Source organism: Bos mutus, chromosome 9 (genome assembly GCF_027580195.1).
Source record: "Bos mutus isolate GX-2022 chromosome 9, NWIPB_WYAK_1.1, whole genome shotgun sequence".
NCBI classification, from domain to species: Eukaryota; Metazoa; Chordata; class Mammalia; order Artiodactyla; family Bovidae; genus Bos; species Bos mutus.
The window spans coordinates 24,002,036-24,124,220 of NC_091625.1; the positions used below are offsets into that span (position 1 = coordinate 24,002,036).

Here is a 122,185-nt window from a genome sequence, read left to right on the forward strand (position 1 = left end):
CAACTTATGCCCAAGGGCATTATAGAAAAATACCGCAGATCAGCCAGAAATTAAAGGAGTCTGACATCTGAGTGTGATCAGGGAAAGAGACAATCAAAGAGAGCCCTGCTAAAACCACTATTATCCCAGGAATTGTTTGCAGTACCATCTCCAGACAATATTAGAGTCTCCAAACTAAAATAGTAGCACCAGTAGCTAAAGAAATAAACAGGCAAACAATGAAAAGCACCAAATGGGTGGGGGCGAATCATATGCAGAGTTGCTACAGTATATTGTCTAAATGTAAAGTTCGGGACTTCCCTGGCAGCCCAGTGGTTAAGACTCTATGCTTCCAATGCAGGGGCACAGGTTTGATCCCTGGTCAGGGAACTAAAGTCCCACATGCCACACCACACTGACAAAAATAAATAAATAAATAAATAAATAAATAGAATTTAAGACTAAAATGTAAATTTTAAAATAATGAGACATGCAAAGAAACTGTAAAATGTGACTCATACATTTTTTTTAAAGCAGACAATAGAAACTTTATTTGAAGGGGCCCAAATGTTGACAACTGTAAAGACTTCAAAGCAACTATCACAAATACCTTCAAAGAATCAAAGGACATCATCATGCCTAAGGAATTAAAGGAAGGTACAGTATTATGATACCTCATCAAAGAGAGAATATCTAAAATGAGAAGAAATTACAAAAAAGCAAGAGAAATTCTAAAATTGAAAATACAATAACCAAAAGAAAGAAAAATCACTACAGGGCTCAAATGCAGAACTGAACTGGCTGAAGGAAAAAGCAGCAAATAAAAATAAAGGTTGACAGAGATTATGCAATCTGAAAAAAACAGAGGGGACAAGAAGAATGAAGGAAAAATGAACAGAGCCTAAGAGAAATGCATAATACCACTGAGCTCACCAGCATACATGTAATAGGATTGTCAGAGCATGGAAAGGAGGGAAAGAAGCAAGCAAACAAAACTACAAAAATGTATTCAAAGAAATCATAACAATTTATTATATTTCATTAAAAAATTATCCAGGAGCCTCAACAAACTGCAAGTTGGAAAAACGCAAAGAGAGATTACCCAGAAACATGGCAGTTAAATGTTCAGATATTTTTGTCTAAAGGGAAAAATTTGAAAGCAGCACAATGGAGCTCTAATAAACACAATGCCAGATTAACAAAAACTGAAAAAGATTCATTGGAAGTCCATCCAACTAACATGAAATACTAGAAGAACTTCTTCAGCCTGTAAACAAGTGACCTCAGACAGTACTTAGAAATCATATAAAAAATAAAAGAAAAGTAAAAGATACTGGTAAGGATAATTAGGTAAGGAAAAAAACATTGAATCTGTATTGCTTCTCCTTTCTTCTCCTAGTTGACTTAAAAAGCAATTATGTAAAACAACATGTGTATCAGTTCAGTTCAGTTCAGTTCAGTTGCTCACTTGTGTCCGACTCTTTGTGACCCCATGAATTGCAGCACGCCGGGCCTCCCTGTCCATCACCAACTCCCGGAGTTCACTCAAACTCATGTCCATGGAGTCGGTGATGCCATCCAGCCATCTCATCCTCTGTTGTCTCCTTCTCCTCCTGCCCCCAATCCCTCCCAGCATCAGAGTCTTTTCCAATGAGTCAACTCTTCGCATGAGGTGGCCAAAGTACTGGAGTTTCAGCTTTAGCATCATTCCTTCCAAAGAAATCCCGGGGCTGATCTCCTTCAGAATGGACTGGTTGCATCTCCTTGCAGTCCAAGGGACTCTCAAGAGTCTTCTCCAACACCACAGTTCAAAAGCATCAATTCTTCGGCGCTCAGCTTTCTTCACAGTCCAACTTTCACATCCATACATGACTACTGGAAAAAACCATAGCCTTGACTAGATGAACCTTTGTTGGCAAAGTAATGTCTCTGCTTTTGAATATGCTATCTAGGTTGGTCATAACTTTCCTTCCAAGGAGTAAGCGTCTTTTAATTTCATGGCTGCAGTCACCATTTGCAGAGATTTTGGATCCCCCCCAAAATAAAGTCTGACACTTTCCACTGTTTCCCCATCTATTTCCCATGAAGTGATGGGACCAGATGCCATGATCTTCGTTTTCTGAATGTTGAGCTTTAAGCCAACTTTTTCAATCTCCTCTTTCACTTTTATCAAGAGGCTTTTTAGTTCCTCTTCACTTTCTGCCATAAGGGTGGTGTCATCTGCATATCTGAGGTTATTGATATTTCTCCTGGCAATCTTGATTCCAGCTTGTGCTTCTTCCAGCCCAGCATTTCTCATGATGTACTCTGCATAGAGGTTAAATAAGCAGGGTGACAATATACAGTCTTGACGTACTCCTTTTCCTATTTGGAAGCAGTCTGTTATTCCATATCCAGTTCTAACTGTTGCTTCCTGACCTGCATATAGGTTTCTCAAGAGGCATGTCAGGTGGTCTGGTATTCCCATCTCTTTAGAATTTTCCACAGTTTATTGTGATCCACACAGTCATAAGTAGGTCTATAGCATATAGAAATGTAACATTTGCCAATGACAGCACAGAGGAGATAGGTGGGAGCAAAGCCACACTGGAATAAAGCTCAAATTTTGAAGACAGCCATAAATGATAAACATGGTTTATATAATAAGTGCTATAAGTATATATTTGTTCTTCTCTCTGTTTCTTTAAAAGATATACAACTATGTAAATTAACATGTATAACAACGTAATAGGGGTGTGTAACATTTGTAGATGAAATGTGTAATAATTATGGAACCAAAAGGCATAAAAAAAGGACTACATAGGAATAACATTTCTATACATTACTGGAATGAAGTTACTATAAATCTGAAGAAGATTCTGATAAGGTAAGATGCATATGGCAGATCCTAGAATGACCATTAAGAAAATAATCCCCAAATAATGAAAAAATTGTAAGCGGGAAAAAAAAAATGTGACAAGAGAAAAACATTCATGAATGTAAAACTAAGAAGTGAAGGAAAAATGAAGAAAAAAAAAGACATGAGACAGAAAACAAAAGGTAAAATGACAAATGTAAATCAAATATATCAATAATAGCATTAAATGTGAGTAAATGAAACAATCCAATAAAAGGCAGAGATTGTGACACTGATTTAAAAAAGCAACAACCAAATATATGCTGCTAGAACAGACAAATTTAGACTTTCAGGTACAAATAAGTTGAAGGTAAAAAGATGGAAAATATGTATCATGTAAACAATAACAAGTAACCTAGACTGCTTATTCTAATATAAGGCAAATTGGACTTTCAGAAAAAATATTATAAGAGACAAAGAGGGATTTTTAAAAATGATAACAGTGTCATTCTTAGAACATTTGTAACCATGTTTATCTAAAATTAGAGCCAAAACTGCAGGAAAAATTCACAAAACTGAAGGGGGAAATAGACTTAGAAAAACACAAATTCAACAGTAATAATTCAATATTACCCCACTTCCTTCTCTGTCCCCAGATTTGTGGAAGTATATTGACAAATAAAATTCTATATACTTAAAGTACATAATGTGATGTTTTGATATATGTATACATTGTGATATGATTGCCACAGTCAAGCTAATTAACTTATCTATTACTTCATTCAGGTATGACTTAAATCAAATCCCTTATGATTATACAATGGAAGTGACAAAGAGATTCAAGGGATTAGATCCGATAGAGTGCCTGAAGAACTATGGAAGGAGGTTTGTGACATTGTACAGGAGGCAGGGGTCAAGACCATCTCCAAGAAAAAGAAATGCGAAAAGCCAAAATGGTTGTCTAAAGACCTTACAAATAGCTGAGAAAAAAAGAGAAGCAAAAGGCAAAGGAGAAAAGGAAAGATATACCCATTTGAATGCAGAGTTCCAAAGAATAGCACGGACAGAGAAAAAAGCCTTCCTCAATGATCATTGCAAAGAAATAGAGGAAAACAATAGAATGGGAAAGACTAGAGATCACTTCAAGAAAATTAGAGATATCAAGGAAATATTTCATGCAAAGATGGGCTCGATAAAGTACAGAAATGGTGTGGACCTAACAGAAGTAGCAGATTTTAAGAAGAGGTGGCAAGAATACACAGAAGAACTATACAAAAAAGATCTTAATGATCCAGATAACCATGATGGTGTGATTACTCACCTAGAGGCAGACATCCTGGAATGTGAAGTCAAGTGAGCCTTAGGAAGCATCACTACAAAAAAGCTAGCAGAGGTGATAGAATTCCAGTTGAGCTATTTCAAATCCTTAAAGATGATGCTGTAAAGGTGCTGCACCCAATATGCCAGCAAATTTGGAAAACTCAGCAGTGGCCACGGGACTGAAAAATGTCAGTTTTCATTTCAATTCCAAAGAAAGGCAATGCTAAAGAACGTTCAAACTACTGCACAATTGCACTTAACTCACATGCTAGTAAAGTAATGCTCAAAATTCTCCAAGCCAGGCTTCAACAGTATGTGAACCGTGTACTTCCAGATGTTCAAGCTGGATTTAGAAAAGGCAGAGGAACCAGAGATCAGATTGCCAACATCCTTTGGATCATCAGAAAAGCAAGAGAGTTCCAGAAAAACATCTACTTCTGCTTTATTGACTATGCCAAAGCCTTTGAATGTGTGGATCACGACAAACTGTGGAAAATTCTGAAAGATATGGGAATACCAGACCACCTGACCTCCCTCCTGAGAAATCTGTAAGCAGGTCAAGAAGTAACAGTTAGGATTGGACATGGAACAAACAATAGGCTGGTTCCAAATTGGGAAAGGAGTTGTCAAGGTTGTATATTGTAACCCTGCTTATTTAACTTATACGCAGAGTATATCATGAGAAATGCTGGGCTGGATGAAGCACAAGCTGGAATCAAGATTGCCAGGAGGAATATCAATAACCTCAGGTATGCAGATGACACCACACTTATGGCAGAAAGTGAAGAAGAACTAAAGAGCCTCTTGATGAAAGTAAAAGAAGAGAGTGAAAAAGTTGGCTTAAAACTCAACATTCAGAAAATGAAGATCATGGCATCTGGTCCCATCACTTCATGGGAAATAGATGGGGGAACAATGGAAACAGTGATAGACTTAATTTTGGGAGGCTCCAAAATCACTGCAGTTGGTGACTGCAGCAATGAAATTAAAAGACACTTGCTCCTTGGAAGAAAAGCTATGACCAACCTAGACAGCATATTTAAAAGCACAGACATTACTTTGCCAGCAAAGGTCTGTCAAAGCTATGTTTTTTCCAGTAGTCATGAATGGATGTGAAGAATTGGACCATAAAGAAAGCTGAGTACTGAAGAATTGATGCTTTTGAACTGTGGTGTTGGAGAAGTCTCTTGAGAGTCCCTTGAACTGCAAGGAGATCCAACCAGTCCATCCTAAAGGAGATTGGTCCTGAATATTCATTGGAAGGACTGATCCTGAAGCTGAAACTCCACTTTGGCCATTTGATGCAAAGAACTGACTCACTGATGCTGAGAAAGATTGAAGGCAGAAACAGAAGGGGATGACAGAGGATGAGATGGTTAGATGGCATCACTGACTGGATGAACATGAGTTTGAGCAAGCTTAGGGAGTTGGTGATGGACAGGGACGTCTATTGTGCTGCAGTCCATGGGGTCTCAGAGAGTCAGACACAACTGAACGACTGAACAGAACCGTTCTAAATCACTTCACAGTTATCTTGTGTGTGTGTGTGTTTGTGTGTGTGGTGAGAACACATAATATCTACTCTTTTAGCAAATTTCAACTATGCAACACAGTCATCATGCTATATGTTAGATCTCCAGGATTTAGTCATCCTACATTATTTAAATTTTGTATATTTTGACTAATATCTTCTCATTTTCCCCATCCCCCAACCCCTGGTAACCACCTTTCTAGTATCAGTTTCCATGAGTTTGACTTTTTTATATTTTACAAATAAGTGATTTTATGCAGTATTTATCTTTTTTGTCTAACATTTCACTTACCATATCCTTCAAGATCCATCCATATTGTAGCAAGTGGAATGACTCCTTTCATTCCTATGGCTGAAAAATATTCTTTTATACATCTGTATGTGTGTATATATATATGTCCATCAGGTATAGATGTTGCTATCTATAGAATATATTAATTTATATTTTTAGAATATGCTCATACATTGGCAATTTTCACTGTGTGATGTGACTAGGGAATGTTTTTGTTGCTTTTTAAAATTTGTCTTATGTGCACAGTAACATTTATTCCTAAGCAGAAAAAATAGTTACTTCTTTTTTTCTAAAGCCAGCAGAGAATTACACTGTTAAAAATAGATGGGAGAATACAAGGGAATATCTCTTGCTATCTTGGGAGCGATGAAGTGTCCGAATGAGAGAGAGGGAGAGGGAAAAGCATGGTCAAGAAAGAGGAGAGCAGAAAATGGCAAAGTAACAGAAGTTATAACCGATTGATGCCCCTCATATTTGATAAAAATATCTACATTTATTTCTCAATTGGGCTTCTCTTGGACATTCAGACTCGTTAGAAAGGGATGAATGGTGACTATTCAGATATAAAATTGGGTCAAAATGCTTTTTAAGGTTTCAAAAAGTCTTCTGGGATTGTTGTAAACACACACACAGAAAGTAATTAAGCGTGACATAGAAAAGAAAATTTTACGTGCCTCAAGAGTGAAAGCTATTTTGAGCGAATCTTTCAGAAGAGTAGACACTCAAAAGTCTTGACTGCAGAACATGAGATGGAGTAAAAGGAAGAAAGGCAGTTTAACAGCAAGTCAAGTGAAGGGGGATAAGAATAACTGGATAGGTATTTTATGAAAACTCAGACGACTGGGAAGCCTGATGGGCTGCTGTCTATGGGGTCGCACAGAGTCGGACATGACTGAAGCGACTTAGCAGCAGCAGCAGCAGCACAAGCAGCAGCAGGAAACAATAAAAGAAATAACAAACTAATATTTGCAGATTGAGCCAGCAGTTAAACGTGGACTAGGCACTGACTTTGGCCACCTGATGTGAAGAACTGACTCATTGGAAAAGATCCTGATTCTGGGAAAGATTGAAGGCAGGAGGAGAAGGGGAAGGCAGGAAGAGAAGGGGATGACAGGATGAGATGGTTGAATGGCATCACTGACTCGATGGACACAAGTTTGAGCAAGCTCAAGGAGTCGGTGATGGACAGGGAAGCCTAGCATGCTGCAGTCCATGAGGTCGCAAAGAGTTGGACACGGCTGAGCAACTGAACTGAACTGAACTGAGGCACTGACATGGTAATATTACAGAGCATTAGTTTTTCAGTTTGTGGTTTGGAACAAAGGTTATTGTTATGAAAGGTATATTTACACTAAGTTATATGTAAAGATACACTGAAACGGTATGAGCAAACAGAACACTACTGGAAAACAAAAGAATGAGAAAGACTAGGTCTTGGAATAGAAAGCTTTATCCTACAGGATATGAGAAGCAAGTATCAGATATCCTGGAGTCAGCCTTCCCAGCTCCCACCTTCCTGTCCTTTCAGGACAGTTAAATTCTTTTCTGTGGTTTAGACTCAAAGTAGATCCCAATTTATCAAGGCTAATTACCTGGTGGCTTAGTTGGTGATGAATCTCCCTGCAATACAGAACACCCAGGTTCAATCCCTGAGTGTCACTGCATCACCACACTGACATGTCACTGCAGATTCTCATCTTTTCCAATTACATGCTTATATCTGTGGGTGAAGAGGAACTTCTGTGTGTGAAGCATAATAAGAGAAAAGAAATGCTGGCTAATCTCTTAGCATATTAGTTACAGAGCTGAAATGCTTATGTGTCATCTGTGCTACTTCCCATGATCTTCACTTGTTGCCAGCACAACTGGCCAAACTCCTAAGTGCTTTGGACCCCTTTTGATTATGTATATAATTTTATAACCATATATATTAATACATGTATGAAACTTTACATATTTTATCTCCTCAATTTGACGCTAAATTCTTTGAGAACTGGCAAGTAACCAAATACTCACAGAAAAGATAAGATATCGGATAGACTCATCCTTAAATGAGATGCGTTAAGAAAGAAAGATGCTATCAGGGATCTACACAAGCTGCTGAAGCTGCCAACCTTGGAAAAATGCAATATCCTGTATTAATACACAAAGCTGGTGCAATACCACATGTCCTATACAAATTCATGACACAAACCAGACATCTAGTTACTCCCATTCATTATGCAAACTAGTTAGTGCTCCTGAATCACCTTTAAATCAAGTGAATATTTTGTTCAACAGTGTATAATGGTCCAAGTTGCCCATTTCATATTTACAAGTGTGTGCTCAGTCATGTCTCTTTGTGAGCCCCATGGACTGTAGTCCGCCAGGTTCCTCTGTCCATGGGATTTTCCAGGCAAGAATATTGGAGTGGGTTGTCATTTCCTCCTTCAGGAGATCTTCCCAACCCAGGGATCAAACACATGCCTCCTGCATCTCCTGCATTGCAGGCAGATTCTTTTACTGTTGAACCACTGGGGAAGCCCCCCCATTTCATATTGCTAGATAGGAATTTACTCATGAGCAAGGAGAGGTGGCCTAGCGGAAAGGGATACAAGGTGACCTTTAAATTCCACCCAGGTACTCCCAGGAGAGCTCACAGATATGCTACAAAAATAATCACAGAGACTTTTCCAACTCCTGCACAGGTGCCCTAAGCACACAGAGGATACAAACTAACCACAGCGGCTTCCTCAAGGAACTATAGGCAGCCAGGAGCCAATTAAGGGCTCATAAATAATCTATACATATACACATCTGATTAGAACAGACTAAATTATGGGAAGACATACACAACTGAGCCTGTTGTTATATAACTTGAAATTGTCAATTGGCCTTGAATATATGCCCATCTGCATCTCCTTTCTTGACTGGTGGTGGATATAAGCTCTATTTTGCATAGGGCACAACCAAAAGTAGGCTACGGGAAGTATGAAAAGGGGGATGCCAAGAGGGAGTATGAAGACTATGACTCCTTCAGAGTTGGCCTGCCCTGCTCATGTCTTAGGAAAGGTCTGAGGAAAGATCGGTCTGTTTGAGTTGAACTGTACTGTGACTTGTTTATTGCTTCAACCTCTTTAGTCTGTCATTCCAAAATCTCTGTTGTGATAAGAACCAAGGAAGAGACATGAAATGATCCAATCATATTAAATAGAAATGAAATACTTCCAATAAGAACTTCTTCCTATTGGTTCAATCTTGTTTGCCACTTCCTCCTTATTGTACACATCTTGTTTATCAACCCTGTATTTACTGAGACCCACCTTCAGTTCCTCCTCCTTGACAGTTCAGTTGCTTAGTCATGCCAGACTCTTTGTGACCCCATGAACTGCGGCACACTAGGCTTCCCTGTCCATCACCAACTCCCAGAGCTTACTCAAAATCATGTCATGTCCATCTAATCTGTGATGCCATCCAACTATCTTATCCTATGTCTTCCTCTTCTCCTCCTGCCTTCAATCTTTCCCAGCATCAGGGTCTTTTCCAATGAGTCAGTTCTTCACATCAGGTGATCAAAGTATTGGAGTTTCAGCTTCAACATCAGTCTTTCCAATGAATATTCAGGACTGATCTCCTTTAGGATGGACTGGTTGGATCTCCTTGCAGTCCAAGGGACTCTCAAGAGTCTTATCCAACACCACAGTTCAAAAGCATCAATTCTTTGACACTCAGCTTTCTTTTATAGTCCAAGTCTCACATCCATACATGACATCACATCCATCCATCTTCTTTGACAAAACAATCCCAAATCCCATTCCTGGAGAAACATAAGCCTCCTTTCAGCCACCTTTCAAAGCATCTCTGATTGGCAAATAACTGTAAGCTTGTTGAGCAGTATACAAACTGCCAACATCCGTTGGATCATCAAAAAAAGCAAGAGAGTTCCAGAAAAACATCTACTTCTGCCTTATTGACTATGCCAAAGCTTTTGACTGTGTGGATCACCACAAACCATGGAAAATTCTGAAAGAGATGGGAATACTAGACGACCTGACCTGCCTCCTGAGAAATCTGTATGCAGGTCAGGAAGCAACAGCTAGAACTGGATATGGAACAACAGACTGCTTCAAAATTGGGAAAAGAGTTTGTCAAGGTTGTATATTGTCACCCTACTTATTTAACTTATATGCAGAGTACATCTTGAGAAACGCTGGGCTGGACGAAGCACAAGCTGGAATCAAGATTGCCCGGAGGAATATCAGTAACCTCAGATATGCAGATGACACCACACCCATGGCAGAAAGCGAAGAAGAACTAAAGAGCCTCTTGATGAAAGTAAATGATGAGAGTGAAAATGTTGGCTTAAAACTCAACATCCAGAAAACGAAGATCATGGCATCCCATCACTTCATGGCAAATAGATGGGGAAACTGTGGAAAGAGTGGCAGACTATTTTGGGGGGCTCCAAAATCACTGCAGATGGTGACTGGAGCCATGGAATTAAAAGATGCTTACTTCTTGGAAGAAAAGCTATGACCACCCCAGACAGCATATTTAAAAGCAGAGACATTGTTTTGTCAACAAAGGTCCATCTAGTCAAAGCTATGGTTTTTCCAGTAGTCATGTATGGATATGACAGTTGCATTATAAAGAAGGCTGAGTGCTGAAGAATTGATTCTTTTGAACTGTGGTGTTGGAAAAGACTCTTGAGAGTCCCTTGGATAGCAAGGAGATCCAACTAGTCCATCCTAAAAGAAATCAGTCCTGAATATTCATTGTTAGGACTGATGCTGAAGCTGAAACTCTAATACTTTGGCTACTTGGTGCAAAGAACTCATTGGTAAAGACCCTGATGCTGGGAAAGGTTGAAGGCAGGAAGAGAAGGAGAGGACAGAGGATGAGATGGTTGGATGACGTCACTGACTCAATGGACATGAGTTTGAGTAAGATCTGGGAGTTGGTGATGGACAGGGAGGCCTGGCATGCTGCAATCCATGGGGTTGCCAAGAGTCAGAGAGGACTGAGTGACTGAACTGAACTGAGCAGTATAATGAAGCTTCCTGGTGGCTCAGACTATAAAAAATCTTCCTTCAATGCAGGAGACTCAGGTTTGATCCCCTGGGTCCAGAAGATGCCCTGAAGGGAATGGCAATGGATTCCAGTATTCTTGCCTAGAGAATTAGATGGACAGAGGAGCCTGGCGGGCTACAGTCCATGGGGTCACAGAGTTGGACATGACTGTCTAGTACAGACACACACACAGACAGAGAGACAGACAGATACACACACACACACACACACAATGTCCCTATCACATGTGGTATATATGCTGTCTTTAACAAATCAAAGACAAAAAAACCTCTCTCTGCTCAAGAACGCAGAAAAGATGTTTAAGAAGGTACACTAGTACAGCCACTATAGAGAACAGTGTGGAGATTCCTTAAAAAACTGGTAATAGAACTGCCTTATGACCCAGCAATCCCACTGCTGGGCATACACACCAAGGAAACCAGAATTGAAAGAGACACGCGAACCCCAATGTTCATTGCAGCACTGCTTATAATAGCCAGGACATGGAAGCAACCTAGATGTCCATCAGCAAATGAATGGATAAGAAAGCTGTGGTACATATACACAATGGAGTATTACTCAGCCATTAAAAAGAATACATTTGAATCAGTTCTAATGAGGTGGATGAAACTGGAGCCTATTATACAGAGTGAAGTAAGCCAGAAAGGAAAACACTAATACAGTATCAGATCAGATCAGATCAGTCGCTCAGTCATGTCTGACTCTTTGTGACCCCAAGAATTGCAGCACGCCAGGCCTCCCTGTCCATCACCAACTCCCGGAGTTCACTCAGACTCACATCCATCGAGTCAGTGATGCCATCCAGCCATCTCATCCTCTCTCGTCCCCTTCTCCTCCTGCCCCCAGTCCCTCCTAGCATCAGAGTCTTTTCCAATGAGTCAACTCTTTGCATGAGGTGGCCAAAGTACTGGCGTTTCAGCTTTAGCATCATTCCTTCCAAAGAAATCCCGGGGCTGATCTCCTTCAGAATGGACCAGTTGGATCTCCTTGCAGTCCAAGGGACTCTCAAGACTACTTCTCCAACACTACAGTTCAAAAGCATCAATTCTTCGGCGCTCAGCCTTCCTCACAGTCCAACTCTCACATCCATACATGACCACAAGAAAAACCATAGCCTTGACTAGATGAACCTTTGTTGGCAAAGTAATGTCTCTGCTTTTTAATATGCTATCTAGGTTGGTCATAACTTTCCTTCCAAGGAGTAAGTGTCTTTTAATTTCATGGCTGCAGTCACCATCTGTAGTGATTTTGGAGCCCAGAAAAATAAAGTCTGACACTGTTTCCACTCTTTCCCCATCTATTTCCCATGAAGTGGTGGGACCGGAGGCCATGATCTTCGTTTTCTGAATGTTGAGCTTTAAGCCAACTTTTTGAGTCTCCACTTTCACTTTTATCAAGAGGCTTTTGAGTTCCTCTTCACTTTCTGCCATAAGGGTGGTGTCATCTGCATATCTGAGGTTACTGATATTTCTCCTGGCAATCTTGATTCCAGTTTGTGTTTCTTCCAGTCCAACGTTTCTCATGATGTACTCTGCATATAAGTTAAATAAATAGGGTGATAATATACAGCCTTGACGAACTCCTTTTCCTATTTGGAACCAGTCTGTTGTTTCATGTCCAGTTCTAACTGTTGCTTCCTGACCTGCATACAAATTTCTCAAGAGGCAGATCAGGTGGTCTGGTATTCCCATCTGTTTCAGAATTTTCCAGTTTATTGTGATCCACACAGTCAAAGGCTTTGGCATAGTCAATAAAGCAGAAATAGATGTTTTTCTGGAACTCTCTTGCTTTTTCTATGATCCAGCAGATGTTGGCAATTTGATCTCTGGTTCCTCTGCCTTTTCTAAAACCAGCTTGAACATCAGGAAGTTCACGGTTCACATATTGCTGAAGCCTGGCTTGGAGAATTTTGAGCATTACTTTACTAGCGTGTGAGATGAGTGCAATAGCGCAGGCGGCTGCAACATGGCACGCCATAGCGCGGCCAAGAGGAGCCACCCCACGTCCGAGGTCAGGGGCAGAAGCTGGGAGGACCCTATGCCTGAAGGGCAGCGGCCAAGAGGAGTTACCCCACGTCCGAGGTCAGGGGCAGCGGCCGAGAGTACCAGACTGCGACAGCGCAGGAACAGCCGAGAGGAGCTAGCCTGCGTCCAAGGTCGGGGCGGCGGCCGGGAGGAACTACCCCACACCCCCATGCCTGAGGCCAGGGGCAGCGACCAGAGGAGCTACCCCATGCCCAAGGTAAGAGAAACCCAAGTAAGATGGTAGGTGTTGCAAGAGGGCATCAGAGGGCAAACACACTGAAATCATACTCACTGAAAACTAGTCAATCTAATCACACTAGGACCACAGCCTTGTCTAACTCAATGAAACTAAGCCATGCCCGTGGGGCAAACCAAGACGGGGGTCATGGTGGAGAGATTTGACAGAATGTGGTCCACTGGAGAAGGGAATGGCAAACCACTTCAGTATTCTTGCCTTGAGAACCCCATGAAGAGTATGAAAAGGCAAAATGATAGGATACTGAAAGAGAAACTCCCCAGGTCAGTAGGTGCGCAATATGTTACTGGAGATCAGTGGAGAAATAACTCCAGAATGAATGAAGGGATGGAGCCAAAGCAAAAACAATACCCAACTGTGGATGTGACTGGTGATAGAAGCAAGGTCCGATGCTGTAAAGAGCAATATTGCATAGGAACCTGGAATGTTAGGTCCATGAATCAAGGCAAATTGGAAGTGGTCAAACAAGAGATGGCAAGAGTGAATGTTGACATTCTAGGAATCAGCGAACTGAAATGGACTAGAATGGGTGAATTTAACTCAGATGACCCTTGTATCTACTACTGCGGGCAGGAATCCCTCAGAAGAAATGGAGTGGCCATCATGGTCAACAAAAGAGTCCGAAATGCAGTACTTGGATGCAAGCTCAAAAACGACAGAATGATCTCTGTTCATTTCCAAGGCAAACCATTCAATATCACAGTAATCCAAGTCTCTGCCCCAACGAGTAATGCTGAAGAAGCTGAAGTTGAACGGTTCTATGAAGACCTACAAGACCTTTTAGAACTAACACCCAAAAAAGATGTCCTTTTCATTACAGGGGACTGGAATGCAAAAGTAGGAAATCAAGAAACACCTGGAGTAACAGTCAAATTTGGCCTTGGAATACGGAATGAAGCAGGGCAAAGACTAATAGAGTTTTGCCAAGAAAATGCACTGGTCATAACAGACAACCTCTTCCAACAACACAAGAGAAGACTCTACACATGGACATCACCAGATGGTCAACACTGAAATCAGATTGATTATATTCTTTGCAGCCAAAGATGGAGAAGCTCTATACAGTCAGCAAAAACAAGACCAGGAGCTGACTGTGGCTCAGATCATGAACTCCTTATTGCCAAATTCAGACTGAAATTGAAGAAAGTAGGGAAAACCACTAGACCATTCAGGTATGACCTAAATCAAATCCCTTATGATTATACAGTGGAAGTGAGAAATAGATTTAAGGGCCTAGATATGATAAATAGAGTGCCTGATGAACTATGGAATGAGGTTCGTGACATTGTACAGGAGACAGGGATCAAGACCATTCCCACAGAAAAGAAATGCAAAAAAGCAAAATGGCTGTCTGGGGAGGCCTTACAAAATAGCTGTGAAAAGAAGAGAAGTGAAAAGCAAAGGAGAAAAGGAAAGATATAAGCATCTGAATGCAGAGTTCCAAAGAATAGCAAGAAGAGATAAGAAAGCCTTCTTCAGCAATCAATGCAAAGAAATAGAGGAAAACAACAGAATGGGAAAGACTAGGGATCTCTTCAAGAAAATCAGAGATACCAAAGGAACATTTCATGCAAAGATGGGCTTAATAAAGGACAGAAATGGTATGGACCTAATAGAAGCAGACGATATTAAGAAGAGATGGCAAGAATACACAGAAGAACTGTACAAAAAAGATCTTCATGACCCAGATAATCACGATGGTGTGACCACTGACCTAGAGCCAGACATCCTGGAATGTGAAGTCAAGTGGGCCTTAGAAAGCATCACTACGAACAAAGCTAGGGGAGGTGATGGAATTCCAGTTGAGCTATTGCAAATCCTGAAAGATGATGCTGTGAAAGTGCTGCACTCAATATGCCAGCAAATTTGGAAAACTCAGCAGTGGCCACAGGACTGGAAAAAGTCAGTTTTCATGCCAATCCCAAAGAAAGGCAATGCCAAAGAATACTCAAACTACCATACCGCATAATACAGTATACTAACACATATATATGGAATTTAGAAAGATGGTAATGATAACCCTGTATGTGAGACAGCAAAAGAGACACAGATGTATATAACAGTCTTTTATTTTTATTTTTTTAATTTTATTTTATTTTTAAACTTTACATAATTGTATTAGTTTTGCCAAATATCAAAATGAATCCGCCACAGGTATACATGTGTTCCCCATCCTGAATCCTCCTCCCTCCTCCCTCCCCATACCATCCCTCTGGGTCGTCCCAGTGCACTAGCCCCAAGCATCCAGTATCGTGCATCGAACCTGGACTGGCAACTCGTTTCTTACATGATATTTTACATGTTTCCATGTCATTCTCCCAAATCTTCCCACCCTCTCCCTCTCCCACAGAGTCCATAAGACTGTTCTATACATCAGTGTCTCTTTTCCTGTCTCGTACACTGGGTTATTGTTACCATCTTTCTAAATTCCATATATATGTGTTAGTATACTGTATTTATGTTTTTCCTTCTGGCTTACTTCACTCTGTATAATAGGCTCCAGTTTCATCCACCTCATTAGAACTGATTCAAATGTATTCTTTTTAATGGCTGAGTAATACTCCATTGTGTATATGTACCACCGCTTTCTTATCCATTCATCTGCTGATGGACATCTAGGTTGCTTCCATGTCCTGGCTATTATAAACAGTGCTGCGATGAACATTGGGGTACACGTGTCTCTTTCCCTTCTGGTTTCCTCAGTGTGTGTGCCCAGCAGTGGGATTGCTGGATCATAAGGCAGTTCTATTACCAGTTTTTTAAGGAATCTCCACACTGTTCCTCATAGTGGCTGTACTAGTTTGCATTCCCACCAACAGTGTAAGAGGGTTCCCTTTTCTCCACACCCTCTCCAGCATTTATTATTTGTAGACTTTTGGATCGCAGCCATTCTGACTGGTGTGAAATGGTACCTCATAGTGGTTTTGATTTGCATTTCTCTGATAATGAGTGATGTTGAGCATCTTTTCATGTGTTTGTTAGCCATCTGTATGTCTTCTTTGGAGAAATGTCTATTTAGTTCTTTGGCCCATTTTTTGATTGGGTCATTTATTTTTCTGGAGTTGAGCTGTAGGAGTTGCTTGTATATTTTTGAGATTAGTTGTTTGTCCATTGCTTCATTTGCTATTATTTTCTCCCATTCTGAACTGCTGTCTTTTCACCTTGCTAATAGTTTCCTTTGATGTGCAGAAGCTTTTAAGGTTAATTAGGTCCCATTTGTTTATTTTTGATTTTATTTCCAATATTCTGGGAGGTGGGTCATAGAGGATCCTGCTGTGATGTGTGTCAGAGAGTGTTTTGCCTATGTTCTCCTCTAGGAGTTTTATAGTTTCTGGTCTTACGTTTAGATCTTTAATCCATTTTGAGTTTATTTTTGTGTATGGTGTTAGAAAGTGTTCTAGTTTCATTCTTTTACAAGTGGTTGACCAGATTTCCCAGCACCACTTGTTAAAGAGATTGTCTTTAATCCATTGTATATTCTTGCCTCCTTTGTCAAAGATAAGGTGTCCATATGTGCGTGGATTTATCTCTGGGCTCGAATAGCCAAAGTGATCTTGAGAAAGAAGAATGGAACTGGAGGAATCAACCTACCTGACTTCAGGCTCTACTACAAAGCCACAGTTATCAAGACAGTATGGTACTGGCACAAAGACAGAAATATAGATCAATGGAATAAAATATAACAGTCTTTTAGACTCTGTGGGAGAGGGAAAGGTTGGGATGATTTGGGAGAATGGCACTGAAACATGTATAATATCATATAAGAAATGAATCTCCAGTACAGGTTCAATGCAGGTTACAGGATGCTTGGGGCTGGTGAACTGGGATGACCCAGAGGGATGGTACCGGGAGGGAGGTGGGAGGGGGGTTCAGGATGGGGAACACGTGTACCCCCGTGGTGGATTCATGTTGATGTATGGCAAAACCAATACAATATTGTAAAATAATTAGCCTCCAATTACAATAAATAAATTTAAATTAAAAAAAGAAAAGGTACAGCCTTGGTAACTTCTCTCCCCTCCCCTTTGGAAATTCTCCTGGACTGTCTTTCTTCTCCACGTTTACATGGAAGCCTGAAAAAAAGCAGGACTGCAGGATTTCAGAGCTTAGGGGCCCCAGCCCTGCATAGCGAAGCTCGGGCCCAGAGACCCGCTTTCCGAGATCGCTTACTACACGAGCACCTGCAGGCACCTGGCAGAGAGCGGGGCGCTCCGCGTCCGGTGCTCCTGGGTCTGGGGTGCCCGCCGAGGAGCGGAAAACCCAGACGCCCAGAGAAGGAGCAGACATTTAACATAGGAACCTGGAAGCAGCGGGCCAGAGAGAGGGCGGCCGGCGCGTCCGGGACGGAGTGGAAAAGCGGAAGGGAAGCCGGACGGACCGGAAGAGGGGCACGTCGGGGCGGAAGAAGGGCGCAACGGGGCGGAAGAGGGGCGCAGAAGAGGGGGAAGGGGGCGTCGTCGCCAGTGCTGTCTTCAGGTCCCTGTGTCTGCGGGAGCTGCACTTCAAGGAGCGTGTCTTGGCGAACCCTAGCAGTCACTGTGTAATGGACTTTAGCGCTTCTTCACTAGAATTCCAGACGACGACCCGCGGGGCTTCGGCGGCGCTGTCCGTATGAGGCCATGCGCAGGCCCACTGCCCTGTGCGGGGCGCAGGTATCCTGTGCAGAGCGACGCAGAGCCCTTTAAGGGAAGGTGATGGGAAAAGGTCAGTGGAACTTTCCTGTGAAGGTGAAGAAATAGCTGATGTTGACATTTTCAAAAGGATAAAGATTTCAGTGCTGAATTTATTTAAATTTCATTCAAATGCTGAATACTTTCTTATTCCTGTACTCAGTTGTTGTTGTTCAGTGGCCAAGTCGTGTCAGACTCTCTGGGACCCTGTGAGCTGCAGCACCCCAGGCTTCCCGGTCCTTGAGTATCTAACTGAGTTTGCACAATCTCACGTCCATTGAGTTTGTGATGCCATCCAACCATCTCATCCTCTGTCCGCGGCTTTCTCCCCTTGCCCTCAATCTTTCTCAGTAGTGTTAAAAAAAAAAAAAAAAAAAAAAAAGACGAAAGAAGATACTTTAGGTGATACATTTAAGTTCACACTGCCATGAAGTGGGCAGCCTCCTTTTGGAGAACTGCAGAATAAAGTGGAAGGCATGAAGCTTTCAAGATAAAAATAAAATATCCAGTTCTTTTACCAGCAAAATGGGCTTATTTGGGTGTAGCCAAGGAATTGGAGTTGGGACAAGCGAACTATAGCAAAAGCCATAGGTAAGTTCAACAAAGGAGAGGCCCATTATGTTAAAGAGAAGAAGGAGGAAGTTGAAAGGAGTTGTTTTGAAGAAAGTCCCTGGGTTGAGGTGAGAGTTCAGGTAGTGATGGTTTCTCATAGGCTAAGTAGCTAGGTACACAGGAAATGTTCCCTTCTAGTGGGTCTGTGAGTGATGCTCTCTTGTTGGGGTATGTTATTAACAAGGAGTAATTGATGCCTTCTTTGGTAGTGTGTCCTTCCAACTATTTTAAATGATTTTTTTTTTTTTGTTCAGTTCGACGTTTTCTACTTTTTTCTGAAAGCATCGCTGATGAAGAGGCAGGTTTTCTAGTTTCAGTGGCCTTTGTCCTTCGGTGCCAAGAAGGACTTCTTGCTGGGTGTTGTGCCCCACCTTGGCGGGAAAATGCACCGATTGGAAACCTATTGAGAAAACCTAACAAGGAGAAGTAGGAGGGAGAAATTGCGATCTTAAGATCTTAAATCGTTTGAGATCGTTCTGATCATTTTGAAATGTGGAGCAGGCCTCATCTTGTTGGACAAACTGGTTGTACAAAGATTTGACAGGCAACAAAATACAGAACTTAAAATAGTTATACAGAGTTAGAAGTTTAGAACCAAATTGTGTGATGGTTCTAAACAAAGACCTTAAGCCTGAGAGTAGCCGATAGAAGAAATCATGTTGGGAAAGGGGGAGTGTCAGGTGACTCTGTTGGAAGTGGTCTTTCTCTCTGATTCTTCTATGCAATTGAGTTTCTGCTTCTCTAATCATGTTTTGTTTGACATTTACTCAGACCCAAGGGAAAAAAGGCTCTTCCTACTGAGCCAAACCTGGAGTCAGGTATGCTTCCTGGAAGTTCCCACTCAAGGTGACCATGCATGCATACTAATTCGTTTGAGTTGTCTCTGACTCTTTGTGACCCTATGGACTGTAGCCTGCCAGGTTCTTCTGTCTATATGATTGTTCTGACAAGAATAGTGGAGTGGGTTGCCATGCCCTCCTCCAGGGGATCCTCCCCACCCAGGGATCTAACCCACATTTCTTACATCTCCTTCACTGGCAGGTTCTTTATTACTAACACCACCTGGGAAGGCCATTAAAATAGTATTGTTATTTCAAAAGAACTGTTTAGAACCAAATGTATTACCCAATAATACAGGCCGTAAGGTTGCAAATTCAGAAGCCATGAATCTAGGTAAGAATCCAGAATAGTTAATAGTCCAGACAAAGAAAAACTTAAGTGAATTCTGAACCTTCTAACTCAAAAAAGAAAAACAAACAAACAAAAAAACTGGCAAGTGAAAAGATTAATTTGTCATGGAGATTCTGAAAAGCCATAATCAAAAGAAGAAGTTGTCCCCTTTCACTATAATTTGAGAAATACCAGTAGGTATGTTGGGTGTTGTCTTTCCGTGAAAGAGAGAAAGGGTGTTGTCTTTCCGTGAAAGAGAAAAGCAACAGTGACTAAACGGGTATACAAGACTGGTCAGGTCATCTTTGGAAAGCTGTCTGCCTCAGTTATTAGCTGCTTCTTTTCCTAGTCAGTTTGATTTAGGCGTTTCCAGTGTTTGTACTGGAGAAGGCAATGGCACCCCACTCCAGTACTCCTGCCTGGAAAATCCCGTGGATGGAGGAGCCTGGTAGGCTGCAGTCCATGGGGTCGCTGAGGGTCGGGCACCACTTGAGCGACTTCACTTTCACTTTTCACTTTCATGCATTGGAGAAGGAAATGGCAGCCCACTCTGGTGTTCTTGCCTGGAGAATCCCAGGGATGGGGAGCCTGGTGGGCTGCCGTCTATGGGGTCACACACAGTTGGACACGACTGCAGTGACTTAGCAGCAGCAGCAGCAGTGTTTGTACAGGACCAGCTGTCAGGTGCAGTCTTCTTTAGCTGTGAGATGTGTACTCAAGTTTCAAGTCCTTGAAGTTTGGTTACCTTCCAGGTCGTGAGGAGGACCTGGTATAGACTGTTCTAAGGAAATTCAAGAGCAGTCTTTTTTTTCTTACTGATTTCAAACCAGAAAAGTGGAAGAAAATTGAAAACATTAGTTTGAAGAGGAGTAGCCAGACATGTAAGGATAGGAAAAATATTTGACCAAAGAGTTACTTTGGCTACCTGCTGCCAAGAGCTGGCTCATTGGGAAAGACCCTGATTCTAGGAAAGACTGAGGACAGGATGAGAATGGGGCGACAGAAGTTGAGATGGTTGGGTTGAATCACTGACTCAATGGACATGAGTTTAAGCAAACTCTGGGAGGTAATGAAGGATGGAGAAGCCTGGTGTGCTGCAGTACATGGGGTCACAAAGAGTCAGACATGGCTGAACAACAACAGCAGAAAAATTTGGAATCCAGTCCAGCATATAGGTATGTAACAAAACCTTGAAGATCATTGGTAGGACTAGAATTTAATATCTGTGTAAGTGAAAATATGATTTCTTTCTCCCATGTTTATCCTTTTATTAAAGACACTCATAGTAAAACTAACTTGTTGGTATTGAACTTGTTTTGATTATTTACATAAATGCCATGAGAATAGTGACTGACCATATAAGCTCTTTTTCAAGTTTGTTTTGCTTGAACCTTGTAAACAAGGTATCTGGCCAGTTTATTTATTTATTTTTCTTGAGTAGGTCCTTAAAGCTGTCTGGTCACATCTGAGTCTATGTACACCTTTCCTGAGTATGATAATACAGCCAAAACTGTGGTAATATAGCCAGTATTTCCAGTGGTGTCTTGTTATGAGGAGAACAGATTCCCAGTGAATTTATGCAAATATACATATTGTCACGAAGAAAAAAAAAAAAAACTTAGGTTTTCAAATTCTGGAGGAATCAGGAAGGGAGGAAAAAAAATAAATGTTTTAACCCTTGTTGTAAGATACATTTTCTTAAAGGAGAGGAAAAAAAGGGTCCTTTAAATCCAGTTCTGTGCAATATCTTAAATTTATCTAATACTTTCATCCTAGAGTATTTGCCAGGATCTTTTCCATGAATTTCTTTGAAGATAAATACACTTGCAAAAGCCTCGGCGTATGAACAATAATTGTGTATAAATGACAAAAGACTTAAAAATAGTAATAATTAAAGATGAAGGTTCAATTTAATGTAATCGACAAATCTGTTTGGTCATTTCTTTGACCACATCTTTAAAACCATGGCTGTATATCGTCAGCCTGTTTATTTAACTTATGTGTAGGGTACGTCATGAGAAATGCTGGGCTGGATGAAGCACAAGCTAGAATCAAGATTGCTGGGAGAAATATAAATAACCTCAATTATGCAGATGACACCACCCTTATGGCAGAAAGTGAAGAAGAACTAAAGAGCCTCTTGATGAAAGTGAAAGAGGAGAGTGAAAAAGTTGGCTTAAAATTCAGCATTCAGAAAACTAAGATCATGGCTTCTGGTCCCATCACTTCATGGCAAATAGATGGGCAAACAGTGGAAACAGTGACAGACTTTATTTTTGGGGGCTCCAAAATCACTGCAGATGGAGGCTGCAGCCTTGAAATTAAAACCACTTGCTCCTTGAAAGAAAAGGCATGACAAACCTAGACAGCATATTTAAAAGCAGAGACATTACTTTGCCAACAAAGGTCCATCTAGTCAAAGCTATGGTTTTTCCAGTAGTCATGTATGAAGGTAAGAGTTGCATTATTAAAGAAAGCTGAGTGCTGAAGAATTGATTTCTTTTGAACTGTGGTGTTGGAAAAGACTCTTGAGAGTCCCTTGGACTGCAAGGAGATCAACCAGTCCATCCTAAAGGCGATCAGTCCTGAATATTCATTGTTAGGACTGATGTTGAAGCTGAAACTCCAATACTTTGGCCACTTGATGCGAAGAACTGACTCATTGGAAAAGACCCTAATGCTGGGAATGGTTGAAGGCGGAAGGAGAAGGGGATAACAGAGGATGAGATGGTTGGATGGCATCACTGACTTGATGGACATGAGTTTGAGAAAGCTCCGGGAGTTGGTGATGGACAGGGAGGCCTGGCGTGCTGCAGTCCATGGGGGTCTCAAAGAGTTGGACATGACTGAATGACTGAACTAAACTGATAACATTATACTAGAACACATGAGAATTGTCAGAATTTTCATACAATATCTAAAATTTCATACAATATCTAGATATTTCATACAATATCTAGATATCTACAATATCTAATATTTAAATAACATTCATGTATACAAGATAACCTAAGAAAGTTTATTATAGTTTCTTTGACAAAGCTTCCCATAAAATTTGACATATCAAATAAACCTAATTACCATCTCCTTTTATAAGAAGAGAGAACATGTTCTTTAAGAAGTTCTAGGGGCCCCTAAGTTAGAGTTTGAATTTTGGGGGGAAGTTTTTCAAAAATATCAAAAGGTTTTGGACAATTCAACAAATAGGATTACAGAAGATTACAAAACACTAAGTATCTGTTTAATCAAAATGACAAAAAGATTTCAGAAGATAAATAGAGAAGGTTACATAGCTGCAAAACAAAAAAGCCAAACCAAACCCTTAGCTCTTCTTTATAAAAAAGACAATTTTTAACTTAAAGCACCTGAAATAAATTTGATTAATGTTTTGCCAAAAGTTTTCACTTTTGTCTCGGTTCAAAGGGTTTGTTAACCTAATAAGCCACTCATTCTATACAAACTAAATAATACCAATATTTATTAGAGAGTTTTCTAGCTTACTTTCAATATGCAGTAACATTGAAGAGAGAAATAGAAATAGCAGAGGATACGTCATCAAATTGGGTTTTAACCAACATCCAGACTCAAACAGCGCTGGGAAGTCCCATGACACAGCACATCTGGAGTCCTAATTGGGAAAAGGTCCTAGGTAGCACGTTCACTCTGTGGAAGAGACTTCAAAGACTGCACTTCAGGGTTCCCGCTTATAATCCTAGGACACAAACTGATATCATCAACCTGTGAGCAAATTGCAGCTCTGAGTTCCTGTTTATCCTTTAAACTTGGAATGTTGTTAAGCCCGGGGCTTGACTGGCCACCCTGTCTTGAGGGGCTCAACAGTCTCAAGATTCGTCCCCTGTCTTACCTATGGTGCTGCAATTCTTACAGTCATAGCTGTCACTCACAGCCAGGGCAGTGTCCAGGCAGGTTAGAAGCAAGGTCATAGGTCTGCTCTGCTGTGTCTCTGAAGCCTAAACAAAACTAATTTCTCTAACAATGAAATGGTCTCTGAGGAAAATGAGAGATACCAAGGGAACATTCCATGCAAAGATGGGCACAATAAAGGACAGAAATGGTATGGACCTAACAGAAGCAGAAAATATTAAGAAGAGGTGGCAAGAATACACAGAAGAACTATACAAAAAAAATCTTAATGACCCAGATAACCACGATGGTGTGGTCACTGACCTAGAGCCAGACATCCTGGAGTGTGAAGTCAAGTGGGCCTTATGAACTATCACTATGAACAGAGCTAGTGCAGGTGATGGAATTCCAGCTGAGCTATTTCAAATCCTAAAAGACGATGCTGTTAAAGTGCTGCATTCAATATACCAGCAAATTTGGAAAACTCAGCAGTGGCCACAGGACTGGAAAAGGTCAGTTTTCATTCCAATCCCAAAGGCAATGCCAAAGAATGCTCAAGCTACCACACAATTGCACTCATCTCACACGCTAGCAAAGTAATGCTCAAAATTCTCCAAGCCAGGCTTCAGCAATATGTGAACCATGAACTTCCAGATGTTCAAGCTGGATTTAGAAAAGGCAGAGGAACCAGAGATCAAATTGCCAACATCCGTTATGTAGAAAAAGCAAGAGAATTCCAGAAGAACATCTTCTGTTTCATTGAATATGCTGAAGCCTTTGACTGTGTGGATCACAACAAACCATGGAAAATTCTTCAAAGATGGGAATTCCAGACCACCTGACCTGCCTCCTGAGCAACCTGTGTGCAGGTCATGAAGCAACAGTTAGCACCGGACATGGCACAACAGACTGGTGCCAAATTGGGAAGGGAGTATGTCAAAGTTATATATTGTCACCTTGTTTATTTAACTTATGTGCAAAGTACATCATGTGAAATGCCAGACTAGATGAAGCACAAGCTAAAAACAAGATTGCCGGGAGAAATATCAGTGCACCTCAGTGGTGCAGATAACACCACTCTAATGGGAGAAAGCCAAGAGGAACAAAAGAGCCTCTTGATGAAGGTGAAATAGAGTAAAAAGCCTGGCTTAAAACTCAACATTCAAAAAACTTAAGATCATAGCATCCGGTCCCAACACTTCATGGCAAATACATGGTAAACAATGGAAATGGTGAGAGACTTTATTTTGGGGGGCTCCAAAATCACTGCAGATGGTGACTGCAGCCATGAAATTAAAAGATGCTTGCTCCTTGGAAGAAAAACTATGACCAGTCTAGACAGGCTATTAAAAGCAGCGACAAAGGATGAAACAGAAGTGTTTAGAAAAGACACATGTAGGTGGGAAATTAGTGTGTATGATAAAAACAATTCTAGTCAATCATGTAATTTATCTTGCAAAACTCTGACATTTTAAGTTACCTCAAAAGATTTCAGTATGCTATTTTAAGTACATATATATCGTAAAATATAATTGTTGCACCTAAAAACTCTTATCCCATTTTCATCTATCTGAATTATTTGTTCCCAACATTTATGTTTAAGTTACTCACAAAAACTTAATGAGTCATTAGACAAAGTCTGCCATCATCTCAAGCAAATTTTTTTTCTGACAGATTTGCAGCAGAGATAATGTGAATTTATCTGACTAGTAAACGCATGTGGGATTAAAGTATTCAGTGCTGATGACACTAAAGACGTGCCTGTTTCAGTTAGACTAACAAATTTAAACTATCACATTAACCACAAAAGCATTCGTGTGAGTTGCTCTTATATTTCTGATAATTTATTTAAGTAATATTTTTAGACCAATTAAATGGAGCTCTTTTTATAAATTAATTTTGGCAGTACCATCTGGCAGTATAAAAATAAGACATACCTGTGACATAACATACAGCCATACACAGAGATCTTTTAGCATGGTACAAAACTCAAAGGAGAATATTTAGATACAAATTGTACTTCTGACAGATAAACTAAGTTAAGCCTACCTGTTTATTTGCATGCTATAAGGACCCTCTTGGAGCTCTTTTCAGACTCATCTTGTCTTTTTAGAAATTTCTGCATACCAATAAAAGAAAGCATTCCATGGTCTTTGAGATCAGGTGCCCCAAATATCAAACCTGAGTTTGAGCAAAACTACAGTTGTTTTGAAGATTTATATCCCCTTGAGGCCAAATGTTTTAAAAGGTAGGTGCTGTCTTCCTATGAAGAAATTGAGAAATTTCGGGGGGTGGGGGTGGGGTGGGAGAGAAACAGATTATTTACATAGTATAACAGAGTAGAGAATAGAAGACTTTATCGAAAAATTTGATCTCCATAGGAATGGATGTCAGTAGCATGTAGAAGTTGGGAACAATCAAGTGTCAAGGGATAACAGTGTTATTTATTGCCCCGAGGTTCTGAGCAAACCTATCCCTCTGGCCTTGGGTTTTCTCACGGGGAAAATAGATGTGTTACAGGGAATGCGTTTATTGCTTTGAAAGATATTTATCTACTATCAAGTTCTGGAATTATTATTTCCTTTTTGGGGGAGAAAGAAATCCCAGGATGATAACTTTTCTAAAAAGTCTTGGCTGGATCATCGAAAAAGCAAGAGAGTTCCAGAAAAACATCTATTTCTGCTTTATTGACTATGCTAAGGCCTTTGTGTGGATCACAATAAACTGTGGAAAATTCTTAGAGATGGGAATACCAGACCACCTGACCTGCCTCTTGAGAAACCTATATGCAGGTCAGGAAGCAACAGTTAGAACTGGACATGGAACAACAGACTGGTTCCAAATAGGAAAAGGAGTGTGTCAAGGCTGTATATTGTCACCTTGCTTATTTAACTTATATACAGAGTACGTCATGAGAAATGCTGGGCTGGAAGAAGCACAAGCTGGAATCAAGATTGCCGGGAGAAATACCAATAACCTCAGATATGCAGATGACACCATCCTTATGGCAGAAAGTGAAGAGGAACTAAAAAGCCTCTAGATGAAAGTGAAAGAGGAGAGTGAAAAAGTTGGCTTAAAGCTCAACATTCAGAAAACGAAGATCGTGGCATCTGGTCCCATCACTTCATGGGAAATAGATGGTGAAAGAGTGGAAACAGTGTCAGACTTTATTTTTCTGGGCTCCAAAAATCACTGCAGATGGTGACTGCAGCCATGAAATTAAAAGACGCTTACTCCTTGGAAGGAAAGTTATGACCAACTTAGATAGCATATTCAAAAGCAGAGACATTACTTTGCCAACAAAGATCCGTCTAGTCAAGGCTGTGGTTTTTTCTGTGGTCATGTATGGATGTGAGAGTTGGACTGTGAAGAAAGCTGAGTGCTGAAGAATTGATGCTTTTGAACTGTAGTGTTGGAGAAGACTCTTGAGAGTCCCTTGGACTGCAAGGAGATCCAACCAGTCCATTCTAAAGGAGATCCAGTCCATTCTAAAGGAGATCAGCCCTGGGATTTCTTTGGAAGGAGTGATGCTAAAGCTGAAACTCCAGTACTTTGGCCACCTCATGCGAAGAGTTGACTCATTGGAAAAGACTCTGATACTGGGAGGGATTGGGGGCAGGAGGAGAAGGGGACGACAAAGGACGAGATGGCTGGATGGCATCACCGACTCGATGGACGTGAGTCTGAGTGAACTCTGGGAGTTGGTGATGGACAGGGAGGCCTGGCGTGCTGCAATTCATAGGGTCGCAAAGAGTTGGACACGACTGAGCGACTGAACTGACTGAACTGTGGTCCTAGTGTGATTAGATTGAATAGTTTTCTGTGATTATGGTTTCAGTGTGTCTGTCCTCTGATGCCCTCTTGCAACACCTACCATCTTACTTGGGTTTCTTTTACCTTGAATGTGGGGTATCTCTTCGCGGCTGCTCCAGCAAAGGAAATAGTGAAGGACAAGGAAGCCTGGCTTGCTGCAGTCCATGGGGTCACAAAGAGTTGGACACGACTGAGTGACTGAACAGCAACAACAGAGTCCCTGAAAGGGGAAAATTCCTAAACAAATTGCAGGTCATAGCCCAGCACAGTTCCAGTGGGAACAGCTTAATTTCAAAGGAGTTGGGCCAAATGCTAAATGCATGAGTGCTCACAGGAAGGATAAAGCCTTTAATACAGAAAGTTATCTACTGGAGGTTGTGTCAGTTTGGATTTGCTGAGGAGGCAGCCCTGGCAGCAGTAGCTGTATTTTGTGCCTAGAAATTGATTCCAACCGTCAGTCATGTTCTCTGGGAACTCTATAATTGTCCTTCTTGCTGCCCATATTAAGTTATCTTAAGTAAAATTTGCATCATTGATTTCATGCAGCCAGCTTTTCAACAACAAAAATGAAAAACTCATTTTTGGTAAATGTTCTTTCATTCTAGTATTCTTTTTGAGCCTCAAAAATTCTTTTAATACTACACACACACATGTAATTGTGAAATCAGCTGGGGGAGGGAGGAGCATAGTAATAAAACAGCTGATCTTTTCTTGATAGTTTATTGGTCTGACCTGAAAGATGAGTAGATCTTAGTTAGCTGGTGAGTTGGCAGTGATAAGCATTCCAAGAAGAGAGACCAGCTTGCATAGAAGAGTGGAACTGAAACAAGGTAAGTGGTGGGATTAATGAACAGGGTAGGTGGAGTTGACTTGTGGAAAGATTCTTTAGCCTGTTTCGTGTTGTGGATTCTCAAGCCTTGTGTGCCAAATTGTTATTGGCAAATATTATTTGTCAAGTACTGTACCAGGCATTCGGAGAAGGCAATGGCACCCCACTCCAGTACTCTTGCCTGGAAAATCCCATGGACAGAGGAGCCTGGTAGGCTGCAGTCCATGCTAAGGGTCGGACACGACTGAGCGACTTCACTTTCACTTTTCACTTCCATGCATTGGAGAAGGAAATGGCAACCCACTCCAGTGTTCTTGCCTGGAGAATCCCACGGACGGGGGAGCCTGGTGGGCTGCCGTCTATGGGGTCGCACAGAGTCGGACACGACTGAAGTGACTTAGCAGCAGCAGCAGCAGCAGTACCAGGCATTGCCAATGTCCTCTTGCAGCTGAATCTAGTGGGAAGATTTGGTTAAAGGAATAGTTACAGCAAAGTTTGAGTGAAGGTTAATGAAGGATCTAAACATTGTGAGAGCAGACAGAGTATTTTCTGTAGTTGAGGGTATTAGAGGAGTTGATTTGGAGTTGCTTTGAGGAAGAAAAAACTGTAATGGGGGATCACATACTCAGAGGGTTGGAATGAATAGAACAACTGAAGGATATGAACAACTGAAAGAAGTTCATTTTGGCTGGCAGGAAAAGTATATGTGGCATACTCAGTACATACACAGTATAGTGTATGACTCAAGTAGTGAAACTTGAAAGTTAATTAAGAAAGAAAGAAAGTGAAGTTGCTCAGTCTTGTCTGACTGTTTGTGACCTCATGGACTGTAGCCTACCATGCTCCTCCCTCCATGGGATTTTCCAGGCAAGAGTACTGGAGTTGGTTGCCATTTCCTTCTCCAGAAGATCTTCCCAACCCAGGGGTCGAACCCGGGTCTCCCGTGTTGTAGGCAGACGCTTTACCGTCTGAGCCACCAGGGAAGTGAAGTGTTAATTAATGACAGCCTAAAACCAAATTCAAATGCCAAAAACGAGTCATATGCTGACAGTCTGAAACGGAATAGTTCTGATTTTTTTGTTTACTCCGTGCCTTATGCTTATTTTTTTCTTGCTCAGTATGTGTTTGTGTTTACTTTCTGGATATTTCCAGCACCTGATGAAACAGGTTACAGCTTCTGAGAGAACAGAGAGCTTAGTCTCTGTGTAGGGAAGGGAGCTTACTTGTTTGCCTTTGAAAAAGTTAGAAAACATGGAGAGAGTGAAACCTTTGATCTCGGACTTCTTCTCTTTCCCCTTTCTGATGGCATGGTTATGAGCTTGTTCAGCTGGGCTGAATCTGGTTGTGGTAGGACAGCAAAGCAACCAGCAGGATGGATTAGCAACCCTGACAGGCTACAGTCCTTGGGGTCACAAAGAGTCAGACATGACCAAGCAACTGAACTGAACTGATCCATATGATTTGTGGTAAGTTGCTCAGTCGTGTCCAACTCTCTGCAGCCCCAAGGACTGTAGCCTGTCAGGTTCCTCTGTCCGTGGGGATTCTCAAGGCAAGATACTGGAGTGGGTTGCCCTGCCATTCTCCAGAAAGTATTCATAATAGGCTCTCATCCAGTGTCAAGGATTAGACCCCTAATCTTGGAACTGGCAAACTTGAGAGGCTTAGCATTGTACTTGAGTTTCTCAGGTACTACTCTTTGCCACAAACAAGGGGATCTGAGGAGAGAAAAGAAGGGAGAGTTAGTGGAAGGAGGACAGGAGTTTGGGGGGCCAAAAAATGGAATCAATAGAGGAAAGGATCCATGAGGTTTTTATTATGAGGTTTCCATGGAAAAATGAGTATATCAAAGATGTCCAATGAGGCAAAAATATTAGTGACATAATGTTGAAATTTGGTAATGATTTAAGTGTAAAAAGGTACATCTGATGATGTCTACACTGATTGCCCTTGTTTTGGATATTGGAGTGGGGTGCCATGCTAAGTCACTTCAGTCATGTCTGACTCTTTGCAACCCTATGGACTGTAGCCCCAGCAGGCTCCTCTGTCTGTGGGATTCTCCAGACAAGAATACTGGAATGGGTTGCTGTTTCCTTCTCCAAGGGATCTTCCCGACCTCGCATCTCTTAGATCTCCTGCATTGGCAGGCGGATTCCTTTACCACTAGCGCCACCTGGGAAGCTTCATTGGAAGTGGTGGGCGGGGAGGGGGATGTATGTGAAGACAAAACAGACAGACTCCTTACAATGAGAAAAGATATGTTGTTTATTGATTCTATTATCCCTGCATAATAATTAAAATTCTAATGATTTTATAAGTCTTACTCCTTATTTTCTATTTTAACTATTTTTTTATTTTCCCTAAACAGAATACTGTGGAAAACATAGGCAACTTTTTTCTTTTTTTAAATAGCCATCTAAGTTCTCATCAAGTTTCTTTGGCACAGTTCTCTTACATTAAAGTCACGGTCAACGTGGAAAAGACCTCACCCCCAAATGAATTTTACATTTAATGGTCTCTTTTATATATGACTATATATGACTTATCACTCGGGGCAAAATGTGCAGAGAGCATATTCTAGGCAAAAGCCAGCTTGGTCATGTTGTGTTTGGCTCTCTCTGTGTAGGCCCCTCAGTTTTGTGAACTGATTTGGCCAGTGACCTTGAGAGCTTATTTTTCCTAGACTAGAAGCAGGCCTAAAGGAACCCTGAGCCCTACAGCTTTAATCTTCTTCAAATGCCTTCCCAAGATAAAGGCAGCCCCTGGTTCCATGTCCCACACAAGCTGAGAGGCAGAGAGGGGAGCATGAGAGAGAAGGCAGTAGAGATGAAAATGACAAAAGAAGGGAAATTAGAACAAAGAAAATTTAAAGCGGCAGCAGTACCAGTGGAAATAGTTTCACTCTGTTGCCTTCTACGGAAAGCTGTAGTGCTGTGACTGAATTACTTATCTTGGCTCAAAACCAATAGTTTTGTTCTTTGGAAGAAGGACTGGGGAAAGTAGATCAAGTCATGGGTTCTCCACTTAAGTTTGCCGCTAACAGTTACTAGGTCTTAGGCTCAGTACTCCCTGGGTAAAATGCCTCTGATTCTGAGAAAGTCAGAGAACGTAACTGCCTCGCTCTAACCCTTGTGATAGAAATTGTTATATAGTTAAAATATGAAGTACACTACTAACCAAATCCTTGTAAAATGTGAATCACTAACCACAGACATTATAAGTAGGTAATGTCTTATTATCTATAACGTAACCTCATTTCTTAAAAAGTGTCAGTATTTTTATTAATGATGTGGTAAAGATTGTGTTGTATGCAAACCTGATTTGTATACCTGAAAAAAAAAAAAAAATCAGACCCACAGCTCTTATCCTTCTTGTGAAGAGGGGTAGGGACTCCTAAGCTGGGAATGATAGTGGAGTGGTGGTTCTGCATCAAACTGACCAGGGGCCAATGAAAGGGAGACCTTCTTCTCTGGCTGACTCTAATACCCTTAAGCACTTAGAGCTACATATTCTGGACTTGGAATTCCTAAAATCCCCACAATGAAATAAACTTTTTCTGTCTGGCAGATAGAGATCTTTTATTTAGTTTGGGAAATGATGGTTAAGTATACAGTAATCACTGGGCTTCCTGGGTGGCTCTAGGGGTAAAGAAGCCCCTGCCACTGCAGGAGATGCTGGTTTGGTCCCTGGATGGGCAAGACTCTCTGGAGGAGGAAGTGGCAACCTACTTCAGTATTCTTGCCTGGAAAATTCCATGAACAGAGGAGCCTGGAGGGCTAATAGTCCGTGGGTCACAAAGAGTTGGACATGACTGACCATACAACAATAACAACTATAGTAATCCCTATACAGTAATAACCACATTAGGTGTCATTTAGTACCACAAATGTTAAATGTAAAAACTCTGTGCGCTAAAACCATGAGTAAGATGTGGTCCCTGCCAATAGGGAGTTTTTAAATTTACTGGAGGCAGGAGCATCATTATGAGTCGTCATAATTTACTGGAGGCAGGAGTGTCTCTAATTCTTTCTTACCTGGTTTCTGGTCATACATCAAGTTTTAAGAAATATTATTACCTTTAATGAGGACACTTCTTAGTTTTCAGAACTGCCAGAGACTGCAGATACCTATGTGGCCACCTATAGCAATATGTGTGTTCTTTATTAAATATCTTCTATGCAAAAAACAGAATACTTACAAAAATTAGTTTTGAAATTAGTGTTTTAGAAGATTGGGAGAGATTATTGGTAAAGGCAGAGACATCTCTCCATTCCACATTTGAAATGGTATCCTTTAATAAAAAAAAAAAGTTTAATGAGAAATGTAGCATACTTGCACATAGTTTCAAAGCATAAGAAGAGTTTAAAGAACAGCAACAACAAAAATAAGTACCTGTTTATCCATTGTCTAGGTTAGGAAATACAACACACTCATTCTGAAACCTAACTTTTTCAAAAGTATGTTAGGTTAGCTTTCTTTATGTCTACGTTTATTTTCCTTCTAGCCACTGTACTGAAACCTGATTTCAAATTTAAGACAACAGTCTTTTATAGAAGTAATTTAGGAATAATAATATCACAGTTTCATAACATAAATATTTTTATTTCATCAGATACATATTTTATGTAAAATATATTCTTATCTGTTCAAAAGATTTGTGATTCTGGGCAGCTGTTTAGTTACTTGAAGTGATGCCTCAAGTTTTAAAGCTTTTTAATAAATTAATATTATGCTATAAAAATATATGTATTTATTTAGAGAAAAAGAGGAAGAACTTTGAGGTCTTTCCTATTGCTTCAGAATTTGACAGTAAGTAGGTGACTCCCTAGAGGAAAGCTTCACATATAGGTAAGCTTTCATTACTTATGAAATGGAAATGTGGGCCTTGTTTCTTGTTTTCTTAGATTTGTTTTGGAAGGGGAGTGAGGCTGTATCATTTTCATTCTAATTGATTAGTGCTAATTTGGCTGTGTGGATCACAGTAAACTGTGGAAAATTCTCAAAGAGATGGGAATACCAGACCACCCGACCTGCCTCTTGAGAAACCTATATGCAGGTCAGGAAGCAACAGTTAGAACTGGACATGGAACAACAGACTGGTTCCAAATAGGAAAAGGAGTACGTCAAGGCTGTATATTGTCACCCTGCTTATTTAACTTATATGCAGAGTACATCATGAGAAACGCTGGACTGGAAGAAGCACAACTGGAATCAAGATTGCCAGGAGAAATATCAATAACCTCAGATATGCAGATGACACCACCCTTATGGCAGAAAGTGAAGAGGAACTCAAAAGCCTCTTGACGAAAGTGAAAGTGGAGAGTGAAAAAGTTGGCTTAAAACTCAACATTCAGAAAACGAAGATCATGGCATCTGGTCCCATCACTTCATGGGAACTAGATGGGGAAACAGTGGAAACAGTGTCAGACTTTATTTTTTGGGGCTCCAAAATCACTGCTGATGGTGACTGCAGCCATGAAATTAAAAGACGCTTACTCCTTGGAAGGAAAGTTATGACCAACCTAGATAGCATATTCAAAAGCAGAGACATTAGTTTGCCAACAGAGGTCCGTCTAGTCAAGACTATGGTTTTTCCAGTGGTCATGTATGGATGTGAGAGTTGGACTGTGAAGAAAGCTGAGTGCCAAAGAATTGATGCTTTTGAACTGTGGTGTTGGAGAAGACTCTTGAGAGTCCCTTGGACTGCAAGGAGATCCAGCCAGTCCATCCTAAAGGAGATCAATCCTGGGTGTTCATTGGAAGGACTGATGCTGAAGCTGAAACTCCAGTACTTTGGCCACCTCATGCGAAGAGTTGACTCACTGGAAAAGACCCTGATGCTGGGAAGGATTGAGGGCAGGAGGAGAAGGGGACGACAGAGGATAAGATGGCTGGATGGCATCACCGACTCAATGGACATGAGTTTGGGTAAACTCTGGGAGTTGCTGATGTACAAGGAGGACTGAATATAGTTAGGTGAAGAACGGATACTCTGAAAGTATATAAGATGAGAGTTTCTTAAAGGTAGCCCCCTCTGCCAACATTTTGGCCACAAGACACTGTAGAGAAAAGCTAATCTGAGTTTACTTTTTCCTTTCCTTACTCCCCAGCAAATTAGGATGGTGCTTAATTTTTGTTCTACTTCTGCCTAAAATGTTAAAACTTGGAAAGAACGAAGGGAAGTTAAATATCATAATCCTATGCACTAATTTAGTATCTTCAGGTCCCTTTCTGCCTATAGAAAATTCTCAGACTTCATGATAAAAGTTTACTGGTGAAGAGAGGGGAAAAAAATCAGGTCTCTAATAAAGCTTAATAAAAGGAGGAATTTTGTTCTATTTTCAATTAGAGAATTGAGTTATTTTTGCTTAGTAAATACTTCATTTCTTTGATAAAACTGAAAATTTGTTGAGGGTAAAATTTTTTTTTCCTGAAATAGCTAGTTGATAGAGGGGAGATGACTAATAAGAACTCAGTTAATTTCCACTGAACTGTTACCAATTATATCTTACCAAATGCACATGTGTTTATATACTAGGATCCCAGTCCTATGAATTTCTTGACTATAAAAACCTACATGTAGTGTGTAATTTACTTACTGGGTCTTAAGCACAGAAACTCTTCAACCCACTTTTTATTCTTAGAATGAAACTATTATCTATTTTAAATAATCCAATAAAGAATCCTGACCTGTTTTAAAAGATTTATCTTAATTGCTAATCTAGTCGTTATGTATATTTCTCAAATTTTGTCTTCAAAAAGCAAAAAGGCTTCCAAACTCATTTTGAAATGATGTACAGTAATTTGATCTATTTCTTTTATTTCCCACAAACATTGATCACTGAACTTGAATCTGGGGATAGTGAAAGGGGAGATGAAAAAGAAAGAACAGTGTTTGAGGTCGAGATGGATTTTTTATGCACATGGCTGGAGTTGTGAGCTTATGTATGTTGCAGGAAAGGGTCTGCAGGAAGGGAGATGCCATCCAGGGTCCAAGAGTAGGCTCTTGTCTAACATTTAGAAATGAATTGTTCCAGATGATAAATGTGTTGACAAAGAGTGGCTCCCAGATGAAGAGCAGCAAGGTAAGGGAACCCAGAGCTGCTCTGCCACATGGCTTGCAGTGTTGGTTTTATGATAATGGAGTTAGTTTCTGGGTTGTCTCTGGCTAATCATTCTGACTCAGGTTCCTTCCTGGTGGCCTGCGCATTGCTCAGCCAAGATGGATTCCAGTGAGAAGGATTTTGGGAGGTTGGCAGGACATATGAATTGGTGTCGCACTCCTTTTGACTTTTCCCGAGTTCTTCCAGTTGGTGGTAGCTTCCGTGTTCCCTACCAAGGTCTCCTGTTGTAAGATAACTCATGCAAGGGGTTACTGTCGACCCTGGCCAGGGTAGGTGGTTTTGGGCAGTGGTTCTCCTATGTATATAGGCATGAGAATATAAGTTTTGTTTGCTAATTTAATTTGTTTCGAGCTCCATTGCTTGTCATTTCTCAACAACTCCTGAAATTTTTAGTGTAGATTTCCTCTGCTAGCTAAGAGAATCTTGAGAAAACTTGATATTTACATTTAGCAAATAATTTAGAAAGCCTCTAAAATCCTTTATTTTTTCATAGCTATTTCATATTTTAATTAGTAAAAATACTATATTTTTGAACTTCACCTTCCATTTCCAATAGACCTAAGTTTATCAACCTTTATCACTTTATTTTTTCTTCATGTTCATTTAGGTTCATGCTCAAGTCCTGAGAAGTCACCCTATTTTAAATCTTTTCAGTTTCTTTGAAAATGTATTTGTAGATTTGTGCTTTTAGGAGCATACAGTATAAAGGTAGCTCTGATTTTAAGGAGTAGTGTGAAACTAATGGTGGCCATTGTATTCATCCAGAGACATAGGTTTGAACTTTGTTGTAGGGGAAATAAAGGATTGGAAAAATAAAAAAGGTAGGTTGTACATGAGATATCAAGGAGGGGAAGGAGATTGGGAGATTGGGTTTTCTACTCTGGCTTTCTCTGTGGTTGATACTACAGATAGTTAAGGGAAGGAATAAAGTAGTTACAGGTTTTAGTAGATTTAAACTGATTTTGAGAAGCCTGTGGTACATCTAGAGGTGAGGAATATGGAAGTAGATTTTTGTTTGATTTAGGAGTACACAGGCATTTCCAATGGAGATGGAAATGCAGGATTTATTGTCATAAGAATTTTAATAAAAGCTGTAGGCAAACGAATAAAAGAATTTCTACAAGGTAGTAGTAAAAGGTTCAGTTCAGTGCCGTGCAGTGCAGTCGCTCAGTCATGTCCAACTCTGCAACCCCATGAGCTGCAACACGCCAGGCCTCCCTGTCCAACACCAACTCCTGGAGTCCACCCAAACTCATATCCATTGAGTCGGTGATGCCATCCAGCCATCTCATTCTCTGTCGTTCCCTTCTCCTCCTGCCCTCAATCCCTTCCAGCATCAGTCTTTTCCAGTGAGTCAACTGTTCGCATGAGGTGGCCAAAGTACTTGAGTTTCAGCTTTAGCATCAGTCCTTCCAAAGAACACTCAGGACTGATCTCCTTTAGAATGGACCAGTTGGATCTCCTTGCAGTCCAAAAGATTATCAAGAGTCTTCTCCAACATCACAGTTTAAAAGCATCAATTCTTCGGCACTCAGCTTTCTTCACAGTCCAACTCTCACATCCATACATGACCACTGGAAAAACCATAACCTTGACTAGACGCACCTTTGTTGGCAAAGTAATGTCTCTGCTTTTTAATATGCTATCTAGGTTGGTCGTAACTTTCCTTCCAAGGAGTAAGCGTCTTTTAATTTCATGGCTGCAGTCACCATCTGCAGTGATTTTGGGGCCCCCAAAAATAAAGTCTGACACTGTTTCCACTCTTTCCCCATCTATTTCCCATGAAGTGATGGGACTGGATGCCATGATCTTCGTTTTCTGAATGTTGAGCTTTAAGCCAACTTTTTGAGTCTCCTCTTTCACTTTCATCAAGAGGCTTTTTAGTTCCTCTTCACTTTCTGCCATAAGGGTGGTGTCATCTGCATATCTGAGGTTATTGATATTTCTCCCGGCCATCTTGATTCCAGCTTGTGCTGGAATAAAAGGTAAATAAATAGAAAAAATGGGTAAAAAAACTTGGAAGAGGCACTTTACAATAGATGATATACAAATAACAAATTAGCGTATGAAAATGGAGTTTCACTTCATTAGACGTCATAGAAATGCAAAGTAATACCACAATGACTGTATCACTATCTAGAATACCTAAAATGGAAAGAAAGGAAATAAAAAGACATTAGCAAATGATTAATAAGATCATGGAGCAACTGGAATGTTCACTGTCTTTGGGTATGAAAACTCTTATTAGCCAATATCTCTTAAAGTGGAACAAATGAACTGGTATGATCATTATGACCAGCCCTTGGAAAATGGCAAATGGCAGTGTGTGTGTGATATGTGTGAGTGTGAGAAGGAGAGAGAGATTGATATGTAGAGTTTGCTGATACTTTTCACCATGAGTAATTTCTGTGGGAAATAAAGCCCACTGGCCCAGACTGAAAGAGGAACTTGGAGACACTAGGTGCAGCTAGAAGAGAGGCTTTATGACGGTCTTGCAAGGTCTGGTGTCTGGTGGGCAGGCATACCCAGTGTCATTAAAACAAGCAGTTTTATCCCCTAGCATTCAAGCCCTTCCCCCGGTTCCTTCTTGGCTGAGTACTGTGTGATGAACAGTCTTCCTGGATGTTGCCTAGGTTTGTTCCCTCTCTCTATATGGGCTTGCCCCTCCCTGACATCTTGTTTCTTCCTTTCCTGTGCACTCATTCCTGTTTTCTGTTTTGAATTCACTAGTAGAATGAGCCTCCATGAAAATCCTAGACATTCCACTCTCCCTTTGTTTGCCCGGACTTTCCAGTTTTATAACCCTTATGGTTACTGTGTCAGTAAGCTGTTAGGCCACTTTGGCTGGTAGTAATTTTTCCACCCAAAGTCAGCACCCTTGAAAATGGACCATTTTAAGTTTTTTTATTTCTTATAATTTCAAGCTACCAGTGGTTTAAAAAAAACAACTTGCAAAATTCTTCACTGTTTAACAATCAGTTTTAGCCAGCTGCTGCCTGATCCACTACTTCTATTTTTAGATATAGCCAACAGAAGTGCATATGTGTTGACCCAAAGACAGATACTAAAATGTTCACAGCAGCTCAACTTGTAATGCCAAAACCCAGAAACAACCCTAATGTCTGTTTACATTGGAATTGATGAATGGTGGTATATTCATATAATGAAATACAACAATGAAAAGAATGGACTATTTAGAATTTCATTACACATAATAATAGTAATAGGTGTCACAAACATAGTTGAAACCAGACAAAAGACGATATACCATATTTTTCAATTTGTATGATGTTCAATAGCAGGCCAACTAATCTTGAGTGTTAGAAGTCAAGATAGTTGTTATCCTTATTTGGAGTCATGACCAAAAAGTGGCACAATGAATGGTGGACCTTATAAGGTTCATGTTCTGTTTCTTGATCTGAGTGCTATTTACTTGAATGTATTTGCCTTGTGAAAATTCATTGAACTGTAACTTATGATTTGTATCATTTCTGAGTGTATTTTTTATGTCAGCAAAAATACTTACAAAAAAGCATTTGAACAAATAGGTGATTACCCGGAGATGAGATATGTAAAATGAGAAGAGTTGACAGAACTTTGGGGGATGCAGAAACCTTACATATGTGTTCCTACTTCTTTCCCTATTTTCCTTGGGACTCCTTCCAGCTGTTTCTGTGAGAGCATTACATAAGATAAGGATAATACCAAGAATACTGCTCTGTTGCATTTCTGCCTAGAGGTTGTTTCCAAAGGGACTTTTGGACTGAATTTTTTCTTAGATTTAGAGTTAGAAGAAGAACTGCCATCATGAAGAAGACTCCCTGAAGGCAGGAGATGGTGCAAACTACAGAACAGCAAGTTTTCTAAACCCTCCTAGTGTGTTGGATCTCAGTAAATGTCCTGTAACTGTGTCATCATCTCCTAGTGATGTACTGAAATCATGTACTTTGGGAATTGTTTGGTTTGAGAAGCTGGGAAAAGGGAAGTAATCCGGTACTTAGAGTGCTTTGAGAAGTAGGGAAGTCCTTTCAGTAAACAGAAAGGTTCCTCGCTAAAGCCTATTAATGTGTTATATTAGAAAAGTGTCTGTTTAGCTAGACTACTGCCTACTTCTCTCTTTTTTCCAGAAATGGCAAGTCTTTTGAAGACATCGCCTAACGCTGTAAAGAAAAGATTGTTGCATCAGATAGGATTGTCACTTTATAATACTTCTCATGGCTTCCATGAAGAAGAAGTGAAAAAAAAACTTGAACAGTTTCCTGGTGGATCCATTGACCTTCAGAAGGAAAACAATGGCATTGGCATTCTTACTCTGAACAATCCAAGCAAAATGAACGCCTTCTCAGGTATAGAGATCTTTCTTATGTTAAAGAATGATACTAAATCTAACCTGCTATCTTGTGATTTTTATTCTTAAACTCTGTAGACAGAATTCTTGAAAGTCATGGTACTCTTTGTAGAACATGTAAAAATGAAAAGCTGTCACATGAACCAGGAATATTTTTAAAATTTATTTATTTTTAATTGGAGGATAACTATGTTGTAATATTGTTTTGGTTTCTGCCATACATCAGTCAGTCATAGGTATACATATGGCCCCTTCCTCCTGAACCCCCCCTTCCACCTCCCACCTGATCCCTTCTATGTTGCCACAGAGCACTGGTTTGAGCTCCCTGCATCATACAGAAAATTCCTACTGGCTATCTGTTTTACATATGGTAGTGTATCTGTTTCCATGCTCCTCTCTAAATCTCCCCCAGCTTCTCCTTCCCTCACCGTGTCCACAAGTCTGTTCTCTATGTCTGTGTCTCCATTGCTGCCCTGCAAATAGGTTCATCAGTTCCATTGTTCTAGATTCCATGTATATGTGTTAATATATGATACTTGTTTTTCTTCTTCTGACATAACTTCACTCTGAATATTAGGCTCTAGTTTCATCCACCTCATTAGAACTGAACTGACTCAAATGCATTCCTTTTTATGACTGAGTAATATTTCATTGTATATATGTACCACATCTTCTTTATCCATTCACCTATTGATGGGCATCTAGGTTGCTTCCATGTCCTAGGTCTTGTAATAGTGCTGCAGTGGACATTGGGGTACATGTGTCCTTTTCAGGTTTGGTTTTCTCAGAGTGTATGCCCAGTAGTACAATTGCTGGGTCATATGGTAGTTTTATTCCTAGTTTTTTAAGGAATCTCCATACTATGCCCCATAGTGGCTGTACCAGTTTACATTCCCACCAACAGTGCTAGAGGCTTTCCTTTTCTCCACACCCTCTCTTAACATTTATTTTTTGTAGTTTTTTGATGATGGCCATTCTGACCTGTGTGAGGTGATACCTTGTGATTTTGATTTGCATTTCTCTAATAATGAGCTGTCGACATTGAGCATCTTTTCATATGTTTATTAGCTATCTGTATTCTTTGGAGAAATGTCTGTTTAGGTCTTCTGCTCACTGTTTGACTGAGTTGTTTGTTTTTCTGGTATTGAGCTTCATGAACTGCGTATCTATTTTGGAGATTAATCCTTTGTTAGTTGTTTCATTAGCTGTTATTTTCTCCCATTCTGAGGGTTGTCTTTTGTTGTCTTTATACCTTGTTTATAGTTTCCTTTGCTATGCAAAAACTTTTAAGTTTTTAAGGTTCCCTTTGTTTGTTTTTATTTCCTTAATCTAGAAGGTGGGTCATAGAGGATCTTGCTATGGTTTATGCCAAAGAGTATTCTGCCTATGTTTTCCTCTTAAGAGTTCTATAGTTTCTCATCTTATATTTAGTTCTTTAATCCATTGTGAGTTTATCTTTGTGTATGGTGTTAGGAAGTGTTCTAATTTCATTCTTTCATATGCGACTGTCCAGTTTTCCCACCACCACTTATTGAAGAGACTATCTTTTCTTCATTGTATATTCTTGCCTCCTTTGTCAAAGATAAGGTGCCCATAGGTATGTGGGTTTATCTCTGAGCTTTCTATCTTGCTCCATTGGTCTGTATTTCTGTTTTTGTGGCCATACCATACTGTCTTAATGACTATAGCTTTGTAGTATAGTCTGAAGTCAAGAAGGTTGATTCCTCCAGCTCTATACTTTCTCAAGACTGTTTTGGCTACTCAGGGTCTTTTGTGTTTCCATACAAATTGTGAGATTTTTTTTTGTTCTAGTTCTGTGAAAAACGCCATTGGTACTTTGATAGGGATGCATTGAATCTGTAGATTGCTTTGGGTAGTATAGTCATTTTCACAGTATTGACTCTTCCAATCCAAAAACATGGTATATCTCTCCATCTGTTTATGTTGTCTTTGATTTTTTTCATCAGTGTCTTACAGTTTTCTGTATACAGCTGTTTTGTCCCCTTTAGGTAGATTTATTCCTAGGTATTTTATTGTTGCAGTGGTAAATAGGATTGATTCCTTAATTTCTCTTTCTGAAGGAATGCAAATAATTTCTGTGTATTGATTGATTTTGAATCCTGTGACTTTACTAAATTCACTGATTGACTCTAGTAATTTTCTGATAATATCTTTGGGATTTTCTATGTATAGTATCATGTCGTCTGTAAGCAGTAAGAGTTTTACTACTTCTTTTCTTGGATCCCTTTTATTTCTTTTTCTTCTCTGATTGCTGTGACAAGTACTTCTAGAACTCTGTTGAATAATAGTGGCGAGAGTGGGCACCATTGTCTTGTTTGAACTAGGAACATTTTTACTAATTGTGTGTTTTAATTATTTTTAAATATATGAATACAGATATTGATAAAATTAATCAAATTGAGCTTGATTATGTTTTCCATGGAAATTTTAAGTGCTTAATAACTTCATTTGTGTTCAGCTGTCACTAGGAGACAAAGGGAAGGATATTTCAAAGATTAAAAACTAAAGAGAAAAGCCTAAATTAAAAAAAAGGTTAGTTTAATTTTTTTGTGAACTAAAATAAGACTGTCATTTTAACCATGTAATTCTAATAATCAGTGAAAGCACTGCACTTGCCTATTTGCTGCCCCTTTTCTAACTCTGAGATACAGGTAAATACCTTCTATTGCTAGGCAACACTCTTGGCACATAAGAATTTTACATTTAAGAGACCTCAACGTCCAGGACCTGGATAATTTGTAATTTTTTGCCAAAGCTCAAATTTGAGTTATTCTACCATGATGTAATACAGAAGGCAATGAATAACCTTGCTGACTACCCAGCACTCATGTTTCAAGGTGATTTTGGCAGTCTCTGTTTATCAGTTATATGCTTCATGGAGGGAGGGGGTTGTGAATTATATTTTGTAGTAGCATTTGAAATATTGGGTTCAAAAATATCCCAATAAAGTTTTATGTGTCTTTACATAATCATAACTATAGACATAATTCGATAGACTGTAAACTTTGTAAATTATCAATGATGTCTTTCAACACAAGATGACTTTTCTTTACACTCAGCAGAATTCAGAGATATCTCTTGCTATTAATGTTAACGAATAGAAATATAATGCAGGATACAAGTGTCAGCTATATATATCATTTAAAATTTTCTGGTAGCCCTATTTTTAAAAGGAAAAAAAAGGGTTAATTTTAATAACATTGTGTTTAATCAGTGTATTCAGAATATTGCAACTTGTGATTGATATTAAAAGTATCAATGAGATATTTTCCTCTTTTTCATACCAAGTCTTTGAAATCTGCTATGTATTTTACACTACTGTTAGTGAAGTGAGTCTGGCTGCTTGCTACTCAAAAATCAGCATTCAAAACAAGTGTTATTAGGAAAGAAAGTTGCTTTTAGTCAGAATGCTGGCAATTTGGGGAGATGGTGGACTCAGTGTCCCACAAAAACCACCTCTGAAGATTCTGCTCAGCCATGAAAGTTTTAAGGGAAAAAGGGGACATAATCTCAGTCACCGGGATAAGGTGTCTGAGTCATTGCCATCCCCCACTGTGTGCTGGCTTGTTGACTTCTTGTAATTTTTCTTTAGATGCTCTCATTCACACAGTTTGCACGGATTTGTTCTTGAGATTTCTGAAGAAGAAGCTAGGGAAGAGATCAAGTCCTCTGTTACTTATTCTTCATCTCTACTTATCTGATCTATGGAAAGAACCAACATGTTAGGCGATGTATTGTGTCATCCAGAGATCTGATAGTTGTGCCTAAGGCCAGAGATGAGTAGAGGATGGGGTTGCCTGGCCTAAGGTTAGTGACAAGACAGGGGCTTCCTGTCGAGAGCTCTTTCCTGCCAAAAACTGTTTACACTACTGCACATCTCAGTTTAGACTAGCCATATTTCAGGTGCTCAGTGACTTCATGTGGGTGGTGGCTACTTCATTGGACAGTGCAGCTCCATACCTTCAGTTGGTTCAGAGAATAAAAGGCAACTTTTATATGAGCCTAGAAAAAAATAAAATTAGAAAGGTAAGACTGTTCTAGAGATTTTAGACTAGCTAGCTACTAATTTTAACTAACTACTGAATAGCTGTACTTTATGATTTATATCAGTAAAGCTTTTTATTCAAATGGAAACAAGTATTAATTTGATGCCTAGTGTTTAAAACTAATACAAGCAGAGCTACTTTGATTAGAGTGATGGGGTTGGTTTGGGTTGAGAGATGATGAATGAGCCCTACACTCAGAACTCTCAGGTCTTTGCCTGAAGATCACCCAAGCAGATACTCTTCATGGTCCATTTCATCTCATGTTTATTTCACAGAGTCAATAAGATTAGTTTAACTACTGGTATAGGTTTCTCATACTCAGTGCCAGCTTTTTTTTCCTACCTAACCACATATTTATGTGGTGTCTTAATTAAGGGGGAGATAAAGAGAGATCACTAACAAATTGTAAATTTTTAAAGCAGAGAAACTGTCATGCTTTTCTTCTTCGTATGTACTCAGTACCAACATTATAGGCATTTGATAGACATTCAGTATTTGTAAAATTTGTAATCTAAGAGTCTTGTTTGACACCTTACAGTTACTAAATTATTTCTATTTGTCCAATATTTTATGTGTATGTGATTCCCCCTCCCCTCTTCGGCAGGTGTTATGATGCTACAACTTCTGGAAAAAGTGATTGAATTGGAAAATTGGACAGAGGGGAAAGGCCTCATCATCCGTGGGGCAAAAAATACTTTTTCCTCAGGATCTGATCTGAATGCTGTGAAAGCACTAGGAACTCCAGAGGCAAGTATTGTATGAATTATGCAGTAGATACTACACGTTTGTCAGCCATCTATGGCTAAGATATTTATATTCTACTTATATGGTTATTATGATGACAGCTATTCTCTAATAGCTTTCCAAAGATCAGAGTTTTTGTTTTTGCATCTTAAAGATTAGCTTGTAATAGTGTGAAGTGATGGGGAAAAAATGAAGGACAGGAAGGTTAGCAATAAAACGTCCACTATTAAAACCAGCAAGGATGTGAAGCCCTATAGCATCTCATGATATGGAGTTTTGCATGAGGTACATATATAAAATACCTAGCATGGCTTTGGCACTTGATAGGCTCCAACAAACGCTGGGAGTTGAAACATTTGCTTCTGAATTATGGTGACAGAAAAGCAGTCTGAATCATCTCTCAGTATTTGTCCTCCATGGAAGCTGTTTTTCTTGAATTCACCCCTCCACTAACATCCCCTAGGCAGGAAAAAAAAAAAAAAAAGCAGATGAGAGAGAGAGGAAAAAGGGAGAAAAATGTATCTGTTACCATTTAATGATAGATGTGAACTGTATGTAGGTAATAATGTTTTAATGTTATTGGACAGCTCTTGCACTACTCTATGTAGTATAAGGATTTCAATTTGCATAATATCTATGAGGAAAGATCTCTCTTTCATAGTATCTCTTTCACAGTATCTTTCATAGTATCTCTTTCTTTCACAGTATCTCTTTCTCTTTCACAGTATCTCATAACCCTGAGAAATCGCTCTGAGGCTGTGAAGGGGAGCCAAGATATATGGGTGTGTTTGCAACAAAGGGCAAGTAGTCAGGAAATTATTGTTAATTAAAGAAAGCCAGACATTGAAGTTAAGGAATTCAGCACTTTTCTGTGTATGGGTAGATTCAAGAGTCTGGGCTCACTGAAATCGTTTCCTTTGGTATGTACCTCAGCTGTAGGGGCCAGTATCCTGTTTTCTCATCCTGAGTTCCCTCAAGCTGCACTGTTGGGAGTGGCTACAGTCTAATGACTGCTCGATGGGGGTGCATTCCTTGTTTCAGTTCTAAGCTCCCTTAGGGTTCACCATCAGGGTTGACTGTGATCGCTGATGACTGCTTCATCCTTTGTTTACCTATAGGATAGGCAGTATTTTATTTTTCAGACTAATATGTTGAAACCCTCCTGTACTCAGAATCGACAATCATCAGCATTGTATTTGCTTATCTATCGGTAGTTTTTTTCTTTTTTTCTTTAGGACCTGGTCTCAAGAGGTTGGTTTCATTTTGATACCCTTTTTTTAATGAGCAGGGAAAAAAGCTCTCATTGTTCCTAGTGAAAGAAAGTGAAAGTCACTCAATCATGTCCGACTCTTTGCCACCCCTATGGACTATACAGTCCATGGAATTCTCCGGGTCAGAATACTGGAGTGGGTAGCTGTCCCCTTCTCCAGGGGATCTTCCCAACCCAGGAATCGAACCCAGGTCTCTCGCATTGCGGGTGGATTCTTTACCATCTGGGCTACCAGGGAAGTCCCTAATTGTTCCTATTAGACAGTTAATCCTTCATTAAGATGGTCCAAGCAGAGAGATGAATTAGCCCTGAAAAGCATTAGCCTTGAAAAGTTTTGGAACAGAAAAAAAGAATAAAAGAGGAAAAAAATCTAGTGCAATATTAACCCATTTCTAAGATGTGACTTGATGCTGCAGATGTTCTGCAGACTCTGAGAAGTCTTTTTTCAGAGGACAGAAATAATAAGAGTCCAGTTGAAGCTTTAAGATAGGGGGAAATAAAAACCTTCTTACTCTGCAGTGAATGGGTTTGATGCCTCGAGGAAAAGTTTGGCCTTTTAGAAACCTGTATATTTCTCTATGTTCCTTGAAGATAGTATCCTCCTTTGTTCAGTGACTTCCCTTGTTAAGTTTCTGGCCAGTCTGTTGCCCCCTATTTCTCTGTGGCCTAAATTTTCGCAGTTTTTATCAAAGAGCCTCAAAGTTCTTGTCTAACTTCTTTGCTTTTGCTGTGCTTATTGTACAGTTCCATTGTAACCTTATTGATTTGTAGACAAGCTGTTATAAATTTCTCAAAACACTTCTGTGTATTTTGAGGAAATTAGTAAATTCATACAACAGGCACTTAGGGAAAAAAAGGAAGGCCCATTTATGGTTCTCTTACTGGAAGGGGGACCGCTTCCAGGGCCCAAGAGTGGGCTCCTGTCTAACACTCGGAAATGAATTGTCCAGGGAGACACATACTGACAAAGCAAAATGCTTTATTGGGAAGGGATGCCCAGGCAGAGAACAGCAGGGTAAAGGAACCCAGGAGAACTGCTCTGCCACATGGCTCTTGGTCTCAGGTTTTATTGTAACTGGGAGTTAGCTTTCCAGGTTATCTCCGGCCAGTCATCTTGCTTATATCCATATTTGGTCCGATTCCTGGCAGCACATACATCTCTCAGTCTCAATGGTGTCCAGCAAAAGGATTTCTGGGAGGTTGGCAGAATATATTATGGGCTGGCATCTCCTCCCTCCTTTTGGCTCTTCCCAAATTCTTCCCAGCTGTATCATACTGGATTTACTACTCATTGATTGCCTTTATTTTGTGAAACAACGTAGTTCTCCATCTCAAATTCATCTGAGTCAGTTAACTTCAACAAGCACATACTATATGCAGAACGTTGATTACACTGCTAGCTTCTGAGGATAAAGAATGCGTTTTGTCAGCCTCAAATTATCTAGCAAATGCCATCTCCTCTTCTCCTCTGTAAAGCCTCCTCAACTACTCCAACCCAGTGAATCATTTCTTATTTGCCACTATTCTCAGCTTGTTTAAGCATTTCTCAGAATACTTAATGTGTACCTTGATGCATGATGCATTTCTTTTTTCTCACAAGACTTTTGAAGACTGGGAACCAGGGCCACATTCTACTGATCATGTTCCCTATCTTTATCTTGTATAGATGATGTGACTAATAATAAATCTAAACACAATGTATACAATCTATAAATTCTCTAGTTAAGTTAGAAAAAGGAAAATACTACAGAAACACAAAAGGAAAAAGTTGTTACTCTGGGATTTAGAAAATCTTGTTGAAAAAATGTTTGATTCAGGCATTCCTTGAAATAGGTAGAGACAAGGACCAGCTGTTCCAAATAGTGGGAATGACGTGAGCCAAGACATAGAACAACAATAAATGTAAGGTGTTAAAGGAATGGCAAATAGTTTGTTGCAGAAGAAGTTAGGATGCTTTACTGAAGGGTACAGTAGTCAATAAAGTTGGTAAAATAGTTTGGGATCAATCCTTCCCAAGGAATTCTGACCTTATTTTATTGGTGATATGAAATTATCCTGTAAGAAGGTTTTTCAGGCAGGATGCAAGATACATTACAGAGGAAAGAGAAATTAAATACAGAGAGGCCAGTTAGGAAACAAGGCTGTTACAATAATCTAACCATGAGTAACACAAGTTCAAACTTGTGAAAATAGAAGACAAAGGGATTTAAATTAGAAATATTTCAAAAGAAGGATTGAGGGGACATGCTTGGTAACTCAGCAAACACAAGAAAACTGAAATGGAGGAGTTAAAGATAATGCCAAGAATTCTGAACCTCTTGGACTAGAGAAACCGTTCCTGTTAATTCAGAACTCTGTGATCTATTACAAAGCATCTAGGTACATTTTCATCTTTCTAACCATTCTTTAAATCAAATGGAACAAGTCTTTAAAATTTTTTGTTCCTTCCTTATTGTGTAAGAAAACTGAAGTTCATTGTTATGACTTGCTCAAGTTTATGTTTTTATTATGTGGTGATACTCGTGTTAAAAGTAAGCTTTTTCATAACTAGTTGGTTTTGTCATGCCAAATTTGAAATGTTGGCAGAATGTGAAATTTCTTAGCAGGTTTTGGGACTCTTAAAGGAAACACTAGTTGAAGCAATGGGAATGGATGACACTTCCAAGGAAGAAATTATAGATAAGGTAGAGAAAGAGAATCATGGATTGGATTTTTGGTAACATGTATTTAGCTGAATAAAAAAGAGACAAGAAAACTAGAATATAGTAATCAAAGAAATAGGAAGAGAATTGGGAGTTGAAGTGTCGCTAGAAACGGAGACTATCAAAATGAAAAAATTGATCAAAGGAAGATGCTACGTATGTTATGGGGATACAGAAGGAGATGAGAATAAGGAAAAGCTATTTAATTTAACAAATAGGAGATTGTTAGAAACCTTTGAGGAAAGTTTTTTGAGAGAAGGCTGAAGACCCCATTATACTTGGTTTAAGAAAGTATATGAGGGTAAAAAGAAGAGGCAATGAGTTTATACTACTATTAAGAAATTTGTTTTTTATATGTTTATATTCATAGGGGATCAGAGTTTGGGATAATAGGTGGGTATGTCTTATGCCTGGTCCTTCCAAATTACCCTGAGTAGATCTCTACACTTTTCTGAGACCTGACTCTTACACCTAAGTCCATGGTAATACCTCATACAAAGCTGAATTCAAAAAACCCTTGAAGATCAACACAATAAATACACTATAATTTGCATTTCAGACAGCTTCAAAGAGTTTTTAAATGAAAACCTCATTTTAAAAATTTCATTATTTTTGGCTCTACTTTCTAAATCCTAAAAGTGTTTTTCTTTTTAAATTTCTTATGTAAAACATTTACATTGTATCTTTGTGTTTATTCTTAAAGGATGGAATGGCCGTATGCATGTTCATGCAAAACACCTTAACACGATTTATGAGGTAATGTATCTTTGTTTTTAAAACATGATTTCTATGCTTTCTTCTCTGTAACCACCCTCTGTGTTTTTTCAGTCTTCTAACTTTATTGAGGCTTTCCGTGGCTAAGTCAAAGATCTCTCTTGGTAAATGTCACATGGTACTTGAAAATACATGGGTTATTTTCAAATATCTTTTGATACTGATTTTTAGCATCATTCCACAGTGGTAAGAGAACAGACTCTGATTTCTATACCTTTAGACCATGAAATTTTTGCATCTTGTTTTATGTCCCTGGATATGTTCCAGGGCCTCCTAGTTTATAGTCTATGAGAACTTGAATAGAATTTGTATCCTCCTATTGTATGAAAATTGTATAAATCTTAATTATGTTGAATTGGTTCATGGTACCTTTCAGGTCTACTGTATCCTTCTACTTTTTTGTATGTTCAGTCCATTAATTTTTGAGAGTTTGATATTGAAACTCCAACTAAAAATCTTTATTAAAAAATAATTGTAATATATAGTGGAACTGTATGTAACTTTGTTCTGTATTTTCCAAGTCTCCTATAAATGTGTTATATTTTCATAATTTAAAAAATAAAAAAGGCAATAATTAAAAAAAGAACACAATTTCTAAAAAAAACCCAAATAACTCTTTATTAGTCTGTGCTTTGCACTAGTTAAAAAATAGTCACTGATACTCTATTCATATTTAGAATATATGAATCCAATATTCATATATTCTGGTTCATATTTATTCTAATGATGAACTGTTTATTTTTGCCATCAAGGACAGTCATATAATTAGGTGTTAGTGAAGTACATACAAATATTTAAAAAATAAGAGCCTTGAGAGGTAAAAAGAGTTTAAGACTTAGCTCTTTTCCCTAAAGAGTTTGTATTTAGTTATAAGCTGGCTATATTTAAGTATAGTTAAATACTGATACTAGAGCAGAAAAGATGCATAAAGATAACCTAATATTCAAAATTAGTAGAATGAATAGGAGAAGGCAATGGCACCCCACTCCAGTACTCTTGCCTGGAAGATCCCATGGATGGAGGAGCCTGTTAGGCTGCAGTCCATGGGGTCGAGAAGAGTCGTACTGGACTGAGCGATTTCACTTTCACTTTTCACTTTCATGCGTTGGAGAAGGCAATGGCAACCCACTCCAGTGTTCTTGCCTGGAGAGTCCCAGGGACGGGGGGGGGCCTGGTGGGCTGCCGTCTATGGGGTCGCGCAGAGTTGGACACGACTGAAACGACTTGGCAGCAGCATAGTAAAGTGGTCTGTATCCACAAGGAGAGAGAAGAAGAGTTACCAGTTGGAGAAAGCTTTTACATATGTCTGAGAAAGATGGATTCACTTTGCACCTAGAAGAGGAAGAAAAGGGAAAAAATTTGGGTCCTGTCATTATGCATTTGGGGTTACAAACTATGACATGATTGGGGTGATTAGCTTTCTACTTCCATATTCTGAATGTAAAAAAAGTTAAAATTCGGGGAAACTAAGGAAATTCATACTTGTTTAGCACACTTATTTATTGGACATGAATGTATTTTTGTTACTCTTTATATATGAGAGTCTAGAAAGAGTGATCTTCATTGTATTAGTTCCTATTCATCACATTTGACCTTTTCTTAAGTAAATCTTAGAAGTTTTTTTCTTTAGATAATCCTTTTTATTTGGAAGCAGTGTGTGTTAAGAAATGTGTAATTTCTTAAGACCTGTATCTTTTCATTTTGGTTAGACCTACAAAAAAATTTATATTTTTGAAACATTTTAAATTCACCTTTTAATACACAGTTCTGCAAACTGTGTCTTTGCAAACATGTCTTTTCATGTCTTTGCAAACATGAAAGGTGAAGACTATTTTTACTTCAGAACCATTCTTTTATGTAGGATCAGTCTCTGGCTCATTTCAATGAGGAATGAAAAGATTTTTGGTAGGAACCTTCCATACCACATTTCTTCCTTTTTGATACAGCCTTAATTTTCCCATCTATAATTTGATATCAACAAAAATGGACTAAGACTATAGCACACCGAATAATTCCCAATTGTCAGGTGCTTAGAAATTCCAGGAGCTCTCTACAAGCTTGTTAGTCAGTCACTCAGTCATGTCTAACTGTTTGGACCCCATGAACTATACCCCACCAGGCTTCTCTGTCCATGGAATTCTCCAGGCAAGAATACTGGAGTGGGTGCCATTCCTTCTCCAGAGGATTGTCCCGACGCAGGGATCAAACCTGGGTCTGCTGCATTGCAGGCACATTCTTTACCATGTGAGCCACCAGGGAAGCCTGTATACAGGCTTACCTCGGAGATATTGCAGGTTGGGTACCACACCACCACAACAAAATGGTAGCAAAATAAAGCAAGTCACAGAATTTTTTGGTTTCCCAGTGCATATGAAAGTTAATTTATACTCTTCTGTAGTCTGTTAAGTATGTGATAGCATTATGTCTTTAAAAATGTATGTATTAATTTAGAAACACTTTATTGCTGAAAAATGCCAATCATCATCTGAACCTTCAGTGAATCTTAGTCTCTTTGTTGGTGCAGGGTCAGTATTGATGGCTGCTAACTGATCAAGGTGGTAGTCACTGAAGGTTGGGGTAGCTGTGGAAATTTCTTGAAATAAGACAACAGTGAAGTTTTCAGCTTCATTTGACTCTTTCTTTCATGAACAGTTTCTCTGTAACATCCAGTGCTGTTTGACAGCATTTTTACCCACAGAGGAACTTCTTTCAAAATTGGAGTCAATCCTCTCAAACCCTGTGGCAGCTTTATCAAATACGTTTATTTAATATTTAAAATCTTTTGTTGTCATTCCAATAGTCATCACAACATCTTCACCAGGAATAGATTCCATCTCAAGAAACCACTCTCTTTGCTCATCCATGAGAAGCAACTCCTCATCTGTTAAAGTTTATCATGAGATTGCAGCAAAATCAGTCACAGTTTCAAGCTCCACTTCTTATTCTCTTGCTGTTTCCACCACATCTGCAGTTACTTTCTCTTTCTCTAATGTCTTGAACCCCTCAAAGTCATCCAAGAGGTTTGGAATCAGCTTCTTCCAAACTCCTGTTAATGATGTTTTGAGTTCTTCCGATTAATCACAGATGTTTTTAATAGTGTCACCAGGCTCCTCTGCCCATGGAATTTTGCAGGCAAGAATACTGGTGTTGGTTGCCATTTCTTCCTCCAGGGGATCTTCCCCACCCAGGGATCGAACTCCAGTCTCCTGGGTCTTCTGCATCACAGGCAGATTCTTCATCTGCTAAGCCATTGGAGAAGCCCCAACAGCATCTCAAATGGTGAATCCTTTCCAGAAGGTTTTCAATTTACTTTGCCCAGATCCATCAGAAGAATCACTCTCTGTGGAAGCTAAAGACTAATGAATTATATTTCTTAAATAATGAGACTTGAAAGTTAAAATTACTACTTGATCCACAGGCTGCAGAATGGATGTTGTATTAGCAGGCATGAAAAACAGCTTTTATTTCACTGTATACCTTCATTGGAGCTCTTGGGTGATCAGGTGCATTTCATTGTCAATGGGCAGTAATAGTTTGCAAGAAATCTATTTTTTCTGAGCAGTAAATCAGCAGTGGACTTAAAATATTCAGTAAACTACGTTGTAAACCAATGTGCTCACCCAGCCTTTGTTGTTCTATTTATATAACACTGAGTAGATTGAGCATAATTCTTAAGAGCCCTAGGATTTTCAGAGTGGTAAATGAGCATTTAGTTTCAACTAGTAACAGGCTGCCCCTAAAACGAGAGTTAGCCTGCCCTTTGAAGCTTTGAAGCCAGGCATTGATGTCTCTCTAGCTGTGAATGTCCTAGATGGCATCTTCTTCTAATATAAGGTTGTTTTGTCTGCGTCCTCACCTTCATGAATTATGTTAGATCTTCAGGATAACTTGCTGCAGCTGGCATCTGATCTGCATCAACACTTGCTGCCTCACCTAGCACATTTATGTTATGGAGACGACTTCTTTCCTGAATCCTCATAAACCAACCTCTGCTAGCTTCACACTTTTCTTCTATGTCTTCCACATCTCTCTCAGCCTTCATAGAACTGAAGAGAGTTAGGACCTTGCTCTGGATTAGGCTTTGGCTTAAGGGAATGTGGGTAATTTGATCTAATATCTGGACCAATAAGACTTTCTTCCTATTAGCAATAAAGTTGTTTTGCTTTCTTATCTTTCATGTGTTTACTGGAGGAGCACTTTTCATTTCTTTCAAGAACTTTTACTTTGCATTCACAACTTGGCTAACTGTTAGCCAAAGCTTAATCCAGCACAATAAGTGAAAGTGAAAGTTGCTCAGTCGTGTCCAACTCTTTGCAACCTCATGGACTGTATGCAGTCCATGGATTTCTCCAGGCCAGAATACTGGAGAGGGTAGCCTTTTCCTTCTCCAGGAGATCTTCCCAACCCAGAGTTTGAACCCAGGTTTCGCACATTGCTGGCGGATTCTTTACCAGCTGAGCCACCAGGGAAGCCCAATAAAATGAAGCACAAAAAAATGAGGTGTGCTTGCATTATACAGAAGCAACTGTTTATTTGGAAGAAAGTTAATATGCCTATAGTTTAAATAATGATTTGGGGAGGTATGTTGATCAGTTTGGGGCTTCCCTGGTGGTTCAGAACAGTAAAGATGGCAATGTAGGAGACCCAGGTTCGATCCCTGGATCAGGAAGTTCCCCTGAAGAAGGGAATGGCTACCCACTCCAGCATTCTTGCCTGGAGAATTCCATGGACAGAAGCTGGCAGGCTACAGTCCATGGGGTGGCACAGAGTCGGATACAACTTAGCTACAAACACCTTCACTTTGATAAGTTTGCATAGCATTTAGTATGAATTATTATATCTTCATTATTATACTGTTTTGCTTCTCATGATTTACAGGCTAATGAGTACTGTACCTTGAGGTGTGCTTGTTTTTTAAACATAGATCAATAATTTTGTTTCTACTGTATTTCAAGTTTTTAAAATATTTGTAGATTAATATCAGAATTTAAAATATTAACATCCATTTGTCCTTCTTCCTTCAATATACAGACTTCCTTTAATAAGTGTTGCACTGGTTCAAGGTCGGGCATTGGGTGGAGGAGCAGAAGTTACTACAGCATGTGATTTCAGGTAGGGTAAAAATTGTATTACTCCTCACACAAATATAATTAACGTGTGAAATTTATTTCTTTGCCTGAATTATAAGTATTTAATATATTTTAAAATAGGATATTGATGAGGAAATATTTTCTTTCTGCCAATCATATCATTAAAGTAGATAATGAGTCTAATATAACTCCATAATTACTTCATTGCTGTACATTTCAAAAAGTTAAAATGATTTTGAAAAAAATCCATATTAACAAAGTCCCCAGGGAATGAAGCCAAGGAAATACAAGCCAAGAGTCACAAGAATTATACAAGAAAAGAATAAATACAAGCCAAGGAAATACAAGCGAAGAGTCACAAGAATTATACAAGAAAAGAATTAAAAAAAAAAAAACCAAAGAAATAGAATGGGGAAAGGGTCTGCTTGGGTCTTCTTCTTACTAATGACAAAAGGTTTTCTGAGACCCTGTCTCTACTGTGATTTGTAGAAACTTTGTGGGGATTTTGAGCTGATTAGAGAATTCATTTAGAGAAAATTATTTGGTATCAATTAACCCTTTAATCCAGAGAAGGCAATGGCACCCCACTCCAGTACTCTTGCCTGGAAAATCCCATGGATGGAGGAGCCTGGTAGGCTGCAGACCATGGGGTCGCTAAGAGTCGGAAACGACTGAGCGACTTCACTTTCACTTTTCACTTTCATGCATTGGAGAAGGAAATGGCAACCCACTCCAGTGTTCTTGCCTAGAGAATCCCAGGGATGGCGGAGCCTGGTGGGCGGCTGTCTATGGGCGGCTGTCTATGGGGTCGCACAGAGTCAGACACGACTGAAGCGACTTAGCAGTAGCAGCAGCAGCAGCAACCCTTTAATCCTAGAATTCTTTTTAGTATTGGATAGCTGTACTTTTGGAGAAGGGAATGGCAGTCCACTCCAGTGTTCTTGCCTGGAGAATTCCAGGGATGAAGAAGCCTGGCGGGCTACAGTTCGTGGGGTCGCAAAGAGTCAGACACGACTCAGTGACTAACACATGCAGCTGTACTTTATAGGAATGATACAGTTTTTGTAAGGCTTTCTGTATTTTGGTTTTGTGTGTATAAAACATAAATGTCAGTTTAATGACTTGCTACAAAATAGGAAGCTATGTAACCATCTTATAGGTCAAGAATTGAAACATTATCAGCATTCCTGATTCCTTAAGTCATAACCCCTTCATTTCCATCTGTAAGAGAGTATTACCAGAAATTTTATAATTACTTTCTCATTATCCTTTATAGTTTTATAAGTTAACCATTCTATAACCAATATATTCTATTTATTTTCCTTTTGAACTAAATATAAATAGCATACTAATAGAAATACTATGAGGAAAGATTCAGTTAGCTAATTCATGCAAAAGAGGTAACTTTTTAAAATTTATGACTCAGGTTTCAGTTTATAAGTTGAAATATGTCACTTTATATTCAAATAAATTGAGATTTTAAAATAGTTTGGGTGTATAAGACAAATTACAAAGATCCTAGTCTCTTTGAAAACTGTGTTAAAGTTGCTTCAGTTGTGTCTGACTCTCTGTGACCCTATGGACTGTAGCCTGCCAGGCTTCTCTGTCCGTGGGATTCTCCAGGCAAGAATACTGAAGTGGATTGCTATGCTCTACTCCAGGGGATCTTCCCGACCCAGGGATTGAACCTGTGGCTCCTATATCACACGCAGATTTTTTACCTTTGAGCCACTGCCCCCTGGGGAAGTCCCTTTGAAGACTACTGCTGCTGCTAAGTCGCTTCAGTCGTGTCCGAGTCTGTGCGACCCCATAGACGGCCGCCCACCAGGCTCCCCCATCCCTGGGATTCTCCAGGCAAGAACACTGGATGGGTTGCCATTTCCTTCTCCAATGCATGAAAGTGAAAAGTGAGTGAAATCACTCAGTCGTGTCCGACTCCTCGCGACCCCATGGACTGCAGCCTACCAGGCTCCCCCGTCCCTGGGATTTTCCAGGCAAGAGTACTGGAGTGGGGTGCCATTGCCTTTTACTTGCTAATTGGGGAGCATTCTTGTATACAACAACTGGCCATTTCACACGACAGTGCCCTCTGCTGTCATCAGTGCAGATTGCATTCAGTTCAGTTGCTCAGTTGTGCTCGACTCTTTGAGACCCCATGGACTGCATGCAGCACACCAGGCTTCCTTGTCCATCACCAACTCCCGGAGCTTACTCAAACTCATGTCCATTGAGTCGGTGATGCCATCCAACCATCTCATCCTCTGTCGTCCCCTTCTCCTCCTGCCTTTGGTCTTTCCCAGCATCAGAGTCTTTTCCAAGGAGTCAGTTCTTCGCATCAGGTGGCCAAAGTATTGGAGTTTCAGCTTCAGCATCAGTCCTTCCCATGAATATTCAGGACTGATTTCCTTTAGGATGGATTGGTTTGATCTCCTTGCAGTCCAAGGGACTCACAAGTGTCTTCCTCAACACCACAGGTCAAAAGCATGAATTCTTCAATGCTCAGCTTTCTTTATGGTCCAACTCTCACATTCATACATTACTACTGGAAAAACTATAGCTTTGACTATATAGACCTAATTGCAGATTCTATCAGGAAGCTACATTTTCATTCTATGAGGAGGAAGCAGTTATATTGGCTTTATGGACGATATGAGACTAAATAGAAAATGTGTGTGAAAGGATTAAATGCTTTTCTCACTTTACCCTGAAATAAAGGTACTTATGAAATATATCATTTAAAATATATGATATATAAGTATAAAGTATATATTTAGATATAATGTAATATATCTAAAGAATCCTAAGCTATATGTAAATATACATTATTACACTTAAAAATCCTCTACATAAAAGTAAGTGAAAATTAAAACTTTATAGATGTACTCTGGACAAAATGTACCCTCTAACACAGAATGGTGTGCTCATCTTTAAGCATTTATTAGACTTTTCCTTCATCTTTTATACTCATTCCTGATCTGTGTTTGGGTGGAGTTAGGGTTTAGGACAAAAGGCAAAATCACAGAAAAAATAATTAAAGATTACTTAGTCCTTTAATACTACTAATTTACCTTTCTATGTTTTTCTGTAAATGAAGTGTCATATGTCCTAGAACCTCATAAAATACTGAGTTTTTTTGATTATGAGAAGTCTCAGGGTACTACCCTCATCAGATATATTCAGTATCATAAACTGATACAGTCACTTTTCCGTGAAGACATATTCATTTGTGGATCAATGACTTGGCTTGTATAGATCCTCATATTAAGCTGCATTCAGTAGAGTCATTCATTAAACATATATTTAGCACACATTTATGCTAGCTCGGGAAGCAACAGTTAGAACTAGACATGGAACAACAGACTGGTTCCAAATACGAAAAGGAGTACGTCAAGGCTGTATATTGTCACCCTGCTTATTGAACTTATATGCAGAGTATATCATGAGAAACGCTGGGCTGGAAGAAACACTAGCTGGAATCAAGATTGCTGGGAGAAATATCAATAACCTCAGATGTGCAGATAACACCACCCTTATGGCAGAAAGTGAAGAGGAACTAAAAAGCCTCTTGATAAAAATGAAAGAGGAGAGTGAAAAAGTTGGCCTAAAGCTCAACATTCAGAAAATGAAGATCATGGCATCTGGTCCCATCACTTCATGGGAAATAGATGGGTAAACAGTGGAAACAGTGTCAGACTTTATTTTTGGGGCTCCAAAATCACTGCAGATGGTGATTGCAGCCAAGAAATTAAAAGATGCTTACTCCTGGAAAGGAAAGTTATGACCAACCTAGATAGCATTCAAAAGCAGAGACATTACTTTGCCAACAAAGGTCCATCTAGTCAAGGCTATGGTTTTTCCAGTAGTCATGTATGGATGTGAGAGTTGGACTGTGAAGAAAGCTGAGCGCCAAAGAATTGATGCTTTTGAACTGTAGTGTTGGAGAAGACTCTTGAGAGTCCCTTGGACTGCAAGGAGATCCAACCAGTCCATTCTAAAGGAGATCAGTCCTGGGTGTTCTTTGGAAGGACTGATGCAAAGAACTTTGCAGTACTTTGGCCACCTCATGCGAAGAGTTGACTCATTGGAAAAGACTCTGATGCTGGGAGGGATTGGGGGCAGGAGGAGAAGGGGACGACAGAGGATGAGATGGCTGGATGGCATCACCGACTCAATGGACATGAGTTTGAGTGAACTCCGGGAGTTGGTGATGGACAGGGAGGCCTGGCGTGCTGCAATTCATGGGATCGAAAAGAGTCGGACACGACTGAGTGACTGAACCGAACTGAACTGACTGATGCTAGCTCAGCATTGCCATTCAAGAAAGTTGTGTGTCTTGGTTTTTCATTTAGTATTTTTAGTAATACAGTTTTATTACATTTTATAAAATCCTTGGTTCACAACTTATAAGAAGTTTTAAAAACATAGAGACTGATCCTTCACAGTAGAAGTGTGAAAAACACTCTCCTAGACTATTCAGCTCTTTTAAATGTACACACTCAATGCAAGAGTTCTTAAAGGTAAAGCCTAATAGAAAGGCTTGTATAACTGAAGTACATTACTAACCACTAATTACAAGGTAGTGATAAACCAATATAAATTACTCTAGCTGATCTTCCACCTAACTTTACCATTGTTCTGTCGGATATTTTCTATAACAAACTGGAAACTATTTCTGGAGATGAGAGATACTTTTTTTTTGAGAAATATTTTTAATATGAATATTCCTGATAAGTGAGTGCATTACCCCACTCCCTGCCCTGAAACCCTTTAAGCACCAGCTGATAATACATGTAATGAATTAATATGTCAGAAACACTCAGGTCTACATAACATATATAGACTCTCAAACTGAATTGCCTTCAGTTGAGTCATCATTTTCATGTAAAACTTGCTTAGAGAAAATGGCTTTTAAAAAACATTTTCTAAAGTTGGTAACTTAAAAATTGTCATTCCACAGTGCTCAAAAACTAGTCATTCAAACATTATGTTTCTCTTTAGTGACAAAATTGATGAAATAAAAAGGTAGAACCGTGATAAAATCATCTGCTTCTAACTTTTAAATTTGTCTTGATTAAATGAAACACAAATTAAGAAAATATGTATTTGAATATTAGTTTTCTATTGCAGCCATAACAAATCACCACAAATTTATTGGCTTATAACAGCACGTGTTCATCTCACAGATATATAGGTTGGAAGTCTGGCTGGGCTGAACTGCGTTCTCTAAACCTGGTCACGCAAGGCCCAAGTCAGTAGGTTGACCGGACTGAGCTCTAAGGACTCGGGGGAGCGTGCACTTCCAGGCTCATCCTGGTTACAGCTGGCAGAATCCAGTCCCATGCACTTGTAAGACTGAGGTCTCTGTTCTTCCATCAGCATGCCAGCCAGGGGTTAGTCTTCACTCTTGGAAGATGCCTGTATTCCTTCTCATGTTTTCCATGTGACCCCCTTCAGCAGCGGTGGGTTAAGTTCCTTTCATACTTTAAATCTTTCTCACTTTTCCCTCTGCTGCATCTCTCTGACTCCAGCTGGAGAAAGTTTTCTGCTTTTAAGAGCTCACTGGTTAGAATGAGCCCACTCAGATAATCTGGGATAATGCCTCTGTTTTGAGATACACACACACACACACACACACACACATAACCTTAATTAGATCTGCACAGTCCCTTTTATCATGTAAAGTAACATATGCAGAGCTTCCTGGGATTAGGGCCTGGATGTCTTTGTGGGACCATTCTATCTCCATCACAAGGGCTTGTCATAGAGAATATAGTTGCCAGCTTTTTTTTTTTTGCTAACTTTTATATTCCGATCACCAATTAAAATTGGTAACTTTGTTACTCTAAGTTACCTTTGTGAACTGCATCTTTTTAAACTTGTTTAGATATACCAAATTGGTAAAGGTTCATTGATACAAAAATTACTTAATGTGTTGTTATATTATAGTTTCTTAGATTGGTTTCAAGCTCAAGATTCTAGAGTGTGCTTTAGGAGGTACTTAGAACACTCATTCCTTGATTCCCCTTGTCTTATGCCCTATCATTCAACAAAAGGAAGGGGGTGTGAGAGGGAAGGGGAAAGGAAGGAAAATCTCTCAGAAATATCCTAGAAAATAGAAAATTACAAACTCAAACTGCTTGAGTTTTCAGCATCAACTTTTGGCAGTCAGAAACATGTCAACAGTTTAATTCAGTTTTTGCTACTTAATTTGGTATAAGAGAGAAATTGGAATTGTGCTTTTGGTTTGAATTTACAGTCAGCTCTCTGTATCTGTGGGTTCCAAATTCAAGATTTCAACCAAGGATTGAAAATACTCTGGAAAAAAATTCAGAAAATTTCAAAAAGCAAAACTTGAATTTGCCATGTGCTTGCAACTACTGATGTTCCTTTTACACTGAATTAGGTATAAGTAATCTGAAAGAAAAGTGAAAGTGAAGTCGCTCAGTCGTGTCCGACTCTTTGCAACCCCATGGACGGTAGCCTACCAGGCTCTGCCGTCTATGGGATTTTCCAGGCAAGAATACTGGAGTGGGCTGCCATTTCCTTCTCCAGGGGCTCTTCCCAAACCAGGGATCAAACCTGGGTCTCCTGCATTGCAGACAAACGCTTTACTGTCTGAGCCACCAGGGAAGCCCTGGTGGGTAATCTAGAGGGATTTAAACTATATGGGAGGATGTGTACAGGTTATATAAAAATACTACACCAATTTATATAAGGAAATTAAGCATCTGAGGATTTTGGTATCTGTGAGGGATCCTGGCACCAGCTGTGGAATGGACAAAGACTCCCTGCACCATATTATAATGTAACTTCACCAATTTTTAACATTTTGCTGTTCTGTTTTTCACCTCTTATGTGTGTGTGTATATGTATGTTTTTATATATACACACACATATATATGTAAAATAATTTTTTATGAGAAATTTGAGAGTAAGTTGCAAACATCTTACCCTTTTACTCCTTTATACACACACACACACACACACATAAATATATATTCTTTTTTTAAGAACTAGTTGTTCAGTTGCTCAGTTGTGTCTGACTCTTTGCAACCCCATGGATTGCAGCATGCCAGGCTTCCCTGTCCATCACCAACTCCCGGAGTTTGCTCAAACTCATGTCCATTGAGTTAGTGATGCCATTCAACCATCTCATCCTCTGTCTTCCCCTTCTCCTCCTGCCCTCAGTCTTTCCCAGCATCAGGGTCTTTTCCAATGAGTCGGCTTTTCACATCAGGTGGCCAAAGGACTGGAGCTTCAGCTTCAGCATCAGTCCTTCCAATGAATATTCACGGCTGATTTCCTTTAGGGCTGACTGGTTGTCTCCTTGCAGTCCAAAGGACTCTCAAGAGTCTTCTCCAGCACCATAGTTCAAAAGCATCAATTCTTCAGCGCTCAGCCTTTTTTATGGTCCAACTCTCACATCCATACATGACCACTGGAAAAACCATAGCTTTGACCAGATGGACCTTTGTCAGCAAGAGTCCATATAGTAACTGACTATACTGTAATGAAGAACTAGAGTGTTCTTTATATAACCACAGCACACAGTTGTCAAATGCAAGAAATTTAACATTGATGCCATACTTTATCTAATATACTATCCATATTGTAATTGTGTCAGTTTGGCAGTGATGTCCTTTATAGCACTCCTGACATTCCCTCTACTGCACAGTCGTGCACTGCACTTAGTTGGCAGAGCTCTTCATGTTCAGAACTGAGATAATGCTTATAAGCCACTAAGTTCGTGTGATAACATCAATAGAAAGTAACACAGATAATGATACTTTAAAAATGTTTATTGTGCTTTCTATTGTAAAAGGATATTTTGTGCATTCTGGGGAATATGAATCACCTGAGGATTTTGTTGAAATGCAGTTCTGATTTCATCTCAGGGGTGAAGCCTGAGTTGATGCTGATATTACTGGTTCACAGACCACTCATTGAATAGCAACGTTCTAGATTACTTTGTGTGTTGGTCATTCAGTCGTGTCCAACTCTTTGTGATCCCATGGACTATAGCCCGCCAGGCTCCTCTGTCCATGGGATTCTCCAGGCAAGAATGCTGGAGTGGGTAGCCATTCCCCTCTCCAGGAGATCTTTCCGACCCAGGGATCAAACCTGGGTCTCCCACACTGCAGGCATATTCTTTACCATATGAGCCACCAGGGAAGATTGTTTTGAAAATACTTACTTTGAACATATTGTAAATATTATAATAATAAAATATACCTTACTGTATATTAAATTTTAAGAATATAGAGTTAGCTATAGCATAAAAATTAAAGTTGCAGCCAAAGGTAATTAGCAGTAGCACTGCAGTGTGCTTTCTTCATATCTTTTTAAAATAGACATAATTTTCTATTTTTAAAAAATTAGGATCATATGACCTATATTTTATATTTAATGACAGTGTTCCCATATCACTTGTGTACTTGAAAAATATGAATTTAAAATTTTTTAAAAATCCCATCAGTTTGGATGTACTAAAATATCCTCTTTTGGCTGTTTCTAATTTTCCTCTATCATGATTAATGCTGTGATAACTGCCTTATATGTAAGGCTTTGTCATTTTGGATTATTTTCTTTAATTTATTCTATAGATCCTAACACTTACTAAGTATTTCAGGTACTTAGTCAAAGAATGTGAACATGTTTGAAAGTTTGGATATATAGTGCCAAGTTACCCTCCAGGAAAGATTCTGCTAGTTTATGCTACGACCAGCAGTATATGAGTGTCTATTTGAGAGCATCCTTTTTACAATAAGTATTACTCTTTTAAAAGCTCTCTTCTAACTTTGATAATCAAAAATTAAATTTTATTTTGTGTTTTTTAAAGTTTTGGTGAGGCATAAATTTTCATATATTCATTGATGTGTATCTGTGTGAATTGTGTGCATTTTCTTTTTGTTTTTCTTTGGAGTATCTTAAGATTTTGCTGTTTATACACTGGATGAAAAACACATTTTTATTCCGTCATCTCCCTAGAGGAATAAAATTCTCAATTATGCAATTTAGAGCCTGTTATTTAATTTGTTTTCAATCTTGAACATTGATTTTATGAATATAAATAACTCTCAGCCAAAGGTATTAGCATTTCCAGCTGCTACCTTTTAGTTCAAAGTATATTACAAAGAAAGGGAGCTGTAAACAGGCTTGTCCCAAGGGAGCTACTGTACATAGCCCTTTTCTTAAAATACTAACCTAATAAGTCAAACATGAAATACAACATAATATTCATACTTGCACAAATGTGCACACACAAACACACACACCCCCCAACCAACACATCCCAGAGTCATTAAAAAGCAAATTCCATTTTTGCTGTGGCAGTGCCTGTATTCTGAATATGAGATGTCCAGCTCAGGAAGCAGTCACATTTCCTGTGCATGTTGCTTTTTCTGTAGTTATCACTGTTTTATGTGAAAAGTCTTACTTCAGAGCCTGTGGTATCAAGAACATCCCCTTCTCTGAGCATGCTAGGATTACAACTGAATACTAAAATCAGACTTTATATTCCCCAAACATTCTCCTGTCTGTTGCTCTCTCACTGTACCACCACCATCACACACAAATGCGCACATGCACAAATAGAAAAAAACTTCATTCAACCACATACTTCTTACTCAAGCAGTCTCTTTACATAAAGTACATGGAGCCTCATGAGACCAATCAGCTAAGAGCAGGAAATCAGAAAGGTGAGATAAGGGGAGGATCTTTGAGATCTTTCCCTCTCTTTTCTGTAATTTGCCTGTGATGTGATAGACAACAGGAGGAAGAAAATGCCAGGAAGGTACGCACAAAAATAAATAAGTGTCTGTGTTCAAGGCATGATTCTAAAAAGTATTGTTTGTGGTCAGAGATGTTGCTGCTTATGTACCATATTTCTCACGTCACTACAGTTTGCTTTGTTGTATTTGGTTTGTTCTTAATGTCATGTAAACGACCAGCAATTTCTGACCCTAAAAGTTTATTTAAATCAATGATTCCGGACTTTAAATTTATGATATCATGTGATTTAATTTTATAACAGGACTGCTGTCTTTAAAATTTTAAATATTTATGCTTTTACTTATATTGCACAATATTCCTTAAGTTAGTCTTAGGTATATGTCTATTTCTATGTTTTTAAAAAAAAATCAACTTGGAATCTTCCACTTCAGTCATATCTATAACGGAACACAGTATTATTTCTACCTTTATTTGGAAATTAAGAATTGTATATAGTTTGTAGTCTCCATTAACAGATATTGAGGAAAGATAGTGTATCATTCAGAGAAGGCGATGGCATCCCACTCCAGTACTCTTGCCTGGAAAATCCCATGGATGGAGGAGCCTGGTGGGCTGCAGTCCATGGGGTCTCGAAGAGTGGGATAAGACTGAGCGACTTACTTTCACTTTTCACTTTCATGCATTGGAGAAGGAAATGGCAACCCACTCCAGTGTTCTTGCCTGGAGAATCCCAGGGACGGGGGAGCCTGGTGGACTGCTGTCTATGGGGTCGCACAGAGTCAGACACGACTGAAGTGACTTAGTAGCAGCAGCAGCAGTGTATCATTATTTGCTGGGCTTCCAGTGCAAGTATAGCTCTTTTACATTTCAATACTTTAGGGATTGAATGACTTTAGTCCAGCAAAAAACTTTATAATGCCATTCTAGCAGAAACACTGCTATTATTTGTAGTGACTTACCTGTTAAGGCAACCAACTTGATAATAATGAAAGCTAGTACACAGAGAATGTAATACGTGTACTGTGAGGCTATAAAATACATAGTTTTTATATACCAAATAAAAGTATAAATAATACTGTGTTCTATAGATGTGGCAGAGGCAGAAAATTTCACACTTTTTTTTTTTTTTTGATGTGGACCATTTTTAAAGTCTTTATTGAATTGGTTACAATATTGCTTTTGTTTTATATTTTGATTTCTTGGCCAGGAGGCATGTTAGAATCTTAGCTCCCTAATGAGGGATCAAAGCCACATACCCTGCACTGAAAGGTGAAGTCTTAACCACTGAACTGCCAGGGAAGTCCCACACTGATTTTTTTTAAAATATATGTATAAGCAAGTTCCTCTAGGATTAACAGAATTGTGGTGTATATATGTCCTAAGTAACTTTCATATATTAACTCATTTATTGTAGTACTCATAGAAATTCTAAGGCATAAATACTATCTTTATATCTATTTGCTGGACAAGCATACAGAGGCCCAGGGATGTTAAATAATCTACTCTTGCTCCTCTTTATACCATTGAGTCTTTGGTCTCTGCTGTGTTTTACAAGGTGTAAAATGCAGCCGGTCTAGTGGTCAGGCCTGGTAGTCTGGCTTAAGTTATATTCTTCCCCAGTGCAGTTATCTATTTGTTTCTCATTTCTTTGCCATTTAGTTCATGAAAAGTACCTTTCTTTAATAATAAACATTTTTAACACTTAAAAAAAATAACTTTTAGGAAAAAGTTTCCTATTTTAATACAATTTGGTAATTGTTTTTCTTGAATAAGTTTGTTCAAAGTCCTGAAACTTACAGCTCAACTCATCAGAAATTAGTAGCACAATGAACAGTCTTTTCAGGTATCAACATTGACTTTGCAACACCTGTCAAAAGATACTCTCTTCCAAGTTATGGTTAGTTTTTCCTGATGTATCCATACCACAACACCAGGTATATCCAGGTTAGATTAATTTCCTCATCACCCCTCTCAGTGGGTGTCACAGGAGATTTTCAACCTTGCCAACGATAATGACACTAACAGTCAGAGGATACTTACAATTCTACTTGTCAAAATTCTAAGAGAGTTCATATGGTTTAATGAGTCTGCTATAGGGCTTCAGCATCTTAAGATTTGGGTCTTCCAGTTTTCTACATAGATTAATAGATTATCACTTGCAGGAAACTACATTATACGTGGTGCCAGATAACTGCATCTAAACTAGCAGGAATTCGTGTATAATCCTGTAAGGGCTCTTAGGAAGAAGTTTCTAATTTTGGATACATCTTGTTGATGGGACATTTTCTTCATAAATTCTGATTATCACCATTGAAAATTTTATATTTAAACTTGAACTTTTAGATTAATAAAGAGTCTTGTGAAGGGTTATCATCTAAATGTCCCATATTTCTCTCATTGTTAAACTACTTTGTGTTCGTCACTAATAAAATTTTTGGTCTTATTTTCTAATGTAATATGCACTTCAGTTCACAAGTACACCCTAGGCATGACGTATAAAGAATGGATGTCAGAGTTTGATGACAACAGGTATTTATACAAGGACAGCCTCAGGATTTGTTAGCGTTCTTTACAAGTGATACCTCACCTTATAAAACGTGGCAAAAGGAAAACAACCAGTATAAAGATGATGTTATTCTTCAGGAGAAGTGAAGTCGCTCAGTCGTGTCCGACTCTTTGTGACCATGGACTATAGCCTACCAAGCTCCTCTGTCCATGGGATTTTCCAGGCAAGAGTACTGGAGTGTATTGCCATTTCCTTCTCCAGGGGATCTTCCTGACCCAGGGATCAAACCCGGGTCTCCCACATTGTGGGCAGATGCTTAACCATCTGAGCCACCAGGGAAGTGGCTTTAGAAGGCATTCTTTACAAGCAATTCCAAATATATATATGTTTTATACATAATAACTTTTGTTGTCATAAGTTCATCTGCATTAGCCCAACATCTAGGACTTTAACCAGCTTTTATGTTCAGATGATTTTAAGTGAATTTTTTCCTGACATAGTCCTTCTTTGTATTGTAGACATAGCTCTGAGCCATCAATGTCAGTTCCAGGGCATAATTAGGAATTGTGACAATTTTATCTGTGAAAAGCTTTATAGGATTTTCAACATTAATATTATTTCCCAGTTATTAGACATTACTGTAATTTCTACTTTCTTTTGACCTTGATTTCTGTTTAACGAAGCTGTTCTTCCCTCACAATTTGGGGCTAGTTCAGATTCTTAAGACACTTGGTTCCTTCTTCCTCCCATTTGAAAATTATTTATTGAAAACTACTACTTTCATGGCTGTTTGCTTCTAAAAACAGTGGTCCATAATTGAGGCAGATTTTCCCTCATAGGAATTCACAGCTGCCAAGGAGAACGTCTTCTTTCCCAGTGGGTTAGTAAATAGGCTTTTGTGAGAATTCTCTATTGGAATATTTCTCTTGATTAAAGGATCAGAGACTGAGAGTCTGTTGTTCTTGGTGCTGAACCAACCAACCACCTGCAGCTGGGCATTGAACACTTGGGAAATGCAGAACTAACTTAGTCTTCATTTTTGTAATGAGTAGCTTGAAAGCAATAATTTTTCTTAAAAAATTAAAATTCAGACATGACCTTTAAACCAAATTAGATTTTAATAGTGAATGCATAGAGGCATGCAGTCAAAATACTGATAGGCTGCATTCCCCAAACACTGTGGCTTTATGCAGCCTATTAATAACAGCATACACATATTTAACTGGTAAATGATTGCTGTGCCTACTAGTCTCCTTGTTTATTCCCTTTTATTGTTCCACTTGATTAATCATCCTGTACATAAAAGTCCCAATATTTGGGGAAAATGAATCCCTGCTGTAGGAAATCATCCCTCTCAAGTCCAACCCAAGCCACTGTCAGCTTTCTTACTAGCATCCCCGCTTCCACTCTCCCCTAGTTACCTATTGTATGTAGTGGAAGGTTTAGAGCATGCGTGGGGAAGCTAACTTGCTTGGATTTAAAATTCTGTCCCTGCTATAGCTGCATGGCCTTGGGTGTGCTATTTATTTCATCTGTTGCCTCTGTTTCCGTCTGCAAAATGAGCATATTACTATACCTCCAGGGTTGTTCCGAGGATGTTAACATAGAGTTCCTTAAATAGTTGGTGTGCTATTAAATGCTAAATAGGCAACTCTTACAAAATAAATCAGATACAACTCCTTTGGACGGTCTCCTCCTAAAGAGCCTCACACTTAAAAAATAAAATCTGACCTCCTATCCAAGTGCCTATAAGCTCGCTCTGATCTCATCCCCCATTTCTGTTCGCTGTATTCCTGCTACATAAGCCTGGTCCCCAGAGATACTAAGCAGTTCTGCTTCAAGGCCTTTGCACTTGTAATTCCCTCTTCCTGGAATTCCCTTCCAGAATTTTGCATTGCTCACTCACTTGGGTAGTTGCTCAAAAATTCAGAGGCCTTTTCCATATAAGATGGCACACACCCAACACATGTATCCTCATACTCTAGTCCCTTGCCCCGTTTTCTTTGTAGCATGTAGCACCACTGACATTATATTGTTGTTCAGTGTCTTTCTCTCCTAACAGGAATGTAAACTGAGCAGATTTTATTTTGGTTATTCCTGTAGTCCTGCATCGAGACCACCTGGCATTGATAGAGCTTAGTAAATACTTGTGGGAAGAGTGGAGCTAAAAAACAAGTCCCAAGTTAGAAAACAGTGTTTTTACCCTAAGGACTAATGACTTGAACTTATTATAATTTTTTTTTTATAGTATGTACCTAACATTTTCTACTCCCATATATTCACTTTAATCCAGGTTTTCTCATTAGGCTACCACTCACTTTAGATTGGGTTTTCAGAATAAACGTCAAGATTAGATTCATATATGCAAAGTAAAAGATAACACAAGATTGGTGACCTTGTTTTCAGACAGAAGCACTAAATGCCATGTAGTAAACTGAATTCTATACTTAGCCAGGTTTTTTGAACATTATTTTTAATGACACAGCTACCTATAAAGACCTATGAGATTTCAGGTCAGATTATGAATAGGTAGTACTTTGTGACTAAAGCATACATACTTTCAATTAGTTTTTTTTTTTTTTTTTTTTTTGCAGGTTAATGACTACAGAGAGTGAGATCAGATTTGTCCACAAGGAGATGGGCATAATACCAAGCTGGGGCGGTGCCACCCGGCTGGTTGAGATCATCGGCGGTAGACAAGCTCTCAAAGTATTAAGTGGGGCCCTTAAGCTGGATTCAGAAAAAGCATTAAATATAGGAATGGTGGACGACATCTTGCCGTCTTCAGATGAAACCGAATGTCTCAAAGAAGCACAAGAGTGGCTACAGCAGTTTATCAAAGGGCCACCAGAAGTAATCAGAGCTTTGAAAAAATCTGTTTCTTCATGCAAAGAGCTTTGTTTAGAGGAGGCATTACAGAGAGAGAGAGATCTTCTAGGAACAGTTTGGGGTGGACCAGCAAATTTAGAGGCTGTTGCTAGGAAGGGAAAGTTTAATAAATAAGTTTTAAAAATACATCAGATCAGATCAGATCAGATCAGTCGCTCAGTTGTGTCCGACTCTTTGAGACCCCGTGAATCGCAGCACGCCAGGCCTCCCTGTCCATCACCAACTCCTGGAGTTCACTGAGACTCACGCCCATCGAGTCAGTGATGCCATCCAGCCATCTCATCCTCTGTCGTCCCCTTCTCCTCCTGCCCCCAATCCCTCCCAGCATCAGAGTCTTTTCCAATGAGTCAACGCGCAAGTTAAAACCCCAGTGATTAATATGGATAAAAGTTGAATGATACCAAATATGAATATCAAAACTACTTAGAAGGTAGTATTAGTATTTGTAGTATAACAGCTGTTTGACTACTTGAACTCAGTTGGCCTAGTTTTCAGTTTATTCAGGTAGTTGCTAAGTAATTCTGAACCTCTAACTAAAATACACAACACTTTGGGCTTAAACATAATCATTAATTCCCAGATTCCCATGATAGTTATTAGGCTATAACCAAAGACTAGTTTTTGAAAGGAAAAACTACACAAAACCTATTCCTGGTGTTCTTTCTCAAAAAGTCTTTGTCTTGTCTTAACCTGGAAATAACTTACAAAAATAATGTAATGAAGCTAAGAGAACAAAATTGTAAAGGGGTCAGGGGACAGGAAGATATGCAAAGTTATGATTCGTCCTTTTCTTCCCCTCCATGCAGCTGCATTAAAGAAGTCATGGACTGGCCCTTCTTTTAAGGATGCTCCTCACCCCACCCTTCTACGTATTTGGACCTTATTTGATGTTTCAAATAATTACTAATTTCTATTTTTGGTTATCTATGAAACAATGATGGCCACCATACAAAAAGTCTGTTGATTCTACAAAATTGGCCAGTTGATTTGTATGCACTAGAATTTCCAAGCTAGCAATTACTATAGTTTATGTAGTAATCAAATTTTCTTTGATCAGAGACTCATGAAGCATTGTGTTACACATGAATCAGATTTCTTTTTTTCCTAAGAAGTAGCCATCTTCTTTTATAACTAGCTATATTTAAAAGTAAATTTAATAATAATGGATGACAAACTTTTATGATCTTAGTAATACAGACTTAAAAAAAAATCTAAGTCAATTAAGTCCTAATCTAAGAGGTAAAAGGTGATTTTATTAATGCCAGTTTATACTTGCCATTGTAACATTCAATTCACATTTGATAAATTGTATTAAAGACAACTTGCATATGCTTCATCAACATGATCCTGCTGTTTTGATTTAGGAAAATACAGAAGATAAACTCATGTTACTTTTTTGCAGAATCAAATTCTGGATTACCAAGTTAACCCAACATTTCCAACCTTGCTGTAGATTCTACATTTTGTGTTGAGTGAGTTTGTGTCTACTAATGCTATTTAGAAATAAACCTATCATTTAATTCATGTAAGTACTAGCCATTAATGAAGACTGGCAAGGAAAACCTAGTATATACATAGCCTCTACTACCAAGTTATTTAAGACAGGCTTTAGGTTTATTTCCACACATATTTATTCCATGAAAATTCCCTGGAGACTGTTTAAATATTCTCTATGAAGAAATCAAACTTTTCTGAGCAAGTGGCCATGTAAGCTGAATATACCAATTTAAATCACCACTTTTAGTGATCTTTGGCCACAAAATGTTTCCCATTCCCTTCCAGATTCAAACAAGAGACAGATTAATTTTGATAAATTCTAATATTTATTAAATTATAAAGTCTGTAATCAAAAAAAAAAATGTGGATCAAGAGAAACCTCTTAACTACAAGGACTAGACAGCAAAGCCTATGAGAACGCTATGAAGTGTGTTACAAACAAGATTCTGAAACATAAGTTATAAGCTGTTTCCTTTACATTTCCATTTCAGTAACTTTACTGTTAAGTAGTTATTTTAAAACCCCAAATTCACATTTGTTCTCACGTTATTTAAGCTTTCTGTTCATACTGATACCAGACATCTTGTAGGTGCCAAATTTTGGTAATGGTTTTACGTCAATCCATGCAGAAAAATATGAACCAAGGCAATAGTCAGATGAGGACCATTAATGCACAAATACACACACGCTGGCCAAAAGAACTGAAGGTATTTTAAAAAACTATAAAATAAACAGACCTCAAGAAAACTGCGTTATTACTAAACAGCTCTCAACTATTAACACCCAAGTTCTTTATATTAAATAAATTTCTCAACAGAGATGTGTTAGACATATTAATTACAAGTCTATCCTTCCCATACCCCTTCCCACCCCAACTCCCAAAATGCACTACTGGGGATGAGTATAATGTTACGTGGGCAAAAATTTACAGATAACCATTTTCATCTTGAGCATGGATCTGAAAACTTTTATTTAAACTTCCGTTACTGTGCACTGTCCATCAGGCCTTCGAGATCTGACACTCACTGTTCCACCCGCTGCCACTGATCGATCAGATACTGTCTGACTTGGATTAGGAACCAAAAGTCTCTGTTGGGTCAAGGAGTGTTGTGCAACAAGCGCAGATACATCCTCACTATCACTACTGGCATCGGATTCGGTTTCTTCAATCGAAGTGTCTGGTGCTGGTACCCTGCCTGAAGATGGTGACTCATGCTCTTCTTCTCCTTCCCCTCTATGACTCCTTTCCGCTATGCTGTCTCCACCAAGTTGTAAATGTGCAAAAGAGTCTTCCAGAGAAGTGCCTGCATCAGGGGATGGTGTGGCGGGGCTTGTTAGCTGACCGTCTACTGACGTCAGGGGCCTCACAGAAGACGACTGAACAGAAGCTCCGCTCTGAGCTGGTACACTGTCCGCTCCGTCAGCAGAGCTCTCTCTTGCCAGGTTTACAGTATTAGCATCACAGTCCAGCCTAAGTCCAGCTACTCCCTTCTTTGGTATATCTATTATATCCCGCTTGATCTTCCTGCGACGTCCATGTTCGTTTCTCCTATACTGTACCATATTTTCAAGATCGGCAACATACAGAAACCCGGCAATTAACATTTCAGTGCTCTTTTTACCTTTGGAAAAAGCATCTTCCAGCTCTCTGCTAGTGCGCTCGTCATACTGCCACCACCCATTTCTTCCTTCATAATACCAGGCATATTCACCATTTCCTCTACTTGCTGCCTTGAGTTCTTCTGGTGACAACAAGGTTGGCTTATCAAGGAAATCTTCGGGAATTTCTTGTCGACAGAGGGCACATCGCTTTCCAAGCCATGAAGCTCCCTTCACACACAGATAGCAGAAAACATGCTTACAAGGCAGACTGACTGGGTGAACACATGTCTGCAGACAAATGGCACATTCAGGGACAGTTAGAGAAGGTGCAGTATTAGAACAGGACTCATTTGCTTTCCTGTTTGTAGGAAGCATGTTTATAGAGTGATCAATTTCTCCACAGCCAGCCATCCTGAGAAAATGAGAGAAAATACATGTAATATTAAAATCTTGTTTTAACTCTTCCAAAATCTTAATTCAACATTCAGAAAACACTTATTAAGCACCAATTATATGCAAGTCAAGACAATGGGGACACAAAATTGAAAGCAGAGAAAAAACTTATGTAGAAAAATATTTTTGATTTGAATTTATTCTTATTTGTGGGCGGGAAATGAGGCACAAATAAAAAGGTACAACCAAAGTATAGATTTGAAATAAATATACCATTTCTATTCACAGAATAGAACTAAATGCTAAGATTTTAAAATGTACACTCCATCTACACTTTTAAAATCAGTCTGGACAGTAGAGAAAAACAAAAAAATGGTTAAAAATAATTCAGATTACAATCTCAGAAAGTAACAAATTTTATACCTTTTAGGATACCACTAAGTGCAATTCTGCAATACTTCCATGTATTAATGTACTTCTGGTACTTGACAAGTAGACCATGTAAAATGACTAGAGCTGAAATCCTAGAAACTCCGTTTCTCTGCTGTATAATCTTAAAAACACTGGTTAAACCAGTCATCTCATTCCCCCTCTGTGAAACAACTTTTCTTTTAATGGCCTTTTTATTGTTGAGGCTTGTTCTAAACCACACAAACGTTCCTCTTGCTGTACTCTTTCAAGATGATCTCATCTACGTTCATGGCTTCAATTTGTTACCAACTCCTAAAATGATAATCACCAGCCCGGGTTTTTCGTTTTAGCACTAGAACTATCTTTTAATTGCCTACTTTAGCTCTCTTCTTGGCTAAAAAACTGAATTTATGATCTGTTTCCTCCTTATTTACTTATTCCCTAAATGCCCCTCTGGAGACACCTCTATTCATTTGCTTTTCAAGCCAGAAATCCATCACTGAAGCTGTCCTCAGTTCGGTTCAGTTCAGTCGCTCAGTCATGTCCGACTCTTTGCGACCCCATGAATCGCAGCACGCCAGGCCTCCCTGTCCATCACCAACTCCCGGAGTTCACTCAGACTCATGTCCATCGAGTCAGTGATGCCATCCAGCCATCTCATCCTCTGTCGTCCCCTTCTCCTTCTGCCTCCAAACCCTCCCAGCATCAGAGTCTTTTCCAATGAGTCAACTCTTCGCATGAGGTGGCCAAAGTACTGGAGTTTCAGCTTTAGCATCAGTCCTTCCAAAGAAATCCCAGGGCTGATCTCCTTCAGAATGGACTGGTTGGATCTCCTTGCAGTCCAAGGGACTCTCAAGAGTCTTCTCCAACACTACAGTTCAAAAGCATCAATTCTTCAGCACTCAGCTTTCTTCACAGTCCAACTCTCACATCCATACGTGACCACAGGAAAAACCACAGCCTTGACTAGACGAACTTTTGTTGGCAAAGCAATGTCTCTGCTTTTGAATATGCTATCTAGGTTGGACATAAGTTTCCTTCCAAGGAGTAAGCGTCTTTTAATTTCATGGCTGCAGTCACCATCTGCAGTGATTTTGGAGCCCCGAAAAATAAAGTCTGACACTGTTTCCACTGTTTCCCCATCTATTTCCCATGAAGTGATGGGACCGGATGCCATGATCTTCGTTTTCTGAATGTTGAGCTTTAAGCCAACTTTTTCACTCTCCACTTTCACCTTCATCAAGAGGCTTTTTAGTTCCTCTTCACTTTCTACCATAAGGGTGGTGTCATCTGCATAGCTAAGGTTATTGATATTTCTCCCCGCAATCTTGATTCCAGCTTGTGTTTCTTCTAGTCCAGCGTTTCTCATGATATACTCTGCATATAAGTTCAATAAACAGGGTGACAATATACAGCCTTGATGTACTCCTTTTCCTATCTGTAACCAGTCTGTTGTTCCATGTCCAGTTCTAACTGTTGCTTCCTGACCTGCATATAGGTTTCTTAAGAGGCAGGTCAGGTGGTCTGGTATTCCCATCTCTTTCAGAATTTTCCACAGTTTATTGTGATCCACACAGTCAAAGGCTTTGGCATAGTCAAGAAAGCAGAAATAGATGTTTTTTTTTGTTTGTTTGTTTTTTTAAAGTCTACAAGCAATAAATGCTGGAGAGGGTGTGGAGAAAAGGGAACTCTACAGCCACTATGGAGAACAGTGTGGAGATTCCTTAAAAAACTGGAAATAGAACTGCCTTATGATCCAGCAATCCCACTGCTGGGCATACACACTGAGGAAACCAGAAGGGAAAGAGACACGTGTACCCCAATGTTCATCGCAGCACTGTTTATAATAGCCAGGACATGGAAGCAACCTAGATGCCCATCAGCAGATGAATAGATAAGAAAGCTGTGGTACATATACACAATGGAGTATTACTCAGCCATTAAAAAGGATACATTTGAATCAGTTCTAATGAGGTGGATGAAACTGGAACCTATTATACAGAGTGAAGTAAGCCAGAAAGAAAAACACCAATACAGTATACTAACACATATATATGGAATTTAGAAAGATGGTAACAATAACCCTGTGTACGAGACAGCAAAAGAGACACTAATGCATAGATCAGTCTTATGGACTCTGTGGGAGAGGGAGAGGGTGGGGAGATTTGGGAGAATGGCATTGAATCATGTATAATATCATGTATGAAACGAGTTGCCAGTCCAGGTTCGATGCACGATACTGGATGCTTGGGGCTGGTGCACTGGGACGACCTAGAGGGAGGGTATGGGGAGGGAGGAGGGACGAGGGTTCAGGATGGGGAGCACGGGTATACCTGTGGCAGATTCATTTTGATGTTTGGCAAAACTAATACAATATTGCAAAGTTTAAAAAAAAAAAAAAAAAAAAAACTATAGAAGGAAATTTCTGCTGCACCACAAAAAAAAAAAAGATGTTTTTCTGGAACTCTCTTGCTTTTTCCATGATCCAGCGGATGTTGGCAATTTGATCTCTGGTTCCTCTGCCTTTTCTAAAACCAGCTTGAACATCAGGAAGTTCACGGTTCACATATTGCTGAAGCCTGGCTTGGGGAATTTTGAGCATTACTTTACTAGCGTGTGAGATGAGTGCAATTATGCGGTAGTTTGAGCATTCTTTGGCATTGCCTTTCTTTGGGATCGGAATGAAAACTGACCTTTTCCAGTCCTGTGGCCACTGCTGAGTTTTCCAAATTTGCCGGCATATTGAGTGCAGCACTTTCACAGCATCATCTTTCAGGATTTGAAATAGCTCAACTGGAATTCCATCACCTCCACTAGCTTTGTTCATAGTGATGCTTTCTAAGGCCCACTTGACTTCACATTCCAGGATGTCTGGCTCTAGGTCAGTGATCACACCATCGTGATTATCTGGGTCGTGAAGATCTTTTTTGTACAGTTCTTCTGTGTATTCTTGCCACCTCTTCTTCATATCTTCTGCTTCTGTTAGGGTCATACCATTTTTGTCCTTTATCAAGCCCATCTTTGCATGAAATGTTCCCTTGGTATCTCTAATTTTTTTGAAGAGAACTCTAGTCTTTCCCATTCTGTTGTTTCCCTCTATTTCTTTGCATTGATCGCTGAAGAAGGCTTTCTTATCTTTTCTTGCTATTCTTTGGAACTCTGCATTGAGATGCTTGTATCTTTCCTTTTCTCCTTTGTTTTTTGCTTCTCTTCTTTTCACATGTATTTTGTAAGACCTCCCCAGACAGCCATTTTGCTTTTTTGCATTTCTTTTCCATGGGGATGGTCTTGATCCCTGTCTCCTGTACAATGTCACGAACCTCATTCCATAGCTCATCAGGCACTCTATCAGATCTCGTCCCTTAAATCTATTTCTCACTTCCACTGTATAATCATAAGGGATTTGATTTAGGTCATACCTGAATGGTCTAGTGGTTTTCCCTACTTTCTTCAATTTCAGTCTGAATTTGGTAACTTTAAGGAGTTCATGATCTGAGCCACAGTCAGCTCCTGGTCTTGTTTTTGTTGACTGTATAGAGCTTCTCCATCTTTGGCTTCTCCTAACCCCTCCCCATTCAAAACATTAGCAAGTCCTACATTTTATCTCCTAAATATCCCCTAAATCCAACTATAGCCCATCTCTGCCCTTCCAAGTCATCAAGTAAACAATATTTATTAAATTACTGCATATGCCTTTTAATGGGTCCAGCCTTGTGTCTTGTTAAAAACTTGGTTTCAGGTTAGAGACCAGGATCTATATGCCCTGCACAGTCTGTCTGGACGCCAGCTCTCATGCCAGCTTCATCTCACAGCATGCTTCTTGGACTTCAGTTTTCTTATCAGTAAAATGGGGAAAATTCATGTTTTGACTCAATTCCCTTTTCTAAGATATCTAATACACACTACATAATAAATACTTGATAAACTGAATTTAGCTCCTCTCTTTTCTGTTTATTGGCAAAAGCAGATTGATTATATTCTTTGCAGCCAAAGATGGAGAAGCTCTATACAGTCAGCAAAAACAAGACCAGGAGCTGACTGTGGCTCAGACCATGAACTCCTTATTGCCAAATTCAGACTGAAATTGAAGAAAGTAGGGAAAACCACTAGACCATTCAGGTATGACCTAAATCAAATCCCTTATGATTATACAGTGGAAGTGAGAAATAGATTTAAGGGACTAGATCTGATAGATAGAGTGCCTGATGAGCTATGGAATGAGGTTCGTGACATTGTACAGGAGACAGGGATCAAGACCATCCCCATGGAAAAGAAATGCAAAAAAGCAAAATGGCTGTCTGGGGAGGCCTTACAAATAGCTGTGAAAAGAAGAGAAGCAAAAAGCAAAGGAGAAAAGGAAAGATATAAACATCTGAATGCAGAGTTCCAAAGAATAGCAAGAAGAGATAAGAAAGCCTTCTTCAGCGATCAATGCAAAGAAACAGAGGAAAACAACAGAATGGGAAAGACTAGAGATCTCTTCAAGAAAATCGGAGACCAAAGGAACATTTCATGCAAAGATGGGCTCAATAAAGGACAGAAATGGTATGGGACCTAAAAGAAGCAGAAGATATTAAGAAGAGATGGCAAGAATACACAGAAGAACTGTACAAAAAAGATCTTCCGACCCAGATAATCACAATGGTGTGATCACTGACCTAGAGCCAGACATCTTGGAATGTGGAGTCAAGTGGGCCTTAGAAAGCATCACTATGAACAAAGCTAGTGGAGGTGATGGAATTCCAGTTGAGCTATTCCAAATTCTGAAAGATGATGCTGTGAAAGTGCTACACTCAGTATGCCAGCAAATTTGGAAAACTCAGCAGTGGCCACAAGACTGGAAAAGGTCAGTTTTCATTCCGATCCCAAAGAAAGGCAATGCCAAAGAATGCTCAAACTACCGCATAATTGCACTCATCTCACATGCTAGTAAAGTAATGCTCAAAATTCCCCAAGCCAGGCTTCAGCAATATGTGAACCGTGAACTTCCTGATGTTCAAGCTGGTTTTAGAAAAGGCAGAGGAACCAGAGATCAAATTGCCAACATCCGCTGGATCATGGAAAAAGCAAGAGAGTTCCAGAAAAACATCTATTTCTGCTTTATTGACTATGCCAAAGCCTTTGACTTGTGGATCACAATAAACTGTGGAAAATTCTGAAAGAGATGGGAATACCAGACCACCTGACCTGCCTCTTAAGAAACCTATATGCAGGTCAGGAAGCAACAGTTAGAACTGGACATGGAACAACAGACTGGTTCCAAATAGGAAAAGGAGTACATCAAGGCTGTATATTGTCACCCTGTTTATTTAACTTATATGCAGAGTACATCATGAGAAATGCTGGACTGGAAGAAACACAAGCTGGAATCAAGATTGCCGGGAGAAATATCAATAACCTCAGATATGCAGATGACACCATCCTTATGGCAGAAAGTGAAGAGGAACTAAAAAGCTTCTTGATGAAGGTGAAAGTGGAGAGTGAAAAAGTTGGCTTAAAGCTCAACATTCAGAAAACGAAGATCATGGCATCTGGTCCCATCACTTCATGGGAAATAGATGGGGAAACAGTGGAAACAGTGTCAGACTTTATTTTTCGGGGCTCCAAAATCACTGCAGATGGTGACTGCAGCCATGAAATTAAAAGACGCTTACTCCTTGGAAGGAAACTTATGTCCAACCTAGATAGCATATTCAAAAGCAGAGACATTACTTTGCCAACAAAAGTTCGTCTAGTCAAGGCTATGGTTTTTCCTGTGGTCATGTATGGATGTGAGAGTTGGACTGTGAAGAAGGCTGAGCACCGAAGAATTGGTGCTGTTGAACTGTGGTGTTGGAGAAGACTCTTGAGAGTCCCTTGGACTGCAAGGAGATCTAACCAGTCCATTCTGAAGGAGATCAGCCCTGGGATTTCTTTGGAAGGACTGATGCTAAAGCTGAAACTCCAGTACTTTGGCCACCTCATGCGAAGAGTTGACTCATTGGAAAAGACTCTGATGCTGGGAGGGATTGGGGGCAAGAGGAGAAGGGGACGACAGAGGATGAGATGGCTAGATGGCATCACCGACTCGATGGACATGAGTCTGAGTGAACGCCAGGAGTTGGTGATGGACAGGGAGGCCTGGTGTGTTGCGGTTCATGGGGTCGCAAAGAGTCGGACAGCACTGAGCGACTGATCTGATCTGATCTGATATATATATTGTTCTCAGGAAAAAACAACTGAAAACAGTTGTAAGGCACTAACTAGGTTTCATTCATCAGGTCCTATTGCTACATTTAAATCATAGAATAACTTGAAACATTGTACTAACAGAAAGAACTAAAATTAGCTAGAGAAAGGGTGAACAATATCATCTTTTGTCCCTTTCAATTAAAAAAAATTCACTGTCAATGAAATTCTGAAAAAAAATTTTTAATTTCCACATTTAAGGCCCAATTAAAAATAATGAAGTCCTTCATCCACAAGTAATAATTTAACTGAGTAAGAGAGATGTTTGATTCTATTTGTAAGACAAAATGTTTAAATGAGCTACTGATCACCACTACTTTGGAAAAACAATAGCAACATCTCATATACACCTAAATGATCTAGGTGCCTTGTGGACAAAAGAAAGGCCAATAAATTTAAAAATTTTAAGAAGAAAAATAGAAGTCTACTAAAATGTAAATTAAGTATCTAACAGTGCAACTTGGATGAATGCCATACTTTTAAAAGATACACAGTCTCAGACCCTGTTGTATTATAAATAAAATTAACCCCAAATATCAATTTTCCATTAGATGCAGTTACCTTATCTATGAAAAAGAAGTTTTCAACCTAAAAGCATTACTCTCCATCCTGACCAATACTTTATATGAATCTTACTCTTGCATGCATAAATAAATGTAAACATATAATTAACAAATTAAAAAAAAAAATGATAGACATCCCAGGGGAAGATATGAACTGTGAAAATAACATACTAGGAAAGGCAAAACAATTCTTTTTGGGCAGGTATTCTGGTTCCCTCATTAGAATGAGATAAAACTGGGTAAACATCATCAGAAAACAGGTAGAAGATAGTTAAAGCTTCATTATTTTACCTAAAGAACTTTCAACGTTCAGTTCAGTGGCTCAGTCATGTCTGACTCTTTGCGACCCCATGAATTGCAGCACGCCAGGCCTCCGTGTCCATCACCAACTCCCGGAGTCCACCCAGACCCATGTCCATTGAGTTGGTGATGCCATCCAACCATCTTATCCTCTGTCGTCCCCTTTTCCTCCTGTCTTCAATCTTTCCCAGCATCAGGGTCTTTTCAAATGAGTCAGCTCTCCACATCAGGTAGCCAAAGTATTGGAGTTTCAGCTTCAACATCAGTCCCTCCAATGAACAACCAAGACTTATTTCCTTTAAGATGGACTGGATGGATCTCCTTGCAGTCCAAGGGACTCTCAACAGTCTTCTCCAACACCACAGTTCAAAAGCATCAATTCCTCGGCACTCAGCTTTCTTTATAGTCCAACTCTCACATCCATACATGACTACTGGAAAAACCACAGCCTTGACTAGATGGACCTTTGTTGGCAAAGTAATGTCTCTGCTTTTTAGTATGCTCTCTAGGTTGGTCTGGAGAAGGCAATGGCAACCCACTCCAGTACTCTTGCCAGCAAAATCCCTTGGGGGGAGGAGCCTGGTAGGCTGCAGCCCATGGGGTCTCAAAAAGTCAGACACGACTGAGTGGCTTCACTTTCACTTTCATGCATTGGAGAAGGAAATGGCAACCCACTCCAGTGTTCTCACCTGGAGAATCCCAGGGATAGGGGAGCCTGGTGGGCTGCCATCTATGGGGTCGCACAGAGTCAACTTCACATGACTGAAGCGACTTAGCAGCAGCAGCAGCAACAACTAGGTTGGTCATAACTTTGCTACCAAGGAGCAAGCGTCTTTTAATTTCATGGCTGCAATCACCATCTGCAGTGATTTTGGAGCCCCAAAAAATAGCCACTGTTTCAACTGTTTCCCCATCTATTTGCCATGAAGTGATGGGACCAGATGCCATGGTCTTAGTTTTCTGAATCCTGAGCTTTAAGCCAACTTTTTCACTCTCAGTTTCATCAAGAGGCTCTTTAGTTCTTCTTCACTTTCTGCCATAAGGGTGGTGTCATCTGCATAGCTAAGGTTATTGATATTTCTCCTGGCAATCTTGATTCCAGCTTGTGCTTCCTCCAGCCAAGCATTTCTCATGATGTACTCTGCATTTAAGTTAAATAACCAGGGTGACAATATACAGCCTTGATGTACTCCTTTTCCTATTTGGAACCAGTCTGTTGTTCCATGTCCAGTTCTAACTGTTGCTTCCTAACCTGTATACAGGTTTCTCAAGAGGCACATCAGGTGGTCTGGTATACCCATCTCTTTCAGAATTTTCCACAGTTTGTTGTGATCCACACAGTCAAAGGCTTTGGCACAGTCAAGAAAGCAGAAATAGATGTTTTTCTGGAACTCTTGCTTTTTCCATGATCCAGCGGATGTTGGCAATTTGATCTCTGGTTCCTCTGCCTTTTCTAAAACCAGCTTGAACATCTGGAAGTTCAAAGTTCACATACTGCCGAAGCCTGGGTTGGAAGAATTTTGAGCATTACTTGACTAGCGTGTGAGGTGAGTGCAACTGTGCGGTAGTTTGAGCATTCTTTGGCATTGCCTTTCTTTGGGATCGGAATGAAAACTGACCTTTTCCAGTCCTGTGGCCACTGCTGAGTTTTCCAAATTTGCTGACATATTGAGTGCAGCACTTTCACAGAATCATCTTTTAGGATTTGAAATAGCTCAACTGGAATTCCATCACCTCCACTACCTTTGTTCGAAGTGATGCTTCCTAAGGCCCACCTGACTTCACATTCCAGCATGTCCAGCTCTAGTGAGTGTGAGTGATCAAACCTTAGTCATTATCTGGGTCGTGAAGATCTTTTTTGTACAGTTCTTCCGTGTATTCTTGCCACCTCTTCTTAATATCTTCTGCTTCTCTTAGGTCCATACCATTTCTGTCCTTTATCAAGCTGATCTTTGCATGAAATGTTCCCTTGGTAACTCTAATTTTCTTGCAGAGATCTCTAGTCTTTCCCATTCTATTGTTTTCCTCTATTTCTTTGCAATGATTGCTGAGGAAGGCTTTATCTCTCCTTGCTATTCTTTGGAACTCTGCATTCAGATGCTTATACCTTTCCTTTTCTCTTTGGCTTTTGGCTTCTCTTCTTTTCACAGCTATTTGTAAGGCCACCTATCAAGATCTCTTCAAAAAGTTGAAGGTATCAAGGGAACATTTCATGCAAGGACAAGCATGAAGGGCAGAAACACTAAGGACCTAAGAGAACAGATCAAAAAGATGTGACAAGAATACACAGAATTAGAGAAAAAAAAGTCTTAATGACCTGGATAACCACAATGGTGTGGTCACTCACCTAGAGCCGGACAACCTGGAATGTGAAATCAAGTGGGTCATACATAGGAAGCATTACTACGAACAAAGCTAGTGGAGGTGGTGGAATTCCAGCTGAGCTATTTCAAATCCTAAAGCTGATGCTGTTAAAAGTGCTGCACTCAGTATGTCAGCAAATTTGGAAGACTCAGCAATGGCCACAGGACTGGAAAAGGTCAGTTTTCATTCCAATCCCAAAGAAGGGAAATGCCAAAGACTGTTCAAACTGCCATACAATTCTGCTCACTTCATATGCGAGCAAAATTTTGCTCAAAATCCTTCAAGCTAGACTTCAATAGTAAGTGAACCGAGAACTTCCAGATGTACAAGCTGGGTTTCGAAGAGGCAGAGGAACCAGAGATCAAATTGCCAATATGTGCTGGATCACGGAGAAAGCAAGAGAATTCCAGAAAAAAATCTACTTCTGCTTCACAGACTACGCTAAAGCCTTGGCTGTGTGGATCACAACAAATTGTGGAAATTCATAAAGAGATGGGAATTCCAGACCATCTTACCTGTCTCCCGGGAAACCTGTATCCAGGTTAGAACTGGACATGGAACAACAGACTGGTTCAAAATTGGGAAAGGATCACGTCAAGGCTGTATATTGTCATTTTGCTTATTTAATTCTGTGCAGAGTACATCACATGAAATGCAGGGCTGGATGAATCACAAGATGGAATCAAGAATGCCAAGAGAAAGATCAATAACCTCAGATATGCAGATGATACTGATCTAAAGGCAGAAAGTGAAGAGGAACTAAAGAGCCTCTTGATGAGGGTCAAAGAAGACAATAAAAAAGCTGGCTTGAAAGTCTACATTCAAGAAAAGAGATCATGGCATCCAGTCCCATCACTTCGTGGCAAATAGAAGGGGAAACAATGGAAACAGTGACAGATTTTATTTTCTTGGGACTCCGAAAATCACTGTGGATGGTGACTGCAGCCATGAAATTAAAAGATGCTTGCTTGGAAGGAAAGCTATAACAAACCCAGACAGTGTATTAAAAAACTGAGACATCATTTTGTCAACAACATCTGTATAGTTAAAGCTATGGTTTTTCCAGTAGTCATGTACGGATATGAGTGTTGGACCATGAAGGCGGCTGAGCACTAAAGAATTGATGCTTTCAAATAGTGGTGCTGGGGAAGACTTGAGATTCCCTTGGACAGCAAGGAGATCAAACCAGTCAATCTTAAAGGAAATCAACACTGAATACTCTTTGAAAGGACCGTTGCTGGGTAAGATGAAGGCAAAAGAAGAAGGGAGCAGAGGATGAGATGGTTAGATAGCATCACCGACTCAATGGACATGAATTTGAGCAAACTCTGGGAGCGAGTAGAGGACAGGAAAGCCTGGTGTGCTGTAGTCCATGGGGTCACAAAGAGTCAGATATGACTTAGGGACTGAACAACAACAACTTTCAACTATCAATTTGCCATAGCAAATACCAAATTATGATTCTGTGTAGCTCACCAAGTATACTCCTAGTGTATCCCAAGTAAGACATGAGGAGGAAAAACTTTAAGTACTTTTTACATAATTCTGTATTAAGTACATGCAGTAGACAAGATACCATTATGATATGTAAGAAGATAAAGACATAGCAACCCAAACCACTAGCCTGCCCATCTGTAAGACACACTCCATGCACGTGTGCTGTTGCTTCAGTTGTGTCCAACTCTGTGACACTATGGACTGTAGCTTGTGAGCCTCCTCTGTCCGTGGGATTTTCTAGGCAAGAATACTGGAGTGGGTTGCCACGCCCTCCTCCAGGGGATCTTCCGGACCCAGGGATCAAACCTGCATCTCTTAGGTCACCTGCATTGGTGGGCAGGTTCTTTACCACTAGCGCCACCTGGGAAGCCTTCGATGATCTTCAAATAGGCTGAAGGCTAAACTTGTGCAGAGGATCATACAAATATGTAAGTAAGAAATGTTTTTATTTCTTTCCCTTTTGTAGAGTAAGGATTTGACAAAGAGAGTGCTAATTAAATAGAAATATTCCCTAAGTAATAAATTTCTTAGGAAACTTTAGAGATCATTTTAAAAAAGGAAATTTATTTCCTGGTTACTAAATTAATATGTAGAAATTTGGAATGAAGTTGGTCCAACTCTACTGAAGAACACAAATGTATCACTCACTTCCCAAGACATTTTTTTTTTTTTTGCCAACTGAACCCTTAATGGGCTATTATTACTTTTACACATAAATTCCATTCTTCTAAACGATGTAAAATATTTCTGGAAGACGAAAAAATGTCTATCAATGCTAGTTAAGACTTCTCTGCAACAAGACCAAATACAGAGGGATATAGGCAAATTCAGTGGAAATCTGTAAGTATTCAGATTTTGTCTAATCTTCTTAAAGACATCTAATCAAAAGAAAGGTAAAATTACTATAAATGAGAAAGATCTTTAGCTTACTAATATTGAGGAACTTTCTGACACCAATAAAAACTACAAATACTGAAAAACCGATTTTTTTAAAGTATGGGCTCAGAACCCAATTAAAAGCATGAAAGAGAACAAAGAATAAAGTACTACAAGCTCTTTTGTGGAGACCTATCAAAAAAGAACGTCATCTTCCTTCCCAAAATTTTGTTTTTTTGTTTTTTAATTCCTCAAATCTTTACTTCTGTTGGAATATAAAGCGTTTGAACTTTAATACAAGTTAAAAAATTTAACATTAAAATTTTCACAATGACCATTCCTAAGTCCTTAAGACAAAATTCTTAACTTTTCCTATTGCACAGTGTCTTGTAATTGGTGGTGGTCGTGGTTTAGTTGCTAAGTCGTGTCTGACTTTTGCAACCCCATGGACTGTAGCCTGCCAGCCTCCTCTGCTCGTGGGATTCTCTAGGCAAGAATACCGGAGTGGGTTGCCATTTCCTTCTCCAGGAGATCTTCCTGATCTAGGAATTGAACCCGGGTCTCCTGCATTGCAGGCAGATTCTTTACCAACTGAGCTACAACGGAAGTAATTTCATTTCTGTTGGATGCCTATTGATGTATGTTTTATTATAGTAAACTATTTAACAACTAACAATTACTGATTGCATAATATGTGGCAGATATTTTGTGAAATACTTTAATCCTCCTATCACCCTACGAACTGGGTCTGTTATTTTCCTTTTTACAGATGAGGAAACTGAGGTACAAAAAGCTCAGATAATATACCCAAAGTCATAGTTCATTAAGTGATTGAGCCAGCCTCAAATCTAGGTTCCATAACCCAGATGATCTGACTTCAGAGTCTTTACTCTTAACTGCTACATATTGTTTCTAAAACAACCATGTCTATCCAAATATAAGAACCACCATCAGTAATTTTAGGAAAGATAAGGCTTCAGGAAGTTACAAGAAATTTCACAGACTGATAGAAGAATGGCATCTTATCACCTGCTGCAAGAGCTGTCATGTATTTCTCCTTATTCCTTTTCAACTTTGAACAGAGAACACATGTGAGCATCTACCATGCCCATGGCACTAGGAAAGGAAATGCATAATAAAGTCTGCCATCAAAGTTAAAGAACACTGCATTACCTAATGATTTTTTGATAAGTGTAACAGACACCAGGGAGTACAAAGGAAGAAATGGTAACTAGCAAGGAGGGGATAGATACATATGAATAGATGAAAAGTACTGTGCAAAGAAGTACAGCAGAGACCTTCTATATTATGGAATCTTAATAAAGTTTAAACATTTTAAATGCAAACGGTTCGTAAACACTTCTGGTCACAGCCTTATTAAAAATTTAGGGAAATCTTACATATAATTTAAGGAGTTCAAGGATCTCTATGAAGTTGGTCCTTATACTAACTCCTAAGGAGTCAACAGGAATTCACTGAAAGGTTATGTTAGGAAGTGACAAGTTGGTTTACTAGTTTATCAAGACCAGCTGGACAGAAGTTTGGAGGAAGACTTGGCAGGATGAGGCCAAAAGGAAACTAGAATTTATAATAATCCAGGTAAAAAAGATAATGGGAAGGAAGGGACAGATGTAAGGTTCTAACAGTAGAACATAAGAAATACTAAGGAAACAGAAATGAAAGCATTTAGTTACTGATGGATGATCAAGATTCAGAATCTGAGGTGAGTTCTGACATTGTAACTTTAAGATATTTATAAAGTCTTCAAATGAAGACAGGCAGATGACAGTTGAGTTAACTGGACAGGTACGCTCAAGAAATCTAAGCAGAAAGAAGTGTCTTGAGCCACCAACACATACATGATTACTGACACATGAAAATGGATGGATGCCCAAATTAAATCTGCACACACAGCACACAAAAGGGCTAATCACAGAACCTTGGATTACTCCAACATTTGTAAGTGAGGCAGTGGACAAGAAGAATGGCAGAGAAGGATGGGGAATAAAGTGAGACTACTCCCTCAAAAGCCACAAGGAGAGACATTTGCAAAAAAAAAAAAAAAAGATCAAGCAAGGAGCAAAGTTACAAAAGTTACTCAACTTATGAAAATTTCCACAATTGTAGTGAAATACATGGTGCAAAATATGTGAACATCACACACTGATTAGCTATTTTGAGTTCCCAGAACCCATTGTGCCTGGTATCAATTACTTTTTACTTAACCAAGACACCTTTCTTTCCTTATTGTCCCAAAGACTATTATAAAAGTTTCCCAACCTCTTAGTTAAGAGATATCCTGAACCCTCAAATTAAGAAATTAGGTATGAATGACTCCTCAAAATTTATCTTTATCTTCATTCTATCTTATTCCTCTTGGCTCAGGATGGAGTACTGGTAGCTTTCCAAGCTAAACCATCCCAATTCCTCCAAGATTTCAATTAATATTCTATTGCTAAATTTCAAAATCAACTAACATGCTAAGTCTAATGATCTCTTTCAGTCTTATCTATTTGATTCCATTGCATTAAATCATATTAACCACAGACTCTATCTAAAAATTTATATTATTCATTTCCATGATGGTACTCTCTCCCAGTTATCATTTCCCCATCTCCCCCCCCCCACCTTCTTTAGTTTCCCTGAAATACCAGGATTCCTCACAGAGGCTCTGAGTGACAAAATTTTCAATATTACATTTTATGCCTAGACAATCTACAGGATATTCCAAATTTATATGTATGAATGTAAATCTCATATCCCCAAAATGTAGTATCTGGAACTGTTCTGGATTCCTAAGAGCTGTATTTCCAATTCTGTATTCAAAAGGTCTACCTCAATATTCTCCAGTCACCTGAAATCAAACATGACTAAAATAAAAATTAACTCCTTTAAACCCACATCCTTTTCTCTTGGTCTCTATCTTGGATAAAACTTAGGAGTCATCCTCAGCACTCCCCTATTCCTTGGCTACTTTGCTTTTCTGCAACAAAAACCTTTATAGAATGTGTCCCCTTTGTTACTAAAGCCTGTGACCTTAATTTTGGCCTCCTGGGCACACTCTTATACAAAATACTGACCTCTCAAGTGGCCTTCCTGACCTCTCAGTCTTTTCTTCCTCTCATCTTTCCTCAGTTTAATTATCTAATTAGTCTTTCCTCCACTCAGTCTTCAGTAGTTTTCTATTGCCTACATAATGGAGAAGGCAATGGCACCCCACTCCAGTACTCTTGCCTGGAAAATCCCATGGACGGAGGAGCCTGGTGGGCTGCAGCCCATGGGGTCGCTAAGAGTCAGACACGACTGAAGCGACTTAGCAGGAGCAGCAGCACTGCCTACATAACGTCATCAAAATTGCTAAGCACTAACTTTCAAGTACACTGACACAGACTTCAGAGTAAAACAAGACTTAGTTAAAAATCCGTCATTTATTCTTACTATGTTGACCTAGAACAGTGTTTCCCAAACTTCTCCAAAGATAAGAATTAGCTGATGTGCTATCTCTTGGAAATTTGGACTCATCTGCATTAAGAGTCTAAAAATCTGTTTTCAGTAAGTGCCCTAGCAGATAATTCTGAGAAATTTGGTAAACAATGACCCAGGGAAAATGAGTTTTATCTGTTTCTTCATTAGTAAATAAGGCTACTACAATCTTATGACTGAGTTCAATAATCCAAGTAAAACATCCAGTAAGCACCAGGCAATAAGTAGGTACAAATAAACACACTCATTCCCTTTACTAACTGTGAAGTCTCTGTTTCCCACTGACCTTCACACACAGGATTGCTCCCTGAGTCCTCTAAGATGCCTGGATATTTAGGCAGCTGTGCCCTTCCCCATTCCCTTGGCTTGAAAAATAATTCCTAATTTTCTGATTGTTAAGATTCTATTCATTCTTTAAGACCGAACCAAAAGTTCCCCTGTTCACTCTGAACTCTTCAGATGGAATACACTCTCTCAGTTCTGAAAGTGTTTTACTGGTGTCTCAATATAGTATTTCTTCCACTGTATTAATTATATATGTGTCTTACTTACTAAACTACAGTCTAATTCCTTGATGGCAGGGATAGTCTGATGGTCAGACTATCTGACCTACAGGATTAAAAAATATACAGAAGTATATAAACAGACAGATAACATGTAAACAGGGTTAAATTAAAACTATATTTGCCCCAATTTTAAAGAAAAATGCTTACTGGTTTCATTTGTCTTTTATTAAAATTCTCAACACTAAAAATGATATGGTAATACTTTTAATGGGAGTATATAATCAAAGCATCACACTAGAAAAGTAGATAACAACAGTTACATGTCAAATGGGGAGAACATATGAAGTAGTATCTATAAGGGTTACTCTTTGGTCAAGTATTTTAACTACTGTAATCACCAAAAACTGTCAACTTGCAAGATGGCAATATGATGTTCATTGTGTAAAAAAGTTTCATCAATAACAGACTAAAGTTCAATATGGCCAAGACAGAGGTAGTGTTAACATTTTAAAGCATATTTCACAAAGAGAAACTGATAGGAAAATAGAAGTAGTAAAACTGGGGACTAGAGTGACTCCAATAAGAATTAAAATGCAATAATGTACTTAAAAAAAAATAAATTAACTTTGTTTATTTAAATAAATTACTATGTAAAGAATAAGTAGAACCTAAAAGACCTGGAGATCCTTCCAGTTTTTTAGCCTTCTATGTGCAAATTTCTCTATCTTCCGTTTCACTTTTATAGGGATTATTCCCTATGAAGAGATTTTTTTTGGAAGCCTATATTAATAGTAATATGTGAAGAAACTTGTCAATTCAATTAAAGATCTAAAAGTCAATATAAAACATTCATTTTGTTTGATTAAAACTAACTGATACTCGATTTATTACATTTTATACCAGTCATTTAACTTGTTGCAGCTTTGTAAAAACCATGATGCCATACTTACATTTCTATTACAGACCCCACAGATGCCTGCCACAAAAATAAAATCTTATCTTCATGAGTAATCAGCCAGTTTGCAGAATTTTCTCCTCCATTGCTGGATCATCCTGTGCTGCAAAAGAAAAATTTCAACATCAACTTCTCAACAAAATTAGTCAATTATGTATGATTCTTTGATTTAATAAAATTCAGTGGCAAATTTTATCTCGAAGAGGAAAAATTTCTAGACAAGGATGCCAGCTTTCCCCACTGCTATTCAACACTTCACTGGAAGTTTTAGCCGGAGCAATCAGATCAGAAAAAGATATGAAAGGCATACAAATTGGTAAAGAAAAAGTAAAACCAGATCTATTTGCAGAGATAGTAAAATTTTCTCTGTTCTCTATACAGAAAATTCCAGAGAATCCCGAAGAAAGCTGCTAAACCTAAAACAAATTTAGCATAGGTGCACTTTATAAGTTCAATGCACAAAAAGTCAGTTCTGTTTCTATATCAACAATTCAAACAAGGAATCAAGAAAGCATTCCCACTTATAATAGCATCTGAAGGAATGAAATACCTTGACCAAGGAGGTGAAAGACTTACACGCTGAAAAACTACAAGGCACTGCTTAAAGAGATTCAGAGCAAAATAATGGAAACACAACTGGTGTTCATAGACTGGAAAACTATGAAGACGACAAAACTATCCAAAGTGATCTACAGATTCAACATAATTCTTATCAAAATCCCAATAGTTTTTTTTTCCTGTTTTTCAGAAATGAAGAAACTCATCTTCCAATTCATATGGAATTGAAAGGGGCCCCAAATAGCCAACACAATTTTGAAAAGGAACAAAGATGGTGAATTCACACTTAAAGATTTCAAAACTTATTACAAAGCTACAATAATATACGTGTGGTTTTGGCGTAAGAATAGACAAATACGCCAACAAAAGAGAGAGTGCAGAAATAAACCCATCTCTATGGCCAACTGATTATATTTTACAAGAAAAAAGAATTGTTTTTTAAGTGAAACAAGTTCTATATGGACATGATATGTATTTCACAGCCTCTGCCTTCCTACAGGAGGTAATGCACGGGAAGGCAAGGTCATCACATTAACTAGGACCTCCTGGTACCTATATGAATGTCCCAGTTTACAACCATTAAGATGGTTCCTGGACAGCAGGCATCTTGAGGCACCAACCAAAACATCATCTCAGTCATTAGTCCTCTTTCTTCACAGTTAGTGTTACCTCCATCCACTTCATGCCCACTACAGGAGGCTCATTTACTGCAAAGAACATACATGATGATGACAGAGACAGGCTCTACAGTAACAAGACAGAAGAGACAGCTATTCTTTCAGTTCCATGCACCTCTTACAGTGTGGGAATCTATCTCCCTAAAAAACTTGGAATTTTATTTAGTGTTTAAGATTTTTTAGATAAATGCCCTTTTAAGATAAGCCAGCATATCTCACCAAATGTTTAACAGAACAGACCAAACAATATGTAATCTATCTCAAAACTGAAGACCTTTCAAAGTAACTGACTAAAAGTGTTTATAAACAACTTGACTTTTTGTTTTACTCTGACTTCAGAACCTAGTCTTTCCATGACAAGGACTCCAGTGTCCTGACTTCCCTCCACAACCCTTTCACTTTACTAAGTGCCTACAACTTCAGTGGCACCAAAGAGGACTCCATCATTCACTTCCCTCCTAGAGTCTACTCAAAATATTAGAAACCACCCACTTTCACACACAGGACAATAGGAAACATTCTACTATTCTAATATCATTACTCTTAAACACAAAACAAACAAACCCCCACTTATTTTTCGAAGTCTCTAACCATTGGCTGTAATCCCCTAAAGCTATTCTCTTAACCCTTAAAATACTGACAATCTATCTACTCGCTACTGGTCATCCAATTCATTATAATTCCTGACACCTGACTATGAATTTATTAAATATCCTTGAGAATAAACCATTCAACACCTAACTCAGAGGTTCTTGAACTTCCCCAGAGACACACATCCTCAGACTCTAACTCGAGATACTATAGGCCAGTAGACATGGGTTTCAGCCCAAGAATCTCACCTCAAGTGATGCTGATGCAGGTAGTCCCATGAAATACAATTTGGGAAACACTGTCCTTATTTTTCAATTCCTAAATTCAACAAACTTCACCCTCTGCCCCAACAAAATATGATGGCCACCTAAAACTGCTCTCTCTCTAAAATCTTAAACTCACTCTCAGACCACAAGGTCTGGTTCTTCCAGCTCACTCACTCATTCTTACACCCGTTCTTTAATTCCAAGTGCCTCTTCAGTCTCTTGCCCACCTCCTTTCCTTTCTCCAATACCTGATTCCATTTCCTTTTCTGCCCAATCTGGAGTCCAGCGATTTTAACTTCTTGAGAGAATGCTTGGCTCTCTCACATCTCTGTCTCTCATCTACACATACTCTACACACCCCCATCTCCGCATGTATCTTACAACGTGACATCTCGGCTTCTGTGCCTTAACCAGAAGTGCCAATGGAGAAATACAAAATTATTTTTCTCACTGCCCTTTCAACATGTTACATCAAACTGTCAACTTTTAGCCCTAACACCTTTGGAATCTATCCTCCATTCTCTTGTCATTGCTAGTGCCCTAGTTCAGACTTTTACCATCATTGGACTACTGCTCCATCTGATTATTTGGCTTCAGTATCACCCCTTAAATTAAGTCTCCGAATGTGATACACTTAAAAAGAAAAATGAATCCTCCATACGTGAAGCCCTATATGGGCTCTCCAGCCTACACAATAAAGTAAAGCTCCTCAGACAATATTCAACAGCCTTAAAGACCTGAAACCTAAATAACTCTCTCCCACAACCACTCTCATAGATTAATACTCTAGTTACACCAAATTACTCAGTTCTCCAAATTTCTTTTTGTAATTCTGTATTTCCTCCTACCTGTATAGTCTTTCTTTTAAGGTTTATGAATGCTACTATCTTTCTCTGATTGCCTCTGGAAAAGCTGTTCCTTCCCCTTTATTTTGTAATTTTTCTATTATTGAATTTACCATATGCATTGCAAATATCTGTTTGCTTCTGACTCTTCCAGTAAACCATGGGACCCCTGAGATAAGGATTACTTATATCTCTAAGTGGCTAGTCAACTGCCAATCAGTTGTTGCTGTCTTGAGCTGGTATTCCTTGGATGAATGAAAAACTAAATGCATTTAATCACCTAACACAATATTTACATTCTAATTGTGAACAGGCACCTAGCCACAAAAGCTATAAAGGTATACAACTTTCAATCCTTTCTTTAAACAACTTAAAATCCAACAGAGGGAGTTACCACATTTACAAATTATAAAATTGATGCCATCTTTATATCTTTTGACAAGTATATAATTTACCCAGCTATTCTTCACTGGCAGTGAATTCTCCAGAATGCAGATTAAAATCCAGGAATAAAACAGACTTTAGTAAATCTTGTCAGCTACAGGGACCTTTCCAATTACTATCTCCCGTGGCTAAAATTTCAAAGCTGACTGTAAATGGATAATAGCTGAGGGGAGAAAAATGAACTAAAACCTATATAGTAATCTAGACTTCCAGATATGACAACTGTGGTCCTCAACCAGCAGTATTACCTGAAAATTCTTTACAAACAAATATCCAAAGCCCCACTCTCTGCCAAGAGAATCAGATCTCCAGGTATTTCATATGCATACTGAAGGTCACTAAGTAGATGCATTATATCACTGAATCCTCAAAATGACTCTGTGAGAAATTTTATAAATGAGGAAACCCAAGCCCACAAGGATTTAGCCCCAATTCACAAAGCTATCAATACTGGGAGATGAGATTCAAACTCAAGTATATCCTTAAAAAAATATTTTCCTCAATGTGCTGTATCTCAAAGAATATCATTATCTAACAGAAATACCACGCAAGCCACATAGGTAATTTCACATTTTCTATTAATGACAATAAGAAACAATCAAATTTAGAGAGTATATTTCATTTAACCCAATATATTCAAACCGTTACCATTTCCACATGTACTTTATATAAATTATTAATGTGGTATTTTATACTTCTGTGTGTGTACACTCCTTGAAATCTGATACACGTTTTACTTTATAGCACAACTCAGTTCAGACTAGCCACACAGCTTACTCAATAGCTCCATGTGGCAAGTGGCTAGCATGCTCACGATGCAGGTTTAGAATGTCTTGCATACCAACAGTCTTAAAAAAAAAAAAAAAGAACCTGCAATTTAGTGCAAGAATTGTTGAATAAAGAAAACGAACTCCATGTTCCTTTACTCACACCTTTGCTTGCATAGATTAAAAAAAAATCGTATATTCTACTGTGATCAAAACTGACTGGTTTAGGTATCCCAATTCTACCAATTAGATCCATCAACTCTAGCCTCTGAGAATTGTAATGCCAACTGGGCACAACATATGGTGTGGCGTGTAATATTCAGAATAGTCATGTGTAATATTCAGAATAGTTGAGTGGCTCTCAGAAAACTTATACATTTGAAATCAAAGAATTTTTTTAAGGGAGGGAGGGGGAGTCTTTTACTTTTAACCAAAGATAAAAGAATAGTGTAATTCTAACTGCAGACCACAAATAATTTGGCAAACATAAATAACTCAAACATACGTAATTCATTCTGCAATGAATGATTTGTAAATTATCACCAAACTAAATACAATTTATGAATTATTCAGTAAAATTTACCATTATATTTTGGCATGCATCTATCAACTAGTTAATGGGTTAAGTTTCCTTCTTAAGGTGCAAATTTATACAGAAACAAACTATTAGGAAGGTAACATAAAAAGAGAAAAGATTTGAAACTCATCAGTTATTTCTGCACCTTAATTCTAAAGGGAAAAAGTGGCAGACTATTTTTTTAAATATATATAAGTTTAGAGATTATCATTTACCCATTCAACCAATCAAGTTTAACTGAAAATGAATATTGTATTATTTGTAATTTTGTGACCACTCAACAAATTCATGCGCCTATTATCTGCACCCACTGTTATTTTCTCTGAAAATATTTAGGATTAATTACGATTCTACTTTTTAAATCAGTCATGGACTAAGTTTTTTTTTAGATAATAGATTCAAATAAATGATTATCTTTTTAAAAAAATCAAAGAAAAGATAAGCATGTTGACAGTTAAAATATCGAATTATAAAGATCTGAAGATTTCCTGTATTTTTCCAATTATTAACAGCCAGTGTTTAATAAAAGTTATTACTCTTTATTCAAAATACACATAATGTTCTACATAAAATATTCTACATAAAAGAGATCAGTGACAGAAAAGAAAAATATTACATATCTTACAACTTTTGTTATAGTCAAAAAAGAAAAAGGAAAAAAAAAAATTAAGGACCAGTAAAAGGAACAGAGATAGAGTGGGTGTAATTTAGCAGATACATCTTAATATGCAAGAGAGAGTCCCAGATTGAGAGATGTAACTAAATGCCCTAACGTTTTTCCATTTTTAGCTTTCCTTCTCCTCTCCTGTTAAAACAGCTTACAGAAAGCACAAGTCATACTAGGAAACAAAAGTCTTCAGTCAAAACTCACTTCTACTAAATGGGGTCCAATATTTTACACTACTCTGTGTTAAAGAATTATATTTCCACCACTTCATTTAATATTTCCCATTAAAAAAAGTTACTGTATGACAATCTCTGGGCTTCACAATCTTCATATCCAAGCATTAAACCTTTACTTTACACTTCTCACCCAAAAATGTGGGCTTTGCATTTTAACATTAAATGTGAACAGGTAAACATTTGCAGAATTATTTTCATTTAGCTCACAATTTACATTACAATTTACATTGGCCCATTTGAAACAAAATTCTAAATCAAAGACTGAGCTTAACAAACGCTCCAATTTAAGATGTACAAGCAAAAGCAAACACATCCAAAATCTATTTTTAGAGTGGGCTTTCACTCTTCCGGTTTGCTCTTTAAAATTAGATATTTTGGGACATATTTTCATGTTTTGTTAGCGCACTTCACAGACTCCCAGACACTCAACACAAACAATATTTGCTGGTCACAAAAACAGCAAAGCCAACATCATAAATCCCGTTACTTGAGCAGGTGATTTTCTTCCTGTGTCCTATACGCCAGGTCTTTTAAAAGTATGAATATAGAATCACTTATTAAAAAACAAAATAGCCTTAAGTATTCCAATTTCTGGAAACGTATATTGCTTTCAATGACATATTTTCAAACCCTGTTTTAAAAGGACACACATTGTAAGCACTTCCACTTACCACATCACAGCTTGACCACCCAAACTGTATATAATTATTTTATAGTTAAGTTAATCATGTTCCCATTATGGCCTGCAATTGTAATTATCTTTTATCTTGCCATTGATTGTGAAAACTGATAACATCTTTCACTATTGTGATTATATAACTATTACTCACTTATTATTATTTATATTGATCAACAGAAAAATAATAGAACTCAGTATCACCAAAACTATGATTTAATAGAAAAACCTGTATCACTTTTTAATATCCAGATGCATATCCGAATTATCTTGAAATTTTTTGAAAAACATAAATGCCCAGGTATTGCTTTTCTCCAGAGTTCCAGATATGTTTCTAATGAGCAGTCATGTTTAAAAACAACTGGACTATATGACGATCTTTTACTTTTATCTAGTTTGTTTCACTTTTTCTATTTCATATTTAGTGCTCCCATTTCATTTATATTTTCCAATTCTCCATCTTTTCTTTCTGATGTTCTCAAATCTTTATCAAGCACAGTAGAAAAGCTTTGTATACATATATACAATATGCACATTTTAGAAAACTTGTGACTTTTTAGGACATTTGATTCCACTTGCTTGACTCACTATGAATAGAATGCGGATTTCTAATTTAAAAAAATAAATACGCAACAATCAACAAAAACTTACTGTATAGCACAGGAAACTACAGTCAATATCTTGTAATAACCTATAATGGGAAATAACTTCAAAAATAATGTATGTATAACTGAATCACCTTCCTGTGCACCTGAAACAGCGTAAGTCAACTATACTTCAATAAAATATGTTAAGTGAAAAAAAAAGTAATCAAAAAAGAAAAGTACACACATTGGAGGGGCACCTGAAAATATCAATCACAAAGACAATGCGTTTTTCTACCATTTCTTGGCTTTCTTCTCTCAATTCCAGTTTCACTATTACTTAACAAACAAAATGTACCCACTTTAGAAACTTGAGAAATAAGTGCTCAGTAAAATGGCACTTAGGGAACAGAAAGAAAGCCGTACTAAATCTGACATCGAGAAAAAGATCTAGTTGCCAGAAGTACGTATAAACTCAAAACAATTTTTCTGCCTTTCTCTAGGTGCCCACAGAAAACAAAAAATAGCGGCCACAATGGAACATCCATTTACCCTTTCAGACGGGATGCGGGGGGAGGTGGAGGGGTGGTAGGGAGAGAACTCCGCACCCAGCATCCAAAAGAACAAAGCAACAGCCTCGTCTTTTAAGATGCACTGAGGTTTTGGAGACTCAGCGGGTACGGAGACACCTCTCAGTGGTTCTGATGCTTTAACGACAGTGCTGAGCTTTAACCCGGACAAGACGAGGGACTGGACTGCTCGTCGGATTAGGCAAGACCCAGGAACTGAGCAGGAGGAGGAGGGAGAGAGGGGAGAGAAAGATGCCAAAGACACTCCGGAAAAACAAAATGCAGGAACTGTACGTCCGGACCCAAGGCCCGAGTGGACGCCTCCGCACGGGATGCTGGGGGCGGGGGGATTACCCCTCCAACCATCGCCGCCCCTACATCTTGAGGCCCATAAAGTCCCCTAGTAGAGGCCTGACACCTGCGAAGGGGACAGGAAAGGGACCTGGCTGCCACCGAAGGCAGCTACGAGGACCCCGGCGGAAGAGGCTGCGCAGTAATGGCCGCTGCTCCGCCTCTCGCACCCCGACCGTGACCAGCTCCGGGCTCTCGCCCAGGGCAGCGGCTGCGGCGGCCACGGGCTACGCGGCGTCCGTCACAGTCTTCCTGCTTCTGACAGCAGCCAAGCTAGGGGCGGCGGAAAGGGCTGAGCTGTGCCACGCCGGCTCGGTTCCACTGCCGCGGCCGCGCCGGCCCAAGGGCGTCCACCCGCGTCCCAGCCCCTGACCCCGCCGCCGCCCCTCTCAGGCCCGGAGAACAGGGCCGACCCGGGGAGTGCCGCGCTTGGAGGTGACGCCGCGGGCCATCACTCCTCTCCCCGAGTAGGACCCAGAAGTGGCTTCACTTTCACCCTGCCCCTCGAGTGGGCTTCGCCCCGACTCCCACCTCTGTGGCCACAACCGAAGCCGCCTCGCCGTCTTTTCTCTTCGGCCTCCGAGCCTGCAGCGGCCGGGAACGCGCGCGCGGGCGCGCGGCCGTCACGTGACGGCCGATCGCGTCGCGGGGGCGGGGCCACGAGAGGCGGAAGCAGCGCCGCTCCAAGGGAGCTCGCGCCGGCCCCGCCCCCGCCTTATTTCCCCACGCCCCGTCCCTGAAGCCCGAGCGGCTGATCTTCTCGGATCTCTGGTGATGTGTAGTTTCGCGGCTTGGGTCTTTCTAACTACATTATATTTTGCTGTGCTTGTAATTAGGTGCCGAAGAATTATGAAAGACTGCAAGTCCACCAGAGAGAGAGAGAGATCGGGGGCCGAGGAAGTAGGACGCGTGTAGGGCCAGCAGGTGGTGCTGCTCAGAAACCCGGCTTCCGTACCCAGGAGAACCTTTTGGGCACCTAGCTGGATTTGAGGTTGAAGAGTCTGTGGCAACACTGCGCGTTCTCGTTCAAAAAAAGTCCAGTTTATTCCTCTTTTGAACCATTGAGCAATTAATTTAATCGGCAAAAAAAGAATTACTTTCCTTTTGGGCCCCTTTTTCTTAGACTGGCTCACATGTGGTCAGTCGTGTCCGACTCTTTGCGACCTAATGGACTGTAGCCCGCCAGGCTCCTCTGTCCCTGAAATTCTCCAGGCAAGAATACTGGAGTGGGTTGCGAGTTCTTCTTCCAGGGGATCTTCCAAACCCAAGGATCCGACCCAGGTGTCCCGCATTGCAGGGGGATTCTTTACCGTCTGAGCTACCAGAGAAATGCAGAAGCTGGAAAAAGATTAATCAGTATACAAATCTAAAAACTAAAGAAATGGCTTAATTTGTTGGACATGTGTGGTTTTAAACATCAAACTCTTGGCTGTATCCTCCATTTCATTTGAGCCTGTATGTTGTCTTTTTTTGAAACTGTACTTTCTTAATTCTTAGTAAAATGAAGGTGGAAGAGCATGGTTTCTTACCTTTAAAAGAGCAGTATATATTTCAGATTCTTTGCCAGTATCTTCTTACTTGCAGTCCTGTCGAATTTCCAACTCTCATTAACTGTTTAGTCAAGGTTCAAAATTTTCATTTCTTATATGTAGAGAAATCAGTGCATTTTATTTTATTCTGTTTATCTGTCTGCTGATTTATCCATCTGCACGCAGAAATGGAATTCGTCTACAGGAATCTCACTAAAATGCCCTTGTGGGCTTCAAGCTCTGTCTCAGTTGCACTCGTAGTGTTAATCATGTCAGTGAATAGCTCTATCTTTCCTTGTTCAAGCTGAGGCAGGATGTAGCTGCCCCAGGGCTCCTAAGGTAAAGGGATTGGTGAGTCATTCCCTGTGGTTGAAACTCCAAGAGAATTTTGTTGTTGTTCAGTCCCTCAGTCATGTCCGACTCTTTGTGACCCCATGAACTGCAGCATGCCAGGCTTCCCTGTCCTTCACCCATCTCCAGGAGCTTGCTCAAGGTCACAGCCATTGAGTTGGTGTTGCCATCCATCTGGTCGTCCTCTGTTGTCCCCTTCTCCTCCTGCCTTCAGTCCTTCCCAGCAGCAGGGTCTTTTCCAATGAGTCAGCTCTTCCCATCAGGTGGCCAAAGTATTGGAGCTTTACCTTCAGGATCAGTCCTGCTAATGAATATTCAGGGTTGATTTCCTGAGAAATAACTTTGGCCAAGATGAGAATAGCAGGACAACTGAGAGAGGAGGCTGGGGCCTGCCCAGACACCGTATTAATAATGCTCATTCTTTAAGTCAGGAGACCTCCCTGACCACAGGCAGAAAGGCTCTTTGAAGGTGAAAGGGCTATGATGGGAAGAAATGCTATACCCAGAGGCCTCTTTAGTAGAATCCTTTTCAGCGAAGAGATTCGAGTGCACACAAGGGAGGAGCCTGAGATATAACAAATATGGACTCTGAACCAGGCAAGTCAAAATGACTGACCAAAGGAAAATCAGAAGAAATGACTCATAAAAGTAATTCAGATTGCCATGAAGTTTCGACTCAGAAACTCTTGAGTCTGCCCATGTGTCTATCCACACGTGCTATACTCTTTTTCCTCCCAATAAATACTGGCTTCACTACATTCCATCTTTGTGGGAATTCTTTTCTGCAAAGCCAAAAAGCCAGGGCCCTTGTCACTGACCACTGGTCCAGTGGTTAGGATTTGCTGCTCTCACTGCCACGACCCAGCCTCTATCTCTACTTGGGAAGACAAGCCACTCTTCAAGTCATTGCAGGCTGAGGCCATCCGAAATCAAAACCTATCTTTAATTTCTCTCTTTCTCTTATGCTCGTATCCACTTTGCAAATAATCTGTTGGCTCTTCCTTCAAAACACATTCAGAATCGGACTCCTGACCTCCTCTGCTACAACCTACCTTATCTCTTTTAAATGGTTTACTGAAAGAGATTAAATCAGAGTCCAACAGATTCAAGATATTTTTGTAATAATGTTATTATCATTGGCATTCTATTTTGCTTCATTGAATCAGGGAGAAAGGAGTGGCAACAGAATGCTAGGATCTGCTCAGTATTCATAACTCTTTCCCCCAAGAATATGAAATGTGTTCATAAATACCACATATCTCAGGCACCCCTTCTTCCCCATACTATCCCCCCAACATATAAAAATGTTTGATGTTGTTAGTTTAGTGATCAAAACATTCTGTTTGGTTAATTCTGAAGACATCCATGAAAATGTGCTTGAGAAAATTATATGTGTTTCAGTGGAAAATGCGTTGAAAACCATTGCTGTAACTAGTTTAGGGCAGTGGTTTTCAGAGTGTTTCCTAGTGTTCCCTGGGGGTTGTTCAGATCCTATCAGAGGGTCCTAGAGGTAAAAAATTATCTGGATAATAATACATACAAAAACTCTAGCTGCCTTGTTTCTCTTTCTCTCTCTTTCTCCCACTCCTCTCCTTTAACTTTACCACGGTGGAGTTTTCCAGAGGTCACATGATGTGTGACCATCTGTGTGGCCAACAGATTGAATGTAGAAGCAGATTCTAGAATTTACCTATATTAATTAGGCCAGGCACTAAATAAATTTGTAAAACTTAAGATAATACTGTTCTTTTTCATTGTTAACTTTGCTTTGAAAAATATAGTTATTTTTCAGGAAATATTTATGTACTTACTTTAACATTATGGATTATTATTTTAAATGACTTAATTTTAATTGACGAATTTTAATGAATGTAAAGTATTCATGAATATTTTAAACTGTTTTCAGTTTTAGTTTTGTAACTATTGATAGATTAACATATATAAAACAGTTCTTTTGAGGCTTCTATAATTTTTAGGACTATTAAAAGTTCCCAAGACCAAGAACTTTGAGAACTCTAGCTCTAGAATAGTCTGGGACCATTTTGTGCACCAGCCCTGAGCTAGATTTCTTCCCACATGCCAGCAATCATCTGATAACTGTGGACACAACTTTCTCATGTGTTTGGAACCAGAACAAACCAGATTCAGGAATGCACCCAGTCATTATTGCTAGCAGATGAATAGAAATAAAGCCAAGAGGAAGTTTTGGAAAGCAAACTTTTCCATTTCCAGTTGAAGATTTTGCTTCAAGAGCTGATATATAGCTTGATCTCTGTCCTACTATTTGACATGTTGTTCAGTAATCAAAAATATCTACTCTTTGAGTAGAGTTCCTTTGTAAATAGCAGACTGGACAGTTTTGCTTGTGCTCATCCTTCACCTAACATGATAACCAGTGCTCTTCCTTTGGCTCACTCTTAGTGTTTCTACAGCAGCCCTGGAAGCTACAGCTGAGTTCTGACAATTTTATGCTTGGGAAATAGCCCAACACAAAACAGTCCCTGAGTAAGATGTTATAGTTTGACTGTAAGGGCAAGCACACCTTTCCTAACCTTAACTGTATGTGTACATTATATACATATTAGTTTTTAGATGTTTTATATTGACAACATTAGCTATTATCTCCAAAGTTCATATTTCCTTCATTGGACATGACCTCATTGAGCATTATGTTGAATAACTACTCTATTTTATTTATTGGCAGAATTGCTTATTATTTTAAAGCTAGATCATTATTTTAATAGAACTGACACAGTGTACCCTATTGCATAAAGGAAATAGCTCACAGTCATAAGGGAAGCAAATATGTTTTGCAATGCCACATTTTCCTCCAAATGGTTAGGATTTAGGAAAGCAATGTCAAATAGTTTTATAATTATGCATATTTGAATTTTTATTTATTTATTTAGGAATTATATACATATCAATGATCAGTTTAATGCAATTATAACCTAGAAGCTTGAAATATTTTTCCCAGTGGTATATTCATTAGGGTCCTGTTTGAAAAACTGACACCACTGTAAGTATTTAGAACAAAGGGACTTTAATGCAGTGAATTGGCTGCAATATATTATGAAACTGGAAGACCCAGAGAAGGAAGATGAGGATACCCTGAAATCACTAACTGCGGACACTCACAAGCTCTCCTAAGGATGGAGGAGCAAAATTTTCATTGATGTTTCCAAGAGCCTATTCATATTCTCCCATAGGCTGTTCAAGCACCCCTGTATGAACTGCTGTAGGAGGAAGCCAGGACTCATAAGCTCACTAAGCCTACAGGAACTCATGGTGATTAGCAGTCGCCTACCCCACCACTGCCAGAGCCAGGAATAAGAAAAGAATCACATTCTCCCTCCCCCTTCTTCTATTTCATATAAGTTCCTTGCATTACTAGAACCACATAGGAAACCAGTGGTCAGTGGCTTCTGGGAAATAACTTTTCCAGATCCCTTTGATATAAAACAGAATATGCAAGTGCCAATGAGAGGCTGGGCATCAGCAGACAAGGAATTTGCTGCTACTCTGACTAGAATTGAGTTCCCCCTTTTGTCCCCTGATATCCATATCGGCCCATGAGATTCTGGGTAATATGACTTCATTCTTGTAAATGGAGAATGTAAACTAGATGAAGTCATTGAGGATACATGAACCCCTGGCTAATGACTGTAAGATGTGGACATTTGACCCAAGATGGTGCTATCATCTGAAATTTGAGGACATTTACAGAGAGTTTGAGGATAGGGAGCCTCTGCTTCTTCAGAGGGCATCAAGTGCAGGTGTGACGCCTGACCTGCCTCATCCATGTTGATATCCTGAGGAAAACCAGCCCGAAGGGGAAACTAATAGATAGAAGACAGAAGGGCTCGCAGAACGGCAAAGGCCTCACCGAAGCATGCAGAAAAGCTGTCCTTTCTCCTGACTTCTCAATTTTCAGAGTTCATAGGTAGCCCTTATGTTGTTTATCAATTTGAGTTTGTTTTTCATGTAGTATTTGCAACAAAAAACGATCTAATAAAATGATTCCGTTCCTGAATCTAGCAAAAAATGGTTGCATACTTGAGCTATAAACTTTCATATTTCTGGCTGTCACACTTTCATAATCCTTCTAAACTGTTAGAAGTGTAAGACAAGTGTGGGAAAAAAAAAACCGTTTTGCACAACTGATTCATCTTTCAACCTTCCACAAAATACACAGGAAAAAAGAAGATAATGATAAGGAGAAATTGCATGATCATTTAAGTCTGAATCAATGGATATATAATAAACTTTATATCTATGAGAAGATATACCTTATATTCAGATGGCCATGTAATAATTACTAAACAAAGAAAGAAGAAAAAAACTCATGAACTCATTTACAAATATTTCAATAAATTTCTCAATGCTTTATTGGGCTGTATTTTTTCTGATTAGCAATGTAGTTAAACTTGATATTAATAAGAAACTATTAAATGGGAAAAAATCCGGTATCATTTCAAAATTCCAAGTCTCTAAACCTTGGACCAATAATAAAATTAGTATTGTAATCTGAGACAATCTTAAAACAAGAATAACAAGAACATAATATATTAGCACTTCTTGAACATGGGCAAGACTAAACTCAGAGAAAATCTCATAGACTTAAAATGTTTTATTGCTCAAAATAAAGAATAAAACTAGGAATTTTTAAAAGGACACAAGAATAGAGAAATAAAATTGTAGGTATAAAAATCAAAGAAGGATCAATAATCCAAAAGTTTTCTTTGATTTAGAAATAAATGCACAATATAACAGATAAATTTAGACAAATTTTATTAAGAAGAGATATAAAGTACAAATAAGCATTATTATTCAGAATAAGAAAAAGAGCCACATATAATGGGAGAAGTTAGCATCATTAGACAACAGTATACTAATAAATCTAAAACTTCCAGTGACTTGAGTAACTTGGAACATACCAATCTCTGTGTGCACAGAAATTTTTCCTACATTTTGAACTAACTGTGTCTTCTACATAAAATCTTGCTATGGTCTGAATATTTGTGCATAGCCAAAATTCAGACTGAAATCCTAAATTCACAAAGGCAATGATATTAGTAGATGGGGGCTTTGAGGTCTTGAGGATAGAGCTCTCTTAAATGGGATTAGCACTCGTATAAGAGACCTTGAAGAGCTCCCTAGAGCCAGCTATGCTGGAGTGCACAGTTAAGTGGGCCTTAGGAAGCACCACGACTAACAAAGCTAGTGGAAGTTATGGAATTCCAGCTGAGCTATTTCAAATCCTAAAATGCAATGCTGTTAAAGTGCTGTACTCAATCTGCCATCAAATTTGGAAAACTCAGCAGTGGCCACAGGACTGGAAAAGGTGAGTTTTCATTCCAATTCCAAATAAAGGCAATGCCAAAGAATGTTCAAACTACTGCACAGTTGCACTCACTTTACATGCTAGCGTTCAAGCTGGTTTTAGAAAAGGCAGAGGAACTTGAGATCAATTTGCCAACATCTGCTGGATCATCAAAAAAGCAAGAGAGTTCCAGAAAAACATCTATTTCTGCTTTATTGACTATGCCAATAAAGCCTTTGACTGAGTGCATCACAATAAACTGTGGAAAATTCTGAAAGAGGTGGGAATATCAGACCACCTGAACTGCCTCTTGAGAAACCTGTATACAGGTCAGGAAGCAACAGTTAGAACTGGACATGGAACAACAGACTGGTTCCAAATAGGAAAAGGAGCACATCAAGACTATATTATCACCCTGCTTATTTAACTTATATGCAGAATACATCATAAGAAATGCTCAGCTGGATGAAGCACAAGCTGGAATCAAGATTGCCGGGAGAAATATCAATAACCTCAGACATACAGATGACACCACCCTTATGGCAGAAAGCAAAGAGCAACAAAAAAAGCCTCTTGATGAAGGTGAAAGAGGAAAGTGAAAAAGCTGACTTAAAACTCAGCATTCAAAAACCGAAGATCATGGCATCTAGTCCCATCACTTCCCATCTATAGCATCTAGTCCCATCTATAGCAAATAGATGGGAAAGCAATGAAAATAGTGAAAGACTTAATTTTCTTGGGCTCCAAAATCACTGCAGATGGTGATTGCAGCCATGAAATTAAAAGACGCTTGCTCCTTGGGAGAAAAGCTATGACCAACCTAGACAGCATATTAAAAAGCAGAGACGTTACTTAGCTGACAAATGTCCATGTAGTCAAAACTATTGTTTTTCCAGTAATCATGTATGGATGTGAGAGTTGGACTATAAAGAAAGTTGAGCACTAAAGAATTGATGCTTTTGAACTGTGGTGTTGGAGAAGACTCTTGAGAGTCCCTTGGACTGCAAAGAGATCAAATTAGTCAATCCTAAAGGAAATCAGTCCTGAATATTCATTGGAAGGACAGATACTGAAGCTGAAACTCCAATACTTTGGCTACCTGATGTGAAGAAGTGACTCACTGGAAAAGACCCTGATGCTGGGAAAGATTGAAGGAAGAAGGAGAAGTGGATGACAGAGGAGGAGATGGTTGGATGCATTACCAACTCAACGGACATGAGTTTGAGCAAGTTTCTGGAGATGGTGAAGGACGGGGAAGCCTGGTGTGCTGCAGTCCATGAGGTTGCAAAGACTGGGACATGACTGAGCGACTGAACAACAGAGCTCCTTAGCCCTTCCACCTAGGGGGGCTTCGAGGGAGAGGTTTACAGCCTGTTAGAAGGCTCTCACCCAGTCATGCTGGCACCCTAATCTTGGACTTACAGCCTCCAGAACTGTGGGTGTAGGTTTCTGTTGCATATAAGCTACCCAGTCTGTGGTATTTTGGTATAGCAGCCCAGATGTGTTCAGTTGCTAAGTTGTGTCCTACTCTTCGTGACCCCATGGACTGCAGCATCCCAGGCTCCTCTATGTCTATAGAGATAGAGGCTTCTCTATCTCTATAGTTCTTCACTATCTCCCAAGGATTGCTCAAATTCATGTCCATTGAGTTGTTGATGCTATCTAACCATCTCATTTTCTGCCACCCTCTTCTCCTTTTGCCTTCAATCTTTCCCAGCATCAGGGTCTTTTTCAATTAGTCGGCTATTCACACTCGGTGTCCAAAGTATTAGAGCTTCAGCTTCAGCATCAGTCCTTCCAATGAATGTTCAGGATTGATTTCCCTTAGGATTGATTGGTTTGATCTCCTTCCAGCCCAAATGGACTAAGACAAATGTCTTTCCATTGATTTTTGCTGGTTCTTTCTTGTCAATGATGTCTTAGCCTTAAATGTCACTTGCTCATAGACGCTTTCTTCTGACTCTTCAAAATTTTTCAGCATCCCTCAGCGTCATTCCCTATCATATCACATCCTTAATTTCACCAAAATATTTTTGTTAACTTGATATTTAAACCTTTTTATCTTAATTTATTATGCTTTTTCTTCTGAGAATGTAAGTCTTTTGAGATTAGGAACCTTGTAAACCTTTATTGCCCAAAGCTCATAGAACAGAGGCACAGAGCTTCTATCAATAAAAGTCTTAAATAATTAAAGTCATTTTTAGGAAAGTAAAAAATGATAAGAATCACAAAATATACATACAATAATCATGGTATTACTTTAAAAAATAGTTTCAAGGCATTACAGTGTTAATATTGAACTCTTTAAATATTCAATAAATAGAAACTCTCTGTGTTATATAACATGTTTGATAGCCCAGAAAATTATGACCATTTATTCAGCTATACATTTAGAAAACCCAAAAAAATAAATTTCAAAATACTTAGAACTAGAAAAAAATTAAGTCAAATATTTAGATATAGAATAGATTATAAAAATTAAAATTTTATTAAAATAGCAAAAAGAAATGTTATTTATTTTATAAATATTGTTTGAATTAATAATGATTTACTCTGAAATTAAAATTTCAAAATCAAAATCAAAATCTGAAAGGATGTTGTTGGACATGAACAAGTTAGTCTTCAGTTCAGTTCAGTTCAGTCATTCAGTCATGTCCGATTCTTTGCAACCCCATAAATTGCAGCACACCAGGCCTCCCTGTCCATCACCAACTCCCGGAGTTCACTCAAACTCACGTCCATCGAGTCAGTGATGCCATCCAGCCATCTCATCCTCTGTTGTCCCTTTCTCCTCCTGCTCCCAATCCCTCCCAGCATCGGAGTCTTTTCCAATGAGTCAACTCTTCTCATGAGGTGGCCAAAGTATTGGAGTTTCAGCTTTAGCATCATTCCTTCCAAAGAAGACCCGGGACTGATCTCCTTTAGAATGGACTGGTTGGATCTCCTTGCAGTCCAAGGGACTCTCAAGAGTCTTCTCCAACACCACAGTTCAACAGCATCAATTCTTCGGTGCTTTGCTTTCTTCACAATCCAACTCTCACATCCACACATGACTACTGGAAAAACCATAGCCTTGACTAGACGAACTTTTGTTGGCAAAGCAATGTCTCTGCTTTTGAATATGCTATCTAGGTTGGTCATAATTTTCCTTCCAAGGAGTAAGCTTCTTTTAATTTCATGGCTGCAATCACCATCTGCAGTGATTTTGGAGCCCCAAAAAATAAAGTCTGACACTGTTTCCACTGTTTCTCCATCTATTTGCCATGAAGTGATGGGACCAGATGCCATGATCTTTGTTTTCTGAATGTTGAGCTTTAGGCCAACTTTTTCACTCTCCTCTTTCACTTTCATCAAGAGGCTTTTTAGTTCCTCTTCACTTTCTGCCATAAGGGTGGTGTCATCTGCATATCTGAGGTGATTGATATTTCTCCCGGCAATCTTGATTCCAGCTTGTGCTTCTTCCAGCCCAGCGTTTCTCATGATATACTCTGCATAGAAGATAAATAAGTAGGGTGACAATATACAGCCTTGACGTACTCCTTTTCTTATTTGGAACCAGTCTGTTGTTCCATGTCCAGTTCTAACTGTTGCTTCCTGACCTGCATATAGGTTTCTTAAGAGGCAGGTCAGGTGGTCTGGTATTCCCATCTCTTTCAGAATTTTTCACAGTTTATTGTGATCCACACAGTCAAAGGCTTTGGCATAGTCAATAAAGCAGAAATAGATGTTTTTCTGTTAGTCTTAAATTTACCCCAATATGCTGGTAGCTCAGCTGGTAAAGAATCTGCCTGCAATGCAGGAGACCTGGGTTTCTCTCCCTGGGTTGGGAAGATCCCCTGGAGGAGGGCGTGGCAACCTACTCCAGTATTCTCCTCTGGAGAATCCCCATGGACAGAGGAGCCTGGTGGGCTGCAGTCCATGGGGTCGCAAAGAGTGAGACACGACTGAGCAACTAAGCATGCATGCACGCAGTAAATAATAGACAGTGGCTAGTAAACAAGTGTACAGTGTGTGATGAAGCACGAAAAAGATCTTAAGAAAGTCTATGTTTTCAGCAATCAGTTTGGGGGGAAAATTGTGTACTTGAAGAAAAAATATCTTCTCTCCATCTCTTATACTGTAAAATCAAGTTTACAAACTGGCCACCCTTTTGCCATAATTGGGCCACAAATGTATATGTTTATTGCATTGTATTTTAAAAATCAGAAAATCTTACATCAAAATATAAAAGTTAAAAAAAAAAAAAAAACAGCTTGGGAAGAAAAAGCAAATGGGAAGATAGAGCGAGGCTGAACCCACATTTCCAGATGGCACTAATTGGCAGGAACAGAGGAGTGGCAGCCCTCCTGGTGCTCAGCAATTTGGCACAACTCTTCCTGCCTCCTGTGCTATGCCAGCTTGCCTCACGTGTTTATTTGAGTGGCTCCAGTCCTGTAGCCATTTGAGATGAAAAACGCCAGATGGATCAAGAGTTAGATGTGAAAGATGAAACCATGAAATAAATTAGATGAAAACACAGGTGGATATTTAACTGGTTCTCGTGAGCTGGACTAACTCTTTGATTATTCTTGTTAATGAATGGTAGGCTCCAGCAGTTAGGGGTGAGTGAGGATTAAGTATTTCCTCACAACTCTGTATCAGATTCTAGAGAAAGCAATCTTCACACCAAATTCTTCCCCACAAGCAGCCATTTATCCAGCAGTTTTTATGAAAAAGTTGGCAAAACATCTCATCAGGATAAATGCTGTGCTGTACTTAGTGGCTCAGTCATGTCTGACTCTTTGCGACCCCATGGACTGCAGCCTGCCAGGCTCCTCTGTCCATGAGGATTCGCCAGGTGGAATGCTGGAGTGGGTTGCCATGCCCTCCTTCAGGGCATTAGGATATTTAGGGCTTCCTAAATTCTTATATAGATGCTTCCCAGGTGGCTCAAGGATAAAGAATTCACCTGCCAATACAGGAGACATGGATTCGATCACTCAGTCTAGAAGATCCCCTGGAGGAGGAAATGGCAACCTACTCCAGTATTCTTGTTACTCCAGTAACAGAGGAGCCTGACAGGCGATAGTCCATGGGGTTGCAGAGTTGGATATGACTTAGCAACTGAACAAGCAAATTCTTATATGCTAATTAAACAAGAGTAGGAAGTGTCTCTGAAATTTTTTATCCAATGTGCATATCTCAAATGCCATTAATTTCACCAATGAGTTCACCAATAAGAACTCATCTCACCAACAAAAACCCTTTTCCACAATTTGTATATTGATTAGCCAAAGCTCTAGCAGTAGCAGTATTAGAGACAAACTCGCTGAAGCATTCAGAGTCTTTGGAGTGTGGCCTTTCTGATTGAGTGCTAGTTAATCACCATTTGGATGGGAAATTCTAATTAGGACAAATAGTTACACATAAGGAGTAGCTTAAGCCAAGGAGCGTGTACCTCGTAGCACACTGTCTACGCTCACGTTCTTCAAAGTGAAGTATACTGGCATTTTGCCGAAAAAGCCCTTTCCAAGTATAAAAGAAATGGAAGAAATTACAAGAGAAAAGAAAATATTTAATGCCACAAAAATGACGAGTTTCTGTACATTAAAATACCTTAAATTAAAAGGGGAATGAAAAACTGCTGGGATTATTAGGAGCAGTTATTTCTTAAGTGAAATACACATTTACATGTTACACACGTGTGTGTGTTTCTAGTTTCCTCTTTGTCTTTTTGTATGAATCTCATTGTGCAAAAAATGGTTACATGAATTTTCACTAAATGCTTGCTTCGGACTAAGCAGTTTCCTTCACTCCAGCATTCTCATCTGGCTTCTATGCTATATTGCTGCTGCTGATTCTCTTGAGTGTTACTCTGCTGGCCACAAACCATCTATTGGTCACTGTTGAGGAAACCCCTTCCTGATCTTAAACAAAGAAAAAACTCCTGCAGTCCAAATGACTGCAGTTTTTTTTTTTTTTTTGGAGAGAACAGTTTTGGGGGAATGTGTTTATTTTGTTTTCAGAGTTTGTTTTTTTTTTTTTTTGCCATGCACCAGTTATCACTGACCTGGTGGACATAAGTTGGAGCAAGCTCTGGAAGTTGGTGATGGACAGGGAAGCCTGGTGTGCTGCAGTCCATGGGGTCACAAAGAGTTGGACACGACTGCAACTGAACTGAGTTATTATTCAGAGGTGCCTTCCATGACACAGAAGAATTCTACAACCATGAAAAGCTCCAGAAAATAGCTTATCTTTCTTCACTGTTGCTATTGCACCTCACACAGCACACGGAGATTCCCAGAAGCCACCCTAGGCAGAAGTAGTTCTAGGATAACATCTTGGTGTCATCATGATGCATTCAGCTCCAGAGAGTGAAGAAAGACCCTTTTTCTCCCAGATAGAGGCCCATCTCAATTCCTACTCTAGTATTAACCACTTCCTGGAATGACTGATCTTGAAAAATCCTTTCTCTTACTAAAAAATATCATGGTCACGCACCAAGGTTCAACTTGCATCACAGTGTTGTTCTATATTGGTACAATTCCCAAAACCTGTGTTATTCAGTCATGCACTGGACATCTGTTGTTAAAGGCTGCCAAAAATCCACTTCCCCTTCTTTTGAAATGGTGCCCTGAACTTAACATTGGGAAAACTACTCCTTTACTATTAGTTGCAACCCTGGAACGATCAATCGAGATGTCCCCATTTCCCCTGGCCAAGGGATGGACACGTGAACCAAGCTACACCAACCAGATCCTTTCTCTCCTTGGAATTTGAAGCTCATGTGGAATGTGGGGAAAGGTGGAAAAAGCAGTTGGAGTGGATCCACTCCATCTGGCTGTGACTTTTCATTCCTTTTAGTTTTTGCCATAGAAACTTTGGCTTCTGGCTTTTCCAGGACTGACTCTGAAGTTGTGTAAAGATGTCCCATGTTCCTCAATCCTCCAATATATTCCTCTATGGTTTTTCCTTACACCTAAAATTCTAAGTAATACAAGTTCTACTCATGATTGTATTTTTATGTAAGTGTGCTTTTTCTCTAAACTTCCTGTTGTGTGTGTGTGTTAGTCTCCCATTCGTGTCCGAAGCTTTGTGATACCGTGGACTGTAGCTCACCAGGTAACTCTGTCCATGGAATTCTGCAGACAAGAATACTGGAGTGGGTTGCCATTCCCTTCTCTATGGGATCTTCTCGACCCAGTGATCAAACCCTGGTCTCCTGTCCAATCCTAAGGGGATTCTTTACCATCTGAGCCACCAGAGAAGCCCAACTTCCTGTTACTCAGCTGCATCTATCAGGATGGAATTCTACATTGGTCTTACCAACTCCATTCACCCATCTGGTCTACTTTTCTCTTGAGATGTTGGATCTATCCCAGCATGAGATCAAGATCAGGTCATTCCTGGAATGTGGTTGGTAAGGTAAAATAACTCTCAGGATGCATTTTCAAATAATAATACTTTCATTTTTGCTTTTCTATTGCTTCAAATCAAAAGCACTCTTTGAGTCCATGACTGAAAGAGAAGAAAAGAATGGAAATAATGACCAGAGATGTGCAAGGTCTTTCCCCTGTCCTTGCCACTTGGCAGGAATGAATAGGTCAATGCAAGTGTAATCAGAACTGAGGCTTATGAGTTCCGGGTGAAAATTTGAGTTTATCTTTGGGCAAGACAATCCCTTGTTTTGTATTAGACTTCTTAAAAATGTCTCTCTAAGTATTTCTCTAATCTCTTTGGTGGTGGTGGCCTAAAAGTTAAAGTGAAAGTGTTAGTAGCTCAGTCGTGTCCAACTCTTTGCTATTCCATGGGCTGTAGACTGCCAGGCTCCTCTGTCCATGGGATTCTCCAGGCAAGAATACTGGAGTGGGTTTCCATTTCCTTCTCTAGGGCATCTTCTTAACCCAGGGATCAAACCCGGGTCTCCTGCACTGCAGGCAGATTTCTTACCACCTGAGTCACCAGGGATGCCCCGGTGGTGGTCTAATGGCTAAGTCATATCTGACTCTTTGAGACCCCAATGACTGTAGACCACCAGGCTCCTCTGTCCATAGGATTTCCCAGGCAAGAATACTGGAGTGGGTTGCCATTTTGTACTCCAGGGGATCTTCCTGACCCAGAGATTGAACCCATGTCTCTTGCATCACAGGTGGTCTCCTGCATTGCAGACAGATTCTTCACCGTTGAGCCGCCAGGGAAGCCCTAACTGCTTTAATCACAGTTATAAAGCAAAAATCTGTCTGTAAGATAATAGAAAAAAATTAAGCGTGTTTGTGGGTCTGTCTTGGGTTCCTGGCACAAAGCTCCTAAAATTCTTGTAACTTCCTAAGTGATGATGGAACTAGGAGTATCCTTTGTTCTAATATTTGGTGTTTGACCTTATTCCGAACTCAGGGTTCCTAAATCCCTTGGAATCTCCTGGGTGATAACAGTGTCTTTCACTCTAATGAGGTGACTCCTGACAGGCTCTTCAACGTGTTAGTGATGATCGTGTCTACATGATGAAGCCTTCATAAAGATCCCAAAGATACTAGGTTCAGGGATCTTCTGGGCTGCTAAACAAAGTGGAAGTGCTGGGAAAGTGGTGTGCCTCAGAAAGCTTAGATGCCCCACACTACTTCCCACATGCCTTTCCTTCTGTATCTCTTCCATCTGGCTGTTCTTCTGTATTCTTTGTTATATTCTTTTAAAATAAACTGGTAAATAGTAATTAAGCTCTTTTCCTGACTTCTGTTAAAAGCTATAGAAAATGAATTGAACCTGTGGAGGTGGTTACAGGAACTCTGATTTATAGCTGATCAGTCAGAAGTATAGGTAACAGCCTGGACTCTGGACTTGCTGTTAGTGTCTGAGGATGTGGGCAGCTTCGTGAGACTGAGCCCTTACCTTGCGGCATAAGATGCTCTTAGTAGATAGTGTCAGAATTGAATTCAATTGTAGGACACACAGATGGTGTCACAGAATTGCTTGGTGTTTGGAAAACCCCCACACATCTGGTGTCAGACGTATTGTGAGTCTCATGCATACTTCCCAATATTCACTGCAGCATTATTTACAATAGCCAGGACATGAAAGCAACTAAACGTCCATCCACAGAGCAATTGTTTGTTACAGAGAAGAACTGATTCTGACTCCATGTTGGAACTGTTTCTTTGATTTGCCTTTTGTTGCTGTTATTATAATCATATATAATGCACTGCCTCAAAAGACCCTGCCCTCTGCCTGACTTAAAGTGCCTTTGTTCAGCTCACAGAGAGATAATCTGACCCTGCCCACCTGTGAATAGAAGGGATTACCACACCCCTTCTAAAGGCTGGCCCTTCCCAAAGATGTTGTGCAAGACTGCAGACCCTTTTTACTTTACCTCCTCACTGCCTCTTCCTCTCTATTCTGCCCTTTGACTTTAGTTCTGCATTGCTTCTCGAATCTCTAGTTCTACGAAAGGACCTGCATCCAGACCCAGACAAGATGATTACTTTGAGGCTTTAGTCTGCCGTCTTCTTGGTCAGCCAGCTTTCCAAATAATGTATTCTTTGCGTCAACGCCTCTGTCTCTTGGATTCATTGGCCTGTCACGTGGTGAGCAGAGCAAACTTGGACTTGGTAAAAGAATGGATAAAGAAGATGTGATGCATATATACAATGGGATGTTCAGTTCAGTTCAGTCGCTCAGTCGTGTCCGACTCTTTGCGACCCCATGAATCACAGCACTTAAGGCCTCCCTGTCCATAACCAACTCCCAGAGTTCACTCACACTCACATCCATCGAGTCAGTGATGCCATCCAGCCATCTCATCCTCTGTCGTTCCCTTCTCCTCCTGCCCCCAATCCCTCCCAGCATCAGAGTCTTTTCCAATGAGTCAGCTCTTCACATGAGGTGGCCAAAGTACTGGAGTTTCAGCTTTAGCATCATTCCTTTCAAAGAAATCCCAGGGCTGATCTCCTTCAGAATGGACTGGTTGGCTCTCCTTGCAGTCCAAGGGACTCTCAAGAGTCTTCTCCAACACCACAGTTCAAAAGCATCAATTCTTTGGCACTCAGCTTTCTTCACAGTACAACTGTCACATCCATACATGACCACTGGAAAAACCATAGCCTTGACTAGACAGACCTTTGTTGGCAAAGTAATGTCTCTGCTTTTCAATATGCTATCTACGTTGGTCATAACTTTCCTTCCAAGGAGTAAGCGTCTTTTAATTTCATGGCTGCAGTCACCATTTGCAGAGATTTTGGAGCCCCCAAAAATAAAGTCTGACACTGTTTCCACTGTTTCCCCATCTATTTCCCATGAAGTGATGGGACCAGATTCCATGATCTTCGTTTTCTGAATGTTGAGATTTAAGCCAACTTTTTCACTCTCCTCTTTCACTTTCATCAAGAGGCTTTCTAGTTCCTCTTCACTTTCTGCCATAAGGGTGGTGTCATCTGCATATCTGAGGTTACTGACATTTCTTCCGGCAATCTTGATTCCAGCTTGTGCTTCTTCCAGCCCAGCGTTTCTCATGATGTACTCTGCATAGAAGTTAAATAAGCAGGGTGACAATATACAGCCTTGACGTACTCCTTTTCCTATTTGGAATGGTTACTTGGCCATAAAAAGAATGAAATAATGCCATTTACAGCAACATGGATGGATCTAGAGATTTTGTACTGAGTGAAATAGACAAGAAATATACTGAGCAAAAAGACAAGTATGTGATATCACCTATATGTGGAATCTAAAAAAAAAAAAAATGATACGAATGAACTTGTTTACAAAACAGAAATAGAGTCACTGATGTAAAAAACAAACTTATGGTGCAGGGGAGGGATAAATTGGGAGATTGGGATTGTCATATACAGACTACTATATATAAAATAGATGACTAAAAAGGAAGGACCTACTGTGTAGCATAGGGAACCCAACTCAATACTCTGTAATGACCTATATGGGAAAAGAACCTAAAGAAGGGTTGATTTATGTGTGTGCATAACTGATTCACTTTGCTATAGAGCAGAAACTACAGAGCATTGTAAATCAACTATACTCTAATAAAAATTTTAAAATGTGAAATATTGTGAGTCTGATAGTAATATGAGAGTAAAGGAGAAACACAGGAATAGTATAGATTTTCTTTACATTATCCATTATTCTTAGAAAAACCATGTTCAGTATTTAATATATTGCATGTTTTACTCCTCCATATGATTTTTAGGATTATTTCTAAATTTAATTTAAAACCTGTTGGGATTATTTTGGATCATACTGGATCAATAGATGAATATATTATAGAGTTACCTAGTAAAATCCAAGATGTTCAGTTAAATTTGAAGTTCAGATAATCAAAATATATGTATATATTTGTATAATTGTTGTATGTATATAATTTTGTAGTATAAGTACAGTCCATATAGGGCTTCCATGTTGACTCAGGTGGTAAAGAATCTACCTACAATGCAGGAGACCCAGGTTTGATCCCTGGGCCAGGAAAATCCCTTGGAGAAGGGATTGGCTACCCACTCCAGTATTCTTGGCTGGAGAATTCCATGGACAGAGGAGCCTGGCAGGCTACAGTCCATGGGATCACAAATAGTATAATACTTGGGACATATTTATACAAAAGAGCCTTTTGTTATTCATTTGAAATTGAAATTTAACTATTTTCTATTCTAATTTGATAACTCTGGCAATGTAATCTGGGAAGAAATGACATCTTTAAAATACTGTCATCATTTTCACAAATACTATATCCTTTTCATCTATTTAGTGTTTGTATCACTAAATCATTGGTGTATATCTGTCTCATTTTGTTAGATTTATTCCTAGGTGACTTAAAATTTTTCAAGTTATTTTATTTTATTTTTTTTTAATTTTTTTATTTTTTTGGAATTATGTTTTTATTCAGCATTAAAACTCCTCAACAACTCCACACTGCTTACAGGACAGGGACCCAAATCCTCGGCTTGGCACGTAACACCCTCTATGAGCCGCAGCTGCCCGTGCCTCCAACTTTATCACTCACTCGATGACCTGATGACCCACTTAATGACCCAGTGACAGAGCTGCTGGCTGTCCCAGAGTGCGCCCAATAGTTGTGGCTCATGGGCTTAGTTGCCCTGTGACGTGCGGGATCTTCCCAGACTAGGATCAACCAATGTCTCCTGCATTGGCTGGTGGATTATTTACCACTGAGCCACCGGGGAAGCTCCAGTTTGTGTTTTTAGAAAGATCCCTCTGCTGTGTGATAAGAGTTTGAAGGGAGACTAGTTTGCATATCAAATAAGGTTGGAATTATGAAGAACTAAACTGCAGCTATGGAGATGGAGAGGTATAAATAGATACTGAGCTAATTATCACGAGGCTTAGCCCTGTGCTTTTGACGTGGAACACATTTCTTCCCTCATCTGTCTGATGAACTAAGCGTCTTTGGGAAAACTTGAAGGAAAGCAAAGGCAGAGGTAGATGATACTTCCTCCGTTTAGCCTTAGAAACTTACCTGTACTTTTATTATAATGTTATTATGCATAGAAGTTATATTTGATTTTGAACTTATAGGCTTTGAGACAGGTAAAATGTTAATAGATTTTCTAAAATTTTATAAGGCGTGGATGGTTGTCAAAGATAGGCCACCATAACTTTGGCTTATGGCTGAAGTCTTGTAACAGCCTCGTGGACCTATGAGAGATAAGGTTAAGTTTCCTATGAAGAATGGTTCTTATAAATACTAGAACTTGATTAAACAAGGTATGAGTGGGGAACATTCCTCTGTGTGTGTGTGTGTGTGTGTGTGTGTGTTCACATCTCCACAGAAGGGACAACCTCAGAGCATGAGTCCTCCCTTTGGTATCTCTTCTAATTGTCTGTTTTTAGTTACCTAGAGATTAAGTACACTGGAGAAAGCAGGGGCCTTTAGCAAAGGAACCTTACAAAGGACAGCAATGAATTCTTCATTTACATGGTCTTATTCATCTCTGAACCCCTAGCATCTAGGGAAATGCCTGGTGACCTAAAAGAAGTTCCATGAAAATATGCTCTTCAAGGAGTTGATGTTTTATGAACACAAGATGCTTCAGAGATGTTTCCTATCCAAAATCTGCCAACATATTCAAGTTATTTTAAATGAGAAAATTTGTTACTGTCCAGAAATTCTATTAATTTTTGTTTAGTGATCTCATATTTAGCAGTCTTATTGAACTTTATTAATACATTTGCCTATAAACTATCCTGAATTTTTGTATTTACAATGCTGCTGCTGCTGCTGCTGCTGCTAAGTCGCTTCAGTCGTGTCCGACTCTGTGCGACCCCATAGACGGCAGCCCCACCAGTCTCCACCACCTCTGGGATTCTCCAGGCAAGAACACTGGAGTGAATTGCCATTTCTTTTTCCAATGCATGAAAGTGAAAAGTGAAAGTGAAGTCGCTCCCTTGTGTCTGACTCTTCGTGACCCCATAGACTGCAGCCCACCAGGCTCCTCGGTCCATGGGATTTCCCAGGCAAGAGTACTGGAGTGGGGTGCCATTGCCTTATCCATGTATTTACAATAACATCACTTAAAAAGAATGAGCTTTGTTTACTTCTTTCTAATCCATATTTTTTTATCATGTTTAAAAAATATATATATATATTTTAAAATTTGGCTATACTGGGTCTGAATTGTGGCACACATGTTGCAGCATGTGAACTCTTAGTTGCAGTTTCCAAACTCTAAGTTTCAGCATGTGTGATCTAGTCCCCTGACCAGGTATTGAACCCAGGCCCCCTGCATTGGAAGCTCTAAGTTTTAGCCACTGGACCACTATATTAGTCCCTAATCCATACCGTTTTTTGTTTTTTTTTTTTAACTGCACAGAAAGGATCTCCAGTACAATGCTGGGAAGAAGTGGTAATAGCAGGTATCTTTGTCTTGTTTCAATTAAAAAAAAACATGTCTATAATTTTATCAAACTTTTATGTTTATTGAAGGTCTTTAATAGATAATTCCTATCAGGCTAAAATTTTTCTATTTCTAGTTTGCTAAGAGTTAATCATTATTACAGTGAACGGGTATTTAAACATCAAAAATATTTTTGTATCGATAGAGATCATCATATGGTAGTTTTCCCCTTTAATTTCTCAATGTGGTAAATATAGTAACAGATTTCCAGATATTCTCAACTTAGTCATCAGTTCAGTTCAGTCACTCAGTCGTGTCTGACTCTTTGCGACCCTATGAATCGCAGCACGCCAGGCCTCCCTGTCCATCACCAACTCCCAGAGTTCACTCAGACTCACGTCCATCGAGTCGGTGATGCCATCCAGCCATCTCATCCTCTGTCGTCCCCTTCTCCTCCTGCCCCAATCCCTCCCAGCATCAGAATCTTTTCCAATGAGTCAACTCTTCACATGAGGTGGCCAAAGTATTGGAGTTTCAGCTTTAGCATCATTCCTTTCAAAGAAATCCCAGGGCTGAGTCAAGGCATACACAGAAACAAACACACATAAACACTGGTGGATTCCATTCGTTAATACTTTGTTTAGAGGGTTTTTATCCCACGTGACGTCAGCTTATACTTTTTCTTTCTTGTAGTATTTGTATCTGACTTTGGAGTGAAGGCTTTCTTGGCTTTCTAAAATGAAGTCATTAGAGAGGGGTTTCTGTTTTTACTGTCCTTTAAAATAGTGTGTATAATTTTAGATTGATCTTTTCCTTGAAACAAAATTCTCAAACTTCAGCCTGCCTTGTGTACAGACTCATCAGCTCTCACGTGGGATTGCTCATTTAGTAGGTGTGAAGTGGAACTTGAGAATTTGTGGGTCTGACAAGTTCTCAGGTGATGCTCATGCTCATGTTCTAAGGGCTCAACTTCAAAAACAACTGCTGTAAGTATTTGGTAAAATTTATTCATAAAATCTGATGGGCCAAGTTGTTCAGTTTTGTTTTCTTAAGTAATGAGTGCATTTGAAACTATTAATTCATTATAGATCTAATTCTAGTCTAGTTTTCTTTTGAGTCCGTTTGGAAAGGTATAGCTCTCTAAGAAATTGTCCACAATTTCACTTATGTCGATAGAATTATTCAGGATATTCTCTTATAATGTTTTAAGTCTTGGAGCATTGTGCTCTAGTTTTCAATTCTAATAATATGTGTTTGTGACTTTTCTCCAGTGGTGTCCTGGAGCTGGTTTGTGCCAGCTGCCCAGAACCATTTATATGGTCTCTTCCTAATGTGTACAGTGACATCATGTCAGTAGATTAAAATCAGCAGAAGTGCAAATATTTACATAATAGGGATCAGAAATCTTACAACTTAGAGTCTACCTCCACCCCAGAGAGAGCTGATTAACCAGCATAACTCCCTCTCTCTTTCTTTGCCTACTCTTTTTCTCCCCTTTTCCCTCTCGTCTTCTCTCTTTTCCATCAAACTTATTATATATTTTTCTGTTTTATTCAGTTCAGTTCAGTTCAGTCGCTCAGTCATGTCCGACTCTTTGCAACCCCATGAATCTCAGCACGCAAGGCCTCCGTGTCCATCACCAACTCCTGGAGTTCACTCAAACTCATGTCCATCGAGTCAGTGATGCCATCCAGCCATCTCATTCTCTGTCGTCCCCTTCTCCTCCTGCCCCTAATCCCTCCCAGCATCAGAGTCTTTTCCAATGAGTCAACACTTTGCATGAAGTAGCCAAAGTACTGGAGTTTCAGCTTTAGCATCAGTCCTTCCAAAGAACACCCAGGACTGATCTCCTTTAGAATGGACTGGTTGGATCTCCTTGCAGTCCAAGGGACTCTCAAGAGTCTTCTCCAACACCACAGTTCAAAAGCATCAATTCTTCGGCGCTCAGCTTTCTTCACAGTACAACTGTCACATCCATACATGACTACTGGAAAAACCATAGCCTTGACTAGACAGACCTTTGTTGGCAAAGTAATGTCTCTGTTTTTGAATATGTTATCTAGGTTGGTCACAACTTTCCTTCCAAGGAGTAAGTGTCTTTTAATTTCATGTGCAGTCACCATCTGCAGTGATTTTGGAGCCCAAAAAAATAAAGTCTAACACTGTTTCCACTGTTTCCCCATCTATTTCCCATGAAGTAATGGGACCAGATTCCATGATCTTTGTTTTCTGAATGTTGAGCTTTAAGCCAACTTTTTCACTCTCTTCTTTCACTTTCATCAAGAGGCTTTTTAGTTCCTCTTCACTTTCTGCCATAAAGGTGGTGTCATCTGCATATCTGAGGTTATTGATATTTCTCCCGGCAATCTTGATTCCAGCTTGTGCTTCCTCCAGCCCAGCGTTTCTCATGATGTACTCTGCATAGAAGTTAAATAAGCAGGATGACAGTATACAGCCTTGACACACTCCTTTTCCTATTTGGAACCAGTCTGTTGTTCCATGTCCAGTTCTAACTGTTGCTTCCTGACCTGCATATAGGTTTCTCAAGAGGCAGCTCAGGTGGTCTGGTATTCCCATCTCCTTCAGAATTTTCCACAGTTTATTGTGATCCACACAGTCAAAGGCTAGTTTTGTCAAAAAATAATTTTTGATTATTTAATTCTCTGGTTTGTATCTTTGTTTCTTAGAGTAATAGATATTTGATCTTAGTTATAATTCTCCTTATCTATTTTTAGGATTTATCTTATTATTTTTCTAAGTTCTTAGATGGATGATTGACTCATTCATTTTTAGTTTCTCTTGTTTTGTAACATATTTTTCCTCTGAAAACTATTTAGATGGAACTCCACAAGTTTTGCTTTATGGGAGTCTAGTCGTAATTCATGACCTAATATTTGATAATAAACACAGTCCATTATGATTTCTTCCTTGACTCATGAGTTATCTAGGACTCCTGCTCATTTAAATGCCCAGATATTTGTTACTGTGATTTTTATTTGTTTATTTTTTAGGCTGTACATATTGGTTTTTCATTTTGTAGCAGAGTAGTTATGGAACACAGTGTACGTTATTCATTTTGGGGCATTTGTTGAGACTACTTTGTTGTCTGGAACCTAGTCAGCATTTGAAAATGTCTCATTTGAGCTTGAAAAGAATGT

The 122,185-nt window shown here is 39.3% G+C and overlaps 2 protein-coding genes across 6 annotated transcripts; one reads left to right on the plus strand and one right to left on the minus strand.

Annotated features, from left to right (window-relative positions):
- Positions 1-17,727: 17,727 nt before the first annotated feature.
- On the plus strand, positions 17,728-70,849 carry ECHDC1 (ethylmalonyl-CoA decarboxylase 1). 4 transcript variants are annotated; one of them, XM_070376283.1, is made up of 6 exons: positions 17,729-18,012; positions 39,515-39,733; positions 44,407-44,549; positions 49,222-49,274; positions 54,324-54,404; positions 69,215-70,849. In XM_070376283.1, the coding sequence occupies exons 1-6, from the start codon at positions 18,003-18,005 to the stop codon at positions 69,621-69,623; spliced, it is 915 nt and encodes a 304-aa protein (XP_070232384.1). In that variant the 5' UTR covers positions 17,729-18,002; the 3' UTR covers positions 69,624-70,849. The 4 variants fall into 4 exon arrangements, with proteins under 4 accessions (XP_070232386.1, XP_070232384.1, XP_070232385.1 ...); XM_070376284.1 differs by lacking the exon at positions 17,729-18,012 and adding an exon at positions 28,172-28,267; XM_070376286.1 differs by lacking the exon at positions 17,729-18,012 and adding an exon at positions 42,215-42,288 and having other exon boundaries at positions 39,602-39,733.
- A 461-nt stretch (positions 70,850-71,310) lies between these two features.
- RNF146 (ring finger protein 146) lies at positions 71,311-98,659 on the minus strand. 2 transcript variants are annotated; one of them, XM_070376281.1, is made up of 3 exons: positions 98,524-98,659; positions 90,180-90,287; positions 71,311-73,020 (listed from the first exon to the last, which is right to left on the minus strand). In XM_070376281.1, coding segments are annotated over exons 2-3 (1,044 nt in total). In that variant the 5' UTR covers positions 90,182-90,287; positions 98,524-98,659; the 3' UTR covers positions 71,311-71,978. The 2 variants fall into 2 exon arrangements, with proteins under 2 accessions (XP_070232382.1, XP_070232383.1); XM_070376282.1 differs by having other exon boundaries at positions 90,180-90,282; positions 98,524-98,606.
- Positions 98,660-122,185: the final 23,526 nt, after the last annotated feature.

What these genes read in the sequence shown, in the direction of transcription:
- ECHDC1 (XM_070376283.1), top strand. An exon ending in AAGCACTAGGAACTCCAGAG is followed by an intron (nt 44,550 to 49,221) that starts GCAAGTATTGTA and finishes TTATTCTTAAAG; the next exon opens with GATGGAATGGCCGTATGCAT. An exon ending in ACTACAGCATGTGATTTCAG is followed by an intron (nt 54,405 to 69,214) that starts GTAGGGTAAAAA and finishes TTTTTTTTGCAG; the next exon opens with GTTAATGACTACAGAGAGTG.